Genomic DNA, 109,955 nt, shown 5'->3' with positions numbered 1-109,955 from the left:
AAGCCAGGGACCCCAGGCAGTAGGGACCTCTGCCCAAGCCTCCTCCAAGGATCGCCACTCCAAATCTGGGGGGAAAGTGCCCCCAGGATGCCCACCCCCAACCAGTGCTGTACTAACCGCATCTGCCTGTCACCTGGTGAGGGCCCTGGGCCCTGTTTCCATGTGGGGCCGAGCAGGCTGGGTGCCCCCTTGGAGTGATGTGTCACCAGACACAGAATCCCAGGCTTAGGCTGGGAAATAGCCCTGACTGATGGGGCGACAGGATCTCCTGGGGTCCTGGGAAGCTGTGGGCTCAACTCAGCAGCTGCCCAGGCTAAGGACTGTACGTGTATTGCTAGGAAGGAGTTGTGGGGGAGAATGTCCGGCTTGTGGTCCAGAGGCGCAGGGCTTGTTGGGAATGATACCCCCAGGGGAGAGCACCCTGCCGGTTGCCTCCATCAACCAGCTACACTCTCCTGCTGCAGCACCATTGGGACCTGACACGTCCTGAACAAGGGAATTGGCTGGAGGCTGGGAGGCCCCTGCCCCCTCAGCCTGCAGCCCCTCCCTGCCACCAGCTCAATGCCCCGCTGGACGCCCTGTTCCCCACCTTCAGCTCCAATGGCAGGCTTACGTGTTAAGCCTGGCCCCTGCTGGGCTGAAACTGGTCCCAGCTGCTGGCCCCGAACTCAGATATAAATGGGCTGCTGGAGGTGACCCCAGCTGCCAGCTCCAGAGGTGCTGGCCCCAGCTCCGCTGGCCTGCCAGATGTGCCCCAGCTGGACACAGCCCCAGCCCCTGTCCTGGGGGTGCTGGCCTGGGGTGAAAGCCCCACTGGACTCCCCTACACAGGGCCACTGCCCCCCTTGTCACTGGGCTCCCACCCAGCTAGTCCTGCAGGTCTTCCTGCACTAGCCTCCGAGCCAGGGATCTCTGGTCCAGCAACATTCATGGTCCTGATGGACAACGGACGCTCCTGAAGCAGAGAATCCCAGTTGTGAGAGGTGCAACGTGTAACAGGTTTAAAAGACAATGGTTTAAATTAACATTATGTGTCATTAAATGCCCACGGCTTTTGCAATGCCTAGCACTTCGTACGCTTGTAATCTATAGGGCTACAAAGTGTGTGTCTTTATTCCCATTTTATAGATGGGGAAACCGAGGAACAGAGTTGCTGAGAGGCATTTCCAGAGGCACAGGTTGAGACTACGTCCCAGGAATCTCTCAGGGACCTGCACACTCTGTGACTCCACTTGGGAATTAAATGAAAGAACAAATAGTCCCAACACAAACCTTTTTGTGGGGAAGATGGGCCTCAGATGAGAGCTCGGTGTCTGTGGGGTATGAAATCTGCAGCCCTGGCAGCTGGACACAAAGGTTAGAGCTCTCTCTCTCTCTCCCTCCCCCCGCCCCAATTTGAGGTTGTGTGTTTGTTCTGAGCTCCACCTCCCTTCCCATACGGGTGACCCACAGACAGCCTCCTGGCTCCTCCAGAGCTTCCATCCGCACAGCCTTGGCCTCCATCTTACAGCTGGGAGGGGCAGCTCTGCTAACCACGCTGCATGTGCAAAGCTAAACTCGGAGCTCTGCGTTCCTCCTGTTTGCCGCTAAATAATTGAAGAGTGTAGATTTTCTGTCTCCGAGGCTTAATTCCGCCCCAGTGGAAACCTGACTCTCTTGGCTCTGAGGAGCCGGAAACCTGAGTGAGAGAACTCACAGGTGCTGCTTGGCCTAAGCCTCAGCAAGCCGGCCCCCCTGTTCTGTTGGACTGATCCGTCCAGCAGCAGCTGGAGAGCTCCCTGTGCCAGGTGGTCTCTACGCAACCCCCCCCCAAACAGCTTGTGAGTAGAGGCAGAGCAGACATATCTGCATGTGTGGCTGATCAGGGCGTGCCCCTTGGTATCCCTGCCCATGCAACTTCTTTGTGTGACTGTAATACAAAATCCCTGAGCTGGCAGCTGGCTGTGCCAGGCACAAGGATCTCTCCCTGCAGAGTCAGCTGTAGAAGTGTGGCTTAAAATTCCACCTCCGCCCCAATGCTTCCTGTCCCTTACTCTGACTTCTCTCCTCTCGTCACTTTGTTCCTTTCCTTTGGCTCCTTTCTCAGTGACAATCCCATTTCTGCTTGGAACTTGATCTATTGCACAGAAGCGTCTGCATGTCTGCCGACTGAATCCCTGACTCAGTTAATGCACCCTGCCACTCTGGGGTGTTATAGGTAATGCCCCTGTACCAGGGCAAACCAGTGGAAAGAAAGAGCTTCTTCGGGTCACTGGCCTGAATCTCAGTGGACCGAAAGCAATGAGACTATTTTTCACTTTAGAGCATTTTGCGTCCATTGGTCTCAAAGCATTTGGCAAAAGTCAGCAGTATTATCTCCATTTTACAGATGGGGAAACTGAGGTACAAAAGGGCAGTGACTCAGCCAATAGCAAACACTACATCAGGAAGCAAATTGGGAACAGAGGTAGGTTCCCCTGGCTCCCAACCACATGTCTTGTCTGCTGTAGTCTTAATGGTTTCAGTGGAAGCACAGTTGGGCCCTCTGACTGCAGTGGGATTACTAGCTGCCCTAGACTGCCTCCTTTGCCAGAAGTGTCCCACCCTCTCTGCAGGCATTAACTCTTTCCCAGCAAGATCCGGGGGATTGTACTAACTCACTGAGTTAAGGAGGTGGATCTTTCCAGAGAGGATCCAGGGAGTGGACTGTGAACGCTGGAAGGAGGAATGCTCGGAACAGCCAAGCCTGGACAAAAGGCACAGGCTACGTTTTGTTGTGCTTTTGATAGTTTTTTGCTAATAAAACCAAATCTCAGGGAGCAGATACCTTTGAACGCTACACAGCATGTGGCCTCACTAGAGCAGCTGGAGGAAGACACCTACTCACATGAAATATGTAAAGGCCACGAGAAAGCCTTGTTAGTTGCATACCTGTCTCTCTGTTTCCCGTCATTCCCTGCTCTCTTTTCTATCCCCTCCCAGCCCTCCTTGGCTCTCTTTAGTTTCTTATTATCTCTCCTCTTTTGTATCCTGCTCACCTTTCTCTCTCCTTTGTTTCCTCTCTATACCTGGTTCATTTTGCTTTCCCTCCCATGTGGACCCAGGCTGCTCTAGGCTAAAGAGTTACGTTGACCCCGCTGTGTCACTCACAGCTGTGATAACACAGTTAAGCAAACCTACCGCTGGTGTAGACAGCCCTAGCGGGGACGGTGGAAGAAATCTGGGGGTAGGAGAACCCCTTCCTTTGCTGTAGTGAGTATCTACACTGAGGCACTACAGGGTGAAGCAGTGTCTTTGGAAGGTAGTGCTCCATTCTGCGGCCATGTGGGACGGCAGAGATGCTGGCACGCCTCAAGAAACTGCGTAACACCTTCTGGTGAAAGCAGTAGACTAACATCAGCACAAGAGTCGGGGCAGAGACCATTGTTCTAGCCAGTAGGCAATTCCAGGGGGGGCCAGATTGAGTTCTGATGAACCCTTGGCTAGAGAGACAATGGCTCCAGCATCCTCTTCATATAGGTGGGTCCCAGAGCTCTTCACAAGCTGACTGTATGAATGGCTCTCTTTGTGATAATACGGCAGGGGAGAACTTAGGCTGCTAGAATCTTAATGACCCAAGTGTGTTAGGCTCTGGGTGGTAAAGCAATAACTTCACTCTTGCAAAACTGCCCAGGGCACCATGAGCACAAGTGACCAGGGCTTCTGCTTCATTTCTCATTGGAGAAACCGCATCTCTAGCAGCACAGCACCCACTAGCAGTGTGCGGGGGTGTCCGTCTGGATCAGCCCCCTACTGAATCAGTGACCCCATTTCAGCAATACTCACTTCAGTCTTCTTAAACTTGGCCTTCAAGCTTTTCATTCCGCCTGGAGTTCTCACGCTTTGTTCCGGTTTCAGGGGAAGTGTCTGACCAAAGAACATAAATGATATTTTAAGGTACCAGGGAAGCCTGGTCTCTCTGTCATAAGCCAAATGACAGACGTGAATTCCAAAATTCACCCTCTCCCCACATCCCATCCTGAGAGGCCATCGAAACCTGTTCTGAGTTTAAAGATGGAGATGCCGTTTAAAGATGGAGGTGCCTCCAATTGTGATACACAGACCCAGACCAGGCTACTCAAGAGACAGCTATGTACAATGGGAAGATGTAGCGGTAGCCTTCACGGGGGATCAAAGCTCAGTGGGGCTCAGCCTTGTCCAAAAATTCAGACTCGTGCAACCTTTCCTCACTGAGCTGCCACCAAAATGAACAGAACCGCAGGGCAGTGGTTTTGAATCTGTTTATCAGGACGGGCCATGTATGCAGCTCTCTCTGCATTCAGTGGGCCTCCTCCACACCATATATGTACCATCTGCATGACTCCAAGGCTCTCGCACGGCCCACAGGTGTGTGCTGACTGGGCCAGGGGTTGAGAACCACTGCCTTAGGAGCAGCCAGCTGCTGATTTCAAATTCACGCATCCCTTCTTTTCCATGCATTTGCTCCTGCCAGCATCAGTTGCGTCAGATCACTTGATACAGTACTTGATTTCTTGCAGGAGGCTTGTACTTGGATGGGGCAGTGACCGGCCAGCCTGTCGTTTGTGCCCTGCCACTGATCTGCATGGTGACATGCTGAGTCGTGCGATCCTTCCCCCAAGGCACCGCTAGCCTGCATGCTGTGCTAGAGATAGGATGTCTTGTCCTCTTGGCATATCATGTCAGAATGCATGCCGCACCACGTCCTGGTGCCCAGTTCCCTGCATGCTATATTGCATGCCCCTTTCACCAGAGACTCACAACATTTTCTAGTCAGCAAGTGAAGCCTCAGAACACCTGTTAGAAATGATCATTTCCACTTTTCCCACAGGGCAAGCTACATGTGGAGAAATTATGAATGGCCCAGGATTGTCTGGCAATTGGTGGCACAGCTGGGAAAGGTCCTGATTCTGAGCCCTCTGCTCTAACCACTAGATAGCACTTTCACCTCCTCATCTCACACCAGACTGTTAAATCTGCCTGGACTGTGCTTTCCACTGCATCAAGGCAGCCATCCAGGAGAGGAGCCAACTCAATGCAGCATGGCATATTGGCTTTGCCTCATCAGTGTCACAATTGCTCTTCCCTGGGGGGACGTGCCTCCTTGTTGATTTCACTATTCTCAGCAGCATTGTAGGGTCCCCATCAGGACATTCAAATCCCCCAGAGACATGCATCACTGCAGAGTCATATCTGTGGCTTAATATAATTAGACCCAACACTTATTGAGCTCCAGCAGCAGAATTTCCCGCATTTCTGATCTTAAATATGTGAATCCCGCACTGGAAGGGCTCAGCAGAATGGGATGGTTATTCACCCAGTCCTAGGGACTTTCCATCACCCACTCCCAATCCCCTTCCCTACCTTGCAAGTGCTGAATGCAGCAGGGAGGGCTCCTTCTCACTCACACTCCGCTTTGTGGCCAGGGCAGAACAAACGGAGAAGTGTCTCCTTACTTCAGTCTTGAATGAAGGAATCCCACCCTATCAGAGATGGCCTGGCTGAAGTTAGCTGGTGTTACCACAACTGAGAATGGTCAAGGGGTGGGACTTAGCTGCAGGGGGAATTAAGTTACTCACCTGCTACAGGTACAGTTACCTGGCCAAAGCTGGCTGCTGCAGCGCTTGGCTGAGCTGAATGTATTTGTCAACAAAGGGGCTGGGCGTTGCCATCCTGTCTAGCCCAGTTACTTCATTGGTGCTCAGCACAGCTCAGCTCTTTACATCTCTGCCTGGCTGCTTGTTTTCATTTCCTGCTGGCTCCCAAAAGCCTCTCTACATAGTCTCTGTACCTGGTCCTTCAAGAACCTGGAAGATACCGGCAAAAATAAATGGTTCACCAGCACCAGGCTCTTGTTCTCTTAGATCCAGCTCAGAGAAGTCAGGAGCCTACATTCCTCTGCGGATCTGGATCTTATTAGACCACAACACCATGAGCTGCTATGAGTGGATCCTACCCAGTACCAACACAGAGCCCCACGAAAAATCAGTCAGCCTGGGTCCGTTCAGTTACGTAGGAGCAGCTTGGTCAGGGGTCAGCAACCCAAGTAGCAAGAAGAGCCCTATTTTTTCGAATTTGGTAAAAATACTCAATACTTCAAGAGCTGCAATTCATGTGAATATGAGACGGTCCTTAATAAATAAAGTTACGCCATCCTTTTCGTAACCCCTATTTTAAAAACAGTGCACACACAATGATTTATGATGTGATACATGATTACTGCAGGACGTTCACAAACTTTTTTCATATTCTATTTCCTCACGCTTTCCATGTATGTTTGTACCACTGTCTCCCTCACTTTCACTCCTGAACCCACTTTAATTCTGCCAATTTTACTTCATGTTTCATTTCCGTTTTCTTTCTTAAAATATGTGTTGCCCTTCATAGGAGGAATGCCAGAAGCTTCCTTTTCAAAATCAAGACTTCATTAGTAACATGATCAAAAACACAGATACAGTATCACATCCCACAATGCACTGCACATGTCAAAGGAGGAGTTATCCAGCATTTCGAGATCACATATCATTTGCTATTTAGAGATGAGTGATTCATTGTTGGGCTTTAGACATCCAATGTTTATTGAAAATAATCAGGAGGTTTTTTTTTTTAAAACTTCGCAATTATCACATCAGAAGCCACAAAGAAGTCCTTAAAGAGCCACATGTGGCTCTAGGGCCGCAGGTACAGACCCCTGAGCTTGGCGGATCACAGGCCTTATTTGTTGGGTTCCCCCTTAGGATTAGTAACAAAAGTTCAGACTCCAAAGCCATTTGATTCTTTTTAATGCATGTTAGGAGCCTAAATGCCTTTGTGGTTCTAGGCTAAATGTGTAATGATTGTATTCAGTAATGTGTTTCCTATTCATAGCATCTTTCATTTCACTTCATTTGATCACCTGGATAATTTTTTTTCTGATTTGTCCACCTTGATTATTATTTTTGGTTTCTCTGTGCCTTAAATATTGAGTCTGTTCTGGTCTGGCTGAAGAAGTGGGTCTGTCCCACGAAAGCTCATCACCTAATAAATTATTTTGTTAGTCTTTAAAGTGCTACTTGACTGCTTTTTTGTTTTGATAGTATATAGCCTGGCACAGCTTTCTCTCTGTTACTTTCATTTTAGGTTCTTCAAAGGCTGAGTCTGCCTCAGCAACCCCCTTGTGAAGTGGATATATTTTCCCAGTTTTATAGGTAGGAAAACTGAGCTGCTGAGGTGAAGTGACTTATCCAGGGTCACTGCAAGAAGCACTGGCAGAGCCAGGAATAAAAATCAGTTGACTCTGGCAGTCCCCTAATTACTCAACTCTGACACTGGAGATTGGTATGGCCCTGCTTTTGTACTGATCACTGTGCAGATGGAGACACACATTTCCAGGTCCAACACAGATTATTTTTGCAGGATCGGGGCCTGTGTTTTCTGTTTATTTTCCTATTAGAACCCTGGCATGTTGGGCATCCTGTAAATGGACAAGGAGGTACATTCCCTTCCAAACAAAGGTACAGCAAAATGTCTCTTGGAAAATACGATGGGCAAACACCCGAGATCCCAGTCTTTATTATAGCGAGGGACCTGTGTGTGTGCTTGCTCGGGAACTGTCTAGAAATGGCCTGAGATGGGCAACACTAACAGCAGGCTTTGTCCTCACCGTATGGTTATATGGAGATATCCCTGTCTCACAGAACTAGAGGGGTCGAATCCAGCCCCCTGCCCTCACCGCAGGACTTATCACCGTCCTTGACAGATTTTTTTTTTTAATCTACAGTAAAGTTCGTTATATCCGAATGGTTCTACTGTAGGATGATGCACCGACCCTCGATTTAATGGACTCTGATGTAACGGACTTCCGAAACAACGGACTCTGTCTGCCAGCACCCTCACAACCCTCCTAATCAAACGCCAGAGACTCACCACAGCCACCACCGGGGCTGGGGGAGCTGCCGGTGCAGCTGGGACCACCAGACCTGGAGGGGCCAGCACAGTGGCTGGGGCCACCATGGCCAGAGGAGTTGGGGGAGGGGCTGTGGTGGTGGGGCAGGAGCTCTCCTTCCCCAGCCCCCTGTGAGTGGAGCAGGTCAGTGCCTGGACACCACTGCCTGCGATGGTGCTGAGAAGCAGCCATGGTGTCGGAGGCTGCTGCCTGCTGGCAGCCTGGGGGTGGCCACACTCTACCTTCGCGCAGGTGGCTCGGAGCTGGGGCTGGAGGAGCTGCAGGAGGTGGAAAGAGCCAGGCCGGCAGTCAGCTCCTCCCCTGGTAATTGGGAGAGGGAGATGGAGGCGTGAGGGGAAGAATAGGGCAGGAGGCAGGAAGGGAAGTGGGGCAGAGGACAGGAGCGAGTGATGGGCTGGGAAAGTCAGTGCATCATCATACTGTGTACCCATTCGGATATAACAGACTTTCAGCATTAATGGACACCCCTTCCCTGCATTAGTCTGTTAAATTGACGGTTTACTGCACTTGCCTCAGATTCTTAAGTAGTCTCTCAAGGACTGAGCTCACAACCCTGGGTTTGGCAGGCCAACACTCAAACCACTGAGGTTAATGAGCAATAACACAAAGGCCACATTTTAGTATCCCCAGAGGTGTCTTTTAGGACTCTGTCGCTACATTGCACAGACACCCTGTCAAGACAGCCAGTCCTGTTCTGTGTCCCTTAGGCAGCAAAGCCAAAGCTGGCAAACATATTGCCAAATCTTGTGGCATTTGGGAGATCTCTGAAAGCCGCAGCTCCCAGGGTCAAGTGTGAGGTGAGACTCTCCCATTTTGTGTTCCAGGATGCTGGAAGTAAAACCAGACCAGGGGCAAGGCCCTGCTGCCTGCAACGGCCACCCCAGCTCACACGCCCGGCAAAATAATCAGCAAGGCGCTATTGAAAAAGCTACAATGCTCCAGCCAGTGCCAGCACCTGTGAGGCCTGACCTGTAACCTTTGAACCCCAGGGATGGCAGAGGTGCCCAGGGGAGGGTCTACTCCAGGCGTGTCCAGCCCGCAGGCCTCATACGGCCCTGGACAGCTAGTAATGCAGCCCTGCAAGATCGTAAACTTTTAACATTATTATGTGATTTATATACATTAACCATATTATATATTTTATATGCGGCCCAAGACAATTCCTCTTCACTCAGTGCGGCCCAGGCAAGCCAAAAGGTTGGACACCCCTGGTCTGCTCCCTAGGGCCCCCCACCCCCGAAGCCAGGGGCACAGATCGAGCTAGTACAGCCCATTCCCTGCGATCCCAGCTCTGCCCAGCTGGCAAGCCTGAGCTCGTGCCAGGAACAAACATGGCGCCGGGCGCCGCGCGCCTCAGAGTTTTGCGCATGCGGCTTGAGGGGCGGTGGCTTCAGTGAGCCCTGCCCTGTCGCTTCCGCCCTGCCCTCCCCGAGAGGAATTGACAACAAGGGAAACTTTATTGGTAGCGGCGGCGCCGGCGGGAGGATGTCGGTGAATTACGCGGCCGGGCTCTCCCCCTACTCGGACAAGGGCAAGTGCGGCCTCCCCGAGGTGAGAGCGAAGGAGGAGCTCCCGCCCCCGGCTCCTCGCCCTCCCGGACCCACCACTGCCTCCGGGGGGTCCCTTCGCCCAGCGCTGGGGCCTCCCCGCGCCCCCTTCCCCCGGGCTGTTCCCCCCGCCCCCGACGGGGGCCCTGCGCCCCTCCCCCGCTTCGCCCTCACCCACCTGGCAGGGCCTGCGCCGCCCCTCCCCCAGAGGCTCCCCCCTCACGCCCCCGACAGGGGCCCGGCGTTCCCAGCGCCCCGCCCTTCGGGACGCTTCCCCCAGATCCCCCACCGGAGCCCGGCCCTCCCGTCTCCCCCTCCCCCGGGTGCTGCTCCCCCCCCCCCCCACCGGAGCCCGGCCCTCCTGTCTCCCCCTCCCCCGGGTGCTGCTCCCCACCCCCCACCGGAGCCCGGCCCTCCCGTCTCCCCCTCCCCCGGGTGCTGCTCCCCACCCCCCACCGGAGCCCGGCCCTCCCGTCTCCCCCTCCCCCGGGTGCTGCTCCCCACCCCCCACCGGAGCCCGGCCCTCCCGTCTCCCCCCCCCACCGGAGCCCGGCCCTCCCGTCTCCCCCTCCCCCGGGTGCTGCTCCCCCCCCCCCCACCGGAGCCCGGCCCTCCCGTCTCCCCCTCCCCCGGGTGCTGCTCCCCCCCCCCCACCGGAGCCCGGCCCTCCCGTCTCCCCCTCCCCCGGGTGCTGCTCACCCCCCCCCCCCCCCACCGGAGCCCGGCCCTCCCGTCTCCCCCTCCCCCGGGTGCTGCTCACCCCCCCCCCCACCGGAGCCCGGCCCTCCTGTCTTCCCCCTCCCCCGGGTGCTGCTCCCCCCCCCCCCCCCCACCGGAGCCCGGCCCTCCTGTCTTCCCCCTCCCCCGGGTACTCCCGGTCTTCCTGTCTCCCCCTCCCCCGGCTGCTCCCCTCTTCCCAGGGTGGTTCCCTTCTCCTCTCCCCCCACCAGTTGGGATCCTGTGCTCCCCTCCCCCCGGGGTGCTTCCCCCCAAACCTGCTTCCCCCCCGCCTCGAGTGCTGACTCCATCTCCCCGAAGCAGCTGGGTGGCTTCAGTCTGATCCACAGAGTGGCCAGCACCAGGCCATGAGTTCAGGCCACCAGCGCTGATTCTGTGCAGCCCCGCTGCTAATACACGTTTTTCCTCTGTCAAGTTGTATCCCTGGTGTGCGGGATAGTAGCTTTGTGGCTCAGGTGAAAGAGCTCCGCTTCCTTTTTGCGCGCTGGGGTGGCAAGGTGCTTTTTCCTGACTTTCCAGTTCAATGTTGCCTTCCTCTCAGATTTTTGACCCGCCAGAGGAGCTGGAGAGAAAAGTGTGTGCCTTAGCAGACTTGATCAGGGCCTCTTCCAATGTAGTGTTCCACACAGGAGCTGGGATCAGCACAGCCTCAGGAATCCCAGACTTCAGGTAAGGGCATCGTATGAAAACACAGCCTAATTGTTGAAGCAGCGTGGGCTAGTGGTCAGAGCAAAGTGCTGCGTTAGGGCTTGTGGGCTCTGTTCCTGGCTTTTTCAGTGTTTCCATTTCCCTACATGAAAAATGTGTCCAGCTCCCAGGAGTTTGGCCAAAGATTAATATTTGCAAAGTGCTTGGAGATCCTTGGAAGATAGATGCTTGTAGGAGTGCAAGGGTTAATTTGCTGTGTCAGTGATGGAATATGTGATATTTATAGTGAAAATGTTTCATTAATGAGCAACAAATAGTTGTCTTCTGGCTCCATCCCTGCTACGTAGCCAGTTAGCCTGTGTGTTAAGTGTTGTGGGGAAAGTAGTCCATGTCTTCAGTAGCTTATTGTTATTACTTCTGGGGAACAAAACATCCCCTTTTCTATTTCTCTTGGAAATGGAGGTTAGAGGCTTTTTCTCCTTTCTATCTATAGTGTGCTCTAATTTGCCTCCAAAGTCAAGAGCTTGTTTTTTTTTATTGGCCAAAATGGTGTCCACTTTTTATCACTCATTTGTCCATGCTGGTAACTAGTGTGACAAAAACATAGAATAACCCCTTTACTAAAAACCGTCACAAAGTGGGTCGGGGGGGAGGGATAAGGAAGCTGATTGAACAGAAATTGAAAGGTTAAATGCCTTCAAACTGCATGAAGACTATTTAAAAATATGATTCTAGAGACTCAGACTAAATCAATAACACAAATGAACAGAAGGCAGTAGACTAAAATTGCCACGTGCCTAAACAGCAGAGTAAAAGGGGTAGTAAAAATGCAAAAAGCTGCCCTTTTAAAATTGAAAGTTAAAACCTCCTGAGGAGAACAGAAAGGAGTATAACCTCTGGCAACTCAAGTATAAATCATGTAATTGGGCAGGCCAGGAAAAAATTTGAAGAGCAGCTAGCAAAAGACATAAAAGCTAACAACATTTTAAAACAATATGTATCAGAAGCGGAAAGCCTGCCCAACAATCAGCGGGGCTGTTGGAGCAGAGGAAGAGGAGGTTGCTGCGGAGAAGCTAAATTAATTTTTCATTGATTTTCACCGCAAAGGAGGAGATCCCTAAATCTGAAGTATTATTTTGTGCAATAAATTTGATGATCTGTTCCTGGCTGAAGTGTCAATAGAAGTTTTGGAACAATTCATAAATTAAGACATAATAAGTCACCAGAACTAGATGGTATAATAGTTCTGAAGGAATTCAAATGTGAAATTGAAGAACTGCTAATTGTGCAATGGAACCTGTTGCATAAATCTGTTTGACATGACTGCAGGGGAATTAATTTAATTAAACGGGCTCCAGAGACTCTCCTGGCAATTGCAGCCCAGTAAGCCTAACTTCAGAACCAGCCAAATTGGTTGTAATTGTAAGAAAGAGCAAAATTACCAGGCACATAGATGAAGACAGTATCTTGTGGCAAAGTGAACATTGCTTTTGCAAAGGGGAATCATGCCTTGCCAGTCTTTTAGGGCTTGTCTACACTACCACCCTCCTTCCAAGGGAGGATGGTAAGTAGGGTGTTGGGAGTTTACTAATGAAGTGCTGTACTGTGTATGCAGCAGTTCATTAAGTAAATTCCCCCCACCCCCACATTTTGAGTAAAGGAACTTTGAAGTTGCCCCGGCACTTGGAAGTACCGGCGGGTGAGCCGTGGCTAGACGCAAGCCAGTACTTCGAAGTTTAAAACTTCAAAGTTGCTGTTGGGGGGCGGAGCTTGCTTAATGAAGTGCTACATATGCAGTGCGGCACTTCATTAGTAAACTCCCAACACCCTACTTAACCATCATCCCTTGGAAGGAGTGTGGTAGTGTAGACACAGCCTTAGTGTGTCAAACCATTGACAAGGGCAATCCAATCATTACAAGGTCCTGGGACTTTCAGAAAACCTTTGATATGGTCCCTCGGCAAAGGCTCTGAAGCAGAATAGGTAGTCATGAGATAAGAGGAATAATCCTTTCTTGGTTCAGCAGCTGTTTAAAAGATAAGATACTCTGTTTTCACAGTGGAGAGAGCTAAATAGTGATACCCTCTTGGGGATCTGTGCTGGGACCAGTGCTGTTCCGCATATTCATAAATGACCTAGGAAAAATGGTGAACAACAAGGTGGCAAGATTTGCTGTTGATACAAAATTTCTCAAGATAGTTAACGCCAAAGCTGACTGCAAAGAATTAAGAGAGGGAACTCAAAAAAACTGGATGTCTGGGTGACAAAATGGCCGACGAAATTCAATGTTGATAAGTTTCAAGCAGTGCACATTGGAAAACATAATCCCAAGTGCACAGTATAATGGGGTCTAAACTAGTGGTTATCGCTCAGAAAATATCTCAGCGTCATCATGGATAGTTCCCTCAAAACATCCACTAGATGTTCTGTGGCAGTTAAAAAGGTAATAGAATGTTAGGAGCTATTAGGAAAAGGGATAGATAAGAAGATGAAGGAAATAAGGAAAAGTTATTTACTTGTTCTCATAAGAAGTAAGGGTCACCAAATGAAATGAATGGGTAGCAAGTTTAAAACAAACAAAAGGAAGATTTTCTCCATGCAGCACGTGGTCGGCTTGTGGAGCTCCTTGCCAGAGGAGGTTGTAAAGACCAAGATGTTAACAGGGTTCAAAAAAGAAATAGGTAAATTAATGGAGGTTAGGTCCATCAGTGGTTATTAGCCAGGCTAGGTAGGAATGGTGTCCCTAGCCTCTCTGTCAGAAGCTGGAAATGGATGATCTATGGCGAGGGGCTGAGAGTTTTGGGCTTATTTCGTTTGCAGAAGAGAGAGGCAGTTTGATAGCAGCCTTCAACTTCCTGAAGGAGGATTTAAAGAGCATGGAGAGAGGCTGTTCTTAGTAGTGAGGGATGGCAGAACAAGGCTCAGTGGCCTCAAGTTACAGAGGGGGAGGTGTGGGTTGGATTTTAGGGGAAACTATTTCCCCAGGAGGGCAGTGAAGCACTAGAATGCGTTACCTAGAGAGGTGGTGGAATCTCCATCCCTAGAGGTTTTTAAGCCTCAGCTAGACAAAGCCCTGGCTGAGATCATTTAGTTGGGGTTGATCCTGCTTCGGGCAGGTAGCTGGTCTAGGTGACCTCCTAAGGTCCCTTCCAGCTCCAGGATTCTGATTCTATGAGAGGGATTCCTTTGATGATTGCTTCTGGGGCATCTGGCATTGGCCTCTACTGGAAGAAAGGACACTGGGCTAGATGGAGCTTTGATCTGACCCAATGTAACCATTCTTATGACAGAAAATACCATAATGCCACAGTATAAATCCATGGCACACCCGTACCTTCGGTACTGGTTCCGATCACCCCATCTCTGAACAAAATATTAGAATTAGGAAAGGTACAAAGACGGGCAATGACGATTAGACTCCAGCATCCATGTGAGAAGAGATTAAGAAGAACGGAACTATTGAGCTTAGCAAAGAGACAACTAGGAGGAGACAGGATAGAGCTCTATAAAATCATGACGGCTGGGGATAAAGTGAAGGGGGAGTGTTACTTACTCTGCACATAACACAAGAACTAGGGGTCAGTGGATGAAATGACTAAGCAGTAGGTTTAAAACAAGCTGCAGGAAGTACTTATTTACGCAACACACCGATATCCTGGGTGTGTCTACAGTAGGAACTAACTTCCCAGTTAGGCGCTACTTCAAAGTAGCCAGCAGAGAATCTGCACACATTTTCCTTTACTTTGAAGTGAACTTCCAAGTAGAGGGCCCAACTTCAAAGCCCTTACTCTGTTCCCTACTCTCTCAGGAACGGAGTAGTGCCCTACGTTGAAGTTTAACTTTGAAGTAGGGTGTGTGTGGACGCTCAGCTTTGAAATTGTACTTCGAAGTAAGCAACTTCAAAGTTATTTTTGTAGCATTGACACAGCCCCTCTGGAACTTGTTACTGGAGGATGCTGCGAAGGCCAAAAATCTGACTGGGTTCAAAAAGAAGCAGACAAGTGCAAAAAGGAGAGGTCAATCAACGGCAATTAGCCAAGGTGGGCAGAGACTCTATCCCATGCTCCTGGTGTCTCTAAACAGAAGCTGGGGTTGGATGACGGGGGATGGATCATTCAAAATTGACCTGGTGTGTGTGTTCCATCTGATATACGTGATCTCTGGCAGACGCCGTATGTTGAGAAGAAGGGCCATAAAGCCAGGGCTTTGAGTCAGTTACGTGTAGAACGTTTGATTCTGTCTGTTTTCCAGGCCTCTCAGTTCTCCTAAGCAGCAGGTGGTGCTGTTTCTCTGCAGACCTATCTGAGCTACCCCAGAAGCAGGACCTTGCACACAGGCTGTCTGGGACTCAGCCGTGCAATTCCACTCAAGCTGTTGGCTGCAAATTGGGTTTTCTTTGACACAGCAAAATGCCCCCTCGTGCTTGTTCCCAGCAGGTTACTTTCACTTCCGGTAGTTGTGACTATCATCGGCCTGCCTTGCCAGTGAGGGGATGCTGAGCCTAAACAGAATGGGGTTCCCCTGGAACATCTCACTAAGTGGTACAGGTTGCACCTCCAAAAACTGGGGCTCTCTGGTCCAGCAGCATCAGTGGTCAGGTAAGATCATAGATGCTCCTTGACCACAGACCTCGGGAGACAAAGTTGTGGGAGAGCAGCCACAACAAGGTGGGTAGCCCACCTGGGAGCAGTATGGGGCCAGAGCCCTGTGGCAGTGTGAGGCCAGGATTGGCAGCCCCATGGCAGCGCAGGGTTGGGGCCCACCTGTAAGTGAGGTGCTGGAGTCAGAGTGCTGCCCCGGTGCCTGGGGTTGGGCCTTCCCAGCAATGAGGCCACAGCTGCATAGTAGCTCCACGGCTTCCTGCCCAAGGGCCCTGGCCCCAGGGCCGTGCTGCCAGAGCCTGGGCCACCCAGGACCCCAGCAGCAGCTGGGCAAGGAGCCCAGCGGAAAGAGGTTGGGGAAGCCAAAGCAAGATGCCTGCAGCAAGTGCTGATGACAAGGGACCTCCCTGCTCTGGCAAATTCACTCCTTCGGGACTGGTCGGGTCCTGGTGGTGCCATACCAGGGAGGTGCAACCTGTAATGTTATCTCCTCGGTGGCTCCTCTGCACTGCAGGCTTGTGCTCTTCCAGGAGGGAGGGGGAACATCACCATCCATTTTCAGATGTGGGAAAACTGAGGCACCGAAGTGACTTGACCCACCTGAGGTCACACGCTAGTCGTATAGGCTAGAACACACATTGGCCAGCATTCTGTCTGAAGGGTGTAACAGTGGCAGGTGTTTTAAGGGGGTAAAGCCAGGAGTAATGGGATACACATGGGCTCAGTATTAGGAAAGCAGTTGATAGCAGAGGGACCTTAAGCTGTGGACTCGTTTCTCAGCTGAAGTCATGCAAGTGTCATTGGTCAATTCATTTAAGAGCGGGAAAGACACTGGAGAGAGAATATCCCCTATGGCATCATTGTGCCCCACAGCTGCCCTAATAGGTCTCTTCAGTCGCTGGATTTTTTGATGGGTGTCTAGCTAGGTGCACGGTGCTGCAACACGCTCGTTCCCCAGTTACTGAATCTTAGGTACACTCAAACCTCTTTAATACGGCAGCCCTGGGAAACGGGGGCTGCTGGATGATAGAATTTTCCAGGAGGCAGTGGGGGTGGGGTGCTTAGCTGGTGCCCTGCTCCTGGGCCACACGTGGGTCTGTGCCCCTCGCTGCTCCCAGGCACTGCCCAAAAGCCTCTGTAGAAGCCCATTGCTGCGCTGCTGTTCCCCCAGCTGCGGGGGAAGGAGACCAGTAGCACGCAGAGTCGCTTCCTCCTCCCTGTCTGCCAGGATCTGAACCACAGGTGTTCTGGAATCGGGGACACCCAGATTAGGGATGTTCCCGTGTGCTCTGGAGGTTGAATGTAGAGGGCACTTAAAGGATAGGTGTATATCTCACAGTGGGAAATGAGGGGCACTTTACCTGGACAGGCGAGCAGGAAATAAAGTGTGGAGAAAAGATGATAAAGTACAGGAAATGGAGCTACTTTCTTGCATCCTCCAGCTCCTGTTTCCAGTCTCCTCAGCGTGCAAGTTACGTATTAATTGTACATGGGGCGACTCAAGCCGCCACTGAGTGAGCCTTGGGATTTATCTGGAAGTAGACTGGTGTGGACTCTTCCTCCCTTCCCAGGTGGGCCTTCCTCATACGCAGATATGTCAGGCAGTTACGTCTGATTAAGCCCAATACCGCTGCACAGCTAGTGTGCCTTGTGGTCTGCAGGCAGCTTTGAGAGCTCTCCTGCATGTTTTAGGCCCTGGTCTGCCCACCCTTCGTGCCTGTACTCTCAGTATCATTCTGGGTCAGTGCAGAAATTTAGTCTTGTTTCCTTCTTGCTCGTTAGTTTTTAATCTTAAAATGTTGCCTGCAGTAACGTTGGATTAAGCACCCAGGTCGCAGCGGTAGGGCCCAGATGTGTTCTCATTGCATCAAGGGCAGAAGTGCTATGGTAGCAAGTCTCCTTTGTTCAACAACTGACTTTGCTCTCCCCTTCTTAATGGGGGCGAGCCTGGTGTCTGCTCATTGCTGCTTAATGTCGGCTAGCTCCAGTTTTAACTTGACTTCCTTCCCTTCCCCTCCAACAGGGGGCCCAATGGCGTGTGGACAATGGAGGAGAGGGGATTGTCCCCCAAGTTTGACACTACCTTTGAGAATGCGAGGCCTTCCAAGACCCACATGGCGCTGCTGGAGCTGCAGAGAGTCGGCATCTTGAAGTTCCTGGTCAGCCAGAACGTAGATGGCCTGCATGTGCGTTCTGGATTCCCACGGTACTGTGCTTCCGTTACCCAGCTCTACCTGCAGGGCCCAGGCACCTGTAGCAGGCGCCAAAGCCTGTCACATTACTGCTTCTTATCAAACGCTGCTTTGCAGGGTAGTGTGTGTGGATGCTGCACATGTCTCTGCTAGTGCTTGTAACGTCCGTGCTGTCCTTAGATGAAAGCATTCCTGGAGCCCAAGCCCCCTGAGCTTTAGAAACAACATGGGTTCTGAATCATGTCTGTATTAAAACATCTGTTAGTCCCATGGCGGCAGCAAGTGTGTGGATGGGCTGTGCTGTGGGCTGTGTTTGAGGAAAATAAGCTTTATTGCATCTAAAGAGAGGGGGCTTTTGTGAGACCAGGGTTGAAGCAGATATCAGCCTCCTTCTGATACCGTACCTGCACCGTCTACAGCTCCTGTGGTACCACCATGGCACAAGCTAAACCCAGCCTTGCTTGCTGTGTTGCTGTTGCTAAAGGGGGGTTTATTTGTTTAAAGGCAATGACCCATGTAGCTCCTGGACCACTTCCCAAAGCTGTTCTGGGACTCGGTACCAATGGATTTGAACTGCCCCTAAGATCCAGACCGCGCCCCCCCCACCAATCCCTGCCCCTGCATTAAAGGGCAGACATTGGTTTATATAAAATAGCAAGTACTAATCACCATTGTAAACATCACAATGCACTGTGTCGGTAAGGACTGACTTGGCAGACAAAGTACACTACTCTACTCTGCCATTGTCTTCCTCTGTGGGCTTATGGGGACTGTTGTCTTAGCTTGCTAGTTCTCCTCTTTGTGTGTCTGCAGGCGAAAACGGGGAAACTTCCATTCAGTCACTAGCCGATCTAAATAGTGCTAATGTCTACAAAGCATTGTTAACGTATAAGATGCTGTGCAGGAAAAACGTAGAGGACTCCATTGTGTCTGCAGAGAGGTACAGAGAGGGAATGGAAGTGCACTCAGCTGATGGCTGCTTTCCAAGAACTGCTTTTGTGGGCATATAGGAACAAAGTGCAACCTCCCCTTACAGGCAAGTGGAGCCTGCAAAGTCGACAGATCCCAGGATGCTGTTCATGGTGGAACACTGCATGCTGGGATTTGTAGTCTTGGTGGCTGACATCTACAGAAGCCTGGTGGGGAACACTTCAGTCTCCCTGGACACTCAGGGGCAGGTTTAAGGGTGACAGTCCTGAAACACACAAATTTCAAAAGTCAAATGGAGAGGGAAATCTCTGAGCTGCAATTTATTTACAATTTGACTCCATTAACCATGGATTAAACAGAGACTGGGAGTGGCTCGCAGCTTACAAAGGCAGTTTCTCTGCTCTGGGTGCTGTCATCTCCCCATTAGACTCTGACAAAGGCTCACATCCCCCTGTCTGATCTGACTTGTTTTTTCCTCTTTTGATAAGTACTGTTGATACTGGGCCATTTCCACCTTGCTGAATAGACCTTGTCAGCTCTGGCCCTCCCTCTGCCTGGGACCCCGTTCTTTAAATACCCCTCTGAAACCACACCGCCACTCATTCATCTGATGAAGTGGGTCTTTGCCCACGAAAGCTTATGCTGCAAAATATCTGTTAGTCTATAAGGTGCCACAGGACTTCTTGTTGATCTCTGAAGGAAGGATATCTGAAAGCTGCCTTGTTAAGTTCCTTAGGTTACTTGTGGGCTGTCACAAAGCTGGCATGTCTGCATTAGAGCAGTCAGCTTCTCTTTATGGGTGCGATGCTGACACAGATAACCTAATGCTTGTCACGAGGGATGGATTGTTTGCTTGCAGACTGAAGCCCTCTCTTGCTGCTGAGATCCAGCAGCCTTCCCTCAGCGCATTCTGTCCACGCACCTCAGTGCTAACCTAGAGGGAAGGGGGAATCTGGTCTCTGTAACCTGCCCAGACTGCAGCTTCTTTTTGAAAACTGCCAGTAAGGGTGATGCTATTCATGGCCTATTGTGGACACCCCTCTTCCGGAACTGGACGAAGACCATCAGACTTGTTTTAAAAGAGCTGGGTTGGCGCTCTCAACCCTTTTGCAGGAGTGTCCTGTTTTAGGGAAACTGGGTTTCCTCAGGCAGGCCCACTGATGGGAGTGGGGCAAAAGGGGGAGTTGCCCTGGGACCCGGCGATTCAAAAGGGTCCGGGGCTGCCAGGTGGCTCCCGCACCTCACCCCTCACACTACTGCAAGAGCAGATGGAGCCCAGGGCCTTTTACATGGCTGCTGGAGCACCACATGGCACAGTCCAGGCAGCGCTGAGGGCTGGTGGGGTGGGGGGCAGCATGGTGTGCTCCAGGCAGCGCTGAGGGCGGGGGGGGGGCAGCGTGGCGCGCTCCAGGCAGTGCTGAGGGCGGGGGGGGGGGCAGCGTGGCGCGCTCCAGGCAGTGCTGAGGGCGGGGGGGGGGCAGCGTGGCGCGCTCCAGGCAGTGCTGAGGGCGGGGGGGGGGGCAGCGTGGCGCGCTCCAGGCAGCGCTGAGGGCGGGGGGGGGGCAGCGTGGCGCGCTCCAGGCAGCGCTTGGGGGGGGGCGGGGGGGGCAGCGTGGCGCGCTCCAGGCAGCGCTTGGGGGGGGGGCGGGGGGGGCAGCGTGGCGCGCTCCAGGCAGCGCTTGGGGGGGCGGGGGGGCAGCGTGGCACGCTCCAGGCAGCGCTTGGGGGGGCGGGGGGGCAGCGTGGCACGCTCCAGGCAGCGCTTGGGAGGGCGGGGGCAGCGTGGCGCGCTCCAGGCAGCGCTGCAGTTTGCTGCCCTCAGTCGTGTCCTTTCTGTTAGCATGGAGCCCCCCCCCCCATCACTTTCTTGGGGGGCTTTGAAAGTCTCTCCCACCCATCAAATACGGTTCCTAAACCTTAGAGAAAGCCTTTACTGGCACCTGAGTGGGTCTGCAGTGCCTCTAAATTACACTTCACCACTTACGTCTGTAACAGATTAGGAGGGACCCCATGGGGAGAGAGTCCTCAATTAAGGTTAATTATCGTCAGTGCTGTGGTTTACTTGATTTGTTTGCTTCTCTCCCTGCCTCCTCATCTTAACAGAGCCCACAACATTATGGCGCTGCGCCGCACGCTCTGCTCTGACATGTGGAGGACGCAGGCTGTCCGATCCCCACCTGTATGGCAGTAGAGACTGAACGGCACTTAGGTAAAGACAGCTTCAAGGATATCCTCAAAGGAGGCCGCCTTTCCGTTAGCTCAGTGTGGAAAAGGCAGCTTCTGCCTTGGAGACAAACTTTCGTCTCCAGTGAAAATACCCCAGAGGGAACATTTCTCGCACTTCAAACAAAGGGGTGATTTGCTTTGTGTGCTGGAGTGCTTGGATCGGGGTAGATGAGAAGGCAATTTTAATTCAAGAAAGAAGATATAAAGGAAGAGGAGCCAGGAGAGGGTGTGAATGGGAATTTGCTTCCTTTGAGAAGGTGCATCTGACACCCAGCATGAGATGGGATGAGCTGAGGAGCAGATCTCGTTTGTCTGGGGGAGATACTTGCTTGTGTTCTTGTCCCGTGAGGATGCTCCGAGCTTAATTCTTTTGCTTTAGCAATCCAAATGGCCCCTCTACAGAGTCAGACCAACGGGGTTAGAAAAATGGTGGGCTCTACAAATACGTTTCATTTTCTTTTGGTTGGGGGGTGCCAGCTTCACACCTCCAGAACGTTCTCGTGAGAGCCGTGACGGTGGCTGTCCCATGTGGTCATGCGATGTACACAGTCTTGCAGCAGTTAAACTGAAGGTGTGAGCGTAGATACCAGCTTCCCATCGAGATGGGGCAGGGGGGTGCTTAGCCCTGCACTCTGCCTCAAGCCCCACCCTTCCACCGCTCCTTTCCTCGATCACCCACCTGTCCGCACCCCTGCTCTTTCCTTTCCATCCCTATTCCGTGCCCTGGCCCCTCTCTGCCTCTTTCTGCCCTGTCTTCTCCCTGGACCATACTCTATATCCATCCACTCCTCCCTCTACCCTCCTCCAACTTTCTGAACACCGCAAAAGAGCTATTTACGGTGCTCCAGAAGTGCTGGGTGGAGCAGGGGGAAGAAGGGAAGGACAGGAGTTGATTAGCGGGGCCCCCGGCTAGTGAGAGGTGTGTGTCGGGGAGCTTGGCTGCCAATGAGTCCTCAGCACCCACTAATCTTTTCCTGTGGATGTTCCAGCCCCAGAGCACAGAATTGGTGCCTCTGAGTGTAACGGTTGTTTTTTAACTGTTGCAGTTCCTGTGCGTGGGCAAGGCATGTGGGTCATTCTCCAACACTGATCTGAACACAGCTTGTTGGAAAGGAGTGTTTTTTCTATGAGAGGAACGAGACTCAGATTTTAATTTATCTAGGAAAATGTTAATTCCGAAATGGAGAGAAGGAAGTGATTGAGACACGATATAAAAGCAACCGAACTGCCTTTTTTAGGAGGAGGGAAAAAAATAAAAAAGCCCAGAAGAGAAGGGGGATATATTAAACCGCTGGTTACTGAGGTGGGTGTGGCTGGTAGGTGCCACTAACTGTCTTTGGATCTAAGGGAAATGTGAGAGTCTGTGCTCTAGGAAGAATTGATTTGCTAGAGTTTGGGTGACATGGACAGGACAGGGGAGGATATTTTCCTATACAAAACTGGCCAGGCTCTATTTATTTTTAGGCCTAAGTATTGAGTGCAGTAGAAGACAGTTTCTCATCCTAGCTAAAGTAAGCGTAAAAGCTACTGATCAAAATGGCAAATGCTCACAAATTGCCAAATATCAGCATGTGAATTTCTGATGGAAGATGGGTAGATTGAGGAAAGGGGTAGAAAACAAATCATTGTGGACAATATTTACACTGCCTAGAGCTGATCAGGAGAAAATGTTCGTGTTGGCCTTGCAGTGCAGGAAATCTGTTTTTGGTTTTTGTTTTCCTTCAAGATCATATGTCATTGCGTGAAATTTTGCTCATTGAGGCAGAAGAGCAGAATGTTGAGTTTGAGCCCGCACATGAGATTTTCTTGTCCCTGTCCTGGACTTTCCAGCAGCTCAGCATTGGCTGGTTCCGGAGCAATCTCTGTTCAACACACACCAAAAAAAATGGCAAAAATCAAACTGTGACCAAGTCGTGGAAACAGCTGAAAAGCAGAGAGTTGATGAGAGTGGCAACCTCTCATTTTAATGCTGCCATGTAGTAAAAATGAAGCAATTTGAAGAAGATAGAGGTTTAACCTCCCTAATCTGGAACTCCTTTGTCTGGCAACATCCATAATCCAGCACAATTTTGCTGAGCCAGACAACCACGTATCATGGGTGTGCTCAAGTTACCCAGTGGTCCCATCAAGTTTGTTTCCAGCCACCAGCCCTGGCTCTCAATGTTCTGTGCTGTTGTTTAGTTGCAATTTACCCCTAGATGTTACCTAAGAACCCCGTAAGCAGTGGAAGTGTTGGTAATGCTGCTAGACAATATTGACCTCCTGTCGTCTGGCAAATTCTCCTGTTTGGCACTGGTCAGGTCCCGAGGGTGTTGGACGAGAGAGGTGCAACACTGTGTTGAAGCAGTTTACCCTGGATATCGTTTTCCAGGCAGACTTAAATGCCCACGTCCACACTGTAAATTGTATGCAAAGAAACAAGAAAAATTACAGGGAGAACTAAAACAATTAACACTGAGGTTAGTTACAAATGAGAAATGACCTGATCCTAACAAGATACATCCATAAGTTCTACTTAATAGAGCCGCCTTTCATACGGGAACCACTCCTTCCTGAACGATATTGCTTCCAAGTTGTTGAAAATACTATTCAAGAGTACAGAAAAAAGTATCAAAACAAAAAGCAGTCAAGTAGCACTTTAAAGACTAGCAAAAGTGCTACTTGACTGCTTTTTGTTTTGATAGTGTATAGACTAGCACAGCTTCCTCTCTGTTACTATTCAACATGCAAGAAAAAAGTATGATGGGGGCTTTTGCCATTTCTCCAGACAGTGTAAATTAAATGGGGGGAAAAAGTGAGATCTCTGCAGCAGTCATCTGAAACTACTACTGGATAAGCCTCAGATGGGTAGCTGTGTTAGTCTGTATCTGCAAAAGCAATAGGAAGTCCTGTGGCATCTTATAACAGATTTTGTTAGAGCATAAGCTTTCGTGGGCAAAGACCCACTTCGTCAGATGCATCTGTGTGGTGCCACAAGATTTCTTTGCCCACGAAAGCTTATGCTCCAATAAATCTGTTAGTCTATAAGGTGCCACAGGACTTCTTGCTATTGTACAGGTTGACTATACAGCCTCAGGGTAACAGAGCAGGAGTCAGTCAGCACCTGCTTTCTGGGACTTCTAGAGTGGAAGAAGAGCAGATCCTTAAAGAAATAGTAGCCTGGATTTTCTCCCAAGTATTGACTATTCCTCTGGGACCACCATCCTCTCCCCCATCTCCTGCCTTTGCATTTTGTCCACTTAAAAAGTCCCAGGAGTCTTAAAGGGACATATCACAAAATAGCTGTTGGCTATCCCCTTGTCCCTACAGTACTTAAGGACACAGTCCCTCTGCTACAAGTTAATGTATCCCTCCCTAAAGTGCTGATTTAGCAAAGCACTTAAGTCAATGTGATTTCAGCATACATTTAAGTGCTTTGTTGAACTCAAGCCTAACTGCCTACTTGTGCTTCCAGAATTATTGAATTTCTACAAGTCAGCTTTGGGTTTTCAGTCCCAGCTCCCTGCTGCTGATTGCAGAACTCAGGGAGGCTGGCTCTTTACATCTGTACCCGGCAGACACCAGTATGTCGAAAGTTGTACTCAACATAAAGGGAACTTTGATCAAAACCAATCGTGCACTTCCCACAACAAAGGACCTTACAAAGAGGCACAGATCTGATAGAAGAAAATGAAGATGGTTTCCAAGGTAGTTGATAAATCAGGCTGATGTTACTGTCACAGTGTGGGTGCAAATTTCTTGATGTAGTTAGCATCAATAACGTGGAACCACACCAGGACCTAATAATAATAATAATAATCGACGTTACGGACCCACATCATTGCTGATCTCGAACAAAAATCACAGATGAGGCCCAGAACAGGGAGAAGAAATCAGAAGGGTGGTTAGGAGTATGCAGTCTAAAACTTCTCTTTCCTTCTCAAGCATTTCACACTGAAACTTGTCCCACTGTTGTGGTGTGAGGTGCTGCGTCACCTCTAAATGGTGGCAGTAAAATCAGGAGAAAACAGTGCAGCTCAGTTCCAAAAGGTACCTGGTTTTCAAGGACCTGCTTTTAGCATTAGTCGAACATGTCTTTAATGCACTTGGTTTGGATGAAGCTTCCTAGTAGGCAAGGTGCTGAAAGAGCAAGCAGGTTGATAAATGGATATTGTCTGTATCAGAGGCTGTGTCAAAGATGCAGACCGGTCTTGTGCACTGGCTCCCGGCCTTTGTTGGTTCAAGTGCCACCTTATCAAAAATCTGCGAAGTGAACGGCTGGGACATCACGCTGGCTTACCAGGAACAGTATATGGGATCCGCAAGCTAGAACACTGGAGTGGAAGGCAGGAAAGCAGGATTACCAGCTCTGCTAGTTACCTGTTGTGATCTGCTTCCCCTCTCTTGGCCTGTTTTCCCCCATTCGTCCTTTGTCTTGTCTGTTTGGATGATAAATGCTTACATGCACGCACGGAGCACCCTGGTCTTTATCGGAGCTTCTGTTAATAGTAGTATGGTTGCAGCTAGTGTGGGAATTCTGTTACGTTTAACTTACAGAAGTGCTGGCTTCTCCTTTGAACCGACTTAGATTGGGTGCTCCTTCGGGCAAAGACAGTCCCTGTGTTCTGTTTGTGCAGCACCTAGCACGGGGGGACTCGACGTAGGACTGGAGATCCTATGTGCTACCGCAGTGCACGTATATGTAGAAAGATGCCTTATTCTCTACTAGGAAGGATTCCCCTAACAAAGGGAACCCCATCAGCTGCCTTGGATTAGACGTGTGGGTTAATGGGGTTTTGGGGCGCTGTGGAAAATGGATGGCAATGCTGAGGGTGTCGCTAACAGATGGCTCGCGAGAAAATAACCTGGCTCATCTGGAGGGTGAGTCAGCCTGTGGCGCTGCCATCACAGAAACCTTGGGGCCAAATGGTCTTCTCCCTGCCAGCACAGGAGTGTTTCATCCTGAACAGTACCTCTCAGAGCCAGGCATTGTCAGAGCCTTAACCTGAGACTGTTCAAGCCTGATGCAGCCGCACCATCTGTAAATAGGTGTCTCCTGAACAGCCTGAGGTGTCACCCAGGGGCAGAGTTGCCACCGGGTTTCTCAGATAACAAGCAGCCCCATAGCAGCTGAGAGACTCTCAGGTTTGTTAGGTCGTGAGCTTTCTTGGGTAACTCCCACTTGCTGTTTCTTCTGCAGGGACAAGCTGGCCGAGCTGCACGGGAACATGTTTGTGGAGGAATGTGTGAAATGCGGCAAGTACGTCATCCCTACTGCTTGAGACACGCTTGTTTGTGAAAAGGCAGCGTGAGCAAGTCTCTGCCCAGCTGCCCAGCAGCATGCCCCTTTGGGGTGTCTCTGGGGTACAGCTGGCTGCTGCAGTTCTGGATTCTGTTCTGTAACTCTGTTCTAGCTTGAGTTGAGTCTAATTGCCTTGTGGGCTTCTGGCAGATACACCCACGATGCAGAGAGCCCAGGAGGGGCCACGAGAGCAGATCCATTCCATGCAAATACTGGATAAATTCTTAAATCTTGCTGCTTGGTGAGGGGGAGATTGTTAACTCAGGCTCCATAGTACATCCTCATAGCGCTTGTAATCAGTTTATCATGTTATATATCATGCCCATGTGTTTCTGTTGGTGGGGCAAAGAGGGGAGGGATAGCTGAGTGGTTTGAGCATTGGCTTGCTAAACTCAGGGTTGTGAGTTCAATCCTTGAGGAAGCCCTTTAAGGATTGGGGCAAATAGAGGTCCAGGGTGGTGCTTGGCCCTGTCAAGAGGGCAAGGTACTGGCCTAAATAACCTCCCTTCCAGCTCTAGGAGATCTCCAATTGGTCATGCCCAGGCTAAAATATATCACCTGTCTTTCATGTAGCAAGGACTTGTAGGCCATGTCTACACTAGCCCCAAACTTCAAAATGGCCATTTGCATGGCCATTTCAAAGTTTGGGGCTAGTGTAGATGTAGCCGCAGGGATCTGCTCAATAGGAATAAGGGGTCGCAGCAGTCTGGATTTTGCCTTTTGATTCTTAGCAAATACAAATTCTGAATTCTGAAGCTATTGCTCTGAACCCCTCAAGAGGGCGATCACCGCAGGTAGAACTAAAGCATAGGGCCAGATTACTCCCAGGCTTAACTATTCACTAGTTACCCTGGGGATGGATTTGGCCGATAATGTTAGTCGGCAACTTCTCTTAGCACCCAAGGGGTGTGAGTCTCTGTTTCTCCACCTTTATATCTTTCCCCCTATTACTTAGTTGCATGGTCTAGATCTGGCTGGTGTAGTCTAGCGTTTGCCATATGTACACACATGCGTGCTAATTACTGTGTACGGACTTTGTTTTTTGTCTCGCGTTCTGACTCGGGCCCTTTCTTGTCACATCCGAAGGCAGTACGTGCGGGATGCTGTTGTGGGCAGCATGGGCCTCAAGCCGACAGGCAGGTTGTGTGACGTCTCCAAAGCTAGAGGCCTTCGTGCCTGCCGGTACGTACCATGTAGTGACATCCTCGGGGGAGGAGAGGGAAGGAAAGCTGGGCTTGCGTCCTTTAGAAAAGTACCGTTGATGAAACTGTTGGACTTTGGCATTTCCTGTGCACGTCTTTGCTTTGCACCACAAATCCAAGCATACCTGGTAAGGCTCCTGTAGGTACTCAGCCGAGGGCCAATGGCTCATGTTTGCATCTCTGTGTTAGGAGTGGGGGACTTCCTACACTCAGACCCACGCAGGTCAGGTTGAAACTGTCTCCAATGAAGAGCCAAGACTGGGCAGGGAGATCTTGAAAGGTGCAAGTGGGAGCTCTGTTCCTCTTTGGAAATCTGTCCCCCACCCCCACTGCTCCCTGCACACCGGCTGCACAGGAGTCCATCGGGGCTGGCGTGTGCTGCATTGTGTGATGGCTGTGTCAGCAGGGCATTGTCTCTCCACCAGTCGTATATGTCTGATTCCACGCTGTCTTGTTGCAACCTTTAACGAGGAGCTTTGGTTTTAATTAGTCAGTTTTAAGGTAGAGATTCTTTGCCACGTGGTTTTCAGTGGAACCGTGGCAAATGGCTGGACGAGCCGCCCTGTGAAAACATCATCCACAAGTCGGCCCTATGTGCATTTCACAGGTGCTTGCCATCTTCTGTGGCACACTTCCTGCTGCTGCTTGTTCCTGCTACCTGCCTAGAGGTCTGGGCAAGAGAGAATGGCCCTGATTCTCCACTGCTCTGAACCCTCTGGGGTCACTTACACCAGTGCAAATTGGGTCTTGGTTACCACCATTCTGATTCAGTAGCTGCTTGCGCCCAGTAGGGACTGGTTTCCACGCCTGCCCATGGTCAAAGCAACCAAAAGTCAATCCCCTGTACTCTGCTTCCACTTACCCATCACCACAGGATTGTTATGAAGTTCGAGATGCAGAGCCACATTCTGACCTCGATCAGAGGGGTAGCTGAGTTACTCTGTATCTTCAAAAACAAACAAGTCCTGTGGCACCTTAGGGACTAACAGATATTTTGGAGCATAAGCTTTTGTGGGCAAAGACCCCCTTTGTCAGATGCATCTGATGAAGTGGGTCTTTGCCTATGAAATCTTATGCTCCAAAATATCTGTTAGTCCAAAAGGTGCCACAGGACTTCTTGTTTGTTTTTATTCTGCTCTCTGTTCCCTCTGTGTGTGGGCTGCACGGCTGGAACTCAGGCAGAATATGCCCCACAGAATCCTGTTTGCAGAAGGGGAGGGATAGCTCAGTGGTTTGAGCATTGGCCTGCTAAACCCAGGGTTGTGAGCTCAATCCTTGAGGAGGCTGTTTCAGGATTGGGGCAGAGAGATGCCAGAGACAATGCCAAGAGGGCAGGGTACTGGACTAGATGACCTCCCAAGGTCCTTTCCAGTTCTAGGAGATGTGTATCTCCTTTGTTTGTTTATTATTTTTTAACTCGGCATGACTGTCGGATCCCAGCTGAACTCAGGCAGGCAGGAGTTGTTAAAATCCATCTTTAAAGATGGAGCTAATTAGATATGGCAATGGAGAGCCAATCAAGATGAAGTGGCCCAGTGTTGGATGATGTGCAGCTCTGTAGATGAGTCTCTGTCCCTGGTGGTTCCTTGTCTGAGAGCAAAACTAACTCTGTTTTCTGCTGGATTTTTTCCCCCCCAGAGGAAAATTGATTGACACCATTTTAGACTGGGAAGATTCCCTGCCTGATCGGGACCTGAGTCTGGCAGATGAAGCCTGCAGGTAGTTATCTGCACAGCACTGTGTTCTGGCGCCCTAGAGTTTAAAACTCGGTACCTCGGTTAAACCGCTGCTGATAGCTCATCCGGCGTGAAACTTGTTGCTATGGGACTTTTTGCCATCTGCTGAGATGAATTGGGCTCTTCAGATACTTGGAATCTGATGTCCCACTCCCAGTTCACTGACCTTTTGCTCCAGGATTTTAACCCTGTCTTATCCTTAAGAATGACTGTAGCTGGCCAGAATTAGAGTGCAGTGGAAGCATGTTACAGCTGAAATCCAAGAGACAAAGGAGAGTAAAGTGCATTGTAAGCCTCCCCAAAGCCAGGTATGGGGAACCTATGGCCTGTGGGCCTGAGCTAGCCCCACAGCTTGCTTAAATCCAGACTGTGGTGAGGCTTGGGACTTCCCACCCTCCATAGTGGGGCAAACCAGTGCTGGCACTCCAGCTCCATGGGAAGTCTCCAAACCTCAGTGCCCCATATGGGGCTGGAGTGCCAGTGCGCCACTGTGGGGAGCCAGTACTAGGGCCCCTGCATGGAAGCTCTGTCCCTACACTCAGCTGCAGGCTCCACGCCTCCTACTCCCATTGGCTGGGAATCGTGGCCAATGGGAGTGGTGGAGGGTGGTGCCTGCAAGTGCAGGGTGATGTGGAGCCACCTGTGCCCCCTGCCAAGTGGGATCTGTGCCATATAAGTGCTCACCTCCAGCTGGCTCCTGCACCTTTATCCCCTGCTCAGACCCCACATCCCCACCCCCAGCTGGCTCCTGCATCCTACCTCCTGCCTAGACCCCATATTCCACCCCCCCATCTAGCTCCTGCACCCTACGTCCCACCCAGACCCCTTCACCCCTACCTCTACTCTGCCCCCTCTTGCCCACTGAACCCCTCATTTTTGACTCCACCTGGAGCCTGGGGGTGTCCGTAGAAGCGTTAACGCAACCCAGGGGAAGTCCTGAGCCTCACAAGGGGAATCCTGGTGTCCTGACCTGCATGAGGTGAGTATGTTTGTTTGCTTTTTTTAAATGCTTCTCAGTTAGGGGCCGTGTGTGTGTGTGTGTGTTGCGTCTCACTTGTGTGTGGCCTATGACTGATTTTTCTGTAGGTAAGTAGCTCCCTGCCCAAAAAGGGTTCCCCACCCTGCCTTAAGTGGATCTCTCTTTCTCCTTGAGAGAGAAATTGTACCTGGCTTATCATCCAAAGGCTTTGCAGGTGGGGGGATAATGCACCCTTCAGAAACTAACAGCTTTTGGCAGTGAGGTGGTGGTTGGATGATCCTGGGTGCTTGTGGTATTCCCCAAGAGGCAAAGTTATTTCCTGGGTCTTGTTCCTTATTCTCGATCTAGCATCTTAAGAGGCTGTAGCAGTGACTAGTGCCAAGTAAATAAGTTCCTGCCTCGCAGATCTTGCAATATAAAGGGACAGCATGTGGGAGGAAATGAAACGACATAAGAACGGCCACACTGAGTCAGACCAAAGGTCCATCTAGCCCAGTACACGTCTTCCAACAGAGGCCAATGCCAGGTGCCCCAGAGGGAGTGAACAGAACTGGTCACCATCAAGTGATCCCTCTCCTGTCATCCATTTCCAGTCTCTGGCAAAGAGACGCTAGGGACACCATTCCTACCCATCCTGGCTAGTAGCCATTGATCGACCCAACCTCCATGAATTGATCTAGTTCTTTTAAGAGCCCTGTTAAAATCCTGGTCTTCACAACCTCCTCTAAGAAGGACTTCCAGAGGCTGACTGTGCGCTGTTGGAAGAGGAACTTCCTTTTGTTTGTTTTAAACCTGCTATCCATTAATGTCATGTGGTGACACCTAGTTCTCACGTTGTGGGAACACGTCAATAACTTCTCCTTCTTCACTTTCTCTGTACCGTCATGGTTTCATAGACCTCTAGCCTGTCGCCCCTTGGTCTCTTTTCCAGGCTGAAAAGTCCAGTCTTTTTAACCTCTCTTCATACGGCACCTGGTCCAGACCCCGCCTCATTTTTGTTGCCCTTTTCTGAACCTTTTCCAGTGCCAATATTTCTTTTGTGAGATGAAGCGACCACATCTGTACCCAGTATTCAAGATGTGGGGGTACCATGGGTTTATATAGAGACAATAAATTATTCTTTCTTATTCTCTACCCCTTTTTTAATGATTCCTAACACTGTTTCCTTTTTTGACTGTTGCAACATCTAATTGTTGCTGCTGGGGGTGGATGGGTATTTACAAGACTTTCCAGGACCTGGTTTGTTGTTGTTTTTTTGCTGGGGTAGTAACTGGGGCCCCATAGTATTAGGCGCTGTACAAACACAGGAGGAGAGTCCTTGCCTGTACCAGCTGCCAGTCGCACACCAGGTCTGCTGATCATTTGAAATGGGGTTTTGTTTCCTGATTTCACAGATTCCAATTCTGAATTAAGGCGAGATGCAGTTTATAGTAACGCTTGTAACGTAAGGCTTGTCAGAGGGGGACTCACGTTAGGCATCCTGCGGGGAGTCTGGCCTTCTGTCTTAAAGGAGGCGACTCTGGTCATTGAGGCTGCCTCTGTTCCCTTTCAAGGGTTTGCGGTTTTATTTTCCATCTACAGAAAAGCAGACCTGTCAGTCACTCTGGGGACCTCTCTTCAGATCAAACCCAGTGGCAACCTGCCCCTGCTCACGAAGAGGAAAGGAGGGAAGCTGGTCATCGTAAATCTGCAAGCAACAAAGCACGTGAGTTAATATGCTTTGCTGGCCCTGTAAGCTCACTGCTGGCCAGCTGTAATCTGATAGGTCTCAGTCTTGTTCCAGCACTAGCACCCAGTGCTCATGGGCGCGTGATTGAATCCTGCAAAAGTGGGTCAGTCTGGGAGCCAGGCCTCCAGCTTATGCTGCCGGCAAGAAGAAATCAGCCTAGTTCGGTAAGGAAACATGCTGGGCCCCCATCATTAAAGACCTTTAAAGATCATTATTATAAATAATCCTTCCAGTGGGATCAAAGCCCCTCGCGTATCCCTGGGTGAATTGGAATCCTGAGTGTTAATTAACTCCCACAGTTAATTCCTTACTGTGACACTATGGAATTTAACTGTTTTTAGTTCTGTTCTGAGCTCCCTCCCATACCCTGTTCATTAGAATCCTGCTAAACAACCAAGGCGGCTTGTTTCCAAGACGGTCAAAATGCAACATGGTTGGAGGCTTTAAAACAAAACCCCGCTCAGGTCGTCTGGTTCCTGTCCCAGGCAGAACTCTGTAGCGATTCAGCCAGTCTATTTTGACCTATTTCCCATCTCAGAGCCCCCTACTAGCCCCTCTTCAAAAAAAAAAAAAAAGATGCCAATAAGGTGCTGCTCACTTCCTTCCTGACCAGAGACATGGGAATGTTTGTGACAATGGCCTGCCCAAAGACCAGTGTGTTAACAGGGTTATTCTGTGCTGTTGGGCCTCCCCCACAGAATCATAGATTATTAGGGTTGGAAGAGTCCTCAGGAGTCATCTAGTCCAGCCCCTGCTCAAAGCAGGACCAACCCCAGCTAAATCATCCCAGCCAGGGGTTTGTCAAGCCGGGCCTTAAAAACTTCCAAGGCTGGAGATTCCACTAGGCAACCCATTCCAGTGCTTTTCATTATATCCGACCTGTCTCCCTCACTGCAACTTGAGACCACTGCATCTTGTTCTGTCACCTGCCACCACTGAAAATAGCCTGGCACCGTCCTCTTTGGAGACCCTCTTCACATAGTTGAAGGCTGCTCCCAAATCTCCCTTCATTCTTCTGCAGATTAAATGAGCCCAGTTCCCTCACCCTCTCCTCATAAGTCATGTGCTCCAGCCCCTAATCATTTTCATTGCCCTTTGCTGGGACTCTCTCCAATTTGTCCTCACCTTTTCTGTAGGGGGAGGCCCAAAACTGGACACATACTTCAGTGGCCTCACCAGTGATGACTAGAGGGGAAGAATCACTCCTCTTGATCTGCTGGCAGTGCTCCTGTAACACAGCCCCATATGCTGTCAGCCTTCTTGGCAACAAGGGACCACCATTGACTAACAGCCAGCTTCTTGTCCGCTGTCATCCCCAGGTCCTTTTCTGCAGAACTGCTGCTTTAGCCAGTTGGTCCCCAGCCTGTAACCGTGCTTGGAATTCTTCCATCCTGAATGCAGGACTCTGTCCTTGTTGAACCTCCATAGATTTCTTTTGGCCTGATACCACAGTGTGTCTCGGTCACTCTGAATCCTGTCCCTACCCTCCAGCATATCGACCTCTCCCCTCAGTTTAGCGTCATCTACAAACTTACTGAAGGTGCACTCCGTCCCCTCGTCCAGATCATTAAGGAAGACGTGCAGCTCCTGCACCTTTTTGCTTCAGGTCTGAAAGGCTCTACATTCGTAGCTGTCGTGAAGGGGATACTAACTGAGCACTTCACGAGGGTGTTTTCCTGAAACCTGCATGGACACCTCTAATAATCCTGCCTCCGGGCACTGCGGACTCCCTCTTTATTTCTGCATCACTGTAATTGCAGGGATGATTTTGCAATCTGTCCCAACTGTTGCCTGGTCAGTGCAGAGCTGAGAGTTAATCCAAGGTGTGAGGCAAGTTGCTAGGAGTTACAAGGCCTTGCCCAGTTTATGTGTATGGCCGCAGCCTTTAAAAACCAGAGTGAAATCATGGGGAGTAGAGGCCCCTGGGGAGGGCCTTGGATTGCTTGGTGTTTGGAATTCCCCCAAGGCGGGTTAGCTGGGACCTAGTCCTGTGGGAACCAGGAGAGAGCAGAGGTACATTAGGGATCTGTGGCCCAACAACTGCATTTGGGGCTTTTCTAGTGTAAGGAGGTCACCAGCTCCTGAGAGGTGGGTGACCAGAAAGCTGTGGGCTGGTGATCCAGAGCAGGGCTGAACTGTGGCCGGTGTTGTAGAGCTGACAGGCTCCTGTCCGCTGGAGGTACGTGGGAGCATTCAGGCCAAAGAGATGTCGCTTTGTGACCCTGTTTCCTGTCTCTTGGCCCCAGGACAGACAAGCCGACCTGCGCATCCACGGCTACGTGGACGAAGTCATGACAAAGCTGATGAAGCAGCTGGGTCTGGAGATTCCTGAGTGGACGGGGCCAGCAGTGGTGGAGAGTTCTCTGCTAGTGAAGCCTGAACCACCCCTAAAACAGGACCCCGATGCTCGGCGCCTGGCCAGGGACGAGCCCTGCTCCCATCAGAACGGCACAGTTGAAGGGGCTGACGGGGTGCACCCAGGGCCCGGGACCGCACGCAAGGAGCCCGGCGACGGTCTGACACAGGAGTGTCCGGGCTCGGGCTGTGGTCCCGTAGCAGCCAAGAGAGTGAAAGTGGAGTCGCTGCTCACCTGACTTAGACTCGTCTTCGCTGTTGGTCATTCGGCTTAGCCTGGGCTGCTTTTCCTACCGTCCTTTTTATACCTTTAAACATCACCCACCCACTTTTGTAAATATTAAATATACTTAAATGGTGTGTGTCTCTGCAGCTGCCTTGACAGTCGAGGGAGGGCTGGTCTCCTGCTACCCTGCAGCTTCTGCTGTGTCCACAGTGAGCTTGACCCAGCTGTTTGCCTTGCTTGGGGAAGGAGGGCAGAGTTTTCTTGGCTTCTTGGGCAGGTCTGGCCTAAGGGCTATGAGCTCTGGCTCATCCTTGTGGGAGGGGCGGCAGGAAGGGAAACCCGCAGAGAAGCCAAAGGAGTGGCCCTTCAACAAGGGCAGCCACGTTTGGCCAGCCAGCCGCACCAGCGTGCTGAACTCCAGGTGGGCCGATGACCCCCAGTGCGCCGCAGCCTCGCAGGAGCTGGGAAGCCTGCATGTCTGTGGCACATGTCCTGGGCCGGGCACCCGAAGAGTTTGAGAGTGACGCTTCTCTCCCGTTTTACAGGAGGGCAAACGGAGACACAAGTGAGGGTAAAATTCTGAAGATGTCCCAGTGAAAACTGGTGAGACTCAGGCTCCGCTTTAGACGATGGGATATAAGCTCCGAAGTCAAACGTTACCCTGCAGGACTTGCCCAGGGCTCCTTCGAGCTGGTGGCCATTCCAGGCTTACCTCCCTCATTGCTCTCTCGCTACCACCCCTTCCTCCCTGCTGCGGGGCACTCAGTCCAGTTGCTGGAGGAACGTGACTTGCATCGGTTTGTTTCGCTAAGTCTGTGTTCTCCATGGCTGAAGGCCCTCATGGGTGAGCTCTCTGGGCCCCTCAGAATGCTTGCAATCTAAGTGTGTGTTACTCATCATACCTAGCAGACGTCCTGGCTGAGGTGGGCAGCTGCTGTCCAGCCAGACTCTAGGCATGTCTCTGCGTGAGGGTTAATATGCTCTACAGGCAGGTCTTTGAGCATGGCTTGGTTGGGGCTGCAGTAACCAGAGCGCCTGAGGGACAGATGCCTTTGTGGTCCTAATGAGATGCAGCGATTGCCCTTTTAAAGCAGCCTGGACCCCACCTAACTGCAAACAGATGGTAATTGCAGCTGGCTGATAAGAGCCCTGGCAGAGATTTGCTTTGTGATCAGAACCGGCTTCCTCCTCCTTCCGTGGGGTGTGAGCGTTTTGTGATTTGAAAGCGGGCTGTAGGGAACACAAGCTGAGGGTCCCACTGAACCTCTTTCTCCTACTCAGCTAATGCCACTGTATCAGAATTCCCTTGCAGCAGTTTGTGTTAATGGTAAAGAGAAATAGAAAAGGATTTCTCTTTTCTGCCTTTTTTTCTGTGCAGTGTGGATGTTAAACAGCTCAACCCAGTCTGGGTGGGGATGCAGAAACCCTCGTAGAAACCAGATTCCTGTCTCGGTATCTCTCCACAGCAGCCTTTTTGCAAAATAAGCTATTCTGGAAGAGCTATTCTGAAATGTGTTATTTCGAAATAACGCTGCTGCTTAGCTATTTTGAAATACAGCGTCTACACAGACCCTGCTTCAAAAGATGGGTGCACTGTCTTATTTTGAATTAAGCTCTCTTCCCTGTCTTAACAGCCCCCGTTCTGAAATAGCTATTTCAAAAATAAGTGCTATTTCTCGCAGAATGAGGTTTACCTATTGCAAAATAAGACGCAAATTATTGTTATTTATTTGCGTTGTGTAGATATTAGGGTAGTTATTTTGAAATAACTTTGCTGTATACACTTGTCCTCAGTCTCCTAATCAGAATTTGAAGTGTCCTTGAAGAGTGGTTCTTAACTGGGGGTGCCATGATACCCTTTCTGGGGCACAAGATACACTATATGTTTTTAGAAGGTAAATCATTGAAAACACAAATTCAGCACAGGCCCTTAAGTACAACTGCTTTGTTTCATCAAACCTAGGTATTAACATTGTAAAATTTTTAAAAACAGAACTATTTATATATATTTAATATGCATTTAAAAGTTTATAGGCCCCCCGCATCTCCATTTTTGATAAGGGGTGTGAGAACATGTCTTGTGAAACAAAGGGGTGCAGTAAAGATTAAGAACCACTGTCCTAGAATATGCCCTGTATCAGTGGTTCTTAACTTGGGGTGCACACACCCCCTGGGGGTACGTGATGCCCTTTCTGGGGGTGCAAGACATGCTAGATATTTTTAAGAAGGTAAATCGTGGAGAACACAAATTAAGCACATGCCCGTAAATTCTGTCAAACAGCGGCTAGAATCCACCCCAGCTATAGCTGCATTTCAGTAATCCCAATGCTTGGACAAACCTTTCCTTTCTACCAGTCGCAATGTACCTGTTGTAGAAGATTTTAACGCAACAAAAGATCCTCTGAGATGCAAATTATTAGTTTCAGCAAGGATGCAGGCTGTAATCCAACAACTGGACGGGTGGCTGTTGGACAGGACTCCTCAAAGGCTGGTGGCCCCACAGTATGAAAACACAGCTCATGGTCACCCCATATTCTGGCTAAAGCAGAACAGCTGTAATCCTGGGGCGCTCAGTCCATATACAATTGCTATTAAGGGAGTGGTAATGAAAGTTTAAAATGAATGTTAGGGTTGGGCTCATTTGAATATTATGTAAATATACATACAAACCAGTGTACAAAGCTCCTCCTCTAGTGGGGTGGGTCCCTCACTTTTTGGCATATTATTTACCTTGGAGGCTCACAGCAGCCCTCAGTTTAAATACCAGCATGCTGATTGGTGAGCTACTCTCATTATGGGCCAGCATAGGGAAAAAAGAGAGAACCAATTCCATAGTCTCTGCTACCCCTCCCAGTGATCCAGTCAGGACAAACCCTCTACACCAACATCCATCCTTCTTCAATGCTGGATCAGGGATGGGAGAGTATGGAGGAGCACAGGCCTGCCCTCTATTCTGGACACCAGCCCTGGGACCCTGTGATAGCAGCTGCCAGCAACATCTCCAGTCTCAGCTGCAATTCCCTGGATCGCTTCCCCACAGAGGCCCCAGTGCTCTCTTTCCCAGGGGTCTTCCCACTGGCATCTGCTTACACTTGCTACTCTTACTCTCCATAGCTCCTCTTCTCATCAACTCCTCATGCACTCTGAGCCAACAGAAGGGGAGCCTTTTTCTGACCATTCTCATTGGGTTCTTCATGGGCTCCAGTTGTCCTGATTAGCCTGACTCGTTTGAGTCTGGAAACCTAATTGGCTCCAGGTGTTTTAATCGCCATGGTTGATTCTAGCAAGTTCCTGCTGGTTCTGGGTTAGCCCTGGCTAGCTTACTCTGGGAACAGGGGCCTATTTAATATAGGGCTGATGTATTTCCCTTCTGTTACTCTTCTGTAGCCCTGACCCTGTCACACCAGGGGCTGTTCTTCGGACACTGGCAAGTTACCTGTGTCCCCTTCTACAGCCAAAGTTTGGGCCCCTTGTGCATCATGGGCACTCATAACTGATGGCATTGGGCACCAATCTTCAATGAGCACTGGCTGTGAGTGCTATGGGAAGAGCAAGGGATGGGAGGTGGAGTTCCACACACCACCTTGGAAGCGTGAAGGCTGCTCACATCTCAGTCCCTAATTTTTTCCCATTGGACCTTCAAGCTGCTGCACACAGCCTAGTTCCAATGTCCTATTGGAGCTTTCTGCCTGAAGCTTGAATCCAGATGGAAAAGGAGGAGGCCAGAGCTTGTGGCTACCAGGGTGTTCTGGACTCCCATTATTGGCCAGCATAGGGAAAAGGGAAGACAAATATTGTCTCTGCTGCCCCTCCAAGTGACCCAGGCAGGACAAACCCCCTCCACCAACATCCATCCTCCAGTGCTGGATTGGGGATGGGAGACTGGGAGGAGCCCAGGCCATCCCTCTTTTCTGGGCGCCAGCCCAGGGACCCTGTGATAGCAGCTTCCTGCAATGTCAAGAGGGGAGGATGCTGATCACCTCTGACTTCCACTGCCTGCTATTGGAACAGGGCAGAGTCAGCATGCGTCAGGCCTGGGTCGGGCATGGTGAATCAAACGCCTCCTGCGGTTTGGTTTGAGGAGCTGCTGGTTCTGGATACCAGTGGCACTGAGAGCTTTATATCCCTGATTGCCAGCAGAGCTCCCCTTTGGAGTGTCCTTGTGTTTGGGCACAGAGTCCAGACAGCGGGATCCCTGAAGTGTGTCAGACCCCCAGTTGTGCAGAGGTTGTGAATCACTTATCTTCACTCATCAGCCTGGGACAGTAGGAGCAGCTTGTTGACGTGGAACAGAAGAGGAGGAGTTGAGCCACCTTAGACGGTCCCTGTTGCCAACCACCATCTGCAGGGGCTGAGGAAGGAGTGAAGGAAAGACCCTGCTCCCTGGAGGAGCCGGGTGAAGAATAGGAGAGAGCTCAAGGCAGCATCAACAGCCTCATTCCACATGCACCCCCCTCTGCTGCTACTGGGCTGAGAGGGAGTCTTGGTGGGGAGCACAGGCAGGCAGGTGAGAAGTGTCTTCGTGCAGCCTGAAAACAGACTGAGCTCTGCCCCTCAGCTGCCAAAGGGCGTGGGGATCAAAGTCTGGGGGCCAGGCCCAGTGCTCGCGGAGTGGCCCGGCTAAACAGAGTCTTGTCTTTCACGGCAGCGATGAGAAGATGCAGCTAAAGCCAAGCCTGCTGCGGCAGGAGGAGGCCGGGCTGGTGCGTGTTTCCCAGGTGGAATTGCATGTGAAAGATGGGCCCTGTGCTGCTCCACCCTACTTGCATGGGCTGCATCATTGCCAGCTTCCCATCTCCACTCGCCAATGGAGCCTGAGCATAGCACCCGAGGGGGTCAGCTCTCCAAAGGAGTCAAGTTCAGCCGTCAGCCCGCACACAATTTAGTCTCTGTCAGTGCCGGAGCCCTAGAATGTGATCCAGCTTGTGAGGTGGCCAGGCCAGGCCAGGCCAAAATGTGGAGTGTACAGTGGGGCGCTACTCAAAGAGGGGTGCAGGTGTAGACCCATCATCTGGGAGGATGTGCCTATGGAGAGAGATCCTAGGAGCAGCTCATTCCTGACCCACAACACAGGTGACCCTGCCTGCCTGCTCACAGTGTTTGGAAGAGACAAAGGCTCAGGGTGTTCCCAAATGGCTGGCACTGGGCATGTGCCAGAGCCACTTTTCTGAGGGTCCTCCTGCAGGGTGTTGTCATTCATGCGAGCGAGGGCCTTATACACAGCTGTCTTCCCTGCATACCTGGTCACAGGACATATGGTCCCAGGCCTGCAGGACCCCCTATCTCTGCAAGCCTGTCCCCTAGAAGAGCCAAAAGAGGCAGCTTGTTCTGTTTCCCTCTGTCATGAATCAATGCCTGCAAAGGGTTAAACCCATAGAGAGTGGGTTCTCTGTTGGCAAGCAGCCGGGTGAGCCAATGGCCGGGTGCGGGGGGCGGGAATTTTTGAACTGAAGCAGTTGCCTGCTGAGGGTTCTTTCTTTTGTGTGGCGGGAGGAGAGGGACAGAGATGTTTAATCTGCAGCAGCCTCAATACATCCAGTAAATATCCAGGCCGCAAGGAGATCTGGACATACAGACATGTAAGTAGCAGGGAACTGCAGTCAAACTCAATCAGGTTGGTTGTTTTTGATTTTGGGTTTGGTGTGGGGCTTCTCAGGGTGGCTGAGGTACCCCTTGTACATTGTAACTTTTAAACTGGATCCCAGGGAAGTAGTTCTCTGCGCTTTAACCTACTTTTTTTAGTTGCTCTGCAACACCTAGCAACCAAATATGCTTTATCAGGTGAATCTTTTGTTTTGTTAATGTCACCTTTTTTAAGGCAATGATTTGGTTCGTGTGTGCTGGAGAAGGCTCTGTATATACAGGCCTACGGTCAGCTGGCAGGTTGCAGCTTAATTTCTTCCTCTCTGTTTTCAAGTTCTCTCCTAAGAGAGGATACAGAGCTTAGGGCTACCTCACAAGGAGACACCCAAGTGTAAGTTTTAAAGTTTTTTGGGGTTTTCCCCCCAACACTTGTGGGGTGGCAGCTACCTCCCAGGATCAGGGAATGTGTGACCTGGGGAAGAGTTTAAACAGAAGCTTGTAGAGGAAAGAGATTTATAAAAGCTCTTGCAATCTGTAATGGGGTTCAAGGGTCCCCAAGCACTGCATCCCCAGTGCAGCCAGAAGTGACTCTCACGCAGCAGGTAGAACAGGATGTTTACCAGTTGACAGACACAGCACAGTGCCGAGGTGTGGGTACAGCAGGCAGACACAGTCATTCCAGTCGATCTTGTAGAGAGGAGGCCTGGGGGTGCCCTCATCTGACTGCCTTCCAACTCTTCCCCTCAGCCTCCAACTGCTGCCTGTGATTCAAACCCAGCTGGGCTCCTCCCCACCCTTTGTTCAAAGACAGAGAAGTTACCTGCCCGCTTGGATTACAGACAGGAGGGGGTCATCCCTAGCCTGTGTGAGCTGCTCAGCCTGTCGCTCACACGCATCCCTCACTCCATCACACAGGCTCCCACCTTCTGCACAGGCAGCGTCACAGTGGGGAAGGGCCTTGACACCCGCTTATGCTAATTCACACACTTGCAATTAAACCCTCCTTGAAATGTGCAATCAGGGCTCTGTCCTCCCGTTGCGCCTGTGATTGTAAGACGTGCTCGAGCCATACCCGCAGCCCTGGGAGTGATCACAGAGACATTTCAACGCTCTGCTCCCGCTGCCTTAAGCCAGAACCTGCTGCTGATTTTTAGGTAGCCTCGGAGGAAAAGAGGAAAGGGGCTTAGAGCTCACGGGGGCTGGACTTGCCTTCTCTGCCAGGCAGGTGGTAGGATCAGTGTGCACACGCGTGTGCTCTGTCACACTCACTGACTTGTTTCCATTCACCAACACACACACACACACACACACACACAGCTGTATAGAAGCAGTGACTCTTTCCTTGTTGTGCAGGGAGACCCCTGGGCCTTTTTACCCACTTTACCCTTAGACTAGCACAAGCCAATTGGGCTTTCTCCCTTCAGCAGCATTGGGAAGACACAGCTCACCCCCAAGGGTGCAGCACCACGTGCCCTCTGCCCCTGTGGCTGCCACCTCCCACGATGCGCCTGTCTCACTCTGTAGCTGGGCTCCTGGTTCCACTCTTGGCAGCTGCCACAACCTCGTTCCCCCAGGCAGGAGGACTCAGACAGCCGCCAACCCCAAAGCACAAATTCACCTGCAGGGGGTCATTCTGTCTTGGGGTTTCCTTTCTCTGCTGGGAGCCGCCCGAGGCTTCTTGAGGAGCTCTCCGGGGTGCATCAAAGCAAGATTGCAAAGGGAGACGAGTACAGAGCCCCCTGCCCTCACCCCCTGCCTCAGCAACACTTCCACTAGGAGTCTGGGACAGTCGCTGGACAGAGGTCATATGGGACTGGGGAATCCAAAGCCCTGAGCTCCCTGGGCTCTCTTCCCCTGAACACTTGGGTCCCACATCATTTTTAAAAGTGTCCAGCTCCCTGCACACCCCCAGCTCCTCCTTTAGTGTTGTTTGTGTGCCGGGGCCCCCATGACTCTAGCCGGCTCCCCACAGTGCATAGAGCTGAGTGAACAGACAGTACTACCCCAAGCTATGCTCGTGGCCCCCCTTGAGATTGCCGCCCCTTTGCGCTAGGTGCTGTATGTAGCCAAAGCCAGAGGCAGCCCCTGCTCGGGAAAGCCTGCAGTCTAAACAGACAACGCAGACAACAGATGGGAGGAGAGATGGAGGCATCGAGTCAGGAAGAGACCCCGGCTGTCCTGGGTCTTAATCCAGAGCCTCAGCTGTGACACCTCGAAGCAGAGACGAGTGGAGTTTTACCCACAGCACAGAGGCCCAGGCAGTTCCGTCCCTGCGGGCCGGGCTAGCAGGGCTTTCCCCTGCCTGCGGTGGGCTTTGCTGGCAGGTTTGCCAAGGGAAGGGGTTACCTTGAGCAAGAGCCCTTTGAGCACCTCTCGGAACTCCCTTCTCACCAGGCAGTAGGCGATGGGGTTGTGGCAGCTGTTGGCGTGAGCCAGGCACACAGTGATGGGGAAGACGTATGCCTGGGTGTTGTAGAAGGCTTCGGGGAAGGGAAGCAGGTTGAATTTGATGACGATGCCCCATGCTGTCAGGGCTTGGTTGGGGAGCCAGCAGATGAAGAAGGAAAGCGCCACGACGGTGACCGACTTGGTGACCCTGGATTTCCTCTTGGGGTTGCAGCTGCTCAGGAAGCGGCGGAGGAAGAAGTAGCAAGCCAGGATGATGGCCAGGGGAAGGACAAAACCCAGCAGCACCTTCTGGGTCTGGTACAAGCCCAGCAGGAACTGGGGGTCAACGTCTTTCAGCTCCGGGAACTTGACCAGGCAGACCTCATCCCCAGGGACCCGGTGGGTGGTGGAGAAGATGGCGTGTGGCAAGGTGGCCATGGCAGCAGAGAGCCAGATGGAGGCACTGGCCACCTGAGCCTGGTGCCTGGACGAAGAGCCCTGCTTGGCTTTCAGGGGGGACACCGCAGAGCAGTAGTGGGCCACACTCATGGCGGTCAGGAGGAAGACGCTGGCATACATATTCATGACCGAGATGGTGGAGATCAGCTTGCACATGACTTTGCCGAAGGGCGAGCTGAAATCCAGGGCTGTGTCCACTGCCCAGAAGGGCAAGGGGAGGACGAACTGGAGGTCCGTCCCACCAGGTTGAGCACAAAGAAAGTCCTGCTGGACATTCTCCGGCGGCGTCCCGAGGCCAGGAGGAAGAAGACCAGCGGGTTGCCCAGCACCCTCAGGGTGCAGACGGCGGAATAGACAGTCGTGATGGCGATCCGGGTGGCTTTGGTGCCGTCCGAAGGCAGGAAGGGGAGCAGGTCCACCAGGCTGTGATTGGAGCTATTCCCGCTGTCTGCTGCCGGGAGCATCTCATCGGTGCCGCAGCGGTTGTACACAGGCATCTCCTTGCCTTCCCGCTCAAAGCCCTCCCGCGCTTGCAGAGGTGGCAACCAGCACGGCTCCCGCAGGAACTGCTCCCACCAAGTTTCTGATCCCATCCTGGCAGCACCGCTCGGTTTTATCAGCCCGCACAGAGCCCCCTGCCTGCTATGCGGGGCAACATCACAGCAGCAGAAAACCACTGACTCGTTCCTCTCCTGCACGGCCCCCTGCTCGCCCATGGCCTGGGAACCGCAGCTGCGGAGCGTGTGGTGCAGGCGCCAGACCTGGAAAGGGCTGGGGAGAGGAGGAGCAGGGCGGCCCTGGATGGAAAAGAGTTTTCCCCACCCTGATTTAAGGTAAAAGGAACAGGCTGTGGCATAGTTCCCCTGTGGAACTCTGCAGCTTTATTCGGATGTTGAGCCCAGAGCTGCCTCGTGGCGCCTCCCTTCCCCGTCTCAGAAGTGGGAGCAACCCCGATCCCTCCCCCTTCAGAATGTTTTTTTCCCTCAGCTCATGCCTCCGAAGTCCCTGCCCTGTTCCCCAACTGGCATGCCCACGGTAGTGCCTGGCTCCCCCCGGGCCTGTAGGGCCACACACGCTCCCCTGCCACGAAGCGGAAGCCGCCCCTGGGTCTGAAGGTGCAGTCCAATGTCCCGAGTGTCATCCTGCACCGTGTTCCCCAAGTGCAGGCAGATCAGTCTCCTCCACCTCTGTCCCAGGGCAAGATGGCCTCTGGTCCCTGCTCCTCAGGCACTGGAGCTGCTGAGACATGGGGGCTTGCAGAGCACAAGGACAGCCTCTTGGCCAATCCCTTCTTACCACCTGCTGGGCTTTGGGGCCTGGTCTCCGCCTAAGAACTCAGCTCCCATCTCTGGCTGCTTGCCTGTGCCCTAGGCTGCTGTCTGCCTAACCCCGGCCCCAGCCTTTCTCGGCTGGCCCCTTGTGCTGTGTGCTCCATCTGGCCCCACCTGCCTCGTCCCTGAGCTCTCCAAGCCTGTCTGCCCCTCCCTGACCAAATGACTTCCCAACCCCCCTCTCTCCCGTGGCCTTCGAGAGCATCTTCCCCAGTCCAAGTATATCACCATCTCCTGTCGAGGCAGTTCTGACTTTCCAGTCACCTACGGTGTTTGGACGGTCCACGTGCCGAGGGATAGTCTGTGTGTTCGTTGTAAATTTCTTTCAGCAGCCAACTTATCGACCCAGCCCCCATCGCTCGAGTGGTGTCGGGGGCCCCGTTTGTCTGGGCGGCAGCTGAGCCGGCATCTTTTATCCATTACTCATCTTGACATCAGATTGCATTCCTATTGTTTTACGATGAGCGCAGGGTCACTCCTCCGCCCAATCCTCCCCTTCCCCCAGGGAATAGCTCAAACACCTCAGGTGCGTCTACACTAGCCAGCTATTTCGAAGTAGCCGGCACAACGTCGAATGAGCACGCGTTGTGTCTACACGCTCTGTGCGCTATTTCGATGTCGAAATCGACGTTAGGCAGTGAGACATTGAAATCACCGTTCCAAGCCGGAGATGGGAATAGCACCCTAGTTCGACGTTCAACATCGAAGTAGGGTGTGTGTAGATGATCTGCGTCCCGCTACTTCGAAATAGCGGGGTCCTCCATGGCAGCCATCAGCTGAGGGGTTGAGAGACGCTCTGTCCAGCCCCTGCAGGGCTCTATGGTCACTGCGTGCAGCAGCCCTTAGCCCAGGGCTTCTGGCTGCTGCTGCTGCTGCTGCAGCTGGGGGTCCATGCTGCGTGCACAGGTTCTGCAACCTGTTGTTGGCTCTGTGGACCTCATGCTGCGCAGGCCGTGTGTGTCTGGGAGGGACCCTTTAAGGGAGCAGCTTGCTCTTGCCCCAGAAGGGCTAGTCCAGCCTGTGACCCTGTCTGCAGGCTTTGCTGGCCCCTTATTTCGACGGGGAGCACTTGTGTGTGTGGAGGCTCCACATTTCCTTCCAGGGCGGCTCCTTTCGATGTTCCCCATCGCTACTTTGATGTTGAACGTTGCCGGCACCAGCCCTGGAGGACGTGCAGCCGATACGCGTCGAAGTAGCCTGTTTCTATCTCCTTACTTCCAAATAGGCTACTTTGATGTAGTGTGCTAGTGTAGACGTAGCCCGAGAGGGGCTGGCCTGGGGCGTGACATCAGCCCTGCAGGGCAGGCGGGGCAGCACCCAGGCCTCTGGCAGGACCTCGGCAAATAAGGCAAAGGTGCGGGGGGGGAGGTGGTGACCTCACAGAGGGACTCTGCCACCAGTGGGGCGGGTGAGGAGACCCTAGGTGCCGCTTGCTGCAGTGCGTAAGGCCTCGGCCATCTCTCTGGGAAGGAAGAGGAGCTGCCTGCTGCTGGCTGGTGGGGTCCCCTGCTGCCCCTGCCCAGACCATGGCGTGGGTGAGGCCGACACAGGCCTGCGGTGTGGGACCCTCGGTCGGGATTTGCAGCCAGGGCTCTGGCAGGTAAGGCTGACGCCTCCTGCTGGCCGACCGAGCTGCGCAGGGCCCAGCCCTGTCTCCAGCAGTCCTGGGGGTCTGCCACCCCCAATGAGCCTCGTGCCCCCTGCACCCAGCACCTGCTCCCCTGCGCAGCTTGCTGCAAGCTCATGGCCCTCCGTGCGTTTCTCAGGCCCCCGCCAGGCACCCCTCCCCGCTGTCATCTTGCCCTCCGCCCCCCGGCGCTCTGGGTGGTGCTCCTGCTGCGCCCCCATCTGTGCTGGGGCGCCCGCGAGGACAGAGTCAGGCCAGCGCATGGGTGCAGTCAGAGGCCAGGCCAGGGTTTCCTCATTGCTCCAAGGGAGGCTGCAGGAGAAGGGAGGACCCCCCCCCAGCCCATGCTGCCCCTCGCAGCCCCATGGGGACTGATGTTCAGAGCCTCTGCAGCTCCCACTGACTTGGAGGAGGGTGGGGTGGGGACACGGGCAGTCGGCAGTGGGGCCCACCCGGGCCAGCTCCACAGCGGTGTCTTCCAAAATACTTTATTCGGAGATGAAAACTCAAGCTTTGAAAAAAACCCAAACCCAGAGAAACACACAGATCCCAGCGGCCCTGCCAGCCCCAGCCCCGGCCCTGCGGCCGTCCCTGGAAAGAATCAGCACGTGCACCCCGGCCCGGCCAGGGACCCGGCTGCGCTGCACCCTCGCTAGGGGCCCCACTGGGTTTCACAGCCCTCCCTCGGGGTTCTCCCTTTGCTCGCCCCCCTGATACTAGCCTGGGGGGTAGGCTCCCCCGGGGAGTGCGGGAGGCACCCTGGTGGCATCTCAGCCTGCCCCTGTGCAGTCCAACAGCCTCTCTCCTCCACACCCGCCACGCCGGACGTGCCCCCTGGGCCGGATCCCTTGGCCCTTCACCTCCTGGCTCCCGAGGGGCTGGGCCTCCCCCAGCTGGGCCAGGCCAGCTCCCCGTCTCCTCCGTGAGCCCCAGGAGAGACAGTGCTAGGAGCAGGTGGCATCGGAGCCCCAGCCACTTCCCAGCTCCCTAGCCAAAGCCCCGGGGGCCTTTCTGGAGCATGAACCAGCCTACGCTCCCCCTGCACCCCGGGGGAGCCTCCCCCCACCCCCAGTGTTTTCCAGCCCTCCCCCCCAGCAAACAGCTGCCCTCTCACCTCTCTTGGGCAGGCTCGGCACATCCCCAGCCCCCTCTCTGGGCCGGTCCCTTCCCTGCTGCCTCTGGAGCACAACCCTCCCAGCCACCCCAGGCACAGGGAGGGCCGGGTTCTGCCAAATCCCTGGGCCATGCACCCAGAGGGCACAAGCCACAGCCTGGGCCAGTGTGTTCAGCTCTCAGGGAGCGGCAGGAGAAGAGGGGCCTGGAGCAGGGGCTGGGCGGGGGAGCCATGTTGGGATCGTGGTCTGCAGTCCAGGTGGGGGCAATAACGGATGGGGACGTGGGAAGCAATGCAATGGGCTGGGGAGGCTCCCAGCCCTGGGAATGTCCCGGGAAGCTGGGGGGTGGGGGGGGGGGTGCTGGGCATGTAGACAGCGACTGAGCTTCAGCCTGGATGAGCTCCAGCCGGGTCCTGTTCCCTTGTCCTCCGGCTCCCTGCAGCACTGGGCTGGATGACATGCAGCTGCCCTGGGGCGAGGCTCCCCCATGGGCTTCCCTGCCCGGCTGGCAAATGCTGGAGCCTCGGAGGGGCCAGATGCCCCCCTCTCTCGACCCTCTTCTCTCACTCTCTCTCCACACACACTGTGCCCCCACCCCAGTGGCTCCCAGCCCTCTCGCTCAGTCCCTGGCAGGGCGAGAGAGGCGGTGGGGGGGGTTCACAGCTCCTCGCCTGGCTCCAGCAGCACCGGGCTGGGCTGGCTGGGCTCCGTCCAGGCCAGCGAGGCCAGGCCAGGACCTGCAAGGGGCTCGTCGTGACTCAGCCCCTCCAAGTCCGAGTGGGCGTCTGGTGGGACGGTGCCTGTCCCGTTGCTCTGTGGAGCCTCCACTGGGGGCCTGGCGTGCCCGTGGCTGCTGAGGAATTTGTGGAGGCCTCCCTGGGGCTCGCGTTGGGCCTCGCCGGCGTACTCCATCCACGCAGGCTTCTCCGGTTCCTCGGGGCTCTCGGCGCCGTCTTTCATCAGGGCATGGACGACGCGGGAGGCAGCATCGTTATGGAGAGACCTGGAGAACACTGTCCCAGGGAGGGGATACAAGCAATCCGTGGGGTGGGGTGTCTCTAGGGCCAGCCAGCCATCAGCACTCAGCACCAACACCCCCCTGCCGTCCCCACCAAGCCGTGAGAATCATCTTGCACTCGCTGGATGACGCAGGGAGACGGCTCCACCCAGCGTTACAAGACAGCCACCTCTGGAGTGGAACTCGACAGCAGTGCTGCCCCGGTGTCACTCCCACCAGTGCTGAAATGCAGCCACTTCTGGGGTGGCACAGAGGGATTATTTAACAGCGCTCAGCTACGCTGCACTGCTCTGCAGCAGCCGGAGTGAAAAAGAATCAATGTCGAGAGGACGCGCCATGGGGATTTAGGGAGGCAGGTTCCCAAGGCTGGCATTCAGCCTGGACACAACAAAACCAGGGCCATGAGAATTTTAATGTAGAGTCCCCGTTTTGCACCGGCTGGGAAGTCAGCAGCTCCCCAGACCCACACCTGAATGGCCGGGTGGGAGCATTGCCTGGGACTCTAGAGCTGTCCTCTCACAGCAGTAACCTCCCGGTGTTACAGCTGGGGAAACTGAGGCACAGACCGAGGGACAGGGCCTCAGTTAAAGTCACCGAGCGAGTCGTGGCAGGGAAGCCAGCCGTCCTGCCACCCAGCCGCAGACCTTAACCCCAATCTGATCCATCGCACGTAGGTCAGTGCAGAACCCTGTAGTTCCCAGGGGGCATCCAGCAGGTTCTGGAACGCCCCCACCGTGTTCCCCACGTTGGCAGCACCTACCTCTCACTGGCCCAAAGTCCCCATCCGGCTCTGCTTTATTGGGGGCAAAGGGGCTGATGGAGGGGAAGATGATCAGGGCAAACGAGAGCAGCAGCACCTGCGATGAGCCGGAAGGAGAGAGGCGTCAGGGGAGGGGACCAGGCACAGCTGGAGGACCTGCTTAACTCCCCTAGGGATGCTGGGAGCAGGGCCTAAGTCGTCTTCTGTCCATTCATCCTCATTCAGCCCCGTCTATCTACCCAGCCCCAGTCGCACCACCTCCGATGCCACGTCCTCACCCCTGCACACCACCGTCTGGCCCTCTGCCCTTTTGTGCCGGAGCCCATTTCCAAGTCATCGGCGCATGGCCCTGCACTCAGCAGCAAGGGGGAGAGCGGAGCTGCAGGGAGCCCACCCCCAACACAGAGGCATTGGCAGAAACTGGGGCAGTCCCTCCCCCGACCCCCCTGCTGAGCCGGGTCCTTCCCATGGGGAGAGTTTCAGGCACTCAGCTGGGGAAAGGAGACAAGCCCCATTCCGGGGGGTGGAGGAGGAAGGGTTCATCGGGGTCGTGCTGGGAGGGAGGCTCTGGCTGGGGATTTTGGTGGGGGATACAGACCCCCTTAGCTGGCCCAACTCCCTGCATCTGTCTCCTGCCCGATGAGCTGTGCTGGGGACTCCATGCCCTGCTTCCAGTGCTGCTCAGCACCTCCCCCTCCTGGCTCCTGGGCAGATGGCGGGGGAGTCACCCAAACACCCAGGACCAGGCAAAGGGTGGGGAGGGCGTCACAGCCGGGGTGGGGGGTCACAGGCAGGACCTGGGGTCTTGTGGTTACATGGAGAGGCCCCGGGGGGGTAGGGAGAAGGACGGGGCCCAGGTCATGCCCAGCAGAGCCTCTGCTCCCCAGGAGAGAAGCCCATTCCCTGTCTGGGGCAGCAGAGAAGGGAACAAATGGGAAGAGGCATCGGCAGGTCCACACACCGCGATACAGGTCCCGGTCTGAGCAGCTTTGCTGGTAGACTGCACCACCAGGGCCTGCAGTTTCCGCAGTTGCTCCAGGAGGGACCTGGAAGTGGAAAAGACCTCCCCGGTCAGGGGCAGGTGCGGAACCAGGGGCACAGCAGGAACCCGCCCCCGCCCCCACCCCTGCCCCCAGGCCATTCGGAACCAGAGAACAGCCTGAATCAAAGCCCCGGAAGAAACGGCAGCCGCCCCACGCTGCCAGGCGCCTGGCGGGGGCTCAGGTTCATCTCTGTTTGCAGCAAGGACGCCCGAAGCCCGGGGCTGAGGGTAGGGAACAGGCCTGCACTGGTGCCTGCGGTGGGAGCTCAGCCTGCCCCGGTGACTGAGTAGGGACCTCGGCCTCTCGTGGCAGCCGAGGCGGGAGCTGAGCCTGCCCGCGTGGCCGAGGCGGGAGCTGACCATCTCTGGTGGGACTCAGGATAGCTGTCACTTCCAGGGCTGGGGAGGAGGCTCCTGGGCTCTGAGGATGCATTTTGCAGCCCCTCAGTCCATGGGGTGAGCCAGCCCGTGGCCCCGAGCCCACCCAGCAGGAGCAGGGAGCCAGACTCACGAGTTCTGCTTCTCCAAGTGCAGCACTTTTCTCTGCAGCTCCTGGTTGTGTGCCGTGCAGGCCGACATCCTGCGGGGAGAATCGGGAGGAGGCATGAGCCAGGACTGGGGGAGTCAGGGACCGGGGAGGGGGCAGGGACAGATGTGGCTCATGGTAGCACTCGGGAGGTGGGTGCACTGCCCACTTATGCTCTTGCCAACATTTTAATTGCTAAATGAGGTGTCCCCATGTGCCGTTCCCTGTCCCTCTGGGTGCCCCCCCCCCCGCAGCCACTCCCTCCCCACAGGCAGCAGTGGCCACTGGGCAGAGATGGGACATCAGGGCAGGAGGAAGATGGGTGGTGGGGAGGCAGAGCTCAGACGGAACTGGGGCTTGGGGGGCAGAGATGGGGCGGGATGGAGCTGGAACGTGGGGAGGCAGAGCTCAGACGGAACTGGGGCTTGGGGGGCAGAGATGGGGCGGGATGGAGCTGGAACGTGGGGAGGCAGAGCTCAGACGGAACTGGGGCTTGGGGGGCAGAGATGGGGCGGGATGGAGCTGGAACAAGGGGAGGCAGAGCTCAGACGGAACTGGGGCTCGGGGGGCAGAGATGGGTGGGAGCTCAGAAGGGAACGGAGCAGTTCCTGTCTCTCTCTCGAGGGCCTGAGCCCGCACAGCTGACGTGGCAGCCCAGGGGGATCCTACCGCCTTAGCCCCGAGACACATGACCGCTGGAGGCGCAGGCGGCCGGCAGGCCTGGGGCAGGCGGCTCCGGCTGTGAAGCGCGGCGAGGGCCACCGGGGCTGCGGGGTCTCACCGGCTCTCCAGCCCGTCGATGTACTCCTTCTTCTTCTTCCGGCTCTCCTGGGCCGACTGCTTATTGCGAATCTTCCTGCGGATCTTCTTCAGCACCCGCTCCTCGTACTGCAGGGAGATGAGCAGGGCCCGGCCCATGGCACTGGGGTGGGAGATGCCAGGCTGGGGTCCTGCCCAGCCCCCAGCCAACCACCCCCTTGTCCCGGCGCAGAGAGAACAAACATGCTGTGCCTTTCACTGGGGTCTGGAAGTCGCCAGTAGGGAGGTACAATCCCATTGACTTGGTTAACTAATTGAAGGGGTCTGGGGGACCCCATCTGCAGCAGGGAGCCAGGGAGGGGAGCACGCCAGCCCAGCCATGCAAAAGCAGCCTCCTCCCACCTCAGCCGCCTTCCTGCTCCCAGGCCACCGCTACTCTGGCCCAGCCGTTTAGGGAGGGGTTACGGATTAGACAGCCGCATCCCTACTCTGCAGGGAGCAGTCACCTGACTTCCCCCCAAGGTGGGAAACCGAGGCACACGGTGAGCCTGGGATTTGTTCAGCCACAGGAATGGGTGGAGCTGCCTTGGCCCACGCCAGGCCCGGACCGGGTGATCCTCACAGCACATGGCATGTCCGTGCGCCAACATCGGGCGGGACCCAGAAGGGACCCCGCGCCCCCTCCACGCCGACCCAGCCGGCTCGCCGTGCCAGGAAGGGAGAAGGCTCTGCTGTAAGGGTGACAGTCCCTGGGGATCCCCTCCCTGGGCACGTCCTTACCTTGGTGAGGGGCAGCTGGGTGGGCAGCGTGACCCCCTCCTTGGCCAGCAGCTTCTTCTCGTCCTCTGTCAGTACCAGCTCCTGGCAGTGCCCCTGGCCCTGTCTCAGCAGTGCTGGCGTCATCAGCTGCTGCTGCTGCAGTGGCATCAGCCCGTTACCCGGGGTGCCCTGCCCCTCCCCCAGAGGCTGCCCCCTGCCCCTCCCCCCATCCCCGGCTATTCCAGGTCTGGCCCCGACAGCGCCCGTCAGCCCTCACCCCGCAACCCTGTCCCCAGTTAACTTCCTAATTAACAAGGCGTTGGCCCAGTTCGCCATTGTCCTGCAGCGCACGGTGTTGTGCGACAATGGGACACAGGCAGGGAAAGAGAACAATTTATTTCCTTGTGCCCATGCGAGGCGCAGGCCATGAGAGAACGGGGCGCATTGGGCCTGAGCTCTTGCAACCCAAGAACTCCAGAGCACATGGGGGTGGAGGGAGGGAGAGTGGGTGGGGACAGGGAGGGATACAGGGAGGTTGGGGGGTGGATGGAAGCAGCGTGGGGGTGGATAGAGGATGTCAGCGTTAGACGGTTGGATTGCTGGACAGATGGATACAGTAAGACTGCAGCAGATAGCTGGCTGGCTAGGGAGCGGGGGCTGGTGGGTGGATGGACGGATGGATGGATGGATAGTGGGTAGGGACAGGTGGGTAGATGGATGGTGGGAGGGGACAGGTGGGTGAATGGACAGATGGACGGAGAGGTGAATGGACAATGGGAGGGGACAGATGGGTAGACAGACAGACAGACGAATGAATGGATAATGGGATGGGACAGGTGGGTGGACGGACGGACGGATGGATGGATGGACAATGGGAGGGGACAGGTGGGTGGAAGGACGGACAGACAGATGGGCGGACAGATGGATGGATAGTGGGAGGGGACAGTTGGGTGGACGGACAGACGGACGGGCGGACAGATGGATGGATAGTGGGAGGGGACAGCTGGGTGGACGGACAGACGGACGGGCGGACAGATGGATGGATAGTGGGACGGGACAGCTGGGTGGACGGACAGACGGACGGGTGGACAGATGGATGGATAGTGGGAGGGGACAGCTGGGTGGACGGACAGACGGACGGGCGGACAGATGGATGGATAGTGGGAGGGGACAGCTGGGTGGACGGACAGACGGACGGGCGGACAGATGGATGGATAGTGGGAGGGGACAGCTGGGTGGACGGACAGACGGAGGGACAGACGTACAATGGGCGGGGCCAGGCGGGTGGAATGATAGAGGACGTCGGGGTGGGCAGGCAGCTGCCAGGCTCTCACCATCTCAGCGCTGCTGGACAGCAGCAGGTCCTTCACGGTCAGCGTGCAGGAGGCTGTGATCTGCGCAGGAGTAGGCAGGTCCTGGCTCTTCTTGGAGAAGAGGTCCGGGTTCCACATGTCTGGGCGAAGGCCGAGGGCAGATGTGGCGTCAGCGCTCGGTGTCCTGGGCCAGCTGAGAGGTTTTTGGGCCAGGGGCCCACCCAACTCTGCCCCCAGAGTCCCTGCAGGACTTCCCCTCACTCGTTGGCACCACTGGCTGTCACCACCCAGCTCCTCGCCGGTGCCGGTGCAGAGCCAGCGTGCAATGCCATGGGCTGGAGTCACCCGCTGGCACAGGGCGAAGGCGACAGAGCCTCAGGCCCCGAGTGTGGAGCTGTCACCGTCTCTGCGCTGGCCGAGCCTGCGGCTTGGGGCTGCCAGGCCCCCAGCTCCCCACACCAGCACCTCCAGCTTTGCCAGGGAGAGCTGCAGCTGTCAGCATTTACTGCCATCTGCTGCCGATCCAGGGATTTACCGGCGAGAGCTGCAATCCCACGCGGGGACCAGCTTGTGTGCTTGGAAGGACAGCGCAGCCCCCACATGCACAGGTGTCCACCTGGGCCCAGGGACCCCCAAGCTCTGCACCCCCAGGCTCTGTGGTAAGTCCCCTCCCAGCTCCCTGCACTCTGACCCCCCCAGCCCTCTCCCTCTCTGCACCCAGGGCTGCCCCAGAGCCCCCGTTCTCTGCACTGCAACTCCCCACTGCACCCCCATCTCCACACCAGAACTCACCAAGGTCTATGGAGACTTCTGCCTCCTGCAGGTCTGCCCCAGGCAGTCTGGAGTGGGGCTGGGCCTGGCGGGACTCCTGGTAGGGGTACGCCGGCTCCCCGGGCCCCCCTTCCGAGTAGCTCCCCGGGCTGCCTGTGGGCACATAGTGCTGGGGGCTGTCCAGCTGGTCTGAGTTCGGGTCCTCGGAGATGCCGCTGTCGCTGGCAGCCGGGGACCAGAGTGGGGAGTCAGCGCCGGCATCCCCCGAGCCCAGGATGGAGCTGAGGAAATCCTCGTTCGCGGGGGCACTGGGCAGCGGCTGAGAGGACACAGACGTGAGGCCAAGCCAGAGAGGGGGACGTGTCACACGGGCAGAGGGCGCTGGCCTGGCCATGGGCACGTCCTGCCCAAGCACGAGCCAGTCTGGGGCGGGGCTGGGACTCCTGGCACTAGTGCAAGGGGGGGCGCCTGTGCAACCCAGGAAGGGGTGGGATCCCAGTGTGTGGGGGGATGACACTAGTGCAAGGGGGCCCCCCGGGAGGGGCGGGGTGCCAGTGTGCTGGAGGGGCAGAGCTCCTGGCACTAAGGGGGGGGGATTCCAGTGCACCTGGGGATGGCGCAGGTGGGGCTCCGTCCCAGCACCAGTCTGATTGGCCAGTGACTTGTTGGCCTCCAGGCAGAGGGGTCCCTGGGGAAGCCTCAGTCAGGAGACAGGCCCAGCGCTTCCCTTGTGAGCCCCACACCCTGCCTCCCACCTGGCCCAGCTCTGGGGGAGGGGACTCACGCTCGGCTCTGGCCCAGGCCAGCTGGCCATGCGGCTGCCGAACTCCATGTTCCAGAGGATCCCGTCCTGTCGGTCAAAGAGCAGGTCCAGCAGCTCCAGGCTGTCGATGCTGCCTGTCTGGCAGCTGGAGGCCATCTCTGCCAGGGGAGAGACAGCACCCTCAGGCCAGGCCAGCTCCTGGGCACCCCAGGGTGCAGAGCCGGAGGGGGGCTCAGAGGGGAGCCAGGGGGGCTCAGGGGAGTCCTGGGTGCACAGCTGCGGGGGACTCAGGGGAGTCCTGGTTGCACAGGTGGGGGGCTCAGGGGAGTCCGGGGTGCACAGCTGGAGGGGGACTCAGGAGAGTCCTGGGTGCACAGCTGGGGGGCTCAGGGGAGTCCGGGGTGCACAGCTGGGGGGCTCAGGGGAGTCCGGGGTGCACAGCTGGAGGGGGACTCAGGAGAGTCCTGGGTGCACAGCTGGGGGGGGGACTCAGGGGAGTCCTGGGTGCACAGCTGGAGGGGGACTCAGGGGAGTCCGGGGTGCACAGCTGGGGGGGCTCTGTGGGGCGCTCAGGGATTTAGTGAGCGCTGGCGTGGGTGGGGGACTCCCTCCTTCCTGGCCTCCTCTGGGGAATCACTGCCCCACCCTAGCTCCTCCTTTTTCAGTTTCATCAGCTCCCTTCCTGGCTGTGCCACGTCCCCCAGCGCAGGGACGGGGAAACCCTCGGCCCACACCACAGCCCTAGAACCGTCAGCGGAGCCCACAGGGAGCAGGGAACCCTTTCCCCTTCCCTCAGCACTGGCTGTGGCCTGTAACCCGGTCCCACAGCCGGGCTTATTGCCTTGTCCCAGAATCCCACCCCCACCCCCACTCAGCTTGTCTGGAGTCACATTTACTTCTGGACTCTGAACCTCCAGCTTTTCTCTGCATCTGAACACCTGCTCCTGCCCTGGCTGCGTCTCCAGCAGCGCCTCCAGCTGGGAGGGAAGAACATGACAGCACTCCCCTTCCTCACCCTGGGGCAGCGCGGGCAGGGGCTGGTCCAGACTGGCTCCAACTCAGGGAAATCAGGCCACTCTCTGCCAAGGGGGTGAGTGATCTGGGGAGGGGGTCACTGTAGAAGAGGGCTGCTGTGCAGGAAGTTTGGAGCGGCTCAGGGTGAGGACCCAAAACCACTGCTGAAAATCTTGGCAGTGCCGTGGGCACAATGAACTGCTGAGGAGGGTGTATTTTTGTGCATGCATTAATGGAAGGAAGCAAATGCCTGTGGTGTTTCATAGCCCCTCTACTGCTAAGCCTGAAGGGAGATTCTCTGTCAGCTTAGGAAATAGACAATGGAGTTGCTCAGCAGAGTTCTCTCCCAGCGGCTGCGGGGAGCGGCTCGGGGAATCCCAAGATGTGCTCAGTGACTGCACCCCTCCGCTGGACAGGAGTTTGCACTTTGATAGCTTGGAGCCTCCCCACCCCCCCTCACTGCCATGCAGGAGGGAGACCCAGGGCCAGGCTGGTGACTAATAAAGGCCCCTCCCAATTGCTCCAAGCTTTTAGGTTTCAGGGTCCCCACACCTCCCTCCTGACACCCCTCTCTTCTTCTGATTTGCTCACCTTGATAACAATTTTTCTGATTTGTCAACCTTGATTACTGTTTTTGGTTCTCTGTGCCTTAAATATTGAGTCTGTTCTGGTACATCTATGGGCTGAAGAAGTGGGTCTGTCCCACGAAAGCTCATCACCTAATAAATTATTTTGTTAGTCTTTAAAGTGCTACGGCACTGCTTGTTTGTTTTGGGGATGAAGTGTTAGCCATGTGTAGCCCATGGCCTACATGGGGGTCACCACCCCCCAGAGTGGCACCTGGACCACTTCAAAGTAACAGAATGAACCTCCTCTGGTGCATAAGCTGAGCCCCTGCAGGGCTTTCAGTCAAACAGTAGTGCTTGCACTGAGGTCCCAGGTTCAAGTCAACCTGTGGGCAGTTACAGGTGCAGCAGGCCCCTGGAAATGGGTAGAAGCCGGACTCCTTCCTGCATGTGCCAGTCCCACCTTGGTGCAAGCCAAAGTAACACTAATGGCTGGGGCTTCTTTGTGCCAATTTTTTCTGCCAATGACAAACAGCTTTCCCTTGGGAGAGGGCTAATTTTGAAGAAATCGGGGGGGGGGGGAGGGGGTTGTTAACAAAACCCTGAAAACCTGAACCAGTCTGCTGGCCACAGACCCAAGCTTTTTGGTCAGGTTTTGCCTGGCCAAAATATTTCCATTTTGTGATCCCTTCCCCCTAGAATTTTAGAAGGCCAATCTGGACAAAATCCTTCTGGTTTTCCTTGAAATCTTTCACAGCTGCCCAAAAAACCCAGTTCCCAGCCAGCTGTGTTGTTACGAGGCCAGATCTTCAAAGACCTCAGCTCCCACTGAGGTACAGCTATTCCAAACTGTGGCCCCCTGCTGCCCACAAAGGGCCAGCTTAGCTCTTGGGAAAATCGGGGATCTTGTTGAAGGACCCAAATGTGGAGAGAAGATAAGGACAGTGTATCTGGGTCACGCCACCTAGGTCCCATCTCTTGTGAAAATTCTGGCCCTAGTAAACAAACAGCAACAGGTGTTGATCGTGTTGTTAAGGTGTCGGTCAGTGACGGGATCTGGACTCAGTGCTTAAGATGAGGCCAAATACCAGGACATGTTTGATGGTGAGTTTGACAAATGTAAAGAAAAACACCCTCCAGGCCAAGAAAGGCCTTATAAGGCAAGACTCTGGGATGGGGGTGCTGCTAATTTATTTGCTATGAACAAATCGGTTATTATTAAATCACTCTTTGGACAGTAAACTGCTCTAGGCCTGTGCCCCGACCTTTGTCCTATTGTTTTGGCTGCCCTGATAGCCCAGTGCAGGGCTGTGAGGACAAGACCCCAGAAGGGCAGGTTTCTGGAGTAATAAGCCCATGAACTCACCTTTGTGTAGAGACAAGTCCCACTCCCAGGGCCTCTGCTGGGGCAGACGGCAGGCTGGGGGCTGCCAGTGAACCTTGGGAAGCGCTGGCGCCTGGGCACAGGTGTTTTTCTCTCTCGCCTTCTCCCCAAAGCTTCTTTCCCTCAGTGGCAAAGTTTAAACTCCAGCAGAGCAGAAATAGCATCCAGGATTGCAAAACCTTCCCCGGGTCTGATTGGGCAATGGGCTGACGGGCTTTGCACTGATTGACAGCAAGAGGGGAGCGGTGGTGCTTGCGGGAGCTGGGTAACTATTACCAAGATGTTTTTGTCGTTCTCCAATCCTGGTGGGCACTGGGCCTGGCAGTGCAAAGTCCCAGCTTGCTCCCTCCCCTGCGACCTCTCACCCACTTTCAGGAACGATTTCCATTTTGTTTAGCTAATGCATCAGCATTAATCACATTTTCTAGGTGACAGAAATAATCACAGGGTATTCGGAAGAGCTTGCCTTGGACTCATGCCTTTATCTGATCCCGCATCATAAAGAGATTGAGTTGCCTTTCCTGGCCCATGAGGCCAGGACACAGGGCGGATACCTGGATGCCTATGTTCTATACCCAGCTCTTGCCCTGACTTGCTGTGTGACATCGGTCCAAGACACCTAACCTCCATGCCTTAGTTTCCCACCTGTGAAATAGGGATAATAGTATCTAGAATCATAAGGCTGGAAGGGACCTTAGGAGCTGGAGTACAGACCCCTGCCTAAAGCAGGATCAACCCTAACTAAACCATCTCAACCAGCGCTTTGTCAAGCTGGGACTTATAAACCTCTAGGGATGGAGATTCCACCACCTCTCTAGGTAACACATTCCAGTGCTTCACCACCTCCCGGGGAAAGAGTTTTTCCTAATATCCAACCTACACCTCTCCCTCTGCAACTTGAGACCATTGCTCCTTGTTCTGCCATCTGTCACCACTGAGAACAGCCTCTCTCCATCCATTCTCTTTAGAGCCCCGCTTCAGAGTGAATAAGTCTTAACCGTCTTTAGCAGTTGGAGATCAATGTGTGTAAACCTCAAAAGGGTAGAAGGGTATTTTCCTCCTTTGTCTTTTGCCGCCTTCAGAATTCCCAGATGGTGCCAGGTGATGAGTGGATGGAGCTCACATCCCTGCGTCTGCCCCAGTTCTCACTTCTTACCGTGTGGAGATTGATTTTAATGGAATCACTCCAGTTTTATGCAGCATCCAGGACCTCTTGGCTCTGGCCTCCCAGGTGCCTGTGGCCAAGGCCCTGCAGGCAGCAGCTCCGCTGTCGTTGCTTCTAGTCAAGGAGCCATTCTCCCCAGCAGTGCCCTGGCTGAGCTTACTGTGTTGCCCAGAGACTAAGGTGATGGGCACATTGGGAATCAAAGGCGAGGCCCCACGTCCTTCATTGGTTTGGATGGGTCTGTTCCTGTCCTGACTGATCAGTGAAGAGCCCTACAGCTAACCTGGCTGGACAGCCGCTGATAGGATTTAGACGGCAGGCCGAAGCAGAGCGAGCTGCAGGGCCGTAGGCCTGCAGGACAGCAGTCAAGCTTGGACTGGACACTGCTAGACACAACTGGAACAAGGCCACCGCTGCTGCTGGAGGTGGTGGCTGGTTCAGGCCAGCTCTGCAGGCAGTATCAATCAACCGTGCTGTGGGGAATCCATGGAGCCTGGTTAGAATAGGTGACGAGCCAGCCCATTAAACTGGAGAGCGGGCGGCAGAGCTAACCCACTGCTGGGTTTGGCTGCCGTTAATATAAAACAAAGGCATGCGGCAGACACTCAGCACCCAAGAAAGTCCAAATAGGAAGTACAGCACCAGTGTTTAACAGTGAGGGCAGCTGAGCGATGGAACAGGCTGGCCTGGGATGCGGGTGAGGTCTCCAGCTTTGGATGATTTCTGACCAAGACTGGCTGCCTCTTGGGACCTTTAGCCAAATGCTAATTAATATGCTCAGGACAGGGCCAAGGGTGAAATCATAAGAACATAAGAACATAAGAATGGCCATACTGGGTCAGACCAAAGGTCCATCAAGCCCAGCATCCCATCTGCCGACGGTGGCCAATGCCAGGTGCCCCAGAGAAGGAGAACAGAAGACAATGATCAAGTGATTTATCTCCTGCCATCCATCTCCTGCCCTTGTTATGAAGGCTGGGGCACCATACTTTATCCCTGGCTAATAGCCATTTATGGACCTAACCTGCAAAAATTTATCAAGCTCTTTTTTAAACCCTAATAGAGTCCTGGCCTTCACAGCCTCCTCGGGCAAGGAGTTCCACAGGTTGACTGTGCGCTGTGTGAAGAAAAATTTCCTTTTATTAGTTTTGAACCTACTACCCATCAATTTCATTTGGTGTCCCCTAGTTCTTGTATTATGGGAAAAGGTAAATAATTTTTCTATATTCACTTTCTCCACACCATTCATGATTTTATATACCTCTATCATATCGCCCCTCAATCGCCTTTTTTCCAAACTGAAAAGTCCCAGTCTCTCTAGCCTCTCCCCATATGGGACCCTTTCCAAGCCCCTAATCATCTTAGTCGCCCTTTTCTGAACCTTTTCTAATGCCAATATATCTTTTTTGAGGTGAGGAGACCACATCTGCACGCAGTACTCGAGATGTGGGCGTACCATAGTTTTATATAGGGGAAGTATGATCTCTTTTGTCTTATTATCGATCCCTTTTTTAATAATTCCTAACATCCTATTTGCCTTACTAACTGCCGCTGCACACTGCGTGGATGTCTTCAGAGAACTATCCACTATAACTCCAAGATCCCTTTCCTGATCTGTCGTAGCTAAATTTGACCCCATCATGTAGTACGTGTAATTTGGGTTATTTTTTCCAACATGCATTACCTTACACTTACCCACATTAAATTTCATTTGCCATTTTGCTGCCCAATCACTCAGTTTGCTGAGATCTTTTTGTAGTTCTTCACAATCCGTTTTGGTTTTGACTGTCCTGAACAACTTGGTGTCATCTGCAAACTTTGCCACCTCACTGCTTACCTCATTTTCTAGATCATTGATGAACAAGTTGAACAGGATCGGTCTCAGGACTGAGCCCTGGGGAACACCACTAGTTACCCCCCTCCATTGTGAAAATTTACCATTTATTCCCACCCTTTGTTTTCTGTCTTTTAACCAATTCCCGATCCATGAAAGGACCTTTCCTCCTATCCCATGACCACCTAATTTACATAAAAGCCTTTGGTGTGGGACCGTGTCAAAGGCTTTCTGGAAATCTAGGTATATTATGTCCACTGGGTGCCCCTTGTCCGCATGTTTATTAACCCCTTCAAAGAATTCTAATAGATTAGACAGACACGACTTCCCTCTGCAGAAACCATGCTGACTTTTGCCCAACAATTCGTGCTCTTCTATATGCCTTGCAATTTTACTCTTTACTAGTGTTTCTACTAATTTGCCTGGTACTGATGTTAAACTTATCGGTCTATAATTGCCAGGATCTCCTCTAGAGCCTTTTTTAAATATTGGTGTTATATTGGCCGTCTTCCAGTCATTTGGTACCAAAGTGGATTTAAAGGATAGGTTACAAACCACTGTTAATAACTCCACAATTTCACATTTGAGTTCTTTCAGAACCCTTGGGTGAATGCCGTCTGGTCCTGGCGACTTGTTACTATTCAGCTTATCAATTAATTCCAAAACCTCCTCTAATGTCACTTCAATCTGAGTGAGTTCCTCAGATTTATTGCCTAAAAAGGCTGGCTCAGATTTAGGAACCTCTGTAACATCTTCAGCCGTGAAGACTGAAGCAAAGAAATCATTTAATCGCTCCGCAATGGCACTGTCTTCCTTGATCGCTCCTTTTATATCTTTATCATCCAAGGGCCCCACTGCTTTTTTAGCAGGCTTCCTGCTTCTAATGTATTTAAAAAACATTTTACTATTGTTTTTTGAATTTTTGGCTAGCTGTTCCTCAAACTCTTTTTTGGCTTTTCTTACTACATTATGACAGTTAATTTGGGAGTGTTTATGTTCCTTTCTATTTTCCTCACTAGGATTTGACTTCCACTTTTTAAAAGCTGCCCTTTTCTCTCTCACTGCCTTTTTAACATGGCTGTTTAGCCATGGTGGTTCTTTGTTAGGTCTCTTACTGTGTTTTTTTATTTGGGGTATACATTTAAGTTGGGCCTCTAGTATGGTGTCGCTAAACAGTTTCCATGCAGCTTCCAGGGATTTTAGTTTAATTACTCTACCTTTTAGTTTCTGTTTAACTAGCTTCCTCATTTTAGTGTAATTCCCCTTTTTGAAATTAAATGCCAGAGTGTTTGACCGCTGCGGTGTTCTTCCCAACACAGGAATATTAAAAGTTATTATATTGTGGTCACTATTTCCAAGTGGTCCAGTAACAGTTACCTCTTGGACCAGATCCTGCGTTCCAGTCAAGACTAGATCGAGAATCAACTCTCCCCTTGTGGGTTCCTGTACTAGCTGCTCCAAGAAGCAGTCATTTAAGGCATCAAGAAATTTAATCTCTGAATCCCGTCCTGAGGTGACATGCACCCAATCAATATGGGGATAATTGAAATCTCCTATTATTACTGTGTTTTTTATTTTGATAGCCTCTCTAATCTCCCTCATCATTTCAGCATCACTATCACTGTCCTGGTTAGGTGGTCAGTAATATATTCCTAATGCCATATTCATATTAGAGGAACGAATTGTTATCCATAATGATTCTATGGAACATTTTGATTCCTTTAGGATTTTTACTTCATTTGATTCTATATTATCCTTCACATATAGTACCACTCCGCCACCCGCACGACCTGTTCTGTCTTTCCGATATAATTTATATCCCGGTATGATAGTGTCCCACTGATTTTCCTCATTCCACCATGTTTCTGAGATGCCTATTATGTCAACTTCCTCCTTTGATATGAGGTACTCCAGTTCACCCATCTTATTAGACAGACTCCTAGCATTAGTGTAAAAGCATGTTAGAAAACTACCACTATTTATATGTCCGCCTTTCACAGACGCGTTGGATTTTTTTATGCACGATTGTTTCACATCTGATCTTGCCCATATATTATTTCCCACGTTCCCTATCTGACTAACTTCTAGGGAATCCCTGTCTATGGAGCCTCGTGTAAGAGAAGTCTCCGTCCGATCCAGGTGCTCCCCCGCACCAATCGGCTTTCCCCCACCTCTTAAATCCACAGCCTGTGACGTACAGGAGGTCAGACCAGGGGATCTGAAGGTCCCATCTGGCTTTAAGAGTTGTAACAATGAAGATGGAGCCAGTTTCTAATATAATCTCACTTGACCGTTCAAAGGAATTGCTGGCTAGAGTCTATTACTTCCCGGCCCTACCTGAGGATCTCGCTGTCCAAGGGCCAGGTAAGAAGCGCAGGGAGACCAGGGAAAGCTCAGCCTTGTGAGTTTTGTCTGGGGTATAGATTTCCTGATCTCACCTGATCCTCTTCCAGACCGGTGCTGGGGAGGGAAAAGTTCAAAGAGGAAACCTTAGAAGAAGTGTGGCTCTAACCACTGATAGGCAGACTTAAACCCAGTGCCTAATGCAGGAACTGCTACGGTTTGAGCTATAAGTCCATCACCTCTCAGGGGAGGCTGCAGAGGAGACTTATTCTTTCTCGCTGTGTAAGTGGTTTGGGTGGCACTACACGGGGCGGTGACCTGCACCGAGCAGGGGTGTGGGTTACACCTGCACCCCAGGGCCATTCTTTTTATACTGTGTCCCCCTCTAGGGGTGGCTGGGCCACCTAGTGATGTTCCTGAGCCTGCTCTAGTGCTACCTAAGGGAGAAGGGCCTGTTAGCACAGGCAGCTGCTGAAGCTTTAAGATCCAGAGGTGGCAAGTTCAAATCCCCTCGGCCAGGGACCCCTCTGCAGAGGCAGCCTTTACACTGGCCGAGCAGAGATGACTCTTCTGCCCAGATTTGAATGAGTGGGGATGCTGCTGGGGCCTGGCCTGCAGGAGGTGGAAGGGTATTCCAGCATCAAGGAAGCCCAAGAGAAATGAGGCTGGGAGATAGAGACCAGCAGGGGGCTGAGGCTGGCAGACAGATAGCAAAGAGAGGACTAGGTAGCAATGGGGTGCAGACTGGGCTGAGCATACCTGCCTGTTGGGAGGAAGGTGGGGCTTGTGAGCTTGGAATATGGAGAATCTAGCTTCAGATCCTGGTGCTGCTGCAGGCTTCCTGTGTGAGTGGAGACCAGTCAGGGGCTCCCTCTCAGTACCAGTTCCTCCTGCGTGTAGTGGTGATAATGATGCCCATTTGTCAGTGGGGCCAGGGGCTTAATTGTTAGTGGTTTAGAGCAGCTGTGAGGGTCAGAGAAGCTCTGAGGCTGTGGAGGATGCATGCAGCAGGGGCAGTGGGTAATGAGAGGAGGAATGTGGCCTGGAAGGTGGTTTCCTCTGCGCTTCACCTGTAGATCCATGGGAGCTGTTCACACTGTGGTGCACACAAGTGGGGAAATGCCCATTTCAGAGGCATTTCCAATCCCTACGCATGGAAACTGCTGAATTCAGAGCAGCGGATGCTTTGGCTTGTTGCACCGGTGCTTCCTCTCATGCTGTACTGGAACAGGTCTGATCCTGCTCTTGGTTGCACAGGGCAAGTCAGAGACAGGCCGGAGAACCCCAGGCCTGAGATGCAATAGCCAGTTGCCTCGCTCCAAGCTGCTGCAGGGGAATCGTAGGCTTAGCAGTGGAACCGAACTGTGCCTTTGAGCGCTGAAGGGCTGGGAAGCAAGCAAAGAGGAAATCGACAAGCCTTCCCTCTGGCTGAGCCCAGCATTCGTCAGTGCCTCTCCGGCAATGGAGGCCCCCGGATGTTTTTCCCTCTGACCCCAGGGATCCTGAAGCCCAGATGAGTAACAGGCCTTGTGACTGGGAATGGCACAAGGAGCCAGACAAGGGAGGGGCAAGGCCATGAGTGAGGTGCAAGGTGAGTATCTAGCACTGTTATCTCCTTGCACAACGTCTTCTGATTAGCAATCAATGGCCTGATCCTAGGAGGCGTTGAGGGCACTGGGCATATTTGCTGATGTCCCAGGGAGTTGCAGACATCCAGCGCTCTATGGGAGGTGCGGAACAGCGGACAGGATCAGGCCTTAAGGAAGTGAGGGGCCTTTAGGGGCTGAACCCCAAAGGCCAAGCACAGGTGGGAACACAGTAGGGATTGCTGCTGGGCACCTGCTTAGCCGACCAGAGGGTGAGTTGAGCAGACCCTCTCATCCCCAAAGCCCACTGACCCCATCTCAGAGGTATGCCCAGTCTGCCTCAGCTCAGAAGCGGGGTCCAGTGAAAATCAGCAGGGACAGCATAAGGCTAAACAGGGTCTATCAAAGTACAGGTCCGCTCCCACAACCTCCACCACCACCACCAACTGCAGGGCTCTGGGAGGAGGGAGGCTTTCCCATGGCCAACTTTCCCCACCGAATACCATTTGTGGCAATCATGTCCAGTCCATCCAGGAGGGAAGTTGGCAACCCTGCTTCAGAACAGTTCTTGGGAGAAAGCAAGGACCCAGAACAGGCTCTGGAGAGGATGGTTACCTCCAAACCATTCTTAAAGGGCAATGTGAAGTCTAAAGCCAGCTCAAGGGTGGGGGGTCCCAAAACTGGTGGCAAAGGAAGCATGGTAGAGGAGCCTAGCTCAGGGGAGCGTGGCCTTGGGGACAGGAGAACCACTGCTTGAAAACAAAAGCCTGTGAATAGTAACAGAGAGGAAGCCGTGCTAGTCTATACACTATCAAAACAAAAAGCAGTCAAGTAGCACTTTAAATACTAGCAAAATAGTTTATTAGGTGAGCTTTCATGGGACAGACCCACTTCTTCAGACCATAGCCAGACCAGAACAGACCCAATATTTAAGACACAGAGAACCAAAAACAGTAAGCAAGGAGGACAAATCAGAAAAAGATAATCAAGGTGAGCAAATCAGAGAGTGGAGGGGTGGGGGGGAAGATCAAGAATTAGATTGAGTCAAGTATGCAGACGAGCCCCTATCGTGACTCAGAAAGTTCCCATCACGATTTAAACCATGTGTTAATGTTCCGAGTTTGAATATAAATGTCAGTTCGTCCACTTCTCTTTCTAAAACAGAGCGATAATTTCTCTTCAGTAACACACATACCTTGGGGTCATTGACAGAATGCCCCATTCCATTAAAATGTTGACTAACTGGTTTGTGGATCTGGAGTGTTTTGATGTCTGTTTTGTGCCTGTTGACCCTTTGTCTAAGGGAGTTAGAAGTCTGTCCAATATACAAAGCATCCGGGCATTGTTGGCACATGATGGCATATATGATGTTAGTAGAGGAGCATGCGAAAGTGCCCTTGATTCTGTGAGTAACCTGGTTAGGTCCAGTGATGGTATTTCTAGAGAAGATATGTGGACAAAGCTGGCAGTGGGCTTTGTTGCAGGGAAGGGTTCCAAGATCAGCCCAAAAAAGCCAAGAACAGAACACCACTGGTCATCAGCTACAGCCCCCAACTCAGACCACTGCAACAAATTAGTAAAGACCTACAACCTATTCTTAATCAGGATGCTACACTCCAGAAGGCCCTGGGTGACATGCCTGTTGTCTTCTACAGACAACCTCCCAACCTCATGAGGATCCTTACTAACAGCCACAGTCCATACCCCAGGAACACCAGTCCTGGAACCTTTCCCTGCAACAAAGCCCGCTGCCAGCTTTGTCCACATATCTTCTCTAGAAATACCATCACTGGACCTAACCAGGTTACTCACAGAATCACGGGCACTTTCTCATGCTCCTCTACTAACATCATATATGCCATCATGTGCCAACAATGCCCAGATGCTTTGTATATTGGACAGACTTCTAACTCCCTTAGACAAAGGGTCAATGGGCACAAAACAGACATCAAAACACTCCAGATCCACAAACCAGTTAGTCAATATTTTAATGGAATGGGGCATTCTGTCAATGACCCCAAGGTATGTGTGTTACTGAAGAGAAATTATCGCTCTGTTTTAGAAAGAGAAGTGGACGAACTGACATTTATATTCAAACTCGGAACATTAACACATGGTTTAAATCGTGATGGGAACTTTCTGAGTCACTATAGGGGCTCGTCTGCATACTTGACTCAATCTAATTCTTGATCTTCCCCCCCACCCCTCCACTCTCTGATTTGCTCACCTTGATTATCTTTTTCTGATTTGTCCTCCTTGCTTACTGTTTTTGGTTCTCTGTGTCTTAAATGTTGAGTCTGTTCTGGTCTGGCTGTGATCTGAAGAAGTGGGTCTGTCCCACGAAAGCTCACCTAATAAACTATTTTGCTAGTCTTTAAAGTGCTACTTGACTGCTTTTTGTTTTAAAAGCCTGTGAGTGTCTACAGAAAGCAGTGCCTAGTTCAGAGCGACGGGCATATACCAGCCGGCGTGCCCAAGAGTACCCCACCCTGTCACTGCCAAGCTGTTATGGAAGGACCTCAGAGAGCAGCTCGTCTTTGCTCTGAGCTGGGATGGACCCAGGTGGTGGCAGAAGCAGGGTGGAGGAGAGGTGAACATCTGAACGTCTGAACGGACGCAGGTGGGAAATGGGGGGGGACAAAAGAGGAGGCTGTGATTTTTTTAACCCTGTCTCCCTTGTGCTGCCAGCTCCTGCAGTGACGCGATAGCCTCAGGGCAGGCGCCTCCACTGAGCAATGGCCTCAGGTGGGTGATTTTATTGCAGGGTTACTGGAGCCAGGTGGCTGGGGACACTTGGTGCAAAGGTTGCATATTTCATCTTTGCATTCTGCAGGAGACAGCCTGGGGAATGACAGAGTTACTGGCAGAGGCATGGGCCCTGGAACAGGAGGGGTGCAGAGAGTGGCTAATCCCAGGCGGCTGGGGGCATCCCTTCCTGACCTCCAACAAAGAGACTGCCTTCCAGTGTTCCCTGTAAGGTTGTGCAGCCACTCAGGAGGATTCAAATGCTGCCCAGTTGACTAGCAGGGCACCTGCAGCCACTGGTGGTGCACATTGGCACATATGTTGGTGGGCAAAGCAAAATTTATTCTGCACATGACTGGAAAATCGCTGCACATGGATGGAAAAGATTAGCTGTGTGATGGGGTTCAGGGGTCCCCAAGCACTGCATCCCGCCCACAGGCAGGAGTGACTCTCACTCAGCAGGTAGAACAGGAAGTTTATTAGTCGACAGAGGCCCAGCTCAGCACAGAGGTGTCAGTACAGCAGGCAGAGACAGCCATTCCAATCCATCCTGGGAAGAGGCGCCTGAGGATTGCCCCATCTGGGGTGTAGCTTCCCCCCGTAACCAGGCTGGCTGCTTTCCAACTCTCTCTCTCTCCCCAGCTTCTAACTGCCCCCTCCGATTCAAACCCAGCTTGGCTCCTCCCTGCTCTTTGTTCAGGTCAGGTGTTACCTGCCACCTTAGGTTACAGCCCCAGGGGGTCTTCCTTAGCCGCTGGGAGCTGCTCTGCCATCTCACACCCATCCAGCCTGTCTCTCACACCCCCCCTCCCCACCAGTCCATCACAAGCGGGAACATTGTTGCCTTCCCTCTTCCATCCTGGGTTTGATGATGGGGCCTTCGGGAGCAGAGCCTGTGCTGTAGGGTTGCTCATGTGGAGTAGTCAGTATGGATCAAAGGGCAGGTCTGCGTTTCACCATAGAACCTCAGGTGTCCGATTGAAGGAGCACCTAACAGCTTTCCTTCCATCTTTGCTCCTAGCAGAGCACCTTCATGCTCCCATCAAGTGTATTCCTCTTCACTTCCTGTCCTGAGCTGTTGTGCAGCATTGCTTTGTGCTGCTATGCAGCATCTGCATCCCACCCCAGAGGTGGCTGCATTTCACTGTGTTTCCAGCAGTTTGCACAACAGCAGGCGTTCCTCAGCCCACAGGAGGCTATCTGACAACGCAGCAGGCTGAAAAGCTGAGTGCACGCAAGCAGATGCAGCCCCAATTTGCCACGTTCCTGACTATTCAAAGATTTGTACCATTCCCCCAGCAAATAGGTTCTGGCGTGATACATATTTTTTGCAACCTCCCACCCCAGCGGTGAGCATCTCCAAGGTGCTCGGTGGTAAAGAGTCTTAAAGCTAAAACAAACACCTGTGTCAAACCAGGTGGGAAACCAAGAGGCTACAATGTAAACCCAAGGCATTGTGCCAAAGGCCTAAAATATTTTTTTTTCTCCAAAGGGAGCTGACACCTGAGACATCTGGGACCAGAAAGGAGGGTGTTCCAGAGAGCTGAGATCTCAAAAGCAAAGGTAAGAGGACCAATGCTCCCCTCATGTTCCCCACTGTAAATCAGAAGTCACGTCACAGATTGATGTAAGGCAGTGGAGAATCAAGGCCGCAGTATTCTCCTGCCCCTTCATATTCCTGGTTCCTGGGGTTGGATCTCAGTAGACACCACGGTCTCTATATCACAAGCACAACAAGAATGGCCACTCTGGGTCAGACCAATGCTCCACCTTGCTCACTATCCTGTCTTCCAACAGAGGCCAGTGCCGCATGCTTTAGAATGAGCAGAACAGGGCAACTGGTGAGTGGTTCATCCCTGGTCATGCAGTCCCAGCATCCGGCAGTCAGAGGTTTAGGGACACCAGGACATGGGCCCGTGTCCTCGACCACGTTGGCTAACACCCATTGATGGACTCATGCTCCACGAATGGCTTTAAATCTTTTTCTGAACTTTGTTGTGCTTTTGGCTTCACAGCATCCCCGGCAACAAGTGGCACGTGTTGAGTGTGCCTTGTGTGAAGAAGTACTTCCTTTTGTTTCTTTTTAAACCGGCTACCTACTCATATCATTGACTGACCCCTGGTTCTCATGGTCTGTGAGTGGTACATAACACTTCCCTATGCGCTTTCTCCAAACCGCTCCTGCTGTTATGGACCTTTATCATATCTCCTCCTTGGCTTTCTTCTAACCTGATCATTCCCAGCTGTTCCATACCCAACCATTTTTGTTGCCTTTCTCTGACCTTTTTCCAGTTCTAATATATCCTTTTTGAGGTGGGGCAGCCAGACCTGCATCACATAGTAAAGATGTGGATGTGCCTTGAATTTGTACAGTGACATTATGGTATTTTCTATCTTATTATCTATCCTTTTCCTCATGGTTCCTCACAGGCTCCCAACTGGATTGCCGGGCCCCTGGGAGATGGCCAGCTCTGTGTTCCTGGATGAAGCAGGGGTAGGGCCAACCTCCTCCAACCACCCCTCATCTCTGTCTGAAATAAGCTATGCAGGACTGTGGTGACCATTTAAAAGTCCCAGAGCTCCAGATATTGCCGCTGCCTTAGTAGTGGCAGCAGGTGCCCTGGGCCTTTTGAACTGCCAGGCTCTAGAGCAGCTGCCTCGTTCCTGACCTCCCACCCCTGTTGACAGCCCTAGTTTCTCATGTTGTTAAATCTTTTGACTACCTCCACACCCAGAGCAGATGTTTTTAGAGAATGACCCCCAAAGACTCCACAATCTCTTTTCTGAGTGGCACAGCTAATTCTCATCCCATGAGTTTGTATATACCGCTGGCATCACATTTTCTACAGTGCGTTACTTTGCATTTAGCATCACTGAATATCATCTGCCATTTTGGAGTCAGGCACTCCCATGGGGGATGTTATTGCATTACCTGGTAGAGGAGAAGTGGGAAAATGGCTCAGAGGTGAGACTCCGTAGTTTTTGGCCACACCCCATCTGTGAAAGCTGGTGCTGGCAATTCACCCCCCTGAAGCTGGTACCAACCTATGGTTTATCAGGCTTTGCCGGGATAAGGAGTGCACTTGATTTAATTGCCTGTATGTAATTACCCAACTGAACATTGCCCTTTGATCAAGGAAGCAATGCCATCTCATCAGCTTCACAACCAAATCGGGGCAGGGGAGGGTTTCCAATTGGTTAGCCCAGGCCTGGGTGGCAATCGTGGGATGGGGTGAACTGGGAAGTCTTGGTGTCACAAGACTTTGATGCAAGATATAAGCTCATCACTAGAGAATGGGTCATGAGTAGGGTTCAAATTCCTGGTCCATTTTGTTTCAATATCATAGTGAAAGGGCTTTAAAAATAATAAATTTCATGATTTCAGCAATTTCAATCTGAAATTTCATCCTGTTGTAATTGTAGGGATCCTGACCCAAAAAGGATTTGGGAGGGGGTTGGTCCCAAGGATATTAGGTGGAGGGGATTGCAGTACTGCTCTTCTTGCTTCTGTTCTGCTTGCTGCTGGTGGTGGCTCTGTCTTCAGAGCTGGGCAGCTGGAGAGAAGCGGCTTCTGCCCCACGCCCAGCTCTGAAGGCAGCACTGCTGCAGATGCGAAGATGACATGATATGGTATTGCCCCCTTTTATTTATCACTGCTGCCACCCTCAGTCCACAGCCACTGCTCTCCAGTCGTTTAGCTCTGAAGGCAGCAGCACAGAAGGGTGGCGTGGTATGGGGTTACCACACTTATTTTCTGCCGCTGCTGGTTTCAGAAGCTGGGTGCCACTGCTCTCCAATTGCTCAGCTCTGAAGACAGCGCAGAAGTAAAAGTGGCAATGTCGTGAACCCCCTAAAATACCTTATGAATCCCCTCCACCTGCCTTTTGGATCAGGCCCTCCAGTTTGAGAAACACTCACCTTCCTTGTGAAATCTGTAGTTAGGGGTAAAAGCACACCAAAGACCAGATTTGTTCAGGGGAGACCATATTTCATGGTCCATGATGTGTTTTTTATGGCTGTGAATTTGGTAGGGCCCTGTCAGTGGGGGAATCTGTTCTTGGTTATGATGCATGTTCAATGAAAAGTTATTTCTTTATCTGTCTATCTAGATCTCTAACTTCGCCAGCACCCTGGAATTTGCACCCTACTGGGATAAAATCCCACAGATGTGAGAGTTACCCATCTTTTTCAGCACCTGGCATCAGCCAAGATGAGTTGCAGAACACTGATTTAGCAGGAGCACTGTCTCCTATGCCTTACCATGCTCAAAACTACACTCGGTATCATCCCTTTGGCCTCATGCTCTCACACTGATAACAATTTATAAAATAACCCAGTTAGTTCTCCTAAGGGCTGGGGAGGAAGAGAGAGAGAATGTTACTGTTTTGTTTGAAAACCCGTAGGAAGGGCTCAGCTGCTCTGGAGGCAGAGAGCCATGTGAGTAGCTTAGCAGACAGCTGGATGATAGACAGACAGGAAGGGGGCTCTGACTGAATCCTTCAACAATGGTAACCGCTGGAAATGTACAGGATGAAAACTAAAGTTACAGGACGTCCTTATTCCCAGCTAATTACTGCGCAGAACTCAACTTCTCACTCCCACCATCCTTCTGCCCATCCCATCCTACCCACTCAACCCCTTCTCCCCAGCCTGACCCTATCCCTCACCCTCCCATCCCTCCACCCCTTTACCCCTGAGCTCTCCATCCCCCACCCCACTCCCAAGTACTCCATGTCCTTATCCCCCCACCTCCCCACTCCATCGCTCACCGAACACCTCCACCCTATCCTTCCTTCCCCCCACTCTAGCCCCTCATCCCCCACCCCTCCCACCCCACACCTCTGCTCCATCCCGTCCTGTCCCCCCACCCCCGCCCCGTCCCTCCTTCCAACTCCAGCCCCTCACCCTCCCACCCCACCCCTCCGCCCCGTCCCCCCTTCCCCCCACCCCAGCCCCTCATCCCCCACCCCTCCCACCCCACACCTCTGCTCCATCCCGTCCTGTCCCCCCACCCCCGCCCCGTCCCTCCTTCCCCCAACTCCAGCCCCTCACCCTCCCACCCCACCCCTCCGCCCCGTCCCCCCTTCCCCCCACCCCAGCCCCTCATCCCCCACCCCTCCCACCCCACACCTCTGCTCCATCCCGTCCCGTCCCCCCACCCCTCCCACTCCAGCCCATCCCCCACCCGCTCATCCCTCGACCCCGCCTCCCCGCCGCCACCGCCCCCCCCTGCGCGTCCCCGCGGAGCGCGCCTCCGGCGAGAGCGGCCCCGCCCAGCGCGGCGCCTCGCGGTCGGGCGCGCGCTCTCGCGAGACGCCCGCGCCGGGAGCGCCCGCCCGGCTCGCTCCCGCCCTGCCCCGCCCGCCTGCGATGCGGCCCGGGCCCGCGCGCTGACTCCCTGCGGCCCGCGCTCTCCCCTGGCCGGCCAGGCCGCACAGCCCCGGCCTCGCGTAGTGCGGCTCGCCGAGCCCCGCCGGGGGTAGGGCGGCCCGGGCCGGGCCATGCGGCGGGGCCCCCGCTAGGCTCGCGGGACAGGAGCGAGGCCCCGGCCCGGCCATGCCGGCCAAGAGGAAGCCGGTGCTGCCGGCCCTGACAATCACCCCGACCATCGCCGAGGGCCCGAGCCCGGACGGCTCGTCCGAGTGAGTGCGGGGGGCGGGGCCTGGCCGGGGGGCCGCGGGGGCGGGGGCGGGGGCGGGGCCGGTCGGGGGTGGGGGGGCTACGGGAGCTGGGAAGGGGTGTCGGGGGGGCGGGCCGAGGGGTTGGGGGGGACGCGGTGGGGGAGGGGTTGGGGGTGCGCAAGCGGGGTGAGGGCCGGGGGGGGGCCGGGCTGTGAGTTTGGGGGGGGCAAGCGGGGTGAGGGACGGGCCTGATGGGGGAAAGGGGGTGTCTGGGGGGGCCGGGCCAGGGCGGGGGAGGCCCAGGAGTGCCTGGGGAGGGCCTGGCCGTGGGGTGTCTGGGGGAGCCGAGCCTGGGTGGCCGAGGAGGACGGGCAGGGGCAGGGGCAGGACCGGGGCACGCTGAGGCTGGGCTGGACGAAGGGGCCGGGGGGGGGACTCGATACTGCCAGTGGGGCTGAGAGCCTGGGCGGAGGGGAGCCAGCTGGTGCCCCAGGGAGGGAAGGGCGGAGATGGGTGCGGGATCTGCTGGGCATAGGAACGGGGGATCCGTCGGAAATGAGGCATCCCGTTGCCCCCCTGGGCACAGCAGAGGAAGGTGATTGGAGAAGGGAAGCCTCACGCCCTGTAACCGGGAGGCAAAGGCTCTGGGGGGGTGACAATGGGGTGAGTGGGGCTGTTGTGCTGGGGAGTGTAGATGGGGTGGGTGGACTGGAGAGAGAAAGGGGGGCCTAGAGGTTATGGTGGATTGGTAATGGGGGGCGTTTCTGGGAAGTCCTTGTGAAGATTCATCTGTCCCAAGAGTTTGGAGCCTTGCCTTGCCCATTGCCATCCGCGGTCACCTGTGAACGTAAAGTTAGGAAACAAACCTGGGGCCTGGGGTCCTGTTACTGGGGAAGAGGGAGTGGGCACCCTGTGGGAGGGCTGATAGCAAAAAGCACCCTGGTGGGGGAGACGTGTGAGGGTGGCAGTTAAAATGGTGGCTTGAAGAGGTGGGATGGCTTCCGGCAGGAAAAAAGCTCCACATCTCTGGGCCTGTCATACTAATAATCCAGTTTTCTGGTGACCAAAGACGCCCCAATTGGAGAGCCAAGAGACAGGGGGCATCAGAGCATAAATACCCCATTGTGCCCAGCTTCGTGTTTGAGCAAGGTGGTGAGAAGTGTAGTATTTTAAGCTGTGGGATTTGCATAACTTCCTGGGAAGCCGTTCTCCTGTTACTTAGTGTACTGCCCAGCTGTATACCAGGATTCAGACAGGGGAGTGGTTGCTTGCATATCTAGAGCTCCTGTCCCTTTAAGGTTTTAATGATTCCCTCTGGTTTCATAGGTTTGCTTAAATGGCCGAATATAAAAAAAAAAAAAGAAAAAGAAAGAAAGAAAAAAAACCCTGCATCTCTGTAAGAGAACCTGTGCTTCTGGGAAGATGCTGCATCATTTATCTCAGATATGGCAGTTCTTAGTGTCCTTATCAGTAACATTCTGGGGTTCCTACCTTTGTAGTAAGGCTTCATTACTGCCATGTCAGGATATGAATCTGAATACACCTTGCTTTGGAGAAAGCTTTTCTTTTGACTTTCCCCCCTCCCATTAGTAGTGCTGAAGGGGTTCAGTATAAATGATTTGTGGGACTTCCTTCTTGCATGCTGCTGGTCCTTCTGTCTCTTTGTCACTCGTCAACAGCCACAGTTCCAGTTTTGCCATCTCCTTTGGAGAAAGGGACGCAAGTCTGTGCCAAACACAAGAACATTGAACAAGTTCTGACCGTTTTCCTTCTCCCTGTTTTTCTTCAGGGCAAACCTGGTAGACCTTCAGAAGAAGCTGGAGGAATTGGAACTGGATGAGCAGCAAAAGAAGAGACTAGAGGCTTTCCTCACCCAGAAAGCCAAGGTTGGCGAGCTCAAGGATGATGACTTTGAGAGGATCTCCGAGCTGGGAGCTGGTAACGGTGGGGTGGTCACCAAAGTGCAGCACAAACCCTCAGGACTCATTATGGCACGAAAGGTAAAAGGGGGCAGGTGAATTCTTCTTGTGCTCATGCTGGCCTATCATGCCATGTAGGTAAAAGATTGTAATAGCAAATTACCCTATCAGAAAAGGAGACTTTTGCCTGGCTTATCCCTTCTGCTTCCTTAAATGAATTCCATATGGGCAAAAGATACCTATTTATGAGCCCCCAAGACCAAGTCTCCTACGTAGCTTTGGAATAGAGATTTTCTAGGCTGTCGTACTGGTCTTTGCTCTGTGCTTCAGCCCTGACTTGGAGCATTCCTCCTTGCGGGAGAGAAGAGTTTATTCTCCTTCGCCTTTCTGCTGACGCTACCAGCAGTGGTGACATGTGATGTGGATACCTGTCCACTAGCAAATGGATTGAAGTTCCTCACGCTCATTACACGTGAGCCGCCATGAATCATCAGTTGATAAAGACTTTCTGCCACTGTTGATTGGTGTTGGATTTGACACTTCGATGGGTTTCTTCCATTATTAATCTCCTGAGCAATCCACTCTTCTCTTTCCTCCTTCAGCATTAAGGCCCGTGGGGCACGAGTTGGATTTTATGTCAACCCCTGTGTAGTGTTTAGAATGCTTTATTTTTCCATTAGAGCAGCTCTTAATCAACTCAACTAAATAGGAGGTTTGCGGAGAAGTTTTACGCTTTTCAAGCATGAGCTGTGGCTAACTAAGAGAGAAAATGTGCTGCAGAAGTGCACTTTGCTAGCAGAGGACAGTCATTTAAAGCAGTTCTTGGGCTGTTTGCCGCTTCCAGTGAATTAGATCACATGAAGCAACAAAATCCCAGAGATCCTTCTGCACTGAGATATCTTTTCTCAACCTCCGACTTTGTTATTGCTGGAGTAATGTTGGGAGGAGCCTTGTGTGATTGCCATGAAACTTCCTGTCCCAAACACACTATTTGTTCAGCCACCAAATGATGCCTAAAAATAGAAAGCAGTAGTTTACCTGGCTTTTTTTAAAAAAAAAAAAAAAAAAAAAAAAAAAGGCCAATCTTCAGTGGGAGAGCAAGTGAGATTTCTGACAGTTGTTCAAATGCACTGTGTGACTTGAAATTCTGGTTTCTAGTCTTCCTCGGATTAATATTAAAAACAAGTAAAATTCTATGGATCTGATGAACAAATACAGCCTTCCCCAGTAGCATCTAGTTTGGGAGTAGTGGAGCTGGAAGGGTGTCAGCCAGGTGATGCTTATGTGAAAACTGGTGGAAACCTGTGTTCAGAGCCTAAAAACAAGTTTGACCATTTTCAAGCATAGGGTTATTGGTCCAGACCTTTCCAGTCTCCCCATGTGGAATGTTAGACATCCCAGGGGACTCTGTAATGGTGGTTGTTAGTGTTTGAGAATGATTTGTTTTTTCTGGCAGTCACAGCTTCCCTTTGCATGCGATGCAGTTGTACATTGATAAAGTGGTCCTATGTGGAGCCCAAGGAATAATTCCTCTGCCCCTTAACTTTCAGACAACTCCCTCTTAGTATCCCTGTTTTAGCTCTTCCCTGGTTTCTTTGTTATTCAAACACCTTTATAGTTCCTGCAGAGCTGCTTTTCATGTGATAAACATTTAAAGTGTCAGGAGTCATCTCTGTGTCCAGTTTGCTACATTGGTTTTCAGCACTCTACCCTATGTCATCAGTATGGGGTGATACGTGTGCTCAGCTGCATTTTGTGCAGCGTGCAGAAAGCAAGCATAGTTGTCCAGCAAGCCTCACCACTTAGATTGGTAATCACGGGGCAAACAGTTCCCTCCAGCACAGGGCAAAGTGGGACTCTTTCAACCCCTCTTGTTTCTCTCTTTCTTTACTTCCAGGCTATAGCTGCAGGCTTTGGGGCTGCTCCTTGATTCTGTTGCGTGATATTTTTTTTTTTCTTTTTGCAGTTGATTCACTTAGAAATTAAGCCCGCCATTCGTAATCAGATTATCCGAGAACTTCAGGTCCTGCATGAGTGTAACTCTCCATACATTGTGGGTTTCTACGGCGCTTTCTACAGCGATGGGGAGATCAGCATCTGCATGGAGCACATGGTGAGTCTAAACTCCCTCCTCCTCTTAAGTCGCTGCTGCTCCACAGTACTGGGCAGATTTGGCTGGACTGTAGATGCAAAGGGATAAATGAGAGCTAGAGCTATTTTCTGACAAGCAAAAGACTTCTTACTCAGGATGTGAGTGGTGGAGATGGTACATCAAATTCTGTCTAGGAGCTGCACAGCCCTACTTTGGCAGCTAAAATACAGAGAAATCGACTTTCTGGAAAGCGGAAGTGGTGGTTTTGGGGTCCAGCCAAGAGGAAATGTTGCAAACCCTCCACTGAACAGAATTCACTGAACTTGCAATGTGTGTCTTCCGCCCTATCTCATGGGGAGGGTGTGTTGTATACTCTCCATATTGGCGCTGCCAACATTACCTTTGCATTGACACTAAAACGTGCAGGAAACCGCGCTGAAAGCCTTTGACATTAATATTTAGAAGATGACATTGGGATGCCATTTCCTGTGACAGCAGAGTTTAATCATGAAGTGCTTAGCCAAGAGATGGGTGTAGTCCTCTGAACACCCACCTGTTGTGATTACCATAGTCTGACCTAGTGTTACTGACTAAGTGAATCCAAATGTGTTACGCTATTTACACTGCCCAGTCCTGTATAGGTGTGTCAGTTGTAGTTCCTAGAGCCGAAACACACTTTTGGGGACATTTATTTTATTTCCAGGTATTTTCAGTGCTCAGTTAACATCTCTGCTCTGAATTTAGGATGGAGGTTCCCTGGATCAAGTGTTGAAGGAAGCCAAAAGGATTCCTGAGGAGATCTTGGGGAAAGTCAGCATAGCAGTGAGTATCAGTTTCCCAAAGCTCACTCAAAACCCAGAGGGAAGAAGTTCAGTCTTTCAGAAGTAGGATGACTGACTGGATGTCCTAGTTTTTATAGGGACAGTCCCACTATTTGGAGTTTTGTCTTGTACAGGCATCTCTTAGCCCCATCTTGTCCTGGTTTTTCGCACTTGTACTAGTCTTCCAGTTCAGAATTACTGTCTCTCAGGGTGTATTGGGAGAAAACAACATCTGAGTTTTGATCCTGTGCTGGTCTGTTTCCCAGCCCTTCCTGAAATCCATTCTGCACCCCGAAAGTCTTACTTTCTGGGAACTGGAATACGATTTCCTGTTGGTAGATAGCTATATGGGGTGGAGGCAAAACCTAATTCAAGTCATAAACCCAGGTAGGTTTGCAACTTGAATTAGCAGGTTTTGCCTCCATCCCATGTATTGTTATTGTGTCTTAAACTAAGAGTCAGAGGCTAACCATGTGAGATGGGAAGCTGGTATATTTCAGACCACTTCCTGCAGCCCCAGCTGGTAGGGTCGAAACTGCTCTAGGAGCCTCCCAGAAAGCTTCCATTGAGCCAGTGGGGTTTTCAACTGTCTGAAGATTTAATCTTCTGAACCAGAAGCCATCATTTGCTCTGCTGTATGTCCATTACTCCCTAGAGCGGTAACCCTTAGTTGCTAGAGCATCTTCAGTCTGTGCAAGATCTCTCTGCAAAGGGAAAGATTTTTCTTTTCCAGTATTTAGCCCTTTCTGTCCTTTGTTTTCCTTCTAGGTTCTGCGAGGTTTGGCGTACCTAAGAGAGAAGCATCAGATCATGCACAGAGGTGAGAGGGGAGAACCTAAAAATAGCTTCTCATGACAACCAGAGACCTGGATTCATCTTACCTAATACTGCGCATGCTTTTTTTTTCCCTCTCTCTCTTTCTCTCTCTCTCTCCCATTCTCAGATGTGAAACCTTCTAACATTCTGGTCAATTCCCGGGGAGAGATCAAACTTTGTGACTTTGGGGTTAGCGGTCAGCTCATTGACTCCATGGCAAACTCCTTTGTGGGGACTCGATCCTACATGTCTGTAAGCCCCTGTACTCTTATGTAAACCTTTGTATGTATTCAACCAGTGAGGGGGATGTACCACTCCCCAGAACCCAACCGAGTATTAGCATTGCATCCAGGCTCACTCGCAAATCCACCAGGTGCTCTTAGCCTCGCCTGTAGTGTCCTGGTCTTATACCCGTCTGTGCCGAAACTAGGAACTAGATCCACCAGAAAAGAGAAGTCCTGTTGCGCCTTAGAGACAGACAGATTTTTTTGGAGCGTAAGCTGTCATGGGCAAAAACCTGCTTTGCCAGATCTGTTAATCTATAAGGTGCCAAAGGACTTCTCATTGTTTTTGCAGATACGGACTAACACGGTACCCCTCTGATACAGACCCAGCAGAGAGGTTGTTGATCCCACCCTCAGTGATTTGTCAACGTATTACAAGACCTCACTTCACTTCTGTCCCCAGCTTGACTTATTGTGAGATGCACAAAGAACACCTCTGTGTATTTAGACATGTCTGCTTCTTTTGAAGGGATGTGATTGACCTTAAAACAAGTCAGTTTAAAAAAAATGTTCAGGGTAGTTTGTAGTCCTGTGTGTGCTTCTGAGCTCCTCTGCTCATGTTGGGAGGCTTAGAGTTGTATCTGCAACCTCTAGAAAATGTTTTCCCTGCTGCTTATGTTTCTGTGTGAAAAGAACTACAGTAAACCCTCAATTTAATGGACTAATGGTGGAAAGGGATGTCCTTTAAACCCGAAAGTCTGTTAAATCAGAGGGTTTACTGAGACCTACCCTTGCCAGGCTCACCCAGCCCCAGTGTCGTCTCCTCGCCACCTCCCACCGCCACCCCCACCCCCCCCAAAAAAGAAAGCCCACTACTCACCTGCAACTGGAGGAGCCGGAGCCCAGTGCCACTTGCACTGCCCCTGTCCCTGGGCCGCACAGCTACAGGAGGTGCCACATGCTTCTCCCACCATGGGTGGGGGTGTACACTAGTGCCCTCTGCCACGCATGTGCCCCACCCCTTGCGGGAGTCCTTTACTCTTTTTTGGGTGGTGTGGTGGGGAAACGAATTAGGATTTTATGGACCTCAATCAAGCGGGCTTCAGGAACAACAGGAGTCTGGCAGACATCCGTCATGTGCAAAGCCCGCGAAATTGGGGTCCATAAAATTGAGGGCTTATTCAGGGAAGAACTATGAAATGGACTCCATAAAAATACTTCATTCTCCATGGCCTTACACCTTCATTTGCGCCAGTTGCAAAGTCAAGGCCAGAATGGTCGTGTGTTCTGTTGTCCTTGCCCTGGTGCAGGTGTTATATACAATGGATTCCACAGTGTGTAATCAGGTCCAAAGTTGCGTCAAGTGCCTCACATTGACTGGGCAAGAGCTGTTTTCCGTAATCTGTCACTGACAGTCACTTCTACCTACTTGTAACAGTAGGTAGAAGAATTTCAGACAGACGTGTGATGTCTAAGTGGAAGATCCTTTAATTAGATGCCGTTGGGCCTTCTCTGTATAGCCACACAGTCTGGTAGCAAGGTAACGCCTCTGTATGCGATAGAATTGTTGCATATTGCCTCTCATGTCTGTGAAAACTTGCACAATTCCCACACTAGCCAGTGTCCTTTGCTTTCATCATCTGTAGATTTACTGATAACAGTATAATTACAAAACTCTCAATCTGTGCTGGCACTTGGGCCTTAGTTGTTCGCTTCAGTGGTATAGCATACAGCATGCATTTCCCCCAGACTAGCAGCAAGGAACAGATGTGGGCTACTAGGGATGTTGTCAGCCTGCATGCTGAGCTTTTATATTTTGGGCTCTGTTACGCTTCAAATGCTGTTATAGTTAGTACAGAGACTAAAATGAAAAAGTCCCCTTCTTTCTTAGTCCATCAGCTCTGTGCAATTTTGAGTCATCTCTCTGCTGGCAGCTGTAACTCCTGTAGGTTTTGCAGTGATGTAAAAAGCAGAAACCCCAGCTAGATTTACAAGTTCTATTTGGGAGTTTGTGGTATGGGGCAGTGAAGAAAATCATCTCTTTTATACTGAGTGAGCTAGAGAAAATAACCTCTGAACTGCACGGTGTCACTTAGTCACTCTTCTGGTCACAGAAGAACTTAAACAAGAGCTGCACTCAAGTAGCATTTAAGTATATAAAACCTGTACAACATATTCTGTGTACATGGCCTTTCTAGGTAAAAGAACCCCCCATTTCCTCTGAGCATATTAATGCTTCCTGCTGGTATGAAGAGTTTCACACCCTCAGGGGATTCTAGTTTATAAAGAAGACATAGTGAGTTTTCAGCCAGCCTATCCTGTGGCAGTTCAGCCTTGAAACAGAAAAAGTACATTTTGCAAAATCTCCTTTAGCCTGAAAATGTAGGGGCAGAGATGGTCGTGTCTATTTAATTTAAATGTATAATTAGTGGGCATTGTTTTGTATCCTTCTGTGTGAGGCTGTAGTGTGCCATAACAAAAAACTTTCAGTCAATGGAGTCTCTTCCATGTCGCAACTTCTCTTCTGTTGAGAAGGGCAGTTTTACTGAGGTACATCTGTGACTTTTCATTACAGCCTGAACGGTTGCAGGGCACTCATTACTCAGTTCAGTCCGACATCTGGAGCATGGGTCTCTCCCTGGTGGAACTGTCTATCGGAAGGTACCCAATCCCCCCACCTGACTCCAAGGAACTGGAAGCGATATTTGGCCGTCCCATGGTCGATGGGGCAGAGGGAGAACCTCACAGCATCTCACCGCGGCCCAGGCCCCCAGGGCGCCCTGTCAGTGGTAGGGGCTGAAATTGACACCTGTCTGCTGGAACGGTCTTTGGTTTATGGGGCTGGGTTAGAAATGTGAAACAGTCTAATACCATTAATTGGCTTTCATCATTTCTCTGAAACTTGTTTTGCAGAAGTCTCGCCTGTACATAAACACTGGAAGAGAACCCAGCACTAATTCTTAATTCTGTTTTTCACAAAAACATGTAAAATCACTTTTCTGTAAAGGCAGCTCGTGCGTGCGTGCACACGCGCGCGCGCACACACACACTAGGAAAGGAGCCTGATTTTTCAGAGCTGACTGTTCAGCACATCCAAGTTGGGTCCACCAAATTACTGGAAAATCTTGGCCAAACTGTGCAGAACTTGGGTCGGAAATTGGCATCCCTAGCACTGTGATGTTGCTGTGCTGACTGACTTTATTGGTGAGAAGCGAGCACCCTAGAGGCAAGTGCTGTTACCCACAGGTCAGGTACAGCATTTGTGTGGCAGAGGAAGCTTCCTGCTAGCAAGTCTGAATCCTGGCCTGTGGGGGTTGCGATCAAGGTATTTGCTCCTTGGTCTGTGATTAGACTACTCCCAAAGGGTCCTAATATGTGCCAGGTGTTTTGTATTTTAGATCTGGGGAGCTGGACTGAGGCCACCAAATTCATCTCTGAGGCCTCTGAATAGCTCCTAGATGGTGATTGAGTGGCTGGGTTTGAACTGTTGCTCTAAAAGCAAGAGGCTTCTTGGTTAACTTCCAAGCCATATGGTCTTGTGCTTCCCAGATGCTCCCAGCTATGAAATGGATGAGTGATCTGATAGCAGAGAAACTATAAAGCGCAAAACAGGCTTTTAAAAAAATCCATCCCCGTTGTCTTGGTTTAGCTTCTGTCAGAGACTAAACTCCACGGTGCAGTTTGTGTCATTTCTTACCCTGCCTTTGTACCCTTAACTACACAGGCCATGGAATGGACAGCCGGCCTGCGATGGCCATCTTCGAACTGCTGGACTATATTGTTAATGAGGTTGGTATTTGAAATCACCTTTCATCCCTTTCCCCTCTGTTTGCTAGAGTGTTTCGCAGTCCTTTGGCTCAGAATAGATAGAAAATCCTCCTTTGTTCATCAGTTAAAGAGGTAACAAAAACTGAAAGCTTCAATTAAAATATCCTTCTCTCCTACTCACTCTGTTTGTGTTAGCTCCTGTCCCTCCTCTCCCATTTGCTCTTCCTGTCACTTGCTATTAAAGTCTAGAAGTCTGAAATGCCTCTAGCTCTGGAGTAAAACCCCACGGACAAGGGCTTGTAATATCTTTAGAGGAATTGTGAGAAGAGTAGGAAGGGGAGCCCTGAGGGTTACTGAACAAATTCCTCAGCAGACCTGTGAAGGATAAACAGTCCCTCTACAAGTCAAATCACCCCAGTGTTCTCAGCATGGGGCAAACTCCTGGTCTTCCTTTGAAAACATTAAGGTAAATTACAATCCGTGGTCTTAAAGTGAGCAGCACGTCCCAGGAAGGAGGCCGAACTAGTCTGGGAGGAGCAGCAAGGTGACTTAATGAGTAGTTACCTAATCACTGCTGTAGGGCTTCAGGTATGTGGGATTTGCTGCGTCTGATCAGAATACTGATTTGGGCCTAATGCTTCAGAAGTCACCAGCTCTGCTTCCCTGTGCGCCTATGCAAATGGGCAGTGCTTTACCTGGGGTCAGGGGGCAAGGTTTCCCAGTAGAGCTGGCAGCAGGTGTGCACTGACGGGAGAAAGGAAGCAACAGTTGCTTGGTCCTGAGGTTAAAAGAGAAACCCAAATGAGAAGTCAGGTCTTCAGGCTGCAGCTTTTCACCGACTGTGCTTCTTCCTGACCCGTGGATGCAGCAAATCCTTCTGCTTCTTTCCCCAGCCACCTCCGAAGCTGCCGAATGGAGTTTTCACACAAGACTTCCAGGAGTTTGTAAATAAATGGTAAGGGTCTCCTAGAGATTGAACTTTGCAGCCCATAACAAGGCTACCATTAGCAACACATGTGCCTCTGCCAATGTGCTTCCATTCTGACCTCCAGGGGCTACCCAGAGTCAGTCCTTGTGATCCCTGAGTTCTGATGTGCGCGTTTGTTCTGCTCAGAAGGGGATTAAAGCCACCCAGCTCATTTCAAAGAGGCTACAGAAATGGCTGTTGGATAATGGCAGTAGAGATTGGATGGTTGAGTTATCCAGGGCCCCAGTCTTTCTCTGTGTTTATCATAAGGCTTTTGGGAGATGCCTTTATAAACCCCGGAGCTGATGGTGGCTCCTTTTGACAGCCTTTTCCACAATGTGGTTTCCTTCCAAACACTGGCCCAGAGGACGCCTGCCTGGGGGCATGTGATCATCTCTTTTCTTCTCCTTACATAGAAGGGACTGTGTGTCTTCAGTAGGGCTTTCCCTGTTTGTGGCTTCATGTGGTAACAGCATTCCCATCTCAGCTGCCTTTGGTTAAAGCTATGTTCAAGCAAATTTGTAGTTGATGTGGACTGTGTGCTTAGGAAGGATGGTTTGGTAGAATTTAGACATTAGAGTGCTAATTTTCAACTGCAAGGGATGCTCTCGGCCTCCATATTTGATACACCTAATGAGGCATCAGAGCCTGTGAGCCTGAACTGACAGCAGCCAGGTTTCTTTGGTCAATGGATGTGCTTCAGTCTCAGATATGACTGAATCTTGCGCACACAGTGATGAATGACTTTGAGATGCTTGATTTTTGGATGCCCTACTCCTTGAAGACTCTTGTGTTCAGCACTGTGGAATGGCAGCTCCATCTCAAGACGTCTGATGGTATTTCAAGCTGGGTACCTGAAATAGCTGGTCACTGCCACAAGCTTGTGCTCTAATGAGGGTGGCAGTGGTTTAGCAGCAACCTCAACTAGACTCTTTGAGGAAAGTTCACAACAGGACCTGGACTCTCAAACCCCATTTTCCCTGAAGCTTTTCTCTGATACATATCTCCTAAGCCTCCTGCAGGGTTTGGTAAGTGTGTGGTATGGTGTGGTTTGAGAACCTGGACAGGTAAGGTGTGAAGGTCTGACTGCAGGACTCTCTTAGGATAGGCTTGCAGGGTGTCTCTCTGTAGTGCATGCATAATGCCACTTTGTGGCAGTGGTACAAGTGACCAGGTGTCGGTCTGCGCAAGGCAGCATTCTCAGGCTTCCAAATAAACCAGACACCACGTTGGGTAACCTGTACAGCCAAAGCAGCAGCTTGTCACAAGAGGGAGTCTGACGGATCTTTCCTGTCTTTTCCTCTGTTCTCAGCTTAATTAAAAATCCAGCAGAACGGGCAGATCTGAAGATGCTGATGGTAAGTGGAAGCTGTGGGGACAGTCTGGGCCTCGGGTTTGCATTGTGGGCTGGGTTCCCCTCCATTTCTTTACCAGAAGCAGCTGCTTTTGCAGTTGGTGTCCTCCTCTTGGGGTGCAGAAGCTCTAAAGTGACAGTAAGGGTAATCTGAGGGAGAGGTGAGGGAGAGTTGCAGGAAAATCTGACTCAGATTAATGGCATTTAGTCATCCCCACTCAGGCCCAGTACATGTAGGTACCTGCAGCCCATCCTGCTAGCCAAGCCCGACGCAGGCACCTTGCCTTCCCGGCATGATTCCTTTGGGATGGGAAACGGGGTTTCTGATACCTTCATGTCTTCCCTGGTGGTTTGGGAGCACCAACTTTCCCTGTTAATTTCCATATCCTCTCCCCAGCTGTGCACTGGTTTCCTCAGCTGCTGTGGACTGGGACAGAGCATTTGTGTTCCCCCCACCCCCAACCCCTTGGAGCTGCTGCTCTGGGCTTGCATCACTTGCCTCCTGGAGTTGCAGCTCTTTTGCCAGCCCCCGGAAGTAACAGCATATGGGGAGCTTCTCTTCCCTGTGCTTCTCTCAGATGCTGCCTGCTCTGGACCAGTGCTGCATCTAAGGCATTCTCTCAATGGAGGTGGAGTACAGTATTTGCAGCTCTGGAGGTTCGCTAAGCTAGGTCTGAAATCACACTGCTCTGCCAGTGGACCAAAAGTTGCAGCTTTCCCCTCTACCTCTCCACACTAAGCGTCCTCCCACAAGGCTGCCAGTTCTGCCACACTGGGGATGTGTGGGGAGCGCCCTGTCTCCAGTGCCTGTTCATTCTATCGCATGCAGTGTGTTAGCCTATCAGACAGCAGTACGGGTATCACCCCCGACCTACTGATCAACGACCTTGAAACCAAAAGACCCAGCCACAGGCTTGTAAATAACAGCTAGTTGGCCAGCTATAGAAAAAGCTGATTTTGTTGGCTAGAGAACAGAACGAGCCGGTCCTCCGACTCTGTCAGAACAGTGCTGGCAGTACAGCATGACTCCAGGAAGAAGCTGCCACTGCAGTGCAAGTATCTGTCAGACCAAACCATTAACAGCGTTCTGAGTCATTGGGTGATCTAGGCTCTGTCACTGGTTTAGAACTGAGACAGATCTCCTGGCTTTACCTTGCGTAGCCCAGCAGTGACCATTACTCTGTGGCAATCCTTCATCCTCCCATGGGTGTCCTGGTAAGCATTGTCTGGGAGTTTCTTGTTACACCAGTTCTGGCTATCAAGATGGCAGCATTTGTCTGAGAGGGGTTTGCTGAAGCCAAGCAAGTGCAGCTGTGGTCTCTGATTTTTGCAATTGCTCCGCAGTCCTGCCATCCCTGATTTGGTCCCAGGACCCTGCTGCACTGACTTTGAGGGGGCAAAACTGCTCATCTTAGGCAGAGCTGCACTGCTATAGCATGTTTGGAAAAGACAGTTTAAGCCAACCAGAGAGAGCCCTCCCATTGGCTTGTGAGATTATGGCAGAAGAAGCTCTCCCGCCACCATACTGTGTGTACGTGTGTGTGTGTTACAGTGAGACTTGTGGTTTTTTCACTTCCGAGCAGTGTGGTACCAAAGTAAGATTGTAGCATAGACCAGGCCTTAGTGTGAGAGTTGGAGGCGTGATGATGAGATGCATGTGCTTTACTCTCTCTTTTTGCACTTTCAGAATCATGCCTTTATCAAACGCTCTGAAGTGGAGGAGGTGGATTTTGCAGGCTGGCTGTGTAAAACTCTGCGGTTAAACCAGCCCAGCACCCCTACCCGCACCGCCATGTGATGGCAAAGCAAACTGCCTTGTATCCATACATCTGCCTGTCTGTCACCGTTTCCTGCCCTTCAGTAGAGGACAGACCCACACTCGTTCCTCCCCATCCCCTTCCCACCCTGCTCGTAAACGGCAAAGCACCATTGTTTGGGAAATATCCATCATCCAACAAACGAGCAGAAATGGGTTTGCTTTCTCTTCGGTTTTGTTTTTTCATGCCTGCGTTCAAGCGCAGCTCAGTCTTTGGCCTTTCTGACCTTTGGGAAATGTGATGCTGCTTATATTGTCTCTTATGAAACCTGTTCATTTGGGTTTAAAAAATACGATGTTGGTGGGAGGGGAGATCAGCTGCTTTGTAGACTTACTTTTGGTGTGGGCTGGAAAATGGCTAGTGTAGAGAGTCTAGCACTGGACACAGAGAAACCTACCACTGAGGAATGGCTGGGTGGAGGGCAGGCAGAGTTGCCAAATAGCACAGCTGTTGCATGTGTATTGACAGAGAGTGAGAAGAGGAAGTGAAGGGGCTAGTCGATTCCTTGGGCTTGTTTTGGGAAATGAGCAGGTGCACGAAAAGAACAAAGATGGTTTGTGGGTAATATTTTTAGCCTAGCTGGGGAAAGAGGAGTTAGTACTACATTCTCTGACCCACCTTTTTGTCTGTCTGAAATTCAGCTTAACCAAGATGCTTCTTGTCACTCCCCTTGTCCTGTTCCTCTGTGTCCAGGAGGGGCTCTGTCCTAACCACAGGATGGAGAAAGGACTGACTAGAGAAGCCTGTTTTATTTCTTAGAGCTTTGAGGTCCCTTTTGCATTATGGAGTTGAAAAGTTGAGTTCTAGTCATCCGACTTGCTTCCCTGCTGCTCATCTTCCATATGTAGAAAGGAAAAGTTTCTGCTTTTAAAATGTGGTTTTCAGGTACATTCAAGGTATGCACTGCATGTTCAGGCATTATCTTGGGCTACTAAATTACCGCATGTGGTGGTCAGCCAACCAGGAAAGGGAAAGGCATCTGAGCTAACCAATAACAGACTGCAGGACTGCTTTTGAGGTCAATGTGATGCTCAGGGTGAGAAGCTCTGTGTGGTAAGCTTGGGCCTGACAGAATTGTGTTGGAGACAGCACCCTTCAGTGACTGCGGCAGCCTGATTGCCCACCTGCCCTTCTGCACTGTGAAAGGAAGACGATGGCTTGGACCTGACAGTTGGTGATACAAAGGGATAGTGTACGTTTCTCTGCAACCGTGGTGTGTTCTGCCGCCCAGGCAGAGATGCTGTGTTGGGAATTGAATCCCTAACTACTGGCCTGGGGAAGAAAAGTCTTGATCTTCCTTCAGATCTACTCCCAGCCCTGACAAGGCTGATCTAGCAGCAACTCCGGGGTGTGATGCAAATTCTAAAGGCTCTTGAGGTCCAACTGATCCATTGCATGTTTCTTCAGTGGCTTCAGAGGCCAGTGAGAACCATCTCCTATGAGGGCTGTGGCAGATGGAAGTGTTCTTTAGAAACTTCCTTTGGAGAGGACTGGTGAAATGCCTCAAATCCTACAGGAAGCCAAATAGTCGACTTCCACCTGGAGTTCTTCACCTCCTTAAATTCTCCAGGCTGCTGCCCAGTGCTGTCTTGGGCTTTGTTTGTTTTTTTCCTCCACTGCTGAGTTTTTTTTCACCCAGCTGGTGCTGGAGGATTTCAAACCTGTCATCTCCCCCAGAATATACCCACTCTGGAAGTTCCTTCCCCTCCCCCGGTTGGTCTCACTGCATTAGCGCGGCTGGTTTTGAACAGTGTAACTGCATTCAGCCAGCAGCCTTCCAATAGCCACATAAGGTAGAAGGACCTGGGTGTGAAGTCGCTGCAGCTCCACCCATCTCGCAGCCAGCAGGTGAGACACCGTACAATGCTGGTGGTGAATGAAACCGCACATTGGAAGTAGTTGGTGACATAATTAGCTGACAACCAGCTTTTGCAGGAGACTTCCCCAGGGACCACTGGGTGCCTGCCTCCCCTTGGTGTTAACGGGAGCTGGGTGTCTCAGACGATCCTCTGCCTGGGCAAAATCTCCTCCTCTGCTGGCTTGGTGGCACGTGCCTCTTTGGTAGGGAAAAGACTTCCCAAAGCCGCACACGTGGTGCACATTTCTTCGCTGTCTTTTGCTAAGTAAGGAAGCCACCGCATGGTGGCTGAACTGTTACGCAGAGCTACCCGCACCATCACAGCACCAGGCCCAGGCCCACTCTGCTCTACCACATCTTCAGCTCCAATAGTTGAGTCTGTCCAGGTTAGTCCTTGTCCAGGGAAATAACCCCGCAGAGCTTGTGTTCTTGTCCGGGGCAGATGGACTGGGGAAGCTCTGCTGTTTGAGTCATTACTGTTTTCCCAATGCTCAGTGTTCCCTGCCCAAGGCCAGTATATAAATCCCCGTGCGATGCAGTTCCTTAATAGTGCTAGGTGGAGTGATAACTCCTGATGTGCTTCAGCTAACAATCCTGCTGGCAACCTCTAAACCATGAAGATCTCCCTGATGTGCCCTGGAAGGAGTCATACACCCTTTCTGCTGCTGAGCTGAGAGTCAAGTCTTGCCCTGGCCCCACTGCCTTGGGCAAGATGATGTTGCTTTCTGCCTTTCCACATGAGCTACTTGGGTCTCGGAAACATTCTCCTGCAGACTGTCTGGGCAGGCAGACCTGGCTGGCTATGTGACAGTGACTAAGTGAAGCTGCTGCTGCTGCTCCTGCTGCTCGATTAGTATGAGCCGACCCAGGCTTTAGGTCTGAGGAAGCCTCTTGTGAGACCATACTAGGCCTTGCTTGTCGTGTGTGACCGGCAGTAGTATGTATGGAATTCACCAAGTGTATTTGGGTAATCTTTCCTTGGGTGGGTCTGGTTCTTAATTTTCTTGAAGGAAAGGAATGAGGCTAAACTATAACCGGAAGGGCCTGCTCCCCTTGGGAATCTTGCTTCTTTCAAGCTACCTCTCTCGTTTAGGGAATGTTAGGTACGTACCTTGCAGTTACAGGAGAAGGAAGGGCCTTGTTCTGCCATCATGGTTGAGTCTCACTAGGTCGGAAGATGACCTGTGCATCTCCATGGGTCATGTTGAAAGAGGCTTATGCCTTTTTTTTTTTAAATATAATATTCCCTTTCTTTTCCTCCCTGACTTAGAAATACAAGCCATAGGAATGACTCATTCCCTTGCCCTTGGCTTTGCGGGCGGAGCTCTGTGATGTGCGAGTTCCATTTGGCTGGAGTCTAGAAATCTCATCGTTGTCGGGTCTCCTGACGCACAATGTCTTGGCTTCAGGGGCGGCAGCTCACTGCGTCCTCAGCCCGAGCGTTCTTGTGCTGCTTTTAAAGGAACAACCTGAGCCAGCCCCCCGTGGCTGCAGATGTCAGTTGCGAACTTGTAAATTTGGGGAAGTTGTGGGGGGTGATTTGTGAGACTAGGAAACCTTGGCCAGAGCTGTTTCCTAATGGACAGTCACGTGACTGGCTGGGTGGCAGGCATGTCAGTGCTCCTGTTCCCCCTCAAAAGCATACTTTTTCCCCTGGAGTTGTTCCACTTGGGACTACATCACATGTACCTGAAAAGGCAAGGGTGCTGGGGACAGGAGACCTGATCATTCATGAAGCACGCACTGTGTCTGTATGGTGTAGGTTTCACTCCTTTGATGAAGGGCAAGGTGCCAGCCAGTGTTGAGTAGTCTTTCAACTAGCACATCGACAGTGTAATAACTTAAATAAGGGGTGGGGGAATTCCCTCCCCATAGATGCATTTCATGCTGCTGATTGTGGTTCAGATATGCTGGGTGTTTTAAAAAAAAAAAAAAAAAAGAGAAAACACACAAAAAAATATAGTGGGTCGTGCTTATTTTTTCAAATTGTACCGATGGCTCAAGCACTGATGTCATTTTTACATGTTTGAAGGCCTTTATTTTTCCCCTGGAGTTATCCTATTTGATTAGATTATCAGGTGCTTTTCTACCCGGGTTCTAGTTAATCAGACCAATCAGACCCAACAAAGCAGCTGAGAAGGCTGGAAGAATGTGCAGCCCTTACTCTGTTTGGGCGAACGTCTGCAAACCCTTTACAATCTCCTGAAGTCCCCAAAAAAGGAGAGACTAGTTCCCCTCCTGCTCCGAATCAAAGCTTATGCTGCAGGCTTCCGATTTCACACTCTCCATTTTTGCAATGTCCATTTGCCACAGTGTCTCCTAATATTTGTATGGCAACTCAATAGCCAGAGGGAAGATTAGTCTGGTAGCAAGTAACAATTTGAGAGCTAAAATCTGAAGCATCATCACAGAATGGCAGCTTGCCTGTTTGTGTGTTTTCCAACAACCCATTAATTTTTTTTTCGTGGAGTGCACTTATATTCCATCAAATCTGGTAACTCTTGAGGACTGAATGTATTATACAAAGTGTTTGGGTTAATTTAAAAAAATTCTAATTGAAATGGTGAGATCATGTGTTCTGAATGACTGTGTACTGTTTTTTGGTCATGTATACGAACCAGGAGGCTTTTGGGTGTGGGTATCTTTTTTTTGTCTCTTATTTAAATTTAAAAAAAAAAAAAAGGTAGGGAGTTCTAGAGTTCAAAAGCTTTAGGATATTTTTGTTTTGCTTTTGCGCTTGGTTCTGGAGGTGAAGGAGAAAGTGTATTGAGCATTTTGTTGGTGCAATTTTTTTTTAACTATTTTCATCATGGAAAAAAAATAAATGGCACTTTACATTAAAAGGCCCTTTTCCACTTTAATTCCATCATAGCTAATTTTTATCTCCCTGTTAAATCGCAAGGCGAATCCTTACCATCATACAAAGTGATAGAGTCAAAATGAGCTGCTTCCATTCAAGACAGATCTTGGAGGCACCATGGATAAGACTGTGAAAACATCCACTCAATGTGCCGCAGCTGTCAGCAAAGCTAGCAATGTTAGGAACACTTAGGAAAGAAAGAGATGAGACAGAAAAATATAATACCATGATATAAATCCATGGTATGCCCCTGCCTTGAATACTGCTTGCAGTTGGGATTACCCCATATCAAAAAAGATGTCTTAGAATTGGAAAAGGTACAGTAAGGCCAACAAAAACTATAGTGTTGAACAGCTTCCAGACAGCAGATTGAAAAAGATCTGTTCAGAAGAGAAGTGAGTGGTGGGTGTGATAAAGGTCTGTAGAAACAAGGGGTAGGGAGAGTGAACAGGGAGGCATTTTTACTTCTTCACATACCATAAGAACTAGAGGACAGGCCAGTGAAATTATTAGGCTGCTGGATTAAAAGAGAAAGTGCGTCAATATCTTACCCTGGATATTGCGAAGGCCAGTAGTGTGAGCGGGATCAAAAAAATTAGATTGGGCCTGGAGGACAGGGCCACCAATGGCTACTAGCCAAGATGGTCAAGGACACAGCCCCATTCACCTGGGTGTTTCTAAGCATGTTACTGCCCGAAGCTGGGCATGGATCAGTTGATTCGTACCCTCTTCTGTTCGTTCCCTCTGAAGGATCTGGCACTGACCCCTACCAGACACGACAGTGGGCTTATATGAGCCATTGGTCTGACCCAGTGCAGCTGTTTTTATGCTTCAAGGCATGAGTTAACCACGGCTGTCAGGAAGAAACCTCTGCGAGTGATTCCTCTAACAGGTAATTCTGGAATAGTGCAAGTTTCTGCTGGATTCTGGATGAGATACACCACATCCTATAAGGAAACTGCAGTGAGATCCATTTTTGCACGTTAAAGCTACAAGCTGCTCAGTTTCACTGAGCTCTCTATGGCGAGATTCAGCATGGGCTGCCTCCCGTGGAAGGCACCATGGAGCTCAGACCTTTACAACAATCTGTAGTATGTCAAGGGACGAGGCACTTTGCAGTAACCTGAATTCTGCCCCTGGAACATTGCATGCGCACTGGGAATTGTGGGTGCTAATGGGGAAAACAGCCTCTCTTGAGCTGTCAAGGGAGACCACAGCATTTGGGAGCAGTCCACAGTTTAGAAGGGGGAAGGGCTGAACGAAAAACGGGACAGGGCTCCTCCCTTGGCACAGAGTGTGGACACATTCACCATCAGTCCTCCAAAGCGAAGTCAGCTTAGCAAAGGACCCAAATGTAGGTGTTAAAAAAAAAATCACGTACATAAAAATAGTTTCCCTAAATTGTAAAGCGAAATTGACACAAGCAGCACCAATGCTTGGAAAATGAAGCCGAATGATCAGTCGGGGTGAACAAAATACACAGAATCTTGCACGTGTTTTTGTTCATTTGGACAAGAGCAAACACCAGGTGAAATGACACAAAGGTGTCCCACACTGCCATGAGAGCGGGGGGCAGTATGGCCCATGACCTAGCAATCACGTGGTACTGGCCTATGCCTGGAGCAGCCTGAAACAATAATGGCACTCAAGCAGCAAGAAGCTAATTGAAGAAATCTTCCCCCTGTTCTGGATTGTTGTGTGTTAGAAATGAAAGTGAAACCCTGGCTCCAGGCAAATCATCTGATATGTTGCCCTTGACTCCAACCTGACCAGGAGAGACAGCATCTGTACATTACTATGATTGGAGCTAGTCAGGAAAAACTGATGAAACCTTTTCTCAGCCAGAATTTTCCAGTGCAAAAGTGAAAAGCTTTGTAGGGTGTTTGATTTTGATGATGTTTTGGTGGAACGCAGCGCGGTTCCTCCCAGCTTGAGGGTGTCCACGCTGCAGTGAAATACCCACAGCTGGCCCATGTAGTGGAAGAATTGCAGAACCTGGGCTCCAGCCTGAGCCCCAAAGTCTACCAAGCTCAGTCAGCCTGGTGAGACACCAGGGGATGTGGTTCCCATTCCCCTTCCCTGAAGGTCTTCAGCTGTTCGCAGAATTAGAAAGAAAGGAAGTAGCAAAATCTTTGTGAATGGAATTGCCTTTCCCAGCCCTGCTGGGTTATAGCGAGATTAGTTTGCCTACTCTGTAACACGGTGGCCTGCCTGCCTGCCTGGAACTGGCAATGGTGTCCTTTTTGTTTTCCTTTTTTTGCCACCTCCTTTGCTTACGTGGGTGACTTTAACAGCCTTCTTCCAAAACTCACGACTCTGCGCCTGACACACCTCTTACTACTCTGTCCATACTTAACTCCACGTGCCAAGTCTTTGGCCTTCCCCATGAGCATCTTCCATCCGCGATGCTTGCAGGGCCCAGCTCAGGGCATAGTATGCTTCCCTACATGCCAATTCTTTGTTCAGCTGATACCAGGCTGGTTGGGAAGCCCTTGTGTAAGGTCCCACATCAGCAGTTGGACAGATGTGCAGATAAATCTGGAATAATGTCTGCTGCTGGGCAGCTTTGGGGGCCAAACTCAGGCACCCAACTTCCTTGGACTTCTTTGAGAAGCACAGTCTGGGATGCCGAGGCTCAGTTTCCACCAGGGGCCCTGAAAGCAGTATGGGAAATGTCTGTTTTAGGTGTCTGATGCAATCCTTACTCTGCGGGTGGCATCTGAGAACTTTCCTAAGCACTGTTTGCAGAGAGAGACAGTCTGGACCAAACATGAATTTATTTTTTTAAAATATTCTTTCTGGAGCCTAATATCCTAGGAAACATAACAGACATGCCCTGAAATGCAATGGTGCCTTCGTACCTTGGTCTGCCTCTGGAGTATCGGGGGAAATACATAGAGACTCTAGGACCAGACTTTTTCTTTTGGGCCCTGCTGCAGCCCAGGAATAGCTTGTGGTGGGCAAGGAATTCAATGTAAAAGAGAATAACACAACATTCACTTGCAGCACTTTTGTTGGAGTCAGTGATTAATGCTACGTCCACGCTACAAAATGAAGTTGAATTTATTAAAGTCAGCTTTGTGACACTGTATTTTATAAAGTTGAAGTTGAGTGTGTGCACCTGCCCACAAAGTCGACTTAGTGAATCCCCACTGAGTTGCCAAAGGTCGGTTTGGGGGGCTAGCCATGTGGGCCGGTGGGGGTTAGCCTGCTGACCGCAGGGTGCCTGGGATGGGGGAGACACCTGCCCCGTACAAATGTGAAGTGCTGATAAGAAGCTTTTCGGCCTCTCCTGCAGGGAACGTGCGGGGAAGAAGCCTTAACCCTGAGCAAGGCAGGACATGCTGCTGTCTGCTGTGCTACTGTCTGGCCCCCACGGCCAAGCAGCCATGGGGTGTGGTGCTAGCCTGCCAGCCAGAATAAGGCCCTGGCTCTCCTGGTGGCTCCACGCTGGGGCTCTCTTTCATGGCTAGATGCAATTGCCATGCTGATCAGAAAGAAAATTCATTCAAACTTTCTTGTTTCCTACTTCCTGCACACCTGGAGAGCAGTGTCAGTGAAAGCGCACAGAATGTACTTGTTCTGGGCGTTGTGGGATACCCCAGAGGCCAATAAAATTGATTTAAAGTAATGCTGTTTCCACATTAGCATTCGACCTTTTAAATTTGTACTTGGTGTTATGCTGCAAGGGCGGGTCGAGGCGAGAAAGTCAACCTTCGTGCCTGTTAAAATCAACCAAATGGTGTTTGCGGCCAAGACGGCCACATAAAAATTGATCTAAGTGCCTTAAAATTGACTTTATGCTCTAGTGTAGACATAGCCTAAATCTGCTGCCTGGTGGGCAGAGTGTTAAACTCGTCTCTTTCCTCAAGTGGAGCAGCAGGGTCGCGCTGCCCCTGCTGGGAGTTGGTCCTTGGAAAAGGCCGGGAGCTGAGGAGAGCCTTGGAGCGATCTGCTGTAAAATCCCAGAGGAAACAGTGAGAATGGGGTAGCCAGGAGGTGAGCGGCTGGGGTGACCTCTAGCACAATGCTTCCAAAATTGCCAGTGTGGCTATGCATAAGTTGGCAGGGTGGGATCACCCACCACAGAGAACTCCTGGTCCCAGAAGCTGTCCTAGGAAAACCCATTGGGCAGGTTATTTTCCCTCTTCAGCAAAGACCCCTGTATCTAATGTGTTTAAATCCTTGTTCCCTCTTTGTGAGGGGGGGAAACTGAGGCACCAAGTAGGGTCAGGATGGTCATGGAAGCAGCTCCATCAATGTGTGTGGCAATCTCACCAGGCGGCTGGGGGGCACTTGTGCCTTCCTCACCTTCACTGGCTGCTGTGAAAGCCTGTCTCCGTTTGCATGCTGCTGCTGTGAGTAAGAGCAGCACTGGGTTGCTTAATACCTGGTTCTTCTCCAGAGCTTTTCAGTTTTAGAGCTCAAAGCACTTTGGGCCCCCCTCTGCAATCTGTGTGCCAGGGAAATTGAGGCACAAGGCAGCTGAAGTGACTTGCCCAAGAAGACAGATGACAACGTTCCATCCTCATGCAGGGTAAGTTTGGCACTGAGGCATTTTCAACGCCCGTAGGCGCACAGGTTGTCAGCTACAGCCACTTCTGCCAGTCAGCTGGGTGGCATTTGTGTCTCCCCTGCAGAGCTCTTCAAGTACAGGCTGGGGCTAGAACCCAGCTTTCCTGGCTCAGTTTAGTGTGCTGTCCACAAAGCCATACGGCTGCTGTGCGTAGTAGCCAACGTCAACACCACTCCTCTCTCCCATCATGGGACTGGGTACCAGCAAGGACACAAAATCCTCTTCGTCAGGTTAATCGTCGAAGTACTCTGTCCCGTAAATGCAGCAGCAGTTGAAAAGCCCTGGGGCCAGAGCCTTACGATTCCCACCAGACCCTTCCGATTCCCACCAGGGCCAGTGCAGTGCAGGCAGCAGCCACAGGGGGAGACGCTAATGTCAATGGCTGTGTTTGGGCTCGCCGGTGGTGGCTGAAGCTGTCATTGAAGTAGCCGGTTACGGTCAGCGCTGGTCGAATAATCCAGCCTTTGTTGCGCTGGATCCTCGGCCTACCATGGGGCTGCACCAATCTACACCAGCTGAGGAGGTTGGGTGGAAGCCTTCACCAGTGCACTCACTAAAACACCGATCAGCTGGTTCTTCTACCTGCCCAGTGCTTTAAAATCCCCCTATCCTGTCTGCATGTGATGTAGAGGGTGGAGGAGATTGTATTAACTCTGAGCACTGGGCCCCCCTCCAGGCTTCTGCCAGCTCGGCAAATGGCCCTGCCTTCCCCAAAGAAAGAGGAAATAAAATACCAACCCGCCAAAAAAGCTTCAGACCCACCTTCCTGCCTGTTGGTAAAGACTCTAACAAGCTGGGGAGTTTGGAGAGGAAGGAAGGTTCCTGCAGGCCTGAGTCTCGGGACGCTTGACTTCGTTCCCTGGCTCTGCCATAGATTTCCTACCTGCCACGGGCAAATCACATGTTTTTTGCATTACAGTGGCATTCAGAAGCCCTAACTGTTAGCGGCGCCCTGCTCTATCCTGGTTCTGAGACAATGGCCTTCACCAGAGCGCACAGAGCATGAGGCGGTTCTCCGACCGAGGAGTTCACAATCTTTAGAGCTGGCGGAAGGGAAAAAGTGTTTAGTCTCTCTCGGGGCCTCCATTGTACAAAGGTGACAGGCAGCATGTCCTCTAGCTCTCACAGCTATTTACATTGTAAGCTATTTGGGACAGGCAGTGCCTTGTAGAGCACCCAATGCAGTGGGGCCCTGGTCTCAGTGGGGGGCCACAGGGCCTACCACAATACAAACAATTCTGGCGTTCTCAGCTAAGATATTGACAATATACATACACGTCTCAGAGCGGAAGGGACCTTGACAGGTCATCAAGTCCAGTCTCCCGCCCACGCAGCAGGACCGAGCACCATCCCTGGTAGGTAGAGATATATATATATATATATATATATATATATATATATATATACATTTTTTTAAAAAAAAAAATCTACTTGCCCCAGGCCCCTAAATGACCTCCTCAAGGATTGAGCTCACATCCTCGAATTTACAAGGTCAATGCTTAAACCACCCAGCTTCCTAGCATTTGCATCCCTCTGCCTGGGCTGAGATTTAACCCTACCTAGGCCTATAGCGGACAGGAACTTCCCATGTGACCTTGGGCACAATGCAGTCCCGCTCTGTGCCTCAGTTTCCCCACCCATAGCAGAAGGATCAGCCCTGCCAAGCTGTTGTGACATTCCTCTGGGTAATGTTTGTAAAGAGCTTTGGGAGCCAGGGCTGGAAGTGTTGCTGTGGAGGCTCCTGGTGTGTGGTACCTCTGCACAGCTCCCAGGCTGTGCGAACTGAACCAAGCAAGGCGACACGCTTTGCGTTGAGCCTCCAAGTGGAATTTCATAAACCAGGCAGGAGGGGGGCAGCACATAGCCACTCCCCTGCCTGCCATGGTCTAACCACTAGACTATATGTCCATGTGCCAAACAAGCCAGGTTTTCAGCATGCTTTGAAATGTGAGCCCCGCTTCCATTCTTTATTCTCAGTCAAGTGAGAAGGTCTCTGAGGGCAGCAGTTTGGTCTGTCCAGGTTAGGCTGTGCAACCCTCTCTCCTCTGTCTGAGGGGCCATGGCCCATTGTCCTTATTGCTGTGACTTTATTGTTTGTTTTGGAGTAGTCAGGCTGGCTGACAGGTGGGCAAATGGGCCCAGCAATTCAAAGGGGCCAGGAAATGCCTGGCCACTGTTGTGTCAGCCAGAGCCCGGGGTTACTTTGAATTGCTGCTGGAATGTCATTCTGCATGGCTCTGAGGGTGGGGAGGGGGTGCTGTGGTCTGAGTGGTGCTAAGGGCTGGCTGCTAGAGGCCCTCCCCCCCGCCTTCTGGGGGCATAGAGCTGTTCTCCCCCCACCTTGTCCCAGGCCCCATGGTAGCTGTCAGCCCCCCTGGGGATAGCACTGCCTCGGTGATGGACCATTGAGCTGGGTGCTGTACAAGCACATTTTACACGGGAACACACCCTCTGAGAGCCCTGATTAAGGGCACATGGCTGGAGTTGCCAACTCCATTTAAAATCCATAAGAGTGGGTGGGTTTTGGTCAAAAGTAAATGTTGGGTTCTTTCTGGTCTTTGAACCTTCAGGGGTTACATTTTCAACCCTTCCTTTGCAATCAGGAGGGCCACCAGTGTATTTCTTCAGGGAAGTGGAAGCTGAGATGTAATCACCTAACTTCTGAAATTGGGGCATTAAGAAAAAAAGTTTGTTAATAGAGACTGTAAGCAAAACTGCGTCGGCCCCTCCTTTTAAGCGCCAAACTGACCAATGATTTGTAAAAGAGTTAATGCAAAAGTGCCCATGAATAGGGCTATTTTGGTGTTTTACTTTGTTTACTTCCTTAATTCCACCAAACAGACTTCCTTGGCGGGCATGATTTTAACCTTTCACCTGGTGCTATGGAAACGCAAAGGGAACAGCCTCTGGGTGTTAGGGAACAAAACCGACTAGTAATAGAAAGTGAAACTGACCAGGCTAGTATATTTCAAGATCTTTTCTGAGCCAGCCACAAAGAAACAAATGGTGATTAAAACCCTTTGAAGTACTCTGAAGTGGTGTTGGTCTGCTAGTGTGTAAGGCAGGTGTGGTACAATTCACACCATCTGGGTTCCACTTCTAATGCTGCCACCCCCAGCTCAGTGCGTAACTTCATGCCACTCACTTCCTCTCTCCCGATCCAAAGTCTTCCAACGGGCACTTGGATCAGGGCTCCCGCGCTCAGTGCTGGAAAATGAGAGCGATGTTTACCCATTCCTAAAGCGTGTTGAGATCCTCAGGTGAAAAACAATGAAAATTAGTAACAGTCCCAGTTTGGAATGATAAACAAGCAAGCGATTTTTATCCCGAGTGTCCCAATGCATCCGCAGAGCTGTTGATTAGGCGTCTCTGGGCTGAGGCGGGGCTGCTTGTAGTTTATCCCTTTGGGTTTTGTTTTTCTCTGGCCCAGCGATGGGCAACGTAGCCTAGGGAATGGGTTGTGTGCATGGCCCTTCTTCACCACAAGACTGTCGTGACCAAGATGGCCTCCCAGAATAGACCGTCTTGGTTACATATATGGCACCTGCCCTACTTAGAGTCTGTGGGCTGTGCCAATTGAACCCTGGCGGCCGAGGATGCAGCAGTAACAAATGCCTCTCACGATGATGTGTGCTTTCAGTACACGCCTCACCTCACATGCACTTTGGCCTGCATGCCGCTTTTCTCAGGGTTGGAAAACAACCAGTAGAATCACGGACAACAGTAAACAAAATGTCTTGTGGGTCACACACAGAACCCCGGTGGGCTGTATGTGGCCCTCGGCCCACAGCTCGCCCACCACTGGCCGAAACACTCATGGCATCTGCAGATCGGCTGCTTCCAAAGACATGGGATTCTCCAGCTTACCTGTTTCACCTCCGCTCATCACACTCCCTCATACACAGCACTCAGGCGCATTTACGGTGAAACAAACTGGAAACATGCAACGTAAAATCATATGCATTCTAGAACCTAGACATGTTTAACTAGGTGCTTTTGCTTCTCAACAACCTGATAGGGTTTTAGATGTGGATGTGCTGGAGCAGGGTCAGCGGTGGGCAACAAAAATGATTAAGGGGCTGGAGCATAAGACCTATGAGGAGAAGCTGAGGGATTTGGGTTTGTTTAGTTTACAGAAGAGAAGACTTAGGGGTGACTTAATAGCAGCCTCCAACTTCCTGAAGGGGAGCTCTAAAGAGGAGGGTGAGAAACTGTTCTCAGTGGTGTCAGATGGCAGAACAAGGAGCAATGGTCTGAAGTTAGAGGGAGAGGTGTAGGTTACATATTAAGAAAAACTACTTCACCAGGAGGGTGGTGAAGCACTGGAATGCGTTGCCTAGAGAGGTGGTGGATTCTGCATCCCTCAAGGTTTTTAAATCCCAGCTGGACAAGGTTCTGGCTGGGATGACTTAGTGGGGGTTGATCCTGCTTGAAGCAGGGGGCTGGACTAGATGACCTCCTGAGGTCCCTTCCAGCCCTAGCACTCTGTGCTTCTGTCTAGCTGAGATCCCTTGCTCATGAGACAAAACATGCTGTCAGCTTATTGCTGAGCTGAAGGAACCCTGGATGTCTCTTTCTGCAACCTCAGATGCAGGCAATCCCCAGCTTTTCAACCAGGTCGTGTTCCAGAAGTTCATGTCTAAATTGACTGTTTGGAATTTGGAATTCATTTTCCCAAAGAAACAACATTGGAAATGGTAGTTGGGTTCCCAGGCTGGGTCCCAAAAGCGTATTTCACCCATAATGCAATGGAAATGCTGTACATTTGGAATGAAAAATTGTAGCGATAGTTTTTTGTTTAACCTTGAATGCTGGTGCTTGAGGAAAGGCAGGTGTAAGAGGGAGGGAGGAGGTAGGTGGAGATTCTGAAGGGGGCTTCTGGGCATCCCCTGGCTGCCTCCTCCCTGCAGGCTCTGCATTGGCTCCTGTGGCCAGCCCCAGTTCTCAGCTGCCCCCCCACCTTGCTAGCTGCCCCCAGCCCCCGCTCACCAGGAGGTAGCAAGTGTGGTGAGCACGGGACAGAGGACTCTGGGGATATGTCTACACGGCAAAGTCATTTTGAAATAATTTTGCAAGCGTCTACAGGATGCAACCGCTGTTTCAAAACAATTTCAAAATAGCGGAGAGCTTATTTTGAATTCTGCAAACCTCATTCTACAAGGAACAGGGCCTATTATGAGATAGATAGTTCGGAACAGAGGCTGTGTACACTGGGAATAGGGCTATTTCAAAGTAAACTATTCCGGAATAGCTTATTCTGAAATAATTCTGCTGTGTAGACATACCCGAGAGTCCTGCTTCCAGGGGCTCTAATCTGAAATAGGTTTTCCTGTGTGTAGACACACTATTTCTGAATAAATTTTGTTTATTCTGGGGCTCCCCTGCAGTACAGACGCATTGGCTATGTCTAGATTAGAGCGATTTGTTGATAGAAGCTTTTGTCGGAAGATATCTTCCAACAAAGCTTCTGTCAACAGATCGCCCCCGGACTGCAGAATGGATCGCTCTTTCGGTCCGCTCTGTTGACAGAGAGCGACCAGACTGCGTGGCCATCTCTCAACAAAACGGTCATCCAGAACCACAGCAGGCAGAGTTCCAGGTCAGCATTTCTGTCCGGGAGCCTTGGTGAGATGCACCCTTAAAGGCACCCCCGCAAGACATCCGTTCCCTGCCCATGCTGAGACATGCTTACCTCCACGAGGGACGACACAGCTCTTTCCAGTGAGCCAGAGCAGCTCCTGGGTTTGCGTTGACCCTACACAGAGGTGTTTCAGCACCTGCTGCACCTTCTGAAGGCCGTCCTCCTCTTCCTCATGGCGGGTGAGCACGACACCACCTTTGAGGATCTCACTGTTGCTGCTGGACGATCACACCTGCACCCACACCCTAAGGTGCACAGGTAGATCTGAAGGCACCACACCAGTTCCAGTTGAGGGGACTGGCTGGTCACGGGGCAGTGAGACAACCAGCGGTGGTTCCAGAACTTCTGCATGCAGAAGGCCACCTTCCTGGACCTCTGTCCCTGGCTCACTCCCAGCCTCCAGAGACAGGACACCCAGCTGCGGCCCACCAGCCGGGTGGAGAAGCAGGTCACTGTCACCCTGTAGAAGCTTGCCACCTCCGACAGCCATTACTCGGTGGGAAACCAGTTTGGTGTTGGGAAGCTCAACATCAGGGGCCCTCATCATGGAGATAAGGCACTCTCAGGCTGCAATCCCTGCATGGAGGGGGGTGCCCCACCAAAGGGGGACCCTCAGGAAGTGGGTTTGGGAGTGTGAGGGGTGAGGTTAAGGTACCATTCCACCCTTGCACAGCCCTATAGGTGGAGGGGCGGCCTCACAGGGGGCTCATGGTGAGCTTGAGGGGGCAGGAAGGGGCTGGCAACCCACTGGAGCCCAGGGACTCCCTCTCTTAGTACCTGATGTATGTGGTTGGTCCCCTCCCTCTGCAGGTTGTGATGGCTATCAACACCATCCTGCTGTGGAGGGTCATCCATACAGGAGATGTGGATGTGGATGTGGATATGGATGTGGACATGGTCATGGCTGGATTCTCCACCCTGCAGCTCCTGAACTGTTTTGGGGCTATTGAGGGGACCCACCTCATGATCCATGCCACAGAGCTTACCACAGCCAAGTAAGGGATGCTTGTTGATGGTGCTGCAGGCCCTGCTCAACCACTCTTTCCAGTGCACAGACATTTACATCGGCTGGTCGGGCCAGGCACACGAAGCCCATGTGTTCTGCAACTCCGGTCCATGCTGAAGGATGGAGGTGGGCACATCCATCCCCCCTGCCCTATCCCCTTGTGCCCTAGCTCATGAGGCCTTACACCGGCCAGCTGGACCCAAGCTGGGAACTGTTCAATGTCCACCTCAGCAGTTCCTGGATGCAGGCAGAGTGCGCCTTTGCAGCCTCAAGGCATGCTTTCAGTGCCTGCTCACCCACCTGGATGTGAGGGAGCACAATGTCCCCCAAGTTGTAGCCGTGTGTTGTGCCCTGCACAACATAGTGGTGGGGGTGGGGGGATGGATTCTGGCCACAAGCCTGAGCAGACGGGTGAAGCTCTGATCCACCAGGCCCATCGGCATGGGGTGGAGATCCGGGAGGACCCCGAGGGAGGGCTTCTCCCATGGTCCCCCAGTATCCCTCCCCAGGACACCCCCAGTGGGGGACTCAGGTCCACAGCCTTCCTCCCTCTCCACCATGACCCCTCCCTTCACTCCCTCATCCCTCTCTGTCCACTACCCAATGAAAAGGGATGTAGGTGTGGTACTCAAATAACTATTTTACTGAACCACAGAAAAACCAGTGCAAAAGACAGGGTAATACAAAGCTATTTACGAACAATGCAGTGCAGTGAACTATTTACAGTGAGAAGGGGCTTGGGACAGAGGGCTCAGAAGAGGGAGGAGGTGGGGGCCACAAACCCGAGGGGGAGCAGGACCCCAAGCAGTATTGGCCTCGGGATCCCCTCCCGCTGTGGGTTTGGGGCACCCATCAGGTCTGGGATGGGGCCAGGATGAGGGAGAGGTACAGAAGGTTCTGGGTGGGTGGGGGACCATGGGAGCAGTGGGGATGGGTCGTCAGGTCCCACCAGATGCCAGTGGTGCCATCAAAGTGGGACATGAGCTGGTCCCAGGTCACGACTGCCACTCCTTGTCATCCCACACCTGCTGCTCCATGATCTCGATCATTCCCAAGAGCGTGGCATTGTGGTTCCTCTGGAGGTCCTCCTGGAATCAGTGATGGACCCCTGGCTTCAGGCTCTCCCTGGTGCTAGGGTGGGGCTGCCCTAGCCCTCAGATGGCGCAGGCGCAGCTGTAAGGAAGGTAAGGAGGGGATACGGTGAGGCATGCATGCAATGCTGCACCTAGGGCCCTGCCCCGCACCGTGAGCAGCGACCAACACCCCCTGGACCATGGGATGGGAATGGTCTTGGGAGCAAAGCCATGTGTGGCCTGCACGATGGGCCGCCCCCGGACAGGGGCTCCACAGTACCTCTAGGGCTACACTGGCCACAGCACCGTGTCCCCACCCCACTTGATGGGATAGCAAGAAAGGGGGATGTCCAGCCACAGCCGGGTCCCCTCAAGGGTGACAGGTGAGCCAAGAGCAGCCTCCCCCGCCCCCACACCTGCACCTGGCCGCACTTTCTGGGGGAGTGGGTGCTGCCCCTTGCCTGCATGCCAGGAGCTTCGCTCTCCGGTGCGTCGGGGGTCCAGCCCGCTTCAAGCTGTGGCAGGTGCTGGCAGGGCCTGGGGACCTGGGGTTGGCTGGCAGTGGGCTGGCGCCCAAGCCCATGGGCTGTCTGCTGGGCCTGGGTGACACCCACTACCTAACAATTGGTTCCATGTGCTGGGACCACAGTCCGAGGTCCCACTGAGCCAGCCGGGCAACGCTCGCAGCAGGTCCTATTGGCACCCACTTCCACTCCCTGGGGTATGGACACATGGGGTACCTCCTGGAGGGGTCCTCGCCCAGCACCCCCAAAGCCCAGGAGGTGGCCTGGCTGGTGGGGACCGACTCTGGTACTGTGCAGAGGCAGCTGCTGTCCTCCGACGCCGTGTCTGGCTCCGGCTCTGGCAGGGGTTGGGGCTCAGAGGCTGCCTCCTCCTGCTGCTGGTGCTCTGGCTATGGCGGGGGAACCTCCAGGGCTGTGTCCATGTGTCCCCAGGATGCAGCAGAGCTCCATGCAATAGAGGCAGGAGGCGGGCCCTGCCCTGGAGTGTCAAGCAGCGTCCCAGGCCTGGTGGCAGAAACCACAGAGTGCAGATTGGTGTGGACAGGATGTCCCCCAGGGCAGCTGCGCAGCGCCCTGGAGGCCTTTTCAGTTGACAGAAGCCCTCCGCCCCCCCACCATCCAGACCTGCCTTTTAGGTCTTCCATACGGCGAGTTGACAAAAGTGCTGCGTTCTGTCGACTTACTGCCAACAGGATGCCTTGGGAATTGGGACATTCCCCGGATTTGGCTGACAAAACCCTCTAGTTTAGATGTAGCCATTATTCTGGAATATTTTATTTTGGAAGAATAACTCTGGAACAACTTATTCCGGATTAACTTTGCTGTGTAGCCAGACCCTGGAGGAGCAGAGGGAGGCCATGCAGCTGGTGGCTGGAGAAAAGCAGCAGTTTCCACTTCAAATCACCACTTCTCTCCAGCTGCTTCTGTGCAACGCCTGCTCCTCCAGAGCCCTCTGGCCAGCACTAGCTCTGTCTGGCCACCACCAGTATCTCTTGTCTGCTCCCCTGAGACCACAGGTGAGCTGTTTGTATGTGTGGAGGGTTGTGAGTCAGATGCTTGTTACAGCAACGCAGTCCTTCCACCTTTATTCATAAACCAGGCTCCCTCCTGGAGTTCGGCAGATTTACTGCCGGGGTGTCCCCATGGGTCTTTGGCTCTGTCGACGATGATATCCAGAAGGCTGCTTGAGTGCGTGTTCAATGATCGCAGCTGACCCCAAGAGGCCCCAAACATCACAGGCCAGATAAGGATCGAAGGCACCCGGCCAGGTTTATGATAAAACAGAAGTACAATAACAGTTGTCAGTCAACTGTACTGAACCACAGCACACAGGTACCTGCCACAATGGAATGACTCAGTCAGTGGGAAATTTCCACTGTTGGTCACACAAAGACGGTCCCCCCAAGACACCACTGGCTATACAGAGGCAGACAAATCACACCTCTCTGCTGACGTATCAGGTTGCCACTCTCTGATGTGTCAGGTTACCACCCATCATCCTGTACCTCATGGTCTTTTTTAATGAGCTGGTGGTACCTTGTGATTTCAACGTACGATCTGTGCCAATTACGGTTCTGCACCTGGGCCGATCATCAATTAGCCTTTTGCACTCTCAGCCCTGCCTGTGCCAAGTTCTGCTATCAGGGGACTGCCTTTAGCTCACAGCTTTGCTTTAGGTTAGCCATGTTTTGTCCCATATTAGCTAGGCCTCAGACCAGGCCTGTGCTGCATGGGCTCAGGCCTTCCTCTTACTCCACCTCTTGCTGGTTATTACTTGCTGTCCATTTCGCAATCTCTTGTCAGTTTCACAATCCTGATTGGCTGGTAGCTCACTCGCAAATCGGCTTCCATTGGGAAGCAGTTAATACAGATACAAGCAGCTGGGCCGGGGCTACACTAGCCCCCGCCTTTCGGAAAGGGCATGGTAACGAGCCACTTCAGCAGATGCTAATGAGGCACTACCATGAATATGCAGCACCTCATTAGCATAACGGCGGCCACGCGCAAAGCAAAAGTGCTGCTTCTTCCCAAAACCAAATGGAAAGGAGGTGCTTTCAAAATCAGGGGGTCCTTTCGAAAGGCCCCCAGCTACCCGGGGCGGGGGGAGCCTTTCGCAAGCGGCACTTCAAAATTAGTGTGGCTGCTATTGTGCTAATGAGGCGCTGCATACTCATGGCAGCACCTCGTTAGCATCTGCCACAGTGGCTCATTACCAGGCCCAGCTGCTACTTCCCTGCCTGAAAGGAACCTGTGTGAAACATGGCACCTCCTGATGGCCTGCCTTAAAAACTTAATTTTCATTATACGCATGTAACACCTTAAACATTAGCTGTGTGTGTATTTGGCCATAATTCTGATGACCAGCAGGTTACTAGCCCAAGACAGCCCTTTCAGGAGACCCAAGGGCCCCTCTATACTTAAGTATAGACGCACCAGAGGTCAGTTTTCCGGGGTTCTGTGCAGTGCCTCTAGTAGGGACGCACTAAATTGAGCTCTGAGGGTAAGCCTGTCAACTCCAATACTTCTGACAGTCACGGGAAATAAGGGAAGTTGACAGGAGAGTTTCTCCCATCAATCTCCCACAGAGGGCCCATGCCAGAAATTCAATTTAAGGCACATCAAACCCATCTCTGTGCAGTTTGTGCAGCTGGAGTTGCATATCTCAAGTCGAATTTCTTTGGCAATGTAGACCTGGCCTAATAGCCCTATATCCGGCCTGGAAAATCCCTGGAAAATCTTCTGACTCCCCTCTGTCAGTCAGCACTGAGAAATCCCTGGGTCACAGCATACTTGTGTAAGGGCGGGCGTGCTTTTGTGTGTGTGTGTGTGTGCGCGCACGCGCGTGCATGCATGTGGGTGTGCATTCATATGTGTGTGCATGTGCGTGCATGCACATGCACGTTCATAGGTGTGTGCATGCATCTGCGTGCATGTGCGTCTGTGCATGCATGCGTGTGCACGTGCATGCTTGTGTGCATGCATGTGCCTGTGTGCATGTGTGTGCGTGCATGCGTGTGTTCTTGTGTGTGCCTGTGTGCACCTGTGTGCATGCACGCACATGTGCGTTCATGTGTGTGCATACATGCACGTGCACATGCATGCTTGTGTGCACACATGTGCCTGTGTGCATGCGTGCATGTGTGCATTCATGCGTGTGTGCCTGTGTGCATGCCTGCATGTGTGCGTGCATGCACGCATGTGTGCATTCATGTGTGTGCATGCATGTGTGTGCATGTGCACGTGCCTGCACGTGTGTGTGTGCATGCAGACACACTTTTAAGCATGGTCTCTTGCCTTTCCTATGAAACCAAATATTATCGTAAAAAAGTTGAGGCCCACGGAAGGGCAGATTTTAAAAATCACTCAGAGCTTTCGGGTGAAATCTGCAAAGCAAAGTTCCCCCACGTATTTCATGGTGACTTTAAAGCACCCAAGATACCGTTTAAGAAGCAGAGGTTATTGGCAGGGTCCTTGACCTAAATCACCCCCTCCCTCCCCCACGCACGGCCCCTTTGCTGCAGTGGGCAAAAGCCCCCCGGCTCCAGTAGGGGTGGCACATTCCAGCAGTGCAGTGAGTAGTTAAGCTGGGAGGACTCTTCCATATGTAGCCTAGTTAACGGTGTGTTGTTGGTAACCAGGCTTGACAGAAACCGATTTTTATTTTTTTTCTCATTTCAGGTGATACTGTTGATGTTTGGTTTTAAGCCTCTAGTTTCACTTATGACGTATTGCAGGTTTTGCACTTGCACCAGATGATGGGCTTTTTAACACTTTTTCCCCCCAGTTTTGGTCTATGTACATTTCCAGTTGTGCGGAATCCTGGAGAGGGTTGGGCCATAATCGCATAAAGACAATCGATGTGCGATTCTGCAAGTTAAAGCCTTAGAAATGCGAAAACAGAAGCTGCCAACATCACACATCAGAACAGGCAAAATAAATACCTGTAAATCAGATTCCAATCAGCTCACAGGCCGCTTTGTCCTAACTTGGCCTATCTGTACATTTCTACTGTTCTCGATGGAAACATCAAGTGTGTGGGACAATTGATGTTTACTGATTTTAAGCATAAATATCTAATCCATGGGTGTCCAATCTTTTGGCTTGCCTGGGCCACATTGAGTGAAGAGGAATTGTCTTGGGCCGCATATAAAATATATAATATAGTTAATGTATATAAATCACAGAATAATGTTAACAGTTTACGATCCTGTGGGGCTGCATTACTAGCTGTCCAGGGACGCATGCGGCCCGCAGGCCGCGGGTTGGACGCGCCTGATCTAATCCTTCCCACTCATTTGTAACTTACAATAAGGTTTGCGGTAGCTGGAGTCTCTAGGGGGCAGAATCCCACATTTTTGGGCTTTTGCAGCAGAAAGTTGACCCTTTTAAAGGTCTTTTTGCTCTGATGTGCTTTGCTGGCATCCCTAGAAGGCCAGGGGTGATCAGATCACAGGGACAAGCAACAAGTTTACGTGAGAGCTCATCACGTCCCTGTCCTATAGGCTATCATACAGGTCTGTGCTGTACCCAATCAAGGCCAAACGTCACTCCTGGACTCTTCTGTTCCTAACCCCTTCCACTTGTTCAGCACTGAAGAAAGTTTTTAGACTCATCACACTGTCAACACTAAGCAGTTAACCCCGCTGCCCCCCACCCATCCTCACATGAGATAAATGAGCTTCAATGGTTTTTGAGGGGTAGGGAGGATAGAGCATTACATCAAGCAGTTTCCTGCAACCACAAGAGCTACAAACTTACTTCAAAATGAAAGCTGAGATTCTACCCCAATCACCTGACTCCGGGAGCTGGAGATTTAAGTAAAATGCCAAATAGTGTGAGTGTCGGCAACATGGAGCGTGAGGCCTCTTACCCCAGGTCTCCTTTTCTGTTACCAAACCACATACCTAGCCAGCCAGGCAAGCAGGAAGTTCCAAAATGAAAAGCGATTGAGTAGTTCATTTGACTTTATCTAAGTTCTCAATCTTTTTTTCATTTGTGGATCCCTAAAAGCTTTCAGAGGGAGGTGCAGACCCCTTTGGAAATGTTAGCTGTACTCAGCTGAAAACAACGGTCACAAGGATTTATGTTTTTCCCCTAGTGTACAGATCTGGGACAGCAATGCAGGCATAAGAATCTAATAATCCATGTGCCAGATTTCATACCATTTTTCAGCTTACGAAGGCTTATGGTGATTTTCCATCACCAGCCTTTTGAAAATCAAGATTCAGTGTTTTCCTCAAAGATCTGCTGCATCTCAAACAGAAATCATTTTGGGGAAAGTTTTATGGCCAGTGGCATGCAAGAGATGGGCCAGAATGATTGCAATGGGGACTGACTGGCTAGGGAGCAGTGTGGCAAAAAAGGACCCGGGAATTACAGTGGATGAGAAGCTGGATGTAAGTCAACAGTGTGCCCTTGTAGCCAAGAAGCCTAACAGCATATTGGGGTGCATTAGGAGGAGCGTTTCCAGCAGATCTAGAGAAGTTATTATTCCCCTTTATTGAGCACTGGTGAGGCCTCATCTGAGTTATTGCATCTAGTTCTGGGCCCCCAGTATAGAAAGGATGTGGATGCATTGGAGAGTGTCCAGCGGAGGGCAACGAAAATGATCAGGGACTGGAGCACATGGCCTATGAGGAGAGGCTGAGGGATTCGGGCTTATTTAATTTGCAGAAGAGAAGAGCAAGGGGCGACTTATAGCAGCCTTCAACTTTCTGAAGGGGGCTCTAAAGAGGACGGAGAGAGGCTGTTGTCAGTGACGGATGGCAGAACAAGGAGCAATGGTCTGAAGTTACAGTGTGGGAGGTGTAGGTTGGATATTAGGAAAACTCTTTC

The 109,955-nt window shown here is 52.0% G+C and overlaps 4 protein-coding genes across 8 annotated transcripts; 2 read left to right on the top strand and 2 right to left on the bottom strand.

Annotated features, from left to right (window-relative positions):
• The first annotated feature begins 9,406 nt into the window (after positions 1-9,406).
• On the top strand, positions 9,407-34,460 carry SIRT6 (sirtuin 6). 4 transcript variants are annotated; one of them, XM_074978504.1, is made up of 8 exons: positions 9,407-9,493; positions 10,769-10,896; positions 17,500-17,682; positions 26,004-26,063; positions 27,192-27,287; positions 28,946-29,026; positions 31,604-31,727; positions 33,998-34,460. In XM_074978504.1, the coding sequence occupies exons 1-8, from the start codon at positions 9,428-9,430 to the stop codon at positions 34,343-34,345; spliced, it is 1,086 nt and encodes a 361-aa protein (XP_074834605.1). In that variant the 5' UTR covers positions 9,407-9,427; the 3' UTR covers positions 34,346-34,460. The 4 variants fall into 4 exon arrangements, with proteins under 4 accessions (XP_074834605.1, XP_074834606.1, XP_074834607.1 ...); XM_074978506.1 differs by lacking the exon at positions 9,407-9,493 and adding an exon at positions 10,566-10,682; XM_074978507.1 differs by lacking the exons at positions 9,407-9,493; positions 10,769-10,896 and adding an exon at positions 16,933-17,047.
• Positions 34,461-42,150: 7,690 nt separating this feature from the next.
• Positions 42,151-43,478, bottom strand: LOC142002101 (relaxin-3 receptor 1-like). The gene is given in 2 exon segments (XM_074977932.1): positions 42,151-43,001; positions 43,004-43,478. Coding segments are annotated over 2 exon segments (1,326 nt in total).
• A 2,714-nt stretch (positions 43,479-46,192) lies between these two features.
• On the bottom strand, positions 46,193-57,605 carry CREB3L3 (cAMP responsive element binding protein 3 like 3). Of its 2 annotated transcripts, XM_074978367.1 has the most exons (11): positions 57,493-57,576; positions 56,152-56,279; positions 54,568-54,704; positions 53,805-54,102; positions 53,034-53,152; positions 51,721-51,855; positions 50,963-51,069; positions 50,167-50,235; positions 49,575-49,659; positions 48,614-48,710; positions 46,193-47,848 (listed from the first exon to the last, which is right to left on the bottom strand). In XM_074978367.1, exons 3-11 carry the CDS (start codon positions 54,700-54,702, stop codon positions 47,493-47,495), a joined length of 1,401 nt encoding a protein of 466 aa, XP_074834468.1. In that variant the 5' UTR covers positions 54,703-54,704; positions 56,152-56,279; positions 57,493-57,576; the 3' UTR covers positions 46,193-47,492. The 2 variants fall into 2 exon arrangements, with proteins under 2 accessions (XP_074834468.1, XP_074834467.1); XM_074978366.1 differs by lacking the exon at positions 56,152-56,279 and having other exon boundaries at positions 57,493-57,605.
• Positions 57,606-72,502: 14,897 nt separating this feature from the next.
• Positions 72,503-91,283, top strand: MAP2K2 (mitogen-activated protein kinase kinase 2). The gene is made up of 11 exons (XM_074978066.1): positions 72,503-72,825; positions 74,594-74,804; positions 76,690-76,836; positions 77,560-77,637; positions 78,405-78,456; positions 78,580-78,704; positions 81,252-81,465; positions 82,401-82,465; positions 83,338-83,399; positions 84,724-84,769; positions 86,453-91,283. The coding sequence occupies exons 1-11, from the start codon at positions 72,740-72,742 to the stop codon at positions 86,561-86,563; spliced, it is 1,197 nt and encodes a 398-aa protein (XP_074834167.1). The 5' UTR covers positions 72,503-72,739; the 3' UTR covers positions 86,564-91,283.
• The last annotated feature ends 18,672 nt before the right edge of the window (positions 91,284-109,955 follow it).

This window comes from Carettochelys insculpta, chromosome 27 (genome assembly GCF_033958435.1).
Source record: "Carettochelys insculpta isolate YL-2023 chromosome 27, ASM3395843v1, whole genome shotgun sequence".
NCBI classification, from domain to species: domain Eukaryota; kingdom Metazoa; phylum Chordata; order Testudines; family Carettochelyidae; genus Carettochelys; species Carettochelys insculpta.
Note: the sequence above shows the minus strand (reverse complement) of the source record. Positions and strands in the feature narration are given on the sequence as shown.

Excerpts from the sequence above, each read along its gene's own strand:
- CREB3L3 (XM_074978366.1), bottom strand. The coding sequence starts at position 54,702 with ATGGCCTCCAGCTGCCAGACAGGCAGCATCGACAGCCTGGAGCTGCTG. Across the intron at positions 50,236-50,962 it reads ATCGACGGGCTGGAGAGCCG|GATGTCGGCCTGCACGGCAC; the intron begins GTGAGACCCCGC and ends TTCTCCCCGCAG. Across the intron at positions 47,849-48,613 it reads GGACTTTGGGCCAGTGAGAG|TGTTCTCCAGGTCTCTCCAT; the intron begins GTAGGTGCTGCC and ends TCCCTGGGACAG.
- SIRT6 (XM_074978504.1), top strand. The coding sequence starts at position 9,428 with ATGTCGGTGAATTACGCGGCCGGGCTCTCCCCCTACTCGGACAAGGGC. Across the intron at positions 26,064-27,191 it reads GAATGTGTGAAATGCGGCAA|GCAGTACGTGCGGGATGCTG; the intron begins GTACGTCATCCC and ends TCACATCCGAAG. Across the intron at positions 31,728-33,997 it reads ATCTGCAAGCAACAAAGCAC|GACAGACAAGCCGACCTGCG; the intron begins GTGAGTTAATAT and ends TCTTGGCCCCAG.
- MAP2K2 (XM_074978066.1), top strand. The coding sequence starts at position 72,740 with ATGCCGGCCAAGAGGAAGCCGGTGCTGCCGGCCCTGACAATCACCCCG. Across the intron at positions 74,805-76,689 it reads GACTCATTATGGCACGAAAG|TTGATTCACTTAGAAATTAA; the intron begins GTAAAAGGGGGC and ends TTCTTTTTGCAG. Across the intron at positions 83,400-84,723 it reads CAGGAGTTTGTAAATAAATG|CTTAATTAAAAATCCAGCAG; the intron begins GTAAGGGTCTCC and ends CTCTGTTCTCAG.